At 35.5% G+C, this 144,179-nt stretch overlaps 2 protein-coding genes and 1 long non-coding RNA gene across 6 annotated transcripts in view; all 3 read left to right on the forward strand.

Moving 5' to 3' along the window:
* The first annotated feature begins 6,916 nt into the window (after positions 1-6,916).
* On the forward strand, positions 6,917-11,242 carry LOC127854209 (uncharacterized). 2 transcript variants are annotated; one of them, XM_052389242.1, is made up of 3 exons: positions 6,917-7,078; positions 7,976-9,041; positions 10,757-11,242. In XM_052389242.1, exon 2 carries the CDS (start codon positions 7,984-7,986, stop codon positions 9,037-9,039), a length of 1,056 nt encoding a protein of 351 aa, XP_052245202.1. In that variant the 5' UTR covers positions 6,917-7,078; positions 7,976-7,983; the 3' UTR covers positions 9,040-9,041; positions 10,757-11,242. The 2 variants fall into 2 exon arrangements, with proteins under 2 accessions (XP_052245202.1, XP_052245201.1); XM_052389241.1 differs by having other exon boundaries at positions 7,976-11,242.
* Positions 11,243-12,448: 1,206 nt separating this feature from the next.
* On the forward strand, positions 12,449-107,436 carry LOC127853294 (uncharacterized). Of its 3 annotated transcripts, none has more exons than XR_008036552.1 (6): positions 12,449-12,578; positions 48,244-48,805; positions 73,960-74,118; positions 82,304-82,514; positions 100,463-104,634; positions 104,780-107,436. XR_008036552.1 is itself a non-coding variant. In XM_052387685.1 (5 exons), the coding sequence occupies exons 2-5, from the start codon at positions 48,317-48,319 to the stop codon at positions 102,499-102,501; spliced, it is 2,898 nt and encodes a 965-aa protein (XP_052243645.1). In that variant the 5' UTR covers positions 12,449-12,578; positions 48,244-48,316; the 3' UTR covers positions 102,502-107,436. The 3 variants fall into 3 exon arrangements, 1 of the variants encoding a protein (XP_052243645.1); XR_008036551.1 differs by having other exon boundaries at positions 100,463-104,388; positions 104,534-107,436; XM_052387685.1 differs by having other exon boundaries at positions 100,463-107,436.
* Positions 107,437-141,313: 33,877 nt separating this feature from the next.
* LOC127853472 (uncharacterized) overlaps positions 141,314-144,179 on the forward strand; it is a 6,042-nt gene continuing 3,176 nt past the window's right edge. Inside the window, exon 1 of the long non-coding RNA XR_008036624.1 lies at positions 141,314-141,369. This is a non-coding gene — a long non-coding RNA (uncharacterized LOC127853472). The remainder of the gene's footprint in view (positions 141,370-144,179) is intronic.

Here is a 144,179-nt window from a genome sequence, read left to right on the forward strand (position 1 = left end):
ACCATGGCCATTGAGTGTTTTATCTATTGAGGCCCTAACAAAGGCTTGGTCTGGTGAATAATCTACATCATCGTGTTCTGAATTATTTGTGCCATGTAAAATAAAATCATGTTTGTTACTGGTTCGACTATTCAAATCCCCAGTGATAAAAATACAGCCTAATTCAGAAAAATATGTAATATCACTTTCTAACATATCAAAATGATCCACATTAATTGTAATAAAGACTGGTGAGTCCTCACCATATATATTGCTTCCACATACGTTCACATCACTGGCCGTGTTAAAAAAAATCATGATTCAATTCCAACCAAATAATAGTGTCGTAATGGTTACGTACAATTTCAATTCCATTTTTAAAATGATCCTTTACATAAATAACAATACCAACGCTACCTCTTCGGGCGTTCCTATGTTTAAATATTCTAAAAAAAATAAAATATTGATAGCCCTTAACAGTAATATCACTAGATACATATGTCCATGATTCAAACAAAAAAACAAATATCGAATGCACTTAAAATAAAAATAAACTCAAAACTAGTCTTTTTAACATCAGTCAAACGATGCACGTTCCACGATAATATGGAAACCTCACCGCCATTGTGCCCCCACGCTCTGACCGCGGTTCCGTCGACGTAGAGGGTTTCATATGCCAAATAAGCCCGTTTCCCTGCCGTCTCGCCTCTTTCATCTGGGTGACTAACTAAGGTCTCTTTTCGATGACGTCTTGTGGGAATTGTTCAAAAACCCTATACACACTCCTGTCTAATTCCTTCCATATTTTACGCACCATTTCTCTTTCCTTGTAAAAAGTAAATTTGGCAACGATATTGCTTTCTTTGCCTGATATCGGTGCCCGGATGAGCGATGCACCCTCTCAATTTTAATTGAGTTAACTACGTCACCCGCGATCTTGAAGGCCTCTTTTAGGTGCTGGCGGAGTTTTACTTCGGTCACTTCCGGCGCTTCGCTTCCGGTCGAGTTGTCCTCGGTTACCCCGACGAAAATGAGGTTATTTCGCATGGACAGCGATTTTAGGTATGACACGTTGTCACGCAGGGTATTTCTTTCCTTCTCCAATTCCTGAACCCTCTCCGAAAGCTGCGCCGCATGGATGTCGGCACCATCTACCTTGTCCTCGATGCGCGTCACGCGCTCGTCCACTTTTTTCACTGTATCCTCAATTGCCACCCAAAGCTTGTTCATATCCTGTTCTATAGCACCCATCCTCTTCTCAATATTCTCAATCATGCCCATCTTTTTTTCCCTAGCCTCCCACCGACCACTGACATTCTGTAAAAGGGTCATAAGGTCCCGGATTGTCGGCGCTACACTATTTTCAGCCATTACCTGACTGTCAGATACACTAGCGAATACACTAAAATCCTCACCGTAAAGCACTGTGTTCGTTGAATCTAATACATCACTTATTGATAAATTTACACAATTGGTGTCCCCAGACGGGCCTCTTTGTTTATGTACTTGTCTGCTGTTTGATTCATTGCCACTACTATTTCTGTCTTTTTTTCCTTATCCCGCGATTTGTTCATGTTGAACCTTCACATTTTGTTATATTACACAGTTTCACATTAAATCCAAATATATAATTTCATTGAAAAGGTTAAATTTGTTAATATTTGTTTGTTTTCTTCACACTGTAAAAATAAGAAGTATATTCATTGTTGAGCCTGCCAGCTTTACCTCAATTAATGTGCTCGTTCAATCATGCGCCCTATTAAGATTTCTATTAATTTTAAAGCATACGCTTTTGAAAACAGTGTTTCTATAATGGATAAAACTTTTTTCTTTAGAATTCAATTATTTTTTTTGCAATTAAGTTATTCAGTTTTTGTATAAAATGTTATCTGTTCAATAAAAGGGCATGTTGTGGGTCAAATGGGGCAGTAGGACCATTAGATTTGGGCAGCGACCTGTGCCCTTTCTTTTAGGTATGGCTGTAGAACTGAATAAAGTAAATGCTCCCACTGAGACAATTGATATCCTCAGAAACATATTTGTAATCCACAAATTTGGATAACCCATATAATCCATAGGTACAGACAACACTGACCGATATTGTCTACCGAGATCAGTTTCATTAAAATAGTAAAGGTTGATTTCCTATGTGATTTGGAAAGGATTTTAAATATGACAGCTTTGTTAGTACCCATATATTAGTGTCTTTTCCCTAAAGCTCCCTATAGCTAGCATATCCTCTAGGAAGTCTGTTAAAAGACAGAATGTACTGAAATACTTTACAAAATGATCTATCCTGATGTTTTATGGAGCATAGTGATTTTCCCATTAATATTGCATTGTGTAATATTAGAATTCTTAGGTCGAGCTCACATAAAACCAGCTATTTATTGCGAATATTTTTTTTAATATTCACACAATCATTAAATACCTCCGAAATTGTAAAGATTTTTGTATAATATCTTTAAATGTCCAAATGAAAAGAAAGAATGAACCATATTGAAGCATTTAATGTTCACCATCCCAAGGTGATGATATGAATGTTCAACGAAATGTGATAGCTAAAAGCGTTATCGGTTAAAAAGCAGACACCTGCATACTCTGTATATAATTACATACATGTATTTAAGAGTTAGCGTCACAAAGTCATTAAAAAACATATGCGATTGGCATAGTCAACATCAAGGTTATCATTAAATTGCAAGCATATGTAATGTAAGAATTTAATCTCAATACACAGACATAAATAACTGATATCCACTGTGATATGTATATATATATATATAGGTTCCTTTTTCCTAGGAAAAACAGACAAGTTGAAATCTACAAGATAGCACTATTATATCACATACATTTAAAATAATGTTATATGCTTTAGGTTTAAATGTAGAGTAAATGTATTCGAGTTGTTTTGTTTTGATTAACTTAAGAATTATATGTATTATTTTTCTTTAAAAACCCTATATCAAATATGTTAAGCTTATATAGGGAATAAGGAACAGTTTCTGATTCCTTATTCGAATAAGGAATAATTAAGGAACTAGGAAAAAGGAACCAACTTACTCTCCATCTTCTTTATGTGTATATAGAGACATGAGTTTAAGATTCATCAGTGCGAATGCACAGTCGCAGCATTGTGTTGTAAAATCGCGCAGCCACAGGAAACCTCGTTCCGCTGATTTGAACTATGTGCTTTCGACTGGCGCCCGCGATGTTCATGATATCGTATAAAATTGTGAACATTGAAGTTAACTTTTTGCATTCAGTCTTATTTTTTTTAGTTATGTGTCGTTTTATATTTTTGTATTTATTTATTAACGCATATTAAAATTGTGTTATAGACTAACGCCCGTGATGTTCATTCTATCGATTTAATAATAACATATTTAACTTTGCAGTGAGCATTTTGCATTCAGTATTGTGTCATATGTATGTTTTGTTTTGTGAGTATTTACTTTCACTTATTAAAATTGTGTGTTATAAAATGTCGCTTCAAATGTTTATTATATCGATCTAACATTAAATTGTTAAAATGGATGTGAGGTTTTGCATTAAGTTGTTTTATTTGTATGTGTCGTTTTTATTTATGCCACGGGGCTGAAGAGTATTGAGTCGCCGTATCCAGTTGACCATTTTTCATAAGCTTAAATACAGCACAGGACGATATTATCAAACGTGTTATCAGGTTCGCTTAAAGTAACATTACTTCTCAATTTCGTACAATTGTTCGTAAAATAAACTTAACCAATTAAAAATCAGTGTTCCTTATGGTAATTGCCGAAATTTCAACGCCAGATGTGGTCTGGTAAAATGGATGTGTGTGGATACAAAATGCTCGTTTTTATTATTGTTTTGCATTTCTATTCATACGACACATGAACACTAACATGGTGTTCGTGTGTCGTATGAATAGATATATTCGCGTGAAATTAAAATAGAATTAATTGTGGCCACAAATAAATAAAAACGAGCTTTTTGTATCTACAAAAATCTATGTAATCATACCACATCTAGCGTTGAAATTTTGGCTATTGCTATAAGGAACACTGATTAATAAGGTGTTAACTTTATTTTTCGAAATACTTAACGAAATTTTCGTTGATTTTGAGCGTTATAGAGACTTTAAATGTTCTGCAACGAGGATCTGTTACATAATTCATTTACGTGTTTTCCAATCAGACCTATGCAAGTTTATGCGGTTGCACAAAGTCATTTTTGTCTCACCAACATATTGTTTGTTGCACAAATTACACGTCATTAGGTATACTGCATTTGCTGTTTTGCAGTTGTTGGTACCCTTGATGGACATAATGGCGCCTGATATACTCTTGAATGTCTGTGTTGGTTGCATAATATTGTATGTTTAGCAACGAGCAGTGTTGCGTGGGACTGACTCAGCTGTGGCATTTTCCACAGTTTCGGGTGTTACTTTTGCACGCATAAGTATGTCCCATAGAGATTTTGATCTTCGGTAGGCAATAACAGGCTTTTCAGGGAATCATGTTTGTAGTTTTGTCGATGTCATGATTTTGGACCTGTGGTTCTCAATAATTGCAGTAATGTTGGCCAACTCCGGATGGCAGGTTACTACAATTGGAAATCTTGAATGTGTGACCTTTTTTTGTTTGTAAGCAATTCGTCCCTCTGTAGTGCGCTCGCTTTAGCTATAGCCTGGCAAACACTATCATCGTCGTATTCCCGCCTGCGAAGGTATTGAGCTAGCTCTTGTGTTCTCAATTCAAAGGCACTTTTCTGGGTGCATATGCGTCTAATACGGACTGCTAAACTTAAAGGAATATTTCTGCATTAATGCCGTGGCTTGCAGCTGGATAGAAGAATGTATTTATTACTATCCGTTGGTTTAGAATAAAAGTCAGTCACAAGGTGTTCCCCTTAAATACGTGAGACAGTATCAAGAAATACCTGTTTTTCATTCGATACTTCACTGGCAAATTCAATAGGGTTGTGGAAAGTATTAGCCTGTTTAAGGAAATCATTGAGTTGTTCATGACCATAACAACAATGTATTATACTTAAGACTATCCGGGGTACTTTAAAATAGTACCTGAGCCGTAACGACCAATCGATCGCAACTAACATAACAACCTTCGAGAGTTTGTATATTTGTGAAGCTATTCTGGTGTTACAAGTGCACACAGCTTGAAAAAGATCAATTGATAAAACATTGCATCACGATTTAAGGACGATGATAAATGTGAACAAACAATTCAGTAAAGTGAAACTTGCATTCATATAGACAATTTTTGCATTGTCTGTTTATCATTACATCCATAGGTCGTGATACCATTGTATAGTGGCATATGTTCGACTTATACCATAAGCTGTAATTACAAGCCTATTATTTCTCAACAATGTCATTAACAATTTTTAGTATAAAAACCGTATATATTTCAACAGTTCTTTCCCCCAAATACCTATCTATAATTTTGGATCTAGCCATTTCATTTTTTTTTACCAAAAACCGTCTTAATGACATTTCTTACTAGATTGACCATACACAAATCAGGTGGTACAATTTATATAACAAAGCAATCACGTGTAATTGGAAAACAGCTGAGTACATGCTTAATGTAGGTCTAAAATGCGGACTGGAAATATAAAATGGACATTTAACATAGTCGACATAATCCTTTAGTGCTTTTATAGATTCCAAAAGAGTAACATAGACATTTAAACAAGAGTTTATCGTTGTGATATCGCTATATAAAGTGATGACCCTTCTTCGGTCGAAATTGACATTAACAAGAAATAAGTTAATTGTGTGTATAATCAACGTTGGCCTGTAACGTTCTAAGATACTTTCTCTCAGTTTGCATGAAAATTAACACGCTTTAATTAGTACCATCAGTGGTAACGAAACAGCAAACATGAGTGGTTTTGTAATGAAAGCTGTTGTAAAGAAAGATCCATAAATAAAAATTGTGAATAATACAATTCGGATGTTTATGCATAAACATCGATGCGCTTGCTTTGTTATATGATGAGACAATTAACAGGCAATATGTTATGTAAAATATATGATATGAATATGAATGGTTCCATCAATGCAATCTTGGGAACAGGTGCCGGATTAAGCACCATGGAGACCCATAGGCAGTGAAACTGTTGGGGCTCACGCCCAAGGCCCCTAGTCGGCCTAGTGCCTACTAAAATTATTGTTCTTTTTCGTAAGGCAATGAAAAGCCTGCATAAGAAACATTACATTAATATACACAATAATTGGTTTTGTCAAGTCATTACATAAGGCTTAGTAAGTAAGTAAAAACAATATTTTGTCACTGCCTCATGGAGTCTCTCAAAGTCGCGCACGCATTGGCAGTTACCTACTCAGCCTAATGGACTGCTGATGACTTCTTTAATTTAAGTTTAGACCGTTATATATACAATTTATCGAACTGCTAGTGATTTGAATTTTTTTAAACCAGGTAAAGTAAATTATTACGTTGCAATAGTTAATTACGCTCGATTGGTGATTGTCGGCTAAGGTATTACTTCATAGTACGCAGGGTACTCTTTAAGTATACTAGAAACTGTATAATGCAAAGTACCTATGAGTATTTTCGGGTGCCTTTGAGCGTATGTTCCGTACCCTGGGTACAGTGAAGTATACTTCAGGGTACCCGTCGTAACTTTAAAATAATACATGAGCCGACAACGACCAATTCAGAGTTAACTATTCTTGGTATCCCTCGATCGAGCTTAGGCTTTCCCTTTCACTTAACAAGATCAGTAAAAGTTTTATAAACCCATAATTACAACTTCTTTAAAATTCCAACTTAGCCCGATATTATTCAACTTGATAATGGAAAATGCAACTTGTCCTATTGAAATGATAACGCAGTCAGAAGAATGAGTCATTATTCTAACAACACTGTTATACACTTTACAATTTCAACTGCTGGTTTAAGACTAAATTTCATCTACTGTATAACCCCTTAATGAGCCCCACACGAGAGATGACGCAGCTTTCGCAACAGAGATAATCAGAGACGAGGCTTATCAGCAGCGGAGCAGGCGACAAAATTTTCAATCTGTGTAAATTCGGAATTTTCACGTACAATAAATAGCACACACACGGGTAAGTTGAAATAATAATATTTATTATATTCATCGTTGTTCTTTCAAGCGAATTTTCATGTTTTAGACGGAAAACATACGGGGTTTATTGGCCAGCAATAGTGTCGACAATAATTATGCAGTTTTTATTAGTCAGAAATGATGTACAGGAGGGATAAGTGTCCCTAGTTTACCATTTTTGCAGTACTGCGAGTGCAAAAAATTTGCAACGCAAGTGAAAATCACATTGCAAAGTTAAAATGCAAACGCTATATAATTAAAATACGGATGTGTATTCTCATTAACTCGCAGTAACACTGCGAATGCCTGAACGGCTCCATGTCCAAAAATGGCGAATTAATTTGTAACGGACACTGGGACGAATACATACTGGCAAATCCAGATCAATGAGAACCCTACATTCTCATCCGTAAACATATTCATATAATCGGACATACATTGCGCATATATAAACTTGTGTATGAACATATTAATATACGCAGAAAAATATCTGCTTTACCGCCAACAGGCAAACAATATTGTCCTCAAAAGTAGGTCAATATAAACTACGCTGTTACACGCTATTGATAGAGCTTGATTTTTCGTATGCGCTACCTAGCATAGTAGATACAGCGAACATCGCTGCAATTGTCGCATGTCGCATGGCGTGTTTTACGTATCCTGCTTTGTGGCTTTGAAACGCGCCGCGCAGAATACTCATTGAGGGTTGTTCTACAATTACTGATAGTTCAACGGCCGGTTGTAAACATGGCAATTAAACAATCCGGGATAACCATAGGGATTGTATGAACGGATATTATTTTATTCTGGCCGCAAACTGCTGGTAATAATACTTAAATGTTCACCCTAACGGGAAATGGAGCAAACATTTATACTGGGGTTTAATTTTATTTTGTAGAACATACAATGTCCGATCAGCCAGGACATAACCCTCCAGGGGCCCCTGAGCAAAGAGGGGAAGAAATTTTACAAGAACTGAACAAAAACATGAGTAAATTTGCGGACATTGCACGATCAGTGGGTGAAATGAAATCGACCATTGAAAACCTTCAAAAAGACGTGAAAGAAATTAAACGCAAAAACCAAGAAGAGGCGGGGCCGTCAAAAAAGTCACGAATTTCGGACTCGGATATGTGCCAGTCGGGTCCGTCCAAACAGTTACAAGCACCTGCGGTTACAGTTGCCGAAAGTTCCGATTCGGAATCGGAACCAATGGACGCAGAAATAGACGAACTGCAGGGTTATTTGGATGAGGAAAGCTGTTCGGATGAGGAGGATTGCGATCTTATAACAGAGTTAACGCAATTCTGTACTGAAACAACGGAAACTGGTGAGGCCGTATCACCTAACATCGCTGAGATTACAAACAAGGCAATAAAAAACAAGCAGTCAGAAGAAAAAATCAAAGAGATTCTGAACAGACATAAACGGCCAGTCAACATCGAGTTCCTTCAAGTCCCCAAGGTTGATGAATTTCTGTGGAGACAATTAAAACAGTCTCCAAGACATTCAGACTTTATCCTGCAAAAGTCTCACAGCACGCTTGCACAAGTAGCGGTACCAATCATAAAGGCACTTGAGAGGATTCAAACATCCAAAGATAAAGTACTGAAACAGCTGTTATCGGACGCATTCAAATTGGCAACCAATGGGATACAGAAGACGACCAATTACAGAAGAGAGAAACTAAAAAAGGAATTGCAACCCCGCTATAGACATCTAGGAAATTTGGACTCCTCAGCAGAAAAGCTGTTCGAAAAGATTCCAGAGGCTATTAAAACCACCGAAGGAGCCAAACAAATCGTCAACATGCGCTACGCTCCAACTCAACGGAAGCCTTTTTTAGGCCAGCGCCCAAATCAGCACAGGTGGAATCCGGGAGCAAATCAATTCAGAAGAAACAACCACGCATACCAGCACAAACGCAGGGGAAATTTCAAGATGCACCCCAAACAGAAATAAACGTAGGTGACCTAAAGATAAACTTTAGTCAACGCACATGTTTTTTACAAAATACCAAAGAAAATTTTAAAGCAGGTAAAACGAAATTAGCAATTAAAGAATGGGAAATACTAACAAGCGATAATTGGATTTTAAATACAATAAGAGGTTACAAGCTAGAAGTAAACAGTTCACCTATTCAAGAAAATCCACCTATGCCATACCAATTTAATGAGAGGGAAAAACAAAGCATTCAAAGGGAAATAGACATGTTCTTGAAAACTGGTATAATTGAAGAAATCGAAAATAGACCATATGACGGCGAATTTATATCAAACATCTTTTATAGACCAAAATCAAATGACAAAATCAGGATTATTTTAAATTTAAAACCATTTAATATAGACTATACAAACAAAATTCACTTTAAAATGGAAACATTAGCTACGGCGGTGGCAAACATGAGACAAAATTGTTGGTTGGGTTCTGTTGATCTAGCTGATGCATTCTACTCCATTGAAGTAGCGAAAAAACACAGACACATGCTGAGGTTTGTGTTTGATGGTAGAAAATTTCAATTCTGTGCCTTAGTCATGGGCTTATCAAGCAGCCCAAGAGTATTTTCTAAAGTGTTAAAACCTGCATATGCTTATTTAAGATCAAAAGGTTATGTCAGTACAGCATATATTGACGACTCATGCTTACAAGGAGAGACAAAACTTAAATGTGAGCAAAATATTATAGAAACAATAACATTATTTGACCGTCTAGGCCTTACTATCAATATAGAAAAATCAGTATTACGACCATGTCAACAATTAACATTTTTAGGATTTGTATTATGTTCTATTACCATGACTGTAACACTAACCATGACCCGTAAGGAAGAAATTCGACACATGTGTCAAGCCATGGTAACAAAAAAGAGGACAACAATAAGGGAGTTTGCCAAGCTTATCGGTAAATTAGTGGCGGCCACTCCGGGGGTTGAATATGCAACACTATTTATCAGACCATTAGAAAAAATAAAAGAACACGCGCTTTCGAAGCACAATAGCAATTTCAACAGTTATATGAACATTCCCAAATCAATACACCCTTCGTTACAATGGTGGATAAACAATATTGAATCCTCATACAAAAAGATTTATCATGGTCCACCAGATATTATCATATACAGTGACGCTTCAAAAACAGGCTGGGGTGGATATAACAAAACAAACGGCCAAAAAACAGGGGGCATATGGTCCGCAGGGGAACAAAGTATGCACATAAATATTTTAGAATTAAAGGCATGCCAACTTACGGTTATGGCGTTCTGTAAAAATGAAACGAACAAACATCTCAAACTCTACATGGACAACACGAATAGTGTAGCATACTTAAAAAATTTTGGCGGTCGAACTGATGAACTACATAACTTAGCAAGAAAGTTATGGCTGTGGTGCTTAGAAAAGAAATTGCATTTGTCAGTGGCACACGTGCCTGGAACGGAAAATCATCAAGCTGATGAGATATCTAGAACAATTAATGATGATACTGAGTGGTCATTGAATGATGATGTATTCAAGAAAATCATGAATATTCACAATAACATGCAGGTGGATCTGTTTGCTTCTAAGCTCAACAACAAATTGGATCTTTACGTTTCAAGGTTTCCAGATCATAAAGCACATCAAATAGACGCGTTTACTTTCGAATGGAAATCATGTGTGTTTTATATGTTCCCTCCTTTCAGTTTAATATCAAAGGTGCTACAGAAAGTGGTGGAAGACAGGACAGAAGCCGTTCTAGTGGGCCCAATTTGGCCAACACAGCCATGGTGGCCCAGTCTATTACAGTTGATCAGCGGATCATGCCATCTACTTCCACTTCCGAAATCTATTCTGACACTTCCACACAAACCAAACAAAATGTATCCACTTCCCAAAATGAGACTAGGACTTTTTCGCTTATCAGGAAATCGCTCAAAAACAAAGGAATTTCAAAACAAGCTAGAGACATTATCCTCGGATCGTGGAGAGAAACTACAAAGAGACAATATGATGGATATATTAAGAAATGGATTAACTACTGTGGACAATCGAAGAATCCCATTAAACCCAATCTAAAGCATGTTATTAATTTTCTGACATCTTTATTCAAACAAGGTCTTAGTTATAGTGCGTTAAATACAGCACGAAGCGCACTTAGTACATTCTTAAAACTGTGTGGCAATATAAACATTCATGATAATGACATTTTATCAAGATTTATGAGAGGCTGTTTCAATACACGACCAGCTTTCCCACGTTATCAATGCATATGGGATGTTAATATTGTTCTTGATTTTTTACATTCACTGAAAACTGATAACCTTGCATTTTTATCCCACAAATTATGCATGCTTTTCTTACTAGTCACTAGACAGAGATGTCAAACTCTACACTCCCTCAAAACTACTGATATTCAAATCAGTGCAGACAAGCAAACAATCGTCATATCACCTAAACAATTGTTAAAACATTCCAGACCAGGAACACATTTGAGGCCCATTGTTCTTCATAGATATGAGGGGGGAAGGGACATTTGTATTGTGGAAACAATGTGTAAATACCTCGATATAACCGAATCGTTAAGACAAGATGATTATTTAGTCATAAGTACAGTTAGTCCTTTCAAACATGTTTCCAAATCCACAATTAGCAACTGGATAAAGAAAGTCTTAACCTCAGCCGGTATTGACAAACAGTACAAACCACATAGCACTAGATCAGCAGCAACTTCCAAAGCTAGCAAAGGAGGGGTTGCACTAGATCAAATTATGGCAGCAGCCGGGTGGACAAATGCAAAGACATTTGCCAGATTCTATTCACGGGAAATAGTACATAACACCACTAATTTTCAATCTGCTGTGCTGAACAAATGAGGTAGACATGTAAATAAACGGACATACATATCTATATGCAACAATGTTTGTCTTATTTCTTTGCCTCCAATATTTCCTACAAATTTATAGAAAATTCTCTAAAATCTCGTGTGGGGCTCATTAAGGGGTTATACAGTAGATGAAATTGATAGATTAATCGAGACTTACCTTAGGAAGTCGATGGTTGATCGTAATTTCATCTACTGTAAATCCCCTTAAGAGCTCAACACGCCCGCCCAGTCTAATGGACACCCGCCCATATTATTAATGTTTATTTTCTAAAAATTTGTTTGCAAGGTTTTTACTTAAAACCTTGCTTACTCTGAAGCCTGATTATCTCTGTTGCGAAAGCTGCGTCATCTCTCGTGTTGAGCTCTTAAGGGGATTTACAGTAGATGAAATTACGATCAACCATCGACTTCCTAAGGTAAGTCTCGATTAATCTATCAATTTATCAGAAACAAGGATGAACACAATTAGCGCAATGTAACCTTTGCTTTTGCTTTGTTCACATTGTCATTTCTCAACTTCCGCCCTGCCCAAACCGTGATAAGTTTGTGTTTTTTGGACCATTTCTCCGAAAAAGACACGCCAAAGGTTGTGTTCGAGTGCGCCAAGAAATTCTAAGAAGAACTTCACGTTTCAACGTAACGTACGTAAAAGTATTTTAGTAGTTTTATGTTGTTTTCCTGATAGAATACCACAATCACACGAGTTCACGTCGGAAACGATTTGGACGCCATTTTGTTTCGCTTCTACTGTAATGTTAAACCGGATTTTTTTTTTAAAGGATAACATCAGAGTCATTGGTAAGTTTTTGAGTTATATTTCTTTTTAGTATTTAAAACAAAAGTTGATTTCTAGGTTTTGTTAGTTTTAGTTCATTACTGTGATCAAATAGGACGTAAATCTTTCACAAAAAAGCAAGATTTATTTTGCTTCCGGGTTTGAGGAAGCCATTTTGATGCCTGACATGATGTCACTAAACAATGCTTTTCACACGAGATTTAAAATTCCTGGGAAAGCCTGTGACGTCATTCGATAGTCTGCTTCTTTGCGCACCTACCGATAATAAAAAAGATGCAAATTAATAATATTTAACAGGGGTTTTTCAGCACTGTCTGCGCCTCCGGACAACGGAGGCACTCCCAAAGCAAACGGACCCGATCCCAAACCGAAATTATAAAAAAAAATCCCAATTTCCAAAAGAAAAAAAAAAAAAAAAAAAAAAAAATTTTTTTTTTTTTTTTTTTTTTTTTTAAGAATGAAGTGTCTTATAACTTGTGTGACTAACCAGTGTTTGTTTTGGTCAAAAATATTTGCTATAAGGTTTTGACTGTTCAATTCTTATCACAGAGTGTAACTGTAACTGAAAAACAAAACTGCAGTAATTGAATTAACGTTGAACATGCCCAATATTGCATCTGTTTACATGAAGAAGACAAAATAACCAAATAAAAACAAATTTATTTGTTAAACCACTGAATTATTTAAGCATGATTAATTCACAATTTTTTCCCAAATGAGCCGTTTCATCGAAGCAAAAATTCCCAAAATGACCAATTTTGTCGATAAAAAATTCCCAATTTGGTCAGACTCCTTTTCCCAAAATAGGCAGAAAAACCCCTGTTTAAGGTTCATGTAAAGTCCCAAAATGACCCCATATAGATGAAATTTTAAAATATGAAAATGATCAGTTATACCCAAAATAAGTTAATGAAATTTACATATGGTTGCAATAATCACATTTTTATTCCATATATGTACACAATCAGGGGTTTTTTTTACTAAGAAAGTGACTCCGATAATCGGCGTCTTCCCCAATTTTTCCCCTAAAACTACCATTTCCCCTCCAAAAATATAATTTTTCACCAAAATATAATATTTTACCCTCAAAGAAATGTTTTTTTCTTTCTTTTGGGAAGTCGACACTTATCCTATTTGTACCATGTACAACGATCTCGCGCTCTCTCTCTCCCGACGAACACTCAAATCTGGGAATCCCAGTGATTCTATATATAGCTCTTAAATTACGTCATGGAAACCGGGCAACTAATCGTATTAATCATGTGACTATTGTACTGGATTCCGGTCTTGCGCGAGAAGGGTGATTCGTCAATTAATTACCGGAAACCAGTCGAGTTTTCATCCGGGTTATGTGAAAGCCAAGATGGGTATAGACGTTAAAACAGAAAAAGTCTCACAATTGGCGTTCATACACGAACAAAATAAAACGTTCGGACTCGGAAAATATTTATTGCGTTGACGCATTTTTTAAGAATGAATCATCAAAAACCGTTGAAACCCAGCAGGATTCGGAGGTACATGTAATCAACATCGATTAATACTGTCGGATTATTGTGAAAGTAGACAATCGGCAGCTGCCGCACCTTTCCCTTCCAATACTGTAGCAGATCTAGATCGTCAACCCATTCATCATGAAATTGAAATCACAATATTGAAATCGTTCCCCGGCCCCAGTTGAAAACATTTCCCATTATTAGATCTACCCCTGCAACTTTATTTACGACTTTGACTTTAATATCATACTTGTTCATGTGTTTAAGAACAAAAAGGTCAGAGACATGTCTCTTTTTCTAAAAAAAAACCTGAAGTCTGTAGGCGAGTTATAGACATTGAAATGAACAGTTTTTATTTTTTCCCCTAATATGTCTTTTTCGCGCTCGATTTTCCCCTTTTACCCAGCGTCCAGCGTCTTCCCCTTTCCCTAAAAAAAACCCCTGACAATTAAAAAAAAAACACTCACAAATGGTAGTAATAATGTAATTATTATCAAAAATATTGCAAGGTTTGGCAAATTCTCAATTTCATTAAAAAAACACAAATGCACCAAATAAAAACACCAACAGTATATGCAAGTTATATGTAAGGTACTCCGAGCATTGAATTGCGTCAATACAGCCCCACAAAGACACTATGCGTATTTCAAAATGAACATGTCAATGCCATGAGTCGCTATTTATAGATTTTGGAAAAATACTAACTTTCTGCGCGCATAGCATGCGATCAATAAGAGTTATGATCTTATAAAATAAAATTAATGAAAATATATCATTTTCATAATATCTCCATAACAATGACACTTACTTGAAACGCACTATTTGAAAAGAATCTTGATATAATTGACTCTCCTCCCGATTTAATTTCATCGGTCGTCCATCTTGGTCAGAAATGTGTATTGATTCGTATTTGCGAATTTGTTAAATATTGCTTATATTAAATATTTACTTTATAACATAACTTGAAATTACCTCATAAACAAATTATACAAATTTTAGAACAAACGGATCGTGAGTAATTTATCAATGATCGATTTTGCAACGAAATATTTTTCGAATATACTTCCGGCAAATAATGGCTTCCTGAACAAGTAAACATGACAAGACAATAACAAATGCACTTTTTCATCGATGACAAGGTTTTTATAGAAATGTAAGTGTTCAGTTGGTTTAATATGTTCGTGTGCCCAACATTTGTATAATTCATTTTTCTGATCCCACAAATATTATGCCTAGATCGTTAATTGAAATATTGTTATGTCGACTTCCTTGAAACCGGATGTTTTATGCCCCACATGTTTAACTAACGTGTATGGAGTTCGAGATGTGACATAAACATGTTGTAATTTGTTTTAAGGTAGCCAATTAGTCGTCTTTCCGAGTCCTATATATTTCAAATGAACAATCAAAGTGTTTTCCCTTTTGGTAATATAGTTTATTTTTTGTAATTGTGTCATTTTGTGACTATAATGAGTACTGTATTGCGAGTAAATAAGTAATTTTGAAAATGAAGGTTCACTGGTAAGTCCACCATACTTAAAGTAGTTCCCAATTATTGTGTTAACTTTTGACATTTTTTTTATGTTTTTCTTTTTCTTATTTTAGGATTGTTGGTGTGTGTTGTGTGGACTTTTCATTTGTAGTACCTAACATTAAGTGTATACAATATTTTGACCAAAGGAATTTGTTCAATTTAACTCTGTTTGTTATTTTGATAATTTCATGCATGCGCTGTATATTTCTTCAAAAGCAACATTTTGCATCATATTTTTTTTTATTAGCATTTTCTTATATGTTCTACAAGTGTTTACGAGGCTATTGACTTATAAATTGAATTTATTGCCATAATATTTATTGAAGTATTTCTATGTGAAGAATACGCCTTTTTACACTTTACATGAACCTTAAATGATATAAATCGTGAAAATAGGTTTTGGTTGATGGAAAAACAGGTATTTTTGCCCTTTGACTTCGTTGTGGCATTTATATATAAGGAAATGAAGAAAGTTACCATTTTTCTATACGAATAGCGTTTTTTTTCCTTCTTTGAACGGGTCCGGTAAACAGCCCTGTTCCCAATCGGGACCGTACCTGGTCCCAAAATCGCCGACGGACCCTTCCCAATTTAGAAAACAGTCTTATCCAAAAATGTTTATATAAAAACGGCCTTGTATCGATTCGAAAATCCCAAATAGACTATCTTTTTTGTCTCAAAACGACTTCAGAAGTTAGCAAACAAGTATGAAAAGGAAACGGTTGTTGTTGTAGTTGTTTTTGTTCTTTTAGAATGAGGCAGACGCAACTTCCGATAGGTGGAGCCACCTAGTTACCAAGTTGACTGTTCCCGGCCGGCATACATAATGCGGCATTATTGAATGCTGGCGGGGAAACAGTCAACCAAATAAGGCAATAGTAGTAAAATTGACCTTGTTTTGTACGCTTCGATAACAATGTTTCACATGTTCGTGACAGTTGTTTATTGAACGTTCTCGTTAAATACAGATTCGATATACAAAATAAAACCCTTATCCGAAAAGAATGATAGATATTTCGAAATGCCAACTTTGACAAAATATTTTCCCGGGTTTTGGTTTTATTCGTAGCGACGTCTTTACGTAGTAAACAAACCCAAATATGGAAATCCGAAATCTCGTTTTACTATTCAAATACTCGCGGCGAAGTTAAATAGTCAACTACTTCCGACGATTTTGCACACTCGCAATGTGGTTTTTATATAAATAGCAAGAAAATGAGTCACAATTCAAAGTACTACTTGAAGAAAGTGAACAAAACGAAATCAGCCAAGCATAAAAGTCTGAAGACTTTGGGTTTCGTCCTGAACCAAAGAAAATTAAATTCTCCGTGAGGTCCGACGATGTTGCCCTTCAAGAATTTTCAGCCGAGCCAGTTGGTAAGGCGGTACTGCCCTCGGCTAGTTATCACATTGACTCGCCTTGCACATCAAGTGAACAGTCAACCTAAATTTCTGTTTTCCATTATAACAATGGTCATCTGCTGGTCCTTTTAATTTAGACAAGTTATCTCAAAATGCCACACAAAGTAATTGTTTAATTGAGCTTTATGCCATTTTAAACAATTTTCAGTTATATTGCGGCAATACCCATTAATTCTATCTGGAAAACCAGTTCTTATTTTTTAGCCGGATTTTTTTCGAAAAAATCTCGGCTTATAGATTGATGTTGTCGGGCGGGCGGGGGGGCGGGCAGGCGGGCGGGGTGGCGGCGTGCTCGAAAATGTTAAAGTTCTTATTTCATGGTATAACTTTGGTATGCTTGGACCTAGAGTCTTCAAACTTGACATGAAGGTTGGCCAGGATTAACAGATGACCACTGGTCATTTCAAGGTCATTCATTTGAAGGTCAAGGTCACTGTGACCTTCAATATAAAAAATGTTAAAGTTCTTATAACTTTGGTATGCTTGGACCTAGAGTCTTGAAACTTGACATGAAGGTTGGCCATAACTAGTTAGTAACCACTGGTCATTTCAAGGTCATTCATTTGAAGGTCAAGGTCACTGTGACCTTGAATGTAAAAATGTTAAAGTTCTTATTTCATGGTATAACTTTGGTATGCTTGGACCTAGAGTCTTCAAACTTGACATGAAGGTTGGCCAGGATTAACAGATGACCACTGGTCATTTCAAGGTCATTCATTTGAAGGTGAAGGTCACTGTGACCTTCAATATAAAAATGTTAAAGTTGTTATAACTTTGGTATGCTTGGACCTAGAGTCTTGAAACTTGACATGAAGGTTGGCCAGAACTAGTAAGTAACCACTGGACATTTCAAGGTCATTCATTTGAAGGTCAAGGTCACTGTGACCTTGAATGTAAAAATGTTAAAGTTGTTATAACTTTGGTATGCTTGGACCTAGAGTCTTGAAACTTGACATGAAGGTTGGCCAGAACTAGTAAGTAACCACTGGACATTTCAAGGTCATTCATTTGAAGGTCAAGGTCACTGTGACCTTGAATGTAAAAATGTTAAAGTTCTTATTTCATGTTATAACTTTGGTATGCTTGTACCTAGAGTCTTCAAACTTGAAATAAAGATTGGCCAGTACTAGAAGATGACCACTGGTCATTTCAATGTCATTCATTTGAAGGTCAAGGTCACTGTGACCTTAAATGTTAAAATGTTAAAATTGTTATAACTTTGGTATGCTTGGACATAGAGTCTTCAAACTTGACATGAAGGTTTGCAAGCACACTTAGATGACCACTGGTCATTTCAAGGTCATTCATTCTAAGGTCAAGGTCACTGTGACCTTGAATGTAAAAATGTTAAAGTTCTTATAACTTTGGTAGGTAAAAATGTTAAAGTTCTTATTCCATGTTATAACTTTGGTATGCTTGTACCTAGAGTCTTCAAACTTGACATAAAGGTTGGCCAGTACTAGAAGATCACCACTGCTCATTTCAATGTCATTCATTTGAAGGTCAAGGTCACTGTGACCTTCAATGTTAAAATGTTAAAATTGTTATAACTTTGGTATGCTTGGACCTAGAATCTCAAACTTGACGTAAAGGTTTGCAAGCACACTTAGATGACCACTGGTCATTTCAAGGTCATTCATTTCAATGTCATTCATTTGAAGGTCAAGGTCACTGTGAACTTAAATGTTAAAATGTTAAAATTGTTGTAACTTTGGTATGCTTGGACCTAGAATCTCAAACTTGACGTAAAGGTTTGCAAGCACACTTAGATGACCACTGGTCATTTCAAGGTTATTCATTTTCATTCATTTTTTCGAAAAAATCTCGGCTTATAGATTGATGTTGTCGGGCGGGCGGGGGGGCGGGCGGGCGGGGTGGCGGCGTGCTCGAAAATGTTAAAGTTCTTATTTCATGGTATAACTTTGGTATGCTTGGACCTAGAGTCTTCAAACTTGACATGAAGGTTGGCCAGGATTAACAGATGACCACTGGTCATTTCAAGGTCATTCATTTGAAGGTCAAGGTCACTGTGACCTTCAATATAAAAAATGTTAAAGTTCTTATAACTTTGGTATGCTTGGACCTAGAGTCTTGAAACTTGACATGAAGGTTGGCCATAACTAGTTAGTAACCACTGGTCATTTCAAGGTCATTCATTTGAAGGTCAAGGTCACTGTGACCTTGAATGTAAAAATGTTAAAGTTCTTATTTCATGGTATAACTTTGGTATGCTTGGACCTAGAGTCTTCAAACTTGACATGAAGGTTGGCCAGGATTAACAGATGACCACTGGTCATTTCAAGGTCATTCATTTGAAGGTGAAGGTCACTGTGACCTTCAATATAAAAATGTTAAAGTTGTTATAACTTTGGTATGCTTGGACCTAGAGTCTTGAAACTTGACATGAAGGTTGGCCAGAACTAGTAAGTAACCACTGGACATTTCAAGGTCATTCATTTGAAGGTCAAGGTCACTGTGACCTTGAATGTAAAAATGTTAAAGTTATAACTGCTAGAACTGGTGTGATAGAAACCTTTTGGAGTGATCATAAGGCTGTCTGGATTTCTGTGTAGGTATGTGAAAGCAAAACAATAAATAGTATTATTTCATCTAAGTTTATTTTCTTACATTTGATAATGAAATTGATGGAAACTTCAAACAATATCTTACTAATTTGCTAATAAAAAAATTGAGATCAAACTTTCCTAATTGTCAATTCAAGTTCATATTTGTGACCTTAAATGTTATTGTTGTTCATGTATATGCATGCATTCAAAACATAACACAAGGTTTGCTCATGCCTTGAAAAGTACTTACATTTCATTTTGACCTTTGAACAATATTTCAGTAATTTAAGTATTGCATTGACAAAAACACGAAAGGTACTTTCCTGTCATTTAAATCAAAAATCCGGCTTCAATGCGGTCATCTCCGACCGCGGAACTCTTGTTTTTTTAATAAATTGGTATTTGTTATACAGACTTATGATCTACCCTATCCCAGAATGCCATTGATAGTGTATAAAAGCATTGTTTACTACATAAAATAGATTCCAGTTGATGTATTTGTATGATTTTTTATATTTCCCACTTTGATGGATTTCAAGACGCGAAAATTCCCAATTTGAAGGATTTCGCGACTCAAAAATTCCCAATTTCTAGGGGACAGGACCTGTTCCCAAACAGGTGGAAAAAAACCCGCTGGAAACAACTAAAGAAAAAGTTCATTTCCGCTGCGCATGTCATTGCACGGTTATTTTGAAGGTTAAGGTCGTAAACTTAATTAAACCGGAAGTCATCCGGATCTCTCCGAAAATGTGTTTTTGAATTTGGACATGTCAACAAAAATGATATATTCACTCAGTGCTCCAGCTAGAATTTGAAAAGGGCAGGGTGGCTTTTTTGTCAAAAGGGCACTTTCGACGCGCAGTATTTTGTGAAAAGGGCACTTTCGACGCGCAGTATTTTGTGAAAAGGGCACGTTCGAGCGCGCGGGTGTTTCTGGAATGCTTTCTATTGCATGTTAATTTATATGTTATAAATAATTGTATTATTCCCATTATTATCAAACCATTCAAATATAATGTCTACAATGAGGATTAAACTAATTACAATGTAATAAGAGATTTATGAATCATCATATGTAAAAAAAAAAAAAAAAAAAATTTTTTTTTTTTTTTTTTTTTTTTGAGGGGGGGGGGGGGGGGCAGGGCGGAGGTTCGGGGGGGCAGGGCGGAGGTTCGGGAGGGCAGGGCGCGGCGCCCTTCGATTAAGGCCTAGCTGGAGCACTGTTCACTTAAATATTCACTTGGAAATGGTATTATGTAACATCTTCACCAGAGTTATTATAGTAGAATAATATGATAACAGGTGCTACCTACTTTACTGGCAAAAGCTTATTTGATGTTTGTTAAAGATAACACGGGTAATATATGTCTGAACATTATCATGCAACAAAACATTCAATTTCTTTACAAAACAATATGTAATTTAGCAAAGCAAAAAAATATAATTTGTTTTAATCTTAAACAAGTTTATGAAGCTATGCTTTATGTATAGTAACCCCTTGTACTGTTTTCAAACTCTTAAACATGTATTTCATTTTTTGTTTACTTTTAAAAACAATGTTATAATTTAAAAAAACTCAAAAAAAATCTTGCGAAACTGTGTTTTATTGATGTTTTTCATATGCAGGGATGCCATTTATGTTTTAGGGCCCGATTTGTTCTAAAATGATTTTATTTAACTTAAGCATAATACAGAAAGGTGCCGTACTTCATTATTTTGGTATCACGTCTAAATCATCGACATCGTAAATGTTTCCCCTGAATATGTAAATGAAAAACTTTTTGTACTTAATTAACAGGGATCATATTTTTCCGCAACATCAATCGGTCCGGATAAAAATGACTGGGCTTGCACGTATATTACGCCCGATAATTGTTTCCATACGTTGATAACAAAAGATTTACAGACGTTTCGCGCCCAAGTTTTTCGCACCCTAGTTATTTCGCCCCCAAGACGTTTCCGCCCTGGTCGTTTCGCACCTGGTCGTTTCGCCCCCATACTAGCGGAACACTAGTTGTTGAGTAGTTTAATTGGTGACCATTATATAATTTTTAATAAGAGGCTATTTATCACGTCAATGATTAAACTTATAATCTAGACTCTAGAGTAGTAACAAAAAACTAAAAAGAAATAATTTTTCTGACCTATTTATTCTTTTGACATACAATAACGTAGAATAACAGTGTAAAACAACGTGATGAACACATACGATATTTCAGTTGTTCAGTTACCTAAAACGATAATGAAAGCATTCTTTATTTATATATTTTATGAAGTACATAAACACAACAGCGTATAAGCAACACAAAGAAAAGTCCGTAGAGTCTATTTGTTTATTTATTTGGCATAAAATAACGTAGAATAATAGTGTAAAACATCGCGATGAACACATACGATAATTCAGTAGTTTAGTTACCTAAAACGACAATGAAAGCATTCTTTATTTATATATTTTATGAAGTACATTAACATAACAGCGTATGACAACACGAAGAAATGTCCCTAGAGTCTATTTGTTTATTTATTTGGCATAAAATAACAATTTAAAACAAAGCGATGAACACATTCGATATTTCAGTACTTTTCCGCAGGCACGCAGGTAGGTGAGTTCGACAGCGTACATTACTCCATGTCTGGCGGTCCATATAGTTTTCCGCAAGCACGCAGGTAGTGATGGATTATATAATAACTTTTTTATAATAAGTAAATGTATATCGTTTTATTAGTAAATCAAGTACATAATAGAACAAGTTGAGTTACCATTTCATTATTAATAAATAAATAATAATAATAACCCTAAAAAACGACATTTTATAAAATAATTTTTACAGTGCAGCGAATACACGACGATCTTTATCTGATAGTTAAAATAACATTACGCAACAACATCGGATTAGCGGATATGTTCAAACAGATAAGCTGGCCGCATTGAACGGCATGTTTATAACACCTGTTCAGACTGTTAATCAAATATCCATTAAGGGAGCACTTTAAAAGAAAACTGATTTGTTTATTTATTGACAATCGAAGGCGGGTTTCAGTAATTGATTGTTGCCCAAGCACCACTTTGTGCGTAAGCTGTCAAGTTAATAAATGGGAATTATCGCAGTTAAGATGTTTAATTTTGTCTTAAACTTTAACATTATAATATGTCATCACTTTCTTAATATTATTTCCATTTACAAAGTCATTTTTAATTGAATTTAATAAATAGTTTAATACTAATAGAATATCACGCATACAAGAAACCAAATGCTTTATTTCCATACATTGTATTGTATTAAATATGAAATTGCACTACATGAATATTTTTTGAATATAATAGAACAGAACACATAGTTTATTCGAGTATACATAGCACACAATAATAAATTACAGCAAAGCACATTTATAAACTGAATGAGTCGTATTTATTTACATTACAATATATAGCAGCACTGTTATTTTTTTTAATATGGATCTCCAAATGTTTTCACATTTCGTTTTCTACAAATGGTAAGCGCTATACCTACCATAACTAACACCTGTTTTATCACAATTACATAATGAAGGAATGAAATACATTGTTAATTTAAGACTCATGCTTCAGGGTACTTTCTTTGATGATTATATAATGGTCACCAATTAAACTACTCAACTCCTAGTGTTCCGCTAATATGGGGGCGAAACGACCAGATGCGAATCGACCAGGGCGGAAACGTCTTGGGGGCGAAACATCCGAGGACCTAACAAAACCCCATGACGTCCACTGCACTCCTAAAAATTGGTCATACGCCGAAAATAGCAACCCGTGACGTAAGCTGTTGATTAAAATAACGCTTCAATAAACACTGCTTTGTGCAGACTCAATGTGTTTTGCACACGTCTCGATAAGTCTTAACTCTGCCTCCTTTCCTCCTTATGTTTGCAAAGGCGTGCTACCATCCGCAGGGGATTAGCAAGTTTATTGTTTGTTGTTTATCTAACGGTTACACAATTTACCCCCAGCATGGACCGCAAATTGACTGTGACAAAGCCGTCGCTTAATATTGGTTGCTATAACAACACACTCGTGCCTCTTTTCACGTGCCGTAAGTTGTCTAATGATTACGTGATAATTGCAGGTTTTTGGCAGACGGCACGGTTAAAGAAAGTCGGGAAAAATAATTAAAGAAAAACAAAATGGATCAAAGTTTAATTAAATACGTAGATTCACTACTGTTTTAGGTCCCGCGAGTTTTCTTAGTTTGTTAATCCACCGATAATTACAAGTAACACCCATCTTATATAAACTGGAATCACAGTTCATTTTCTATACTAACAAGTCATTACTAGTCAGAAACATTCCGAAAACACATTTCCTCGATTAGATATAAATTATCCGAGTAGAATTAAATCGCTACGTCATGGCCTTCGACATTGCAAATGGCGGACGTATTGTAACATTCAACCCGCGTTCAGTTCAGTTGAAGCTGGCGATTCAAATTACAAGTAATGGTGATTCAATAATGAAGAAAGCATAAACTGGATTTAACCCAAACATTTGATAAGGTTTGTTAAACCAGATAACAACTATGAAAGTTTGGATTATTAAAGTTAAACAGGTAAGGCATTCTTAAGCGTACATATTTCGGACATGTATAGAATTCGGATAAACAGTAATACCGGTAGATATACTAGATATTCCATGCTTTAAGATTGTGTTTTGTTGCAAATGCAGTTAAAGGGATGATGATAATAAAGTGACGATAAATATGTGATGAAAAGGTGCTACCGATACATATCGTAAATTACTTAAATGTGTTAAATGACTTAAATGTGTTATGATGTAGTAGATTTTAATGAGAATTTATTGTTTTAACAAATGAACATAGTAAAACTATAATGATAGAAATAATAAAAGTTTAGAAATTGACATGTTTTGTTTTTAAGTCGATAAACTTCTCCCTGATTTTCCAAACTTCTTCCTATTTTTAAGGCCTAGGGTAGTCTCTGCCTTGTTGTATGATATATCTAGATACTCTCACAGATGTGTACAGTGACCCAAACATGGATGGGAAGAGTTTGTGATCATTTACACAGTTGACATTCCGTTATCATCACCATTTAAGTTGCTTGGACTTCCAACATTTCTGAGTGGGACTTCCATAAGTAAAGGGCAGGAAGTCAGGACTTCCAAAATTTATTTCTTAGTGCAAGCCCTGTAAATGGGGAAAAGTATCCGAAAATGTGTATCAGAAATCATGACTAATTACGTTAAAATATATACCATTGATTTTGCCATTCATGAAGGTGGTATAATACATGTACAAGTAAAATTCCCGTAGACATTTTTTTAAAACGGAACGAGTTTTCTCAACTGGTTTTATAATTTGGTATTTCATTGTTGTTTCGTGTGCTGTTTTATCAGACTTTTTTCATCGTTGTCAATATTATAAATCTGTGTAAGTCTATACCGATGTTTTAAATTGTTGTCGACTCGATAATATCTTACAAACATGCACTGAACCAAACAAATGTCTGTGCGTAGGTTGGCTAATGACAACAACAAACCAAATAATTAAGAAATAATTTGTTGTCAAATAACCCACGTTCGATAGTTTAGATGCGTAGGGATTTAATCACGAGAGTGAAGCATTTGAAACCACGCATCTAATTTTCCGGTCGTGAGTTATTCAACAACAAAGTATAAAGTACACGAATTATTTCGATTCTAACACGGCTTTACTAAAGATTTATTCAATGTATATTATTTTTCTTGTGTACTATTTTATGTGAAGTTCCGCCCATAAAAATAACTTTCTGCTGTTCTGTCGATCAGATCCGTGACTTTCATTCATAATTATATTACCGGATTATTACGCTGGTGGAAAATGTATCGGCATGTTTTGTTTAGTTACAGCGCGTGCATTTAGACGCGTCTTTTCGGGAATTTTAATAACAAACAGAATCGGACCGACTGTTAGGGATTTTTAATCGGTCTTTCATAACCCCAATCAGTCTAGGACTGACAAAACCGAAAAAATATGATCCCTGTTAATTAATGTTAAAAAACATATAAATGCAACAATGCTTGCGGGAGTGTTAGCATCTATCTTGAAAGAAGTGCATAGACAAGAAGTGCATGGACCTCATTTACTGCGCAAAATTACACAGACCAGGAATATCACCTTTGGCTTTGGACACAATACTCTTTGCATATCTTCCGCACTGTTAGAGCTTATGTCATGAAATGTGGTAAACTTATTGGTTTTTTCATAATCCTCAGGAATTAACAGTTGGTAAAAACTATCGCTTATGGCATACACAGATTGAACATTACTAGGTTGGTGTTAAGGAGGAAATACTAGTAGCAAAAATTTAGATTTATGATGAAGATCCACATCATAAGCTTAACGCTAAATATATGAGTGTACCTGTCACTTTATGTGTGAGACAAAAAATAAACAACATACATCAACAAGAATTGTTTTACCAGTTAATAATTTACCAAACCATATTTAAATAAAATATAATCAAATATTTTTCACCTGAATTTAATTACATTATTTCGCTCATTTAATTCATTTTCATGTTTTGAAAGTAAAGATATTCAGTCATTATGGAATGTGGCATGAAACATATACATGTAAACAGCAGCTGCGTATTGCATGTGAATAAGGCAGTTTCCACATGAATATGATTATAAAATAACAACCTCAGGGCTTTCCTTAGACCTCCAATCTCAAGAGTCAATGACTCTTGGGACCAAATTTTCAAGAGTCAAAATCAAATTTGTATGAGTCATAATAATAACGCAGGAGAGTCAATGATCTTTAGTACTTAAAGCGAATTACTGAGATATATATATATATATATATATATATATATATATATATATATATATATATAAAGCAACAAATTTACAAATATCTAAACATTTATTTCTTAATATATTCCAGTCAAAAAAAGAGATAATGCAAACATACATTGTGACCAACATTGTGAAAAATACACTCGCACTTGTAGTGACATACATGTAATATATATCAGGGGTGTCAATTGTCCCAAATTTGAAATACAGAAAATTAAGCAGAGATTCAGAGACCGTAGGATAAAGGGAATAGAGGGCAGAGCCCCTCCAGCCCTTGCTTATTGTTATTCTTTATTTTCTTTCTATGTGCAATTTTTTGCGAGTACAATGCAAAATTTTATCAATCAGACCATCCGTAACACCGCATGTGTATTTGTCATTCTATAAAAAATGTTATAAAGACCGTTGGAAATAAATTAAAATCGACGAACCATACCGTATCCGAAAACGGGTAGAGATACGTCGTTTGCGAATGAAATAAAATATGTGTTTTGTTTGTCTGCAGAAAATGAAAGCCAGTAATAAGTAACCTAGCAAATACGCAATTAATATATAATTTGGTTGACATATTGTTTTAAGTATGATATTGCAGTGCTTACTTTGCTAATAGATAATTTATAGTTGGCGGACAACTATAGCAACGTTCGTAGAATGGTACGGTTTTGGGAAAGTAGCGAAGATGTTTTAAAACAAAACAAAAAGATGTTTCGTCAGTTACTTCTCATGTCAGTGCCAGCCGTTTGCCATCAAAATAACTTCTTAAACTAACTAATTGGATTTCCTATCATCTCAAAATCGACCCTGGACGGCTCAAATCCGGATTTAATTATTTCATGTGCCATCTTTACCGAGGACGTGCGACAAACACGCCGATTTTTTATGCCGTCTCAAATGGTCAATTATTACACCTATGTTGTAATCAATGAGCAGATGCAGCATCCAAATTTGTCACTTTGCCACACGGTCAGTTATACCAGTTCTATGGTTATTATTAGCAACTCTGATGCAAAGCGTGTAAATTTACTTTGTAGACAGTACATATGCCAGCATAACTTTCGCGCATCTTTGAACGGAGCAAACATGGAATAAAACAGGGTTGGGTACACTGTATTCAGCATTGGAAATACATTCTGACATATTGTGGAAGTATTTCTCAAAATATTGTGGATAGGGATGTTATAATTATATATTGGATATTATTAAAACTGACGCGGTTGAGTCCATTCTGTTTTGGTGGGCTGAATACATGTCGTCTCTGCAAACAGCTGATAACAAACGCTCAGATAAATAATGGAACGTTGATACACGCGTCATCGAACCAGCAGTGTTTTAATTGGTCATTATTAGATTTCTCAATGGGCAAAACTCCGCCTACTGGGCGGACTTGTGCTTCAAACGGGCGATATAGGTTAGCGTCTACCAAAAGATACTCCGCCCCAAGCCAATTATCGATTACTCTTAATAACTTTTGATCTCTTTGACGCAAGTCGGTACATTCCCCTGGGTCAAATGTGACGCATGACGTAATTTTCTCAAGAGTCAAACTAGGGTATTCTGTAATTTTCAAGCGTCAAAACCCGGGAGCTCGGGTCAAAGGAAAGCCCTGAACCTGATTATTAAACTGCATGTACATCCCAATTGATTAAAGTCAAGTCTTTGTATGTTCAAGCTCATAAACAAAATAACACATTCAGTATGTTCATTTATACCCTTATCTTCTCGCCCTTGTTTCTGTGCACTCAACACATGTAGTATTAGACACACTGTTATGAGTTTGCATATAGACCGTTCCAGAATCGATAAATTGACCGTCGCCATATTGTCAGTCACGTGACTGTCCGCCATAACACTGCTGTTAACTAGTGCGAGTCTGCGATTCCAAAAGCCAAAGACGTAGAGAATACCCGCTTCACCAATGTCGGATAAATAAATTACTTAATTAATTATTTTAAGGCGATTATCACATTTTTTGTTGTTCAAATGATTGTTTGAAGTTGAGATTGATTGTTACAAATAACATGTTTAAATTCTTGAATCTTTTGTATATATGTTTTTTGTGTGTGTAATCAAGTGGTAATCATCGGCGAAAATTTACCGGTTCAGTCGCTCATATTATGTCTTTGATAAAACTTTTCACTTTTAACTTGTTACAAACAATTCACGCATGTATTGTATTGGTGTGTTGATTTAAATAGCCGCAACATCAAGCAGATTATATTTTAATTAATACTTATTAAAGATTCTCGCGAAATGAATTACCGCTAATTGTTTGAAATTGGTCTTAATTGGTCAAACTCTATATTCTAAAATCATAACATATTATATTAAGTATGATATTTTTGATACGCCTTCCATTATTTTTCTTGTTCTAATTGAAATCAGAGATAAAAAATGTTGTTTAGATTAAAATTTTGTGAGCTGGAATTACATTGTATGTCTAGTAAAAAAACGATTTTTTTATCATGAGAGAGTGATATTGATCTTGACGATCTTTTAGGTGATTATACGGAATATGAAGATAATGTGAATATATCTAGTTAAATAGTTTTTCATCTTGGAATCATGTCACAGCTATACAGCTAAAAATACTAAAAAAATGTATTTTATAGGTCTTTGCAGTAACGCAAAACATATGGATAACGACACTTGTTTAGTCAATTAATTGAAAAAAACTCCGAAAAAAACACCTAAATAATATTTCAAAATTTATTAGTTGCAATTTAGTGAAAAACGAATTTATTAATACATTTATTTGCATCCTTAAAAAAAACGCGGCATTAGCATCAAGGCAGGTTTTTTTCTCCACTTTTTGGGAAGATAGCCCATGGCTTTGGAATTGGGAATTTTATCGGCATTTTCATGAAATTGGGAAAATAAATTCATTAGCCTTTTTTCCCACACCAAAAGTCAACTGATTAGGGAAATAAAAAATTTGATATAACTTTTTATAATCATTCAAATTAAAAGAACAAAATCATATAATACTTTGTTAGATGTAATTGAATTAAAATTGAGATAAAATACACATTTTTTTATTTTTTTTTTTGAAATTGGGAATTTTTTGCCACATTTTGGGAAAAAAGTATACTTTTAGGGATTGGGAACATAGCCGAATTTCGGCTATAAAATCGGGCCAAGAAAAAACCTGCAAGGTAAAGATTATCTGCAGACTGAAAGGCCAACAATTTGAGACAACAAAGAACTCTATGCATAAGCCGTATTGTTTTTTTTGTGCAGAAAAGCTTCAATAAATTATAAGGCGTAACAAAAAAAGTTGTTTGTTTCCGGTGGCCCGACCCTACCTAATTTTTTGCCGCCGGTCCTAATCTTTTTTGAGCCCAAAATTCTAAAAAAATCGGACCGCGTATTTTTCGGCGCGCTCAATAAGCGTTCAACGTTATCGGCGCCGTACATTAAACTTTCAACATAAACAAGATGGCGGCGCCCAGCGCCATTACCGGATCATTACGCATAGCGGATCACTTTGATGTTCAAGACTGCGTTTTGCGATAAATAGTTGATATTGTTAGATGATATTTTGCACATAGCATCTTCAAGGCCTATTATTTAAACGCATTGATTGAGTCGTAATTGGAGCGTCTCTTTGTCAAACATTTCGGTATGTTTTGCTGACATGTATATACGACTTTGTTGACTTCTGCATCGTTTCCAAATCGAGGTTGAACATTTTTTGTGGCCACTTGCTATAACTCTGTTGGAAAGTAAGAAGTTTACCCATTATTTTAAAGGCCATTTAGTAGTCTTTCGGCATGCAAAAGTCCATTTCAGTTTTGATTCATGTTTAAGATTTTGTCTGCGTGTAAAAATAAGACAATGTGCTGAATCAGTTAGCAACGGTAATTTTTAATCAAACTGGTGTTAAAGAAGTCTCAAACCGTTCATTGTTTTTCACCAGCACAACTTAATTACGCTACTGATCCGGTAATGGTAACTTGACTGTACTGTTGAAGGAAAAAGTAATACCAGTTTGTGTCTTTGCCAACGTTTTGACAATTTTAAGTCATTCAAATGGTCTGCAACTGACTGTTTTAATAGCTTGCTGGATGGTTTTGTAATTGGCAATTCAAGATAGCAATTTTTTTTCCACAATGGAATAAAAAGTTTAAAGATTTCATGTTTTAAAATCCTCTTTAACGACTGGGTGCATCTCTACTAAACTGTTACATTGGATCTCCAAGAAATGAATATTGCCTAGAATTATTTCTGGCAGGATTATGGTCCTTTGTCTTTTTTTTCACTTTTGAATTTATTATTACAAAATTGTGTGTGTTCAACTCCTCTGCTTGACAAATTTTGCTTCAACTTTCACAGCTGAATGTAAAGATGATCATTATGGTAGGACTTCTGACTGCAAACAGTTCAGCCATTTTTCATTTCGTCTACTGTATATATAGTGTATTTGTCTCTGTCCAAGCATAATTGTCCATGTCAAAATTCTAGTTATATTTAATAAGTAAAAATGTTATCATTTTCAGGGCAAGCACAGTCATAGTGCTATAGTGGGGGACATATTGTTTTTGCCCTGTATGTTGGTTCATTTGTTTGTTTGTTTGTTTGCCCCAACTTTAACATTTGCAATTACTTTTGCAAGATTGAAGATAGCAACTTCATACTTGGCATGCATGTGTATCTCATGGACCTGCACATTTTGAGTGGTGAAAGGTCAAGGTCATCCTTCAAGGTCAAAGATTTAGCTTCAAAGCGGCGCAGTAGGGGACATGGTGTTTCTAACAAACACATTTCTTGTTTAAATTTATAAGTATAGTTTGATACAAGAAGCATTAAATGTCTGCTTTTCTGTGCTTGGTGTGATTTGATTTTGTGCTTGTTTATTGATTTTTGTGTGTGTAATTGTATGTATATAATACAAGTCGTAATAAATTTTCTGTTCTGTTCCTGAAATTCATGGGTAGATAGACCCCACGCCACCAGTACATAATATAATCTGAAAATGTGGTCCTTTGGGAACATTAACTGCATCCAAGAAATATAAAAGCACATCCGGTTTGATTGGGTCTTTCCATGGTGATAATGTTAAATGCAACACCACTGGCGTTCCCGTAGCACTGCTTTTGAGGTATTTAATATATTATAAATAATAAATAATATAGAATACACTGCATGAACCCAAAGGACCAGAAAGTATAACAACACTGAATCCCTATAGACACTGAGGGTCAAGCTCTCTGTGACTTGTTATATTTATGCCTTTTATTGGTCATAAAATGGTATATTTAAGCCGTTGCCAGAAGTCAACATTAAACTCGGAATTAAGGAAAGCAACACATTCAATATTAATGAACAGCAAGTTTTTATTTCATAAAAGCATTTAAATATAGTCATATAGCATTACAGACATCATCAAATTTATTGTACATACAGTAATACACAAAACATGAGAAGAAAATGCACCATGTACGACAATTTCTAAAAAAAAAATTATTTTTAAAAATAAAATTATTTGCCTACCTACCTACCCTAATTTTTTTGGCCATGTCAGTGGAAACAAATGATTTTTTTTTTTAGGCCTAATAGTAATACATCTAATTATAAAGATATAATTATCAATGGCATGAGTACGCTAGTGTGATAATTAAATGAGTGGTAGAAAGTGTAAGAGGTGCACTGAAAATAAACGTACTACAAAGCCCTATTAAATGCGAAGTGCATGACAGTATTTACATGTAATTTTAATTTGATGGGTTTTGTACAAAGAATGACGCTATTGAGGAATATTAACATACAACTGAACAGAACAGAACAATGCTTTATTTCTCCCAGGTATACATAGATACAACATGGGGGACATTATAATATACATGTTACAAAATACATATCAAGTGTCCGGTTCAAGTGTGGTACATTTTGTTGTATGGGGGAAGTCATATAAACAATGTGATTCAATTTGCAGCTTTTATATATAGATGCTTTGATATTTTTTAGTTATTAATTATTCATACGGTAAAGATGGAATAACTTCATTTGAATAAGCATGTTAACAAAAAGAACGTTTGTAATTATAGTAAGACATGTTATAGTAATCACAACAACGACAAGATAATAATAACAATAACAACAATGATAATAAAAATAATAATAATTAATAATAATAATAACAATAATAATAATGATAATAATAATAATAATAATAATACGATGAAGAAGAAGAGTCAAAATCAATGTCATAATCATAATAATCACAATTATAATAATGGCACAATTACAAGTAACAAAAAACATCAGGATAAGTAATCATTTTCGCGATCATAAATCAAGCGCATATTTAACAGTGTTACAGTGTACGCTTGATGCAAATAATCAAATGAAAAATATTGCATTTAATTTAATGCTTTTTAATGTGTCAATGAGTTAGTTTTCCTAGACAAATACCTAAAAATGCATGTTTTTCAAACATTTTTCTGTCATAACCCTAGCGTAACATCTCCCCTGGCAGAAAAAACTTTATTTCATACAATCAAGGTCATGTCATGACGGCCTTAGAATTTAGAAAGAAATTCATCTGTTGAATAATCGGTGCTCTCTTATATATGTTACCGGTTGTTAGCAGAAGTGTAATGGCGGACGCGGAGAGTATTCAGGGGAGATAATTGGGTAATGACTAAATTCTGGAACGGTCTATATTCGGATAAGTTCCTACCACGCGTTTGTTAGTTAAAAAACATGCTCAGTCATGGCACTAAATGTCAATGAGTTGACTTCATCAAAGATGTAGAACCAAAAAAATACTCCACTCATCCAGTACGCCTTCTATGAAGAAATAATAACAAGCAGTCATCAAATAAAATGAATACCGTATCCTACACTTTCACTTCTTATATGGTCTTTAAAAAATTAATCAGAGACAGTTGACAAGACTAAACTTCTGCTTTTCGCTTATTTGCAATTTTTCGGCGTTAGCTGAATAAGCCAGCTTTTCACCCTGACTTGACCTTTGTAAGTGTCCAATAATACTCAAATAAAATTTCCCGCGGCTAGGTACGAATGAATACACTTCATTTATTCCATTGGCTGATTTGAGTATAACACCATAACATTGGAAACATATCCGCGTCTTTGTAACACTGTTTTACTGCATGAAACAATTTTATCTCTAATGAAAAGGCTCAATAGATAGAACAGTTTACAATCAATTTTCGACATAAATACAGTTTGTGCGTTCACCTTTTATTTTCAGAAAATTACCAGCGCAAAAGCGTTTATACTAGTAGCTATGTTGTCATATTTAGTACTTACTTGCATTGCATTTCAACCCGCGAGGTTTCGGGTCAACTCCCGGCCATTTGTGAAAGTCAGAGTTTATATACAGTTCATCACCGGAGTTCGCAGAAGGGGTTGCGATCATTGTGTTACACCGGTCTTACTGACAATAACGTACTGACTGTAATGCATTGCATTCCAATCCGCAAGGTATCAAGGTCAGTTTGCGGTCAGTTGCAGAAATCTTTATATAAACGCCGTCTCGTAAACTTTGTGCACTTCAAGTCTGTTTTGATCAGAAAGATACTAAATAAAGATATTCGGCGATATTATTGTGGTATGTCAATCATCGATTTTTAATATGGTTTTAACATTTGCATGATAAGGACCAATTTTGATAAAAATAATTAGAAATATTTATCCATTTAGACCAGTTTATTAAGCATGAGCACAATAATTCACTACTATAATTATGCAATTAAATAAGATTCGAGTATTGCCGGCTGACCTATATGCAATCGTTTATTTTCATGTTTCTTGTGTTTTTCTATTCTGTAAATATAGATATCTGAGTAATAATATCACATAAAAGCAAAATAAGCCACGAAATCTGGCGCAACACCCCGTAATTGATTTGCTTATGATGTAGCTAAGAACTGCGCAAATAAAAGGCATCCGCTACTTTTATCTCATAGAGATAACTTTTGATCGTTCATAAACATCGACCACAATCAACGCCGTATATCTTTTTAAAAGATATTTCTTGTTTCAAAGTGTCAGCATATTGTGCAAAATAATAATGGTAATACACAACATGGTCTCAGGTGTGTCAAATGAATTTTTAGGCAAGGATTATTAATTATAGGTATAAGTTCAAGTGTACAACACGCTCTTTTGTAATAAAAATATTGCAAAGTGTGCTACTGGCACTGCGTTACATGTATGCAAATTTAAATTTAGTCAAAAATTAACATTAATTTATATAATAAACAAGGAATCTGATACTTAAAAACAACTTAGTAGATATTGTTTAATGTACAATGTATTACTCAAAGTCATCATCACACAATGAGACAACACAATGGTGTCTAAACAGAGTGTGCTTTTTAATTGTGGCATACATTTTATGAATTAATACTAGAACATGTAATAGAAATACAGAAAAAAAACGTCTAGAGCTGCCTGGGAACTATCATTTTTAATATCAACAATTCATTTGACATGCCTGATTGCAAATTGTTAATTCAACTATTCTTTCACATTGTTTTCACACCTGATATTTGTTATGCTGTATATTCTTTTTGTTTACAGACATACAGAGTCTCTTCACAATAATTGCAGTTTCTTTACAGTCCACTAACGTTGAACATTACAGAGTCACAATTGCTTATGCAGTGTTCTGCCGTGGATGCGCCTTTGCGTCATTGGCGCAAAAAAAGAGATTTGTCCCCATCCATTTTCGGTACATGGGTCCGCTGGCGCACATGAATTAGGAATAAAAACTAATCGATTCAATGTGTAACTCGTTAAAAAAAAAAAGTTAATTCGTAAATAGAACAAATTTTTTTATTGGATGTGACGTCATTTCGCAGCAAATGGTTAATTTACTTTAAAAACACTTTATTTCATTGGTAAGTTGATATTATAACAACCAATCAGATATCAAGAACATTTCCACAGCTATCAAAATGGCGGAAAGTGACCGGTTGAAGAAAACTAAATCTATTTTGATATTTTTCCTCCGGATATTAAAAATTAGAAAATATGACGATAATAATAACACTCCAACAAGTCCAAACATTGTTAAGCAATGACGGAAAAAAGCCTGCCCCTTAACGTGAAAGCAAACTGGCTTCGAGAATTGGTTACTGTTTGACAATAACAAAACGCCATGCAGTTTGTGCATTAAGCACTAAAAAAAAAGGCCTTTACTATCGGTAATTTGAAAGGGAATTCCAAGCAGATGTAGACAGATGTAGATGTAGACTAATTAGACATAATCATTACAAACCTGTAACTGTTAAAAATTTTGATAATATGTTGACAATTGTTTGACAGTTTAAAAAAGTTTTTTTAAATGTTTAAGTTTGAATTAGAATGTTACAACCTGTGGACTGGCTGTAGGTAGAAATCAATCCAGTTTAAGAGTGCAAGTAAAAGGTTATTAGTTTCTGAAAATTAAATTCTGCTACAAATATATTTCTGTGCCCCCAGATTTTTCCCTTTTGTCCCCACTTTTTTTACCCTAAAGGGTCCCTGTCCCCAATAGTAAAGATTCACGGCAGAACACTGCTAATGTTTCAGTCCTGATCAAGCTTTATAGGTCCAGAATTGCTTCGTTGTTGAGTATAAAGCACGCAGTCAGTTTTGCTCAGCAGAATGCTGCATGGAATGTGTGAAGTCCAGCATTTGACAGAGCAGCTTCTAAAAGAAAATCAAAGAGAATCCATAAAATGTACATATGAATTAGTCTATTTCCAATGTGTATGTAAGCACAGTTTGATTTTTTACAGTTTAAAACAGTTTGGTACGAAAATGATCGAGTATGAGTCGGAGATGCAATATTGTTTACAATCACAACGTAACTTAATACATCACAAAAGAAAGGGTCTTAAGAATAATCAAGTAGAATATACTCAAGAAATAACTCCAAAACTTAATAAAATGATAACTTTTATGTCTATTAGTTTGACTGAATAATAATGACCTTAAATTTAAAATCTGCGAAATTTTGTATGTGCCGAAAACATATCCCATGTTATCAAAGGTAATCTTTAGCAATATAATTATAGATTGATGTTTTATGTAACCAAATGCAATATTTTAATTGAATAATTACTTACCAATCGAGTGCATTCCATTAATTTATTAAATTTCAACAATGTAAACATCCATCAGAGTATATCAGTTTTAATTTTCACTTCTTAATGACGTATTGACGAAAGCAGCGACGTCACACAGACATGTATAGTTGTCGACGAAAGAAACGCGGCCGTTCATGTTGTGAACAAATTAAACTTTTAAACAATTGTTTATTTTTTTATGTAAAGGGATAATATTAACTATAGAATATTGGGTACATTGAAGAAGTTAATTCGAAACTAATCTTATTCGATATTGTAAACTGGAAGTACGCAAATAATTAAGACGGGTTTCCTTTTTTAAGATTTTGTTAACAACGTCTAGAGCAATTTTCAATTTGCAATGCATTATGCGAAACAGGAAGTGTCACACAGGGAGGCAAACAGACGTTTTTTGATCGTAGAAAATCATTATCTCCTATAATGCAAGGAGATAGAGTACAATTACCTACAAAATAATAAATTTCTTGTCGTATTTTTTATTGAGGTATGCAAATACATGCGATATGGCGTTTGTCGAGGTGTCTGTGTTGCTACATCAGTCCAGTGCCTTCCCCAGGAATTTGTTCAGGCGCCCCGGGGGTGGGTTCGGGAGGTGTGTCCCCTCCCGACGTTGATTTTTTTAAATTTAACGTGTCAATTCACGTTCTGTGGTGCGTTATAACTCAAAGAAAAACAGCGTCAAAAGACGTCATTTGGTGCGCTATGACTCTTCAAAAAAATCCCCCAGTCATTTAAAAATATATTTTTTATATTGTTTAATTGTTTTAAAACTTTTCCGCACAGATAGTAAAATCCCGACTCGAACGATTCCCCAATACATCCGTTTCAACCCAACTCTATTACTGTATACTTACTATTTTTCAAGTTTCTATTTATTACCCGATAATCCCGTTTATTCCGTTTTTATCAATCTCTTTCTGGTAAATATTTACGATAAAAGCTTTCAGTTATTTCTTTAACACAAACCTTGCCATTTTTTAAGTGACTATTTATAGATTTGATGAAAAATTGCCTCTGAATATGCGTCAATCCCCTGACCTGTTGTGTGCTTGTTAAAACGCTCAATACACGCCATTTGTATGCAATAGACGCGACGTTGTACATGCTGCATAATTTTCGCGCTCTTTTTAATTGAGAAAAAGATTCAACACAAAATAAATTTGCACTGCTAATTTGAAGCAAAAATATTTAACGTTGCGGTAACATTTACATTCGGAAATGTGTTTCGGATTAAAAACGCGTTAACATCGACTTACGGTAATGGGTTTCGGATTACAAATTTAATTATTCCCAATTGAGATTTCAACAAATATTAACCGTTGCGTTATAAATTCAACGATAATTTGTTTACACACTTTACGAGTCAAATAAATGTTTTGACGGAATTATGCATGAAATTCACGTTGTCCACGAGGATCACGGCCGGTTGCCATCATCAGTCTTCTCAACTATCGATTATCGGACGAAACATTTACAAGTGTGCGTAATTAATTCAACGAAAATGTGTTAAAGCGCATTACGTGTCGAATAAATGTCAGAAAAACGAGGTGAATCAGTTCTATAAATGGACATGTTGAAATATACATGTACTGGAATTAAATAAACTGTCATCACATAATTGTAACCGCATAATAATTAATTGTTTACCACTTGCAATTAATTTCTCGTATTAATTATGAGTCACAGGTAACACTTGTTTACAATAAAAAGGTGTGATGATGATGCCCGAAGCCATCTTTAATGTTCTGTACTGTACTAATTACCGGTTTTATATTACTCAAATGGTACAACTACTTGCTAATCAAGCTGGGATAAACTCTTACTTCATGACCGACGTCAATCAAAAATAAAGGTCGATAGTTAACCCCGCCCTCATAAGCATTCGCGTAACCGATTGGACGATGAACTTCACAGTTTGACGACTGGAAAGTTACCAAATACATCCTTGTCAGCATTTAAATGACCGTGTAATGTGGCTAGAATAATCGATACGCGCGTCATGCTTTTCTCTTATCAGTGGATTATCCATTACCCCATGTGGTGTTTACTTGTGAAAGTAGTTACCGAGTGCTCTTTTAAAACAGGGAATATTGATACACTGATAGAGAAACCTTGATTTTTTTTGGACAATCTCCACTTTCTTTTACTGAAAAATACACTGATCGGAAAATTTCAAGCGCCCCGGGTACTCTGATTTCGAAATTCAAGCGCCCCGGCAAGGGGCGCTTAAATGGCCTGGGGAAGACCCTGCAGTCAAGTAAACTGCCCATGCATCGCAAAACAGATGACGCGGCAGGAAATATTTGACTTCAATGCCCTATTAGATAAGTAAATTTGTATTTCAGAAAAGTGATACAAATAAACGGTCCACGCCCTTCGGGCTTTTGCCCGTAATACACATTTTTTATTAGCTCATCTATTTTTTGAAAAAAAAATATGAGCTATTGTCATCACCTTGGCGTCGGCGTTGGCGTCGGCGTCCGGTTAAGTTTTGCGTTTAGGTCCACTTTTCTCAGAAAGTATCAATGCTATTGCATTCAAACTTGGTACACTTACTTACTATCATGAGGGGACTGGGCAGGCAAAGTTAGATAACTCTGGCGTGCATTTTGACAGAATTATGTGCCCTTTTTATACTTTAAAAATTGAAAATTTTGGTTAAGTTTTGCGTTTAGTTCCACTTTTCTCAGTAAGTATCAATGCTATTGCATTCAAACTTGGTACACTTACTTACTATCATGAGGGGACTGGGCAGGCAAAGTTAGATAACTCTGGAATGCATTTTGACAGAATTATGTGCCCTTTTTATACTTAGAAAATTGACAATTTTGATTAAGTTTTGTGTTTAGGTCCATTTTATTCCTTAAGCATCAAAGCTATTGCTTTCATACTTGCAACACTTACTAACTATCATAAGGGGACTGTGCAGGCAAAGTAATGTAACTCTGACTGGCATTTTGACAGAATTATGTGCCCTTTTTATACTTAGAAAATTGAAAATTTGATTAAGTTTTGTGTTTAGGTCCACTTTATTCCTACAGTATCAAAGCTATTGCTTTCATACTTGCAAGATTTATGAACTATCATAAGGGGACCGTGCAGGCAAAGTTATGTAACTCTTGACTGGCATTTGGACGGAATTATGGGCCCTTTATACTTAGAAAATTGAAAATTTGGTTAAGATTTATGTTTTAGTCCACTTTACCCCTAAAGTATCATAGATATTGCTTTCATACTTGGAACACTCACAAACTATTATAAGGGTACAGTAAAAGGACAAGTTGCATAACTCTGGTTGTCATTGTTACGGAATTATGGCCCTTTTTTGACTTAGTAACTTTTAATATATGGTTAAATTTTGTGTTTCGATCCACTTTACTTCTTAAGTATCAAGGCTATTGCTTTCAAACTTCAAATACTTACATGCTATCATGAGGTTACTGTACCTGGCAACTTGAATTTTACTTTGACCTTTGAATGACCTTGACTCTCAAGGTCAAATTATTAAATTTTGCTAAAATTGCCATAACTTCTTTATTTATGATTAGATTTGATTGATACTTTGATGAAACTACTCTTACCTGACATACTACAATAGACTCCACCCAAACCATCCCCCGTGCCCTCTCCCCCCCTCCCCCCCCTCCCCCCTCCCCCCCCCTAATTTTTTTTTTTTTTTTTTTTTTTAAGATCATCTCACAAATGACCACCACACCCTCACACTATACCCCCCCCCATTTTTTTTTTTAAACGGTTATGTTTGAAATACGGTCCAACCATCGCACCCAAACCCCCCCCCCCATCGCCCCTCCCCCCCCCACCCGATTTTTTTTTTTTTTTTTTTTTCGCTTTTTTGGAAGATAATGTAATAAATGTCCACAACCCCACACTATACACCCCTCTTCACTCCACTCCTCCCTCCTTTGTGATTGAAAATGAGAGTCCCTTCACCTTTAAAAAGAAAATAGATGAGCGGTCTGCACCCGCAAGGCGGTGCTCTTGTTTTGTAATGTTTTTACCATGTTAATAAATGATTTATTATAAATTTTAATGAATAAATTTAAATTGATGTCTGACAACTTTTAAGTTGAGTCTGCAATTGTCATACTGATTGTCATATGTTTGTGTCATTTTTTATGCTGCATGTGCATACTTGCATGTCAAAATGTGTCAACAATTTTGTGTTTTATATCAATTTTTGAGGTACATTAATCAACATGGATGCAGCTAATAAACCAAGTCATCAGTACTTAGTTGATCTTATAAAAGAGCAGTCAGTGAATGTAGCCGCCAAGTATTTGCTAGAAATAGGTTGTAAAGCGTCTTTTAACACCGTGCACAAAGATTTGTCAAGAATCAGGGCTTATCACTAACTTTTTCAACAAGCCCATTCGGGCTAGTAAATGCAGAACCTACTACATGTAGCCCTGACCAATCTTTCATGTATCCTTACCCAAGTATAATCAAAACCTTTATATTTATCATTAAACTTGAATTTTTTTGTGCGTAATTATGATTCAATCATTCTTAATAACTTGCCTTACTAATGCTAATGAATTCAATATTCATCTACTTAAGACACCTATTTGTAATCTTCACGCCATTTCGGGAGAAATTTCCTTGTTTTTTTCCCCTTATACTTTCTTTTACTTTCCTCCTTCCCTTTTCTTTTATTATCCGAGGAACCCCCATCCCCACCCGTAACGCCAAACTTAAACAACGACATGAATGTCAAAACCTTTTTTACATAGATTGCCGCGGTTGCCGTCTGACGACAAATAGTAAGTGAATTTTAGGTGTCGCAAAATAACGTGTTACGGTAGTCATAACAATTGTACAGGGTTAACTCTCAACTAAAAGCCGGTATCCACAATTAATATTAGTTTTGCTAATTGAATTGCGTAAAAAAGATTGTCAAAACACTTCAAATCGATCAAACATATTAAAATTATTTAAAATTGATAAATAAATAACTAATAAATTTATAGTAACTTTGTCGATCCCAGACGATCCTGGGCGATCCCGGCATTTAGATTAAAATGTATTATCGAGAAAACACGTCACTTCGAGGATACCAATCAAAAACCGTATCTAGAGGACTTCCGTTTAAAAATAGGTACTGACGTGTTTTACAAGGAAAACCGCCTGGGATTTTCTGAATTGTTGGCCTCTTTTTTATTGCAATCAGGGGGTTCCAAATATATTTCGAGATACGATCCGTTTGTTGTCTCCAACTTCACTCTGGGATTGAATTGTCATCTGATCATACTGTATTAAGATTTCTGCATCTTTGAAAAGCTTATTTAAAACACAGTTTATTGATATAGAACGCATAATCTCGCCCAAAATACACACGACCGACCGGGCATGTTCCTGGGACATTGGCTAGCCCGGACCTAGGTACAGGCAGTGAATGTCATTCGTACGTGCCTTAGTGTTAAGCCCTGAGAATGTTTCAGAAATTCCAGCATTTGAACAAAAGCAAACACCGGGTAAAGGGGAAGCACAATCTTGATAAATTTCTTAATGACCTATACCAGTTCCCAGACACAATGACTGATATGATCAATGACTGTCCAACATCATCTCAATTTGCTTCTACCATCAAAGCCCAACATATCAACCCTTGCTCTGGAGGCCCAAATAACATTTTCTTTAAATAAAACAAATGAATGGTTGCATGAACATGAAAATATAAATCAAATCATATTAGAAAGCAGAAAAGAAGCATCGAAAGAAAGACAACGTTTTAAAGAAGGGCTAAATCAATATTAAAAAAAAGATTTGAAAAGCAAGAAGAAGAGTTTAGGAAAAAAGAAACTCAAGAAATAATAGGGTACAAAAACTAAAAAAAACACAAATGAAATGTTGTTCTTTGGGCTGTGGCAATCTCCAGGTCAAGTTGAAAAAGAACTAAGTGAAATTAAAAGCATAAAAGAAAAGGAAAATGCATTGAAATCACAACTTAGATTTAGACAAGATGTTTTCAAACAGAAATGTGACAAAAAAGATGTTTATGCCTTTTCCAAAATGGTTGACGGAAAAAGACAGACACTGTTGGTTGAATTATTAAAAGAAAATGTTGTTACATTATTGGCCAAAGCTTTGAAACACCACAAGAAAGCGAACACTTTTTAGTTGGCCAAAATATTGAGCACAAATGGATTGAGGATGAGCAGGTGAAATGGTACCAAGGGAAAGTTATATTACAGGTATATGACAAATGGGTTTTAAATTTAATATCTAAATTGATATATTGATTTTTTTTTTATGTGTGAAAATTCAACGCCAAACATGTCTTGATACTGGAAGATGCACCATTCATGTTAGTTTTAAACCAATTTATTTTAGCTTGATTGCATCAAAATCCTTACGTATAAAGTCTTGAGTCAGTTTCCTGGGAACAACCAGTACTTGGATTCATTAAAAAGATCTTCAGAATGACCTCTCGTTCGCATGGTGGACCTCGTTCGCATTGTGGACACAATACCCTCTTTACCATTGCAACCTTAATTAATTAAAATGAACATTATACAACATATTTTATACAATATTATACAACTAACATAAATTATGCCCCCCTTCGAAGAAGAGGGGGTATATTGCTTTGCTCATGTCGGTCGGTCCGTCCGTCCGTCCACCAGGTGGTTGTCATACGATAACTCAAGAACGCTTGGGCCTAGGATCATGAAACTTCATAGGTACATTGATCATGACTCGCAGATGACCCCTATTGATTTTCAGGTCACTAGGTCCAAGGTCAAGGTCACAGTGACAAAAAACAGATTCACACAATGGCTGCCACTACAACTGACAGCCCATATGGGGGGCATGCATGTCAGGGCTTTCCTTTGACCCGAGCACCCGGGTTTTGACGCTTGAAAATTACAGAAGACCCCTTTTTGACCCTTGAGAAAATTATGTCATGCGTCACATTTGACCCGGGGGAAATATACGGACTTGCGTCAACAAGATCAAAAGTTGTTAAGACTAAGCGATAATTGGCTCAGGGCCGAGTATCTCATTTAGTAGACGCTAATCGTTAACGCCCGCTTCCAATCATCGAAGCACAAGTCCAAACATTAGGCGGAGTTTGGTTAATTGAGAAATCTAGTATTGACCAATTAAAACACTGCTGGTTCGATGACGCGTGTATTAACTTTCCATTATTTATCATAGCGTTTGTTATCAGCTGTTTTAGGAAAAGACGTGTATTAAACCCATCTAGTTGTAATAATCCAACTCCCAGGTATTGACCCTTTGAGCTGTACGTATGTACTCATAAAAGCTCAGAGTATTTAAGAAGAACTATAAACCCCCCAAAACAGAATGGACTCACCCACGTCAGTTTTAATAATATTCAATATAAAATAATAACATCCATATCCACAGTACACTGTAAAGCATATTTTGAGATATTTCCAGAGTACTGTATGTCAGAATGTATTTCCAAAGCTGAATGCACCCATCACTGTTTAACTTCATGTTTGCTCAATTCAAAGGCGCGCGAAAGTTATGCTGTCATATGTACTGTCTACAACGTCAAATTACATGCTTTGCATCAAAGTTGCTAAAAATAACTATAGAACCGATATAACTGACCTTGTGGCCAAGTGACAATTTTCGCATGTGCTAATTGATTACAAAATACATGTAGGCGTAATAATTGACCCTTTGAAAAGGCATAGAAAACGGCGTGTTTGTCGCACGTCTTCAGTGAAGATGGCACATGAAATAATTAAAGGGTGTCGGAATTTTTAATGGGATTAAATACCGAGGCACCTTTATCGGTGAGTAGAAATAATTTCCTTTTATAGTTTACCGATTTATATAGGCTATTGTGTTAAGGTGCCACCCGTATGTTTTTTTGTGATAGCCAGCGGAAATGGTTTTTTTTTATAAATATTTTGTATTTCATTCTAAATTTAATAGCCAAGCAAACCGGTCAAACAAAGTTATTGGATCCCAGAATCTGTTATTCCATCCCAGAATGTGCTGTGCAGGTTTCAGGACATGTGCAAGAGAAGAAAGTGATAGTTTGCTGGTTTTATGCTAGTTGTGTGTGTGTGTGTAGTCATAGTGTTGTTTTATTAACCAGGTTTTCCGAAGGAAAAAACACTCCAAATTGAAGGTTTCAGAAAGATAAAAAAAGAGTATAAACATGTTATTTATTATGCCCTCCTTCAAAGAAGAGGGAGTATATTGTTTTGCACATGTCGGTCGGTCAGTTGGTCCGTCCACGAAAAGGTTTCCAGATGATAACTCAAAATTGCTTAGGCCTAGGATCATGAAACTTCGTAGGTACTTTGATCATGACTGGCAGATGACCCTTATCGATTTCCAGGTCACTAGGTAAAAGGTCAAGGTCACAGTGACTTGGAAACAGTAAAATGGTTTGTGGATGATAACTCAAAAACGCTTAGACCTAGGATCATGAAACTTCATAGGTACATTGATCATGACTGGCAGATAATCCCTATAGATTTTTAGGTCACTAAATCAAAGGTCAAGGTCACAGTGACTTGAAACAGTAGAATTGTTTCTGGATGATAACTCAGCAATGCTTAGGCCTAGGATCATGAAACTTCATTGGTACATTGATAATAACTTGCAGATGACCCCTTTTAATTTTGAGGTCACTAGGTCAAGGTAACAGTGACCTGAAGCAGTAAAATGGTTTCTTTCGTATTCAGACAATGGCTGCCACTTCAACTGACAGCCTATTTGGGGGCATGCGTGTTTTACAAACAGCCCTTGTTTAAAAATTATATTGTATTATCAATTTTAAAGTAGTTGTAAGCATAAAATCAACAGCATAAAATTCCCCATTTTAGTCAAAATGATGCAATATTTCCCAATTCAAATGAAAAAATAACTGAACTGCTGTTCAGTATTTGTTATATCATATTGCACAATTATTTGACACATTCAAGTAATATTGAAGTAGTCACGCATAAGGATTGCTTGTTTAACCTCGACATTATGGTTATAACCATAATCGGAGTATTCTGTGTTGTTAGTTTCATACTTATTAAATAACAGCATAAGGACGTAACAGCATTATACTTGTCATTGCTGTATATATATTCTACATAGTATTTCTAAAAATGTGAAAATGTGGAAACACAATATAATGCTAATTTTATTTCAATGTTATCATTAGGTTCTGACACCATGAAAACATAAAATGAATAATGTTAAAACGATATTATGCATGAAAAGCACAATTTCCATGTGGATTACACCCGGTTTCCATAATCAGTCTCTTAAGCAATGTTGTATTGGTCATTGTCCGCTCGGGTACTACTTAAATGTGCCCCGGGTACTCTTACAGTAAGAATACTTAAATGTACCCCAGGTGTGAAAAATATACCAATACATACCTGGCAAATTTAGACTGTATCCGAGTTGTATTCCCGCCAAAAATGCGATGTCGGAGAACGCCCTTCGGAATACGTAACGGAATTCCCTTATTCTCATTTAAGTAGTACCCGAGCTGACAATCGGGTGTGATTTTTCCGCGTATCCGCGGATTTCCGCGGATCGGGTTGTCCCGGATGTCTCTTCTGAGATTTGCCAAAATTCGTTTTAAAAAATGTGGGGGAGAGGGGCTACCACCGATTCCGCGGACGTATTTCATAAGCGGCCCGAAATATCCGCGGCCCGCAAAATCTCTCCGCATTTTACACTGGTAGATTCTGCCTAAGCATTTTTAAAACGAGCCATATAATTGGCTGTCGTTTCCCAATCTTCCAATTAAAATCGTGTTCTTAAAATGCGCTCTGTGATTTGTTTGCAAATGGCGCCGTTGTGAAGAGAAAATTAAGATTATTGAAATAACAAATAGCAATCGAATAAACGACTGACATCACCTAGTCTGATAGGAATAATGAAATGTGTTTGTCAAAAAAAGACCACGTTTTAGATACAAGCAACACATATTTTGTTAAGAAATGTGCCCACTGAATTTGTGTCACGGAAACCAGTGTTTGCAAATTGGAGTTTAGTCTATTCGAGAAGTAAAACAATTTAGAAGAGTATCGTTCGAACATGGAAATAGACAAACATGATTTGATTTTTATATGTCTGTGGGTCTGTGTATAATCAGATTCATATGCATATTCTGCTTTATTATGTTTGTCACGCTGTTCAGTTAACTGAAATAGCTTTGAACTGAGTGAAGATGTGAAATGCAAGATATTGAAAGGTAAACAAATTAAATATATTAAGTTAACTCAGTTAATACATCATTAACACCAGAAGAACACTCAAGTGTGTTTGTTTATATTTAGTCTATTAACTGTTATTCAATACATTGAAAAACTTCTGCTATTGATCACACTAAATACTTACTTAACAGTTTACTTTGCATCCTCAGTATGTTAAATGTGAAGTTTAACAGGTTTTTATAAAGAAATATTGTTATGAAGTTCAAAAAGTTGTTTATTTTAATGTCTGTTTTTATGTTTGTCATTTCGTTATGTGCGCCATTCGCGTAGTCAAAATCAGTCAACAGAATTTTCCTCCCCTCTGACTTTGTCTCAATCACACCCCTGACAATGAACAATCAAGCTTGAGTAACTTGCCACAATTGCATCATGGAGGAGTACACTGTAAGAACCGATTTGTGTGGTTGGTATGTCACAGCCTTCGAACTGCAATACACCCACTGAAATCATAGATTGATAGTGACACGAGTTATTCATGCTCAACTGATTCACAGCCGGTTCTATCTTCAGTACCTTGAGGCCATAAAACTTAGAAATTATTTTGGATATTATGATTGAATTTTTATAGTAACGAGAGACTGCTTGGCGAAGCGAAATTACTCTAGCAAAAATATCAGAGAAACAACGGCCACGGTCAGTTTGATTCGGAGTTTCATAATTTGCATATTGCCCTATTACTACACGCACTTACAGCGACAGGGTACAACATAATTTTGGTCTGTTTTATTGTTGTCCATGTGTACATGCAGGATGATTTGTGGCATATTTTTGGGATGCACAAAAAGGTGATATTCTGAACAATTTTTTTGTTTAAATTCAAAGATGATTATAAAGGAGTCCGACGGACTCACCTGAAACACAAATAACAAGTTTGAGTCTCTTTTTAAGGAGTCTTGGACTCCTGGATTCATGTTATTGTCTAACGCTGGCAAACGTTTAGGTCTTTTCCTGGCATATCTATGGATCAATTAAAGTGACCCATTCCCAAACCAAAATCAAAATTGTAAAAAAAATCCCAATTAGAAAAAAAAGTCACAATTATTGAAAATAAAATGGAAAGAAGGGTCTACTTGAAATTATTATTGTGTCTGAATTGTATTTCATTTACATCAAACATATGATTTTGAATTACATATGTATTATACATGTATAAAGTTATATTAAATTAGTTTTTCCCAAATCAGCGGACATTTTGCTCGAAAAAATCCCAATCCAAAATTGCATATTTTCCCAAAATGGCCAGGAAAAGGCCTTGCCGTACGTTAATTAGTGTGTTCAGTCCATATGATAGGTTCAATCTATTTAATAATGTTTTTTTTATATTTTATAGATGACGCTGAAATAATGGCCTGCTCGTACAACACAAGTTGACTCTTCTGAAGATATTGTGTGGTTGTAACAAAATGGCGAGTTTAGCTGATGTGTATAAGGATAAGGAAAGGACAAACTGGCTGAAGGCGTGGCTAGCAATAGACATTGCAAAGTCTGGCTTGGAACACTTAGCTGACAATGAGGCTCAGAATTTTCACCGGCTAATTTACAGTCATGTAGGATCTTCTTGCACCAGCTGTACCACAGCAAATGTACAGCATAAAAAACCATGTCCAAGAAAGATTTGTGATCAAGTTTATCAGAAAATTATCAATGAACATAGGTATAATAGTTTGTCTTGGAAGAATACATCTGCGCAATTGTGGCAAACAAACTATTGGGAAATAGCAAAATGTTATTTCCCACCAGATGGATATGCTGCCACAAGTTCAATTCGAGATACAGACTTCAACGGAGTCATCAGTTTTATGCTAAACTGTAAACGCTTTGATAGCAGTATGTCTTTTCCAATTACAACGGGAAAGCCCACAACTCGCACGTCTGCGTGTCTCCTGTATAAGGTAAGAACTGCAGTGTCTCCTGACACAAGTAATGTATGCATTTTGTTACTAAATACTTAACATATATTTTTAAAAGTTATGCGTAACAATTATTGTGCATATAAGCAATTATGTGAATTGGACCTTATACATGTAACTTGGATTTTTTTTGCGAAATAATTGAAGGATTTATTGTTATGTATGAAGTTTTAATTTAAATCGTATATAATATTAGCTGAGTAACGTGTGTTTCGTCCAAACAATCTATAAGCGAAGTTTATTATTCAATTAAAAAGCCATTTAGCCTTTTAACAATTTAACATTTATACGAAATTTTAAGAACGTGCAATATTTGCGCAATTGAAAGATGTTATAATCAAAGCGCTGAAGGCACTGAATTTGTTCGCTGTTGTATAATCTTAGACGCAACTCAATTTTCAAAATTATGCTATAGCTTTTAATGTCGCAAGTTTGAAATGACCACAACCCTTTCAAATTTATAAAGAGTGTGTTTTAAGGCACAGGTCGAGATGTATGTTTTTTTTAAATCATTGATACAGCTAATCAGTGTACACAGGCTAATCTTATTTGACATGCATTGAGCCCCGTTTTCCCTGAAAGCAGCTAATATGTATTGATTTCAGTGATAAACACTAGACTGGTCAATATACGCTCCGTGTTACCGGTTAAACTATTAGGTTTAACAGTTTGCATTTTGTGTAACCCAGTGATTTATTTTGTGTTTCTTTTTGTTACAGTCGTGCCATTTGAATTGGCAAAATTAGCGCGATAAACCATGACATTGGGAAAAATCGCGCGATAAACCATGAAATTGGGAAACATTAAGCATTGTAAATATGATTATAAGAACAGAATTAAAATTGTTAAGTGCATGTACAGATATCATTTTTATATTAGTGCTGCTTTAATGTCTGCTTACAATGAAGACAACGTTTAGTTAATATCCTTCCACATGCATATTTAACCTGCAATACTCTATAGATTCTTAAATACACCATTTAATCACAGCCTCCTAAGAGTATTAGTTTAATTCAGCTTTAAAAAAAATTAAATATCATATGGTGAAAACATTAAGAAGTATTAGCAAACACGTTTTGGTGTTCTTGCTGTGCTAATGATGTATCAAATGGAGTTAAAATAATATATTTAATTTGTTTACCTTTCAATATCTTGCACTTTACATCCTCAGTTCAATGCTATTTCAGTTAACTGTACAGCGTGACAAACATAATAAAGCAGAATTTGCATATGAATCTAATTTTACACAGATCCACTAACATATAAATCAAATCATGTTTGTCTCTTTCATTTTCGAACGATTCTCATCTCAAATGCTTTAAATTTGTGAGTAGACTGAACTCCAATTTTCCAACACTGGTTTCCGTGATGCACATTCATTGTACAGATTTCTCATAAATAATAAAATATTTGTCGTTTTTAAATCTCAAACGTAGTATTTTGCATTAATTGACACACGCATTTAATTATTCCTTAATAACCATATGCTATTCGTTGTTAGTTTGAATGTAATTTATCATTTTCGCCGCTCATTGCAAATTTCTCGTCTGCTTGCCACCATCTTGGACGTGTGTAAAAACAGGTGTTCTCAATCGGGACACATCGACTATCGTCGGTATAGTCCGCAATATATAGAGAGATGCGTAGATAGCAACGTAAAATCGTATTCAGCTACATTCGCGAACAATACGTAAGTCAGTTGTCGTTTAGCGACGACTTGACAAGCTCGATACGTACTCGATCTACGAAATTATCGCTAAATGACATTGTAATCTTATTGGCTTTATTGGGAAAATTCAGTCATTTTTTGGGAAGTTTATGTCAATTTTGGGGGGAAAATCTTCAATTTTTGCAATTGGGAAGCAGCCGAATATCGGCTGTAATTTTGGGTAAAAAAAATCATAGTAATGTATTTTTTTTTTGCTTGAACCAGAAGTTCACAAGTTTACTTTCTGTGATATTGGGACGAAACACATCAGACATTTGATCCATATTTTTCTAAATCCTGAAATATCAACTAGTTAAAACACAAATTTACCAAAGGTTTTCCAAAATTTATCAATTATAAATGTTAAATCATGAATTTGATCAGTGTCTGGTGTGTCTTGAAGGGTACTGTTTGGTCAATATGATAATAGAGCCAATGTTTGCACTAATGGTTTTATTTTCCATTTTTATACACTGATTAAATTGAACACTAATCATAACTTCGTAAATCCGAACTTCTGTAAAGTTCTTCCATGTCTCACAGGTCTGAAAATATTAAGAGTATAATTAATAATTTTAGAGTATTTAATGTACTATTCTCTTTAAAAAAACCACAATAATTAAAGAGTCTTCAATGTCAAAATTAAGATATTACAAAGTGTGCTGTCTATCCAAGTTTGAAATGCTGAGGAGTATTTTTTCAGTATCAATGATGAGAAAGCAAACAGAGAAAGTGGTATTCTCAAACTACTTTGATCTAGTCAGTTCGTCACTTAATAAAAAGCAAAGCACAGCACACACCTACCAGTAATTGCTTATGCCCTATAATATTGAAGGACAACACGAAAAAAGACACAATATTGTGATATTTTTGCTTCTGTTCAAAGAATAATTATAACAGAACAAGTTGACTGGGTTTTGTTAATAAATTTTTACCTGAAAACTTACATTGAATCCTTTTTCCACACATAAGTATGTCTGGAGGAGCCGTCTTCTTCATGACATCGGTTTCAAGAACTGAGTGTTTCACAGCATTTAATGTCCTCAACTTCTTGTTCCTTTTGAAGAACTTGACCCATGGCCATTCATCAACCTTTAAAGACAAATAAAAGTAGAGCTTTATAAAAAAAGAGACTTCTGTCAAGGCACTAACTGTCTACAACACCCTCGAACTAAGAAATCACCACATTCATGAGCATGGTCTATGAAACAGCATAATGTGTTAAAATGATGTATTATATTTTCAGTTTTTTTGGTGAAAATGTCATTACTACATTTAAGCAATACCACAATTTACTAGTTTTAAATTGAACTGAAGATTCAGGGTACAGCGAGTATCCATAGTAAACATGGAAAATTGAAATAAATGAAGTCATATTTCTATCACAGTAACAGATCAATATGATACATAATAAGACCATAATTATTTACTTATTAATATTTAAACGAATACATGTCTGAATGTCTGCAATTATTTGAAAAAGTTAAAATCAGTGCTCTTTTTGTGAGTTTATAAAATGAAAACACATATATATAATATCAATGAATTCAATTGATGTTTTAAGATTTTTAAGTAGAAAAGATCAACAACAAACTCAACAAACTTTAATGACTTGTCAGTAAGTTGGACACCTTTATCACTGTGTTAACTGTTTTGCAATTTGAAATGGTTAATATTCATAAATATTATAATGTAGACTGTAAAACCAGTAATATGCAGTAGGCCTAAGTAGAGCTGCTAGACACAGTAATATGCAGTAGGCCTAAGTAGAGCTGCTAGACACAGTAATATGCAGTAGGCCTAAGTAGAGCTGCTAGACACAGTAATATGCAGTAGGCCTAAGTAGAGCTGCTAGACACAGGTGGTTGCTTAAGTCAGGCAGAAATGTGACTGTTTATAGGTTAAAGCCACACATCTTGAAATGAAGTACATGTTAATCAATACTTATAGATGCAATTTGATATTGTGCAAAATTGTCATTAAATCTAAAACCTATTTAGCAAGTAATTTATTATTGTTTTAAATTTTAAAACCGAAAGTAAGATTTCAATACTTATACGTCCATTTCGACAAAAGCGATTATTTTTAAGTTTTAAGCGCAAAAAGACGGATTTCTACCTTGTAACCACCAGATATATTCTTATTGAGATAGATAAAATTAAATCTATAGCTTATTTAGCATGTAATTCATTATTTTTCAAACGGTACCGCATTTAAAACCGAAAGTAGGATTTCTAGACGTATACGTCCCTTTCGACAAACTTATTTTATAAGTTTTAAAGCGCAAATGAAACGGATTTCTACCTTGTAACAACCAGATATATTCTAATTGGCATAGATAAAATATGTTTCTTATTTATACCTAAATTTACTATGCCATGTATTTCATTTCAAGGTGTGTGGCTTTAATGCTAATCGAAGTCATTTTGAAGCAGCCTCTAAATTTTATTAATAAACTTTATTTTACCTTGGACTTAGTGACAAGATAGCTGTCAGGGGTGGCGAAATCTCAAAAAACTATACTTGTCCACGGACAACCATTTAGGAAATTTAACTTGTCCGTTGCTGAACTACACTTGTCCGTTAATGTTTATATAAATTATAAACGCATTTATTGTTATACCTACACGTGTACCATTCTAACAGACCCTACGGTGTACACCTCCAAGATAAAATCGTGGCCAGTTACTTAGAAAACTGATGATGGCAACGGTGTCATCATCGTTGAAATTGTGCATTTGTGTATTGTCAAAACATTTTTTCATCACTTTAAGCGTTTTAACAAAGACTTGTGTCATTAATTACACACAACTGTAAACTTTTAGTTTTATTCTCAAATGAGCATAAGTAAATGTGTAATCCGACAAACATTTCCGAATTTTAATGACAGCCATTGCCAGTGTTCTCCGTAAAAAACGGAGTAGCCAGCGATAGTAACAGAGCAGCCGGCGATAATGCACACGGCTCGCCATGTTCACAAGCCGCGAAGCGGCGAGCGGGGTAGGTTCGGGATGGGTATCCCCTCCGTCCAGGGGGGTATGGGGTAAACAATTGAAATACAGGAGCGAAATGGTGATCTGGAGCATTTTAGTATGTTTTTTTTTTATTAAAGTAACAAAGCATTTGTCATAGAAAATGAAATATTGATTTGAAATCTCTAAAATTTAAAAAATGCATTTTAATTGCAACTTTTTTTATTTCAACAATCTGAATCAGAGTTATAGTAAGAGTCATGCGCTAGGTCAAGGGCTTGGTGTGCACGCTTTTATTCAAATTCATAACTATTCTTTATACAAAGGCGTGTACAATTATTCATTGCTAATACACAGTATTAATTTGAAAAAAACATGTTATATATCAAACGTGTCCGACACACGTATCTCATACAAACATCTTTATAAATATGACGGATTTTGTACTGGTATAAACAAAGCAACTTCACGTAGCAGCCGTTAATAAATGCAGAAGAACATCTACAAAGTCTACCGGTTACATGCAAGGTGCTGAGTTATAAATGATTTCTGCTGAGTTATAAATGATTTCTCACGTGAACTAATAAGTTTTGATCGTATATAATGGGTCTATTTATGGATTGTTCATCCTTGAATACGCCTACAAAAATCGGCAAGGGTTCTTTGACTTGTGTCTTCTTGGCACTTTGTAAGTCATTTTTAAGGTGGAGGCATCGTGACGCCTGCTTCTAAACAACTATTTCAAACAAACGCTTTAAATACAGCGCGTTAATTGGAAAATGACCGGTCGAAGGTTAAATTAGCCAGCCGTGAACTTACCGTAGTTAGCTAAAAATACCTCTGTGTTCGTAAATCTCCGTCATAAACGAGCGTGCAATAAAGTGGTAAAAAAATGTTACGTAAAGATACGAACTATCGATAGTTTATCCGTGCTTGTCTCTGCGCGAAAATTATACGCATCAGAATATTAACTTCGAGCTAGTTTGTTTAAACACAAAAGCGAAAGTACCGCGTCGAAATTCGTATAAACACAGGCGTTTTTGTGGCGTTTCGATTGTATACTTTTGGGAAAAGTAGCCGGCGCCTAGATTGTTAGTAACCGGCGAAATCGCCGGCCGCCGGTGCTTCCGGAGAACACTGCCATTGCCATATGCAACGTAACTATCCGGCTATGCTCGAATTTGTATGAAGTAAAACATGAGAAAAAAATGATGCTAGAATTTAGCAAACATTTGGTATTAATGCATTTTAAAATTTAAGACGAACATTCAATATTTAGATACGGAATGATTGAGCAAACCAGCCTTTATACTGTCTGGCCGAATGTTGAAAATGCGGCATGCTCCCGGTCTCTTATTAAATAAGGGAGATCACTGCACAGGAGGGTGCCCGTATTTTAGCTTGATTGCTCCGCAAATAGCACTGACAATGTAATCGCGTGTCAACATCCGGTTTTGTAAAACTTAATTACGGCTTTAAGACAATGCTTTTTTTTGTATTCCTTGACCCGACTGGTTGTCCACGGACAACTTAATTGAAAAAAATCAGTTGCCCAGACAAGCAAATGTACGACTCGGGCAACTCGAACATTTGATTTCGCCACCCCTGGCTGTCAAGACATAACGGGCATTTTACATAACGAAGGAATATGTCCAAATATTCTAAACCCATTGTTTACTGATTGTTACTTTGTATTTTAAGTGCAACAACATTAAAGATGACAATCTGATGATAACAAGCCACCAACGAAGTCTGCATTACTGTCTTCATTTTAAATTTGATTCGGAAGTGTCGTTTGACGCTTGTTTGTATTACGATGGTGTCAAACATAGCATCTGTGACACATACATTCTGTCAAACAGTAACGGGCGTTTCTTAGTTGGTGAAATTTACCATTGTTTACACAATATAATCGTTCTCCGCATTAACATTTAAATAAAAATAAGATGATATATGCAACATTATATCAGATGACTTCGCAAGTTAGTAATTAACAAAAATTAGCTTAAGTGACGGACGTTACCATTGTTAGTGACGGACGTTACCGTTGGAAAAAGGTTTTACCGACACTCCACTAACTTCGTTTTCTTCCATCTTAAAGCGTGTACCCAGCAATCTATGACGTATTTGGCAAACGGTGTTGGTATAAAACAATAAACAGCATGATAATAGCACGGGCACTGCTATTATGTTCACGGTAGAGCAAAGTAGCGGAGGTTACGTTATTGACCGACAGCGGACAACATCAAGAAAATTGTTCAATTTTAAAATGAAAAGACGTTTCTTTCCCAAATTAGTATTATAAATCAACAGTTGAGATTGTTTAAGAGCTATGTAAATTTGAACGAATCTCTTTATCAATGTTTAACCCTAGAATAATTTGACGATTTTGTTTTATTTTGACCGACAGCATAACAGCCGCAACCAACAATTAGAACTCCAGTTTTTTTTAACTTAATAGTGCTTAAATTACATTTACATGCAAAAATAGAGCAGAAAAAAACATTTTTGTTTCAAAACATGACCAAAACAGCACATACTGTAGTTCTGCACCATTGAGACACTTTAAAATGTTTTGACATGCCTTACTAGACATGCCACTTGAAGGAGGTCCTAAATTAATGACAATTTCCACAACAAATATTTGTATGTCATACTCACCTTCACTATGAAATACATTTTATTTTATGTATCTTTTTGTTAAAGGAAATAAGTCTACAAGTACAAGATTTTCAGTTTAATCACTTCAATTTGTAAAAAAATGAACAAAAACGTGACGCCCGTTATTGTTTCCATTTTTCTGATATAGAGCCATTTCCTTACCAAGAATTGAAGTTCTTTTCACAGTTACTGTACAGATTTATTATTTTTATTATTTATAACCCAAATGATTGATTTGTCAAAGTGTTTTTTAAATGATATAATTATAATTTCTTTGATGTTCATTACATACCTGTGGACTGATGTCCATAAATACATGATCAACTCTAGCTATGATCTCTTTTAAACCACAGCCTTGGTTGTCAGTGATGTCTTACATGGTTATAATTGACTGTGAGACCCTCCCCCCCCCCCTACATCCCCCCCCCCCCAGTTGGATTGGACAAAATTCAAGGGAAATAATAACCTTTAAAGGGAGATGGTTTCTATACCTGCCAAATGTTAAATAGAAATGTTATTTCAATGCGGCGCAGTAGGGGGCATTGTGTTTCTGACAAACACATCCCTTGTTCTGCCTATTTTGGGAAAAGGAGTCTGACCAAATTGGGATTTTTTTTTCGACAAAATTTGCCATTTTGAGAATTTTTGCTTCGATGAAACGGCTCATTAAGGAAAAAATTGTGAATTTATCATGCTTAAATAATTCAGTGGTTTAACAAATAAATTTATTTTTAGGCCATCCTTAAAAATTCTTTTGTTTGGCATTACCCCACCGACCCACTAAAACCGGCCCGACTGAATTTTTTTTGTTACTTTCAAAAAAATTTTTTTTTTGCTCGCCTAAACTTCTTTCCGCTAAAATTGTCCTTTCCGCTTTTTATCCTTTCTGGTTATTTGCGTCATTTAATTGAATGCTATTTCAAGGATATCTAGAATAGCAATGAACAAAACGCATACCGGTATTTATTTGAGTCGCCAATTTATTAGACATATGCATATGCGATTAATTAGACTTTAAATACAATTAAACTTCTCTTGTTTTTCTCGTATCCCTTTAATTAAAATACGCTGCTGTCGTTAAGGATAGTTTGGGAGTAAAGAAATTAATTAATTATCACCATTCAATTCAATTCGGCAATCGGCAGAGATGTGCAATATTATCGCCATACTAATAATTAATTAATTATCACTCTTTAATTCAGATCGGTATAAATATTCGGTATAAAGATAAACAGTGGTAAGCTTAGAAATATTTATTGAAGGGTATTGTCACGTTTTTGTTTCATTTGCTTATCTCTTTATACGACTTTCTGACCGGTCGCTATTTTGGAGGCAGATGGCGATATAAATTGTGTATTCAAAGTATACAACATCTGCGCATGAATGACCCAATATTATCCAATAGCACCACCAGTTCTCACGTTTCATTCCATAATATCATGTCATGTGTAAGCGAGCTCAATGCTGATTGGCCAGCTACCATGTGCAGTTCATTACCAATAAGATCAAGCAACGTCTAATCGGGTACAGACCAGGTTTCGTTAACTGTTCGTATTGCAAACACTTTCATTGAAACAAAGAGACAAATATAGAAAACCAGTCCGGATTAAAAGGACGGATGTTTTCAACAAAATATTACTAGATTTTCGCATTTTCGCAATTTAGATTTTTTTTGAGCCAAATTTTGAATAGTTTTGCAAATGACTCAAATGGCAAACGACAGCGAGAGCATTGCGAACGTGTTTTTATTATGCCCCCCTTCGAAGAAGAGGGGGTATATTGCTTTGCTCATGTCGGTCGGTCTGTCGGTCGGTCCGTCCACCAGGTGGTTTCCGGATGATAACGCAAGAACGCTTAGGCCTAGGATCATGAAACTTCATAGGTACATTGATCATGACTCGCAGATGACCCCTATTGTTTTTTCGGTCACAAGACCAAAGGTCAAGGTCACGGTGACCCGAAATAGTAAAATGGTTTCCGGATGATAACTCAAGAACGCTTATGCCTAGGATCATGAAACTTGATAGGTAAATTGATCATGACTCGCAGATGACCCCTCTTGATTTTCAGGTCACTAGGTCAAAGGTCAAGGTCAGAGTGACCCAAAATAGTAAAATGGTTTCCAGATGATAACTCAAGAACGCTTATGCCTAGGATCATGAAACTTGATAGGTAGATTGATCATGACTCGCAGATGACCCCTATTGATTTTTAGGTCACTAGGTCAAAGGTCAAGGTCACAGTGACTCGCAAAAGTAAAATGGTTTCCAGATGATAACTCAAGAACGCTTATGCCTAGGATCATGAAACTTCGTAGGTAGATTGATAATGGCTGGCAGATGACCCCTATTGATTTTCAGGTCACTAGGTCAAAGGTCAAGGTCACGGTAACCCGAAATAGTAAAATGGTTTCTGGTTGATAACTCAAGAACGCTTATGGCTAGGAACATGAAACTTCATAGGTACATTGATCATGACTGGCAGATGACCCCTATAAATTTTCAGGTCACTAGGTCAAAGGTCATAGTCACAGTGACAAAAAACATATTCACACAATGCCTGTCACTACAACGCAGAGCCCATATGGGGGGCATGCATGTTTAACAAACAGCCCTTGTTGGAATAAATGTTCACTACTACAGGTCTCGCACTGTTGTTGCCATTTGCGAAAGTATAGCGAATTTGTCTCTAGAAAAATATCATTTGCGAATATGCTTAAATCTCGTTAAATTTCATTGAAAACATCCGCCATTTTAATACGGAGTGGTTTTTTTAACTATTTTTCTCTTGGTTTCCATGAACAATTTGAAGCGCATATGGTAGCGGGCCAATCAACATTGAGTTCGCTATCGGGTAATATTGGGTCATTCATGCGCAGATAATGGAATACACAGTTGATATTGTCGTCTGCCTACAATATAACGGCCGATGGCAAAAGTCGTATAAAAAATAAGTAAATGAAAAGAAGCTCTTTATAGAAAAAATATACTTACTAATACACGTGCAATGATATGGACGGTGAAGAAAAATCTTGACCAATTTCCTTTCATGAGGCAGAAGACTTGGAGCTTTATTTGATAATTACCTTTCAGTTTGGTAGAGGTCGGAGTTCAATGTCAGAAAAAACAATTACTAAAAAAAATAAAATCCCTACCTACTGACCCACGCAAATTTACCTGGGTCGGGTTATGCCAAACATACAATTTTTTAAGGAGAGCCTTATTTGTTATTTTGTCTTCTATATATAAACAGATGAAATACATGTATTGGGCATGTTCAACGTTTATTCAAGTACTGCAGTTTTGTTTTTCAGTTACAGTTACACTCTGAGATAAAAACTGTACAGTCAAAACCTTATTGCAGATATTTTTGACCAAAACAAACACTGGTTACACAAGTTATAAGACACTTAATTCTTAAAAAAAATTATTTTTTTTTTTTGGAAATTGGATTTTTTTTATATAATTATCCCCCGCCAGAGGCGGCGGGATATTGTTTTGGCGTTGTCCGTCCGTCCGGCACTTTTGTGTCCGGAGCCATATCTTGGAAGTGCTTTGGCGGATTTCATTGAAACTTCGTATGAGTATATATATTCATAAGAGGATGATGCACTCCAAATGGCATTGTACACAATCTGTTAAAAATAGAGTTATGGCCATTTGTATCTTGAAAAAATGCTTTTTACTATAGGCACTTTTGTGTCCGGAGCCATATCTTGGAAGTGCTTTGGCGGATTTCATTGAAACTTGGTATGAGTATATATATCCATAAGAGAATGATGCATGCCAAATGGCATTGTACACCATCTGTTAAAAATAGAGTTATGGCCCTTTGTATCTTGAAAAAATGCTTTTGACTATAGGCACTTTTGTGTCCGGAGCCATATCTTGGAAGTGCTTTGGCGGATTTCATTGAAACTTGGTATGAGTATATATATATATGCATAAGAGGATGATGCACGCCAAACGGCATTGTACACCATCTGTTAAAAACAGAGTTATGGCCCTTTGTAACTTAAAAAAATGCTTTTTACTATAGGCACTTTTGTGTCCGGAGCCATATCTTGGAAGTGCTTTGGCAGATTTCATTGAAACTTGGTACGAGTATATATCCCCCGCCAGAGGCGGAGGGATATTGTTTTGGCGTTGTCCGTCTGGCTGTCCGTCTGTCCGTCACTTATGTGTCTGGAGCCATATCTTGGAAGTGCTTTTGCGGATTTCATTGAAACTTTGAATGAGTATATATATTGATACTACTACTAGGATGATGCACGCCAAATGGCATTGTACATCATCTGATAATAACAGAGTTATGGCCCTTTGTATCTTCAAAAAAATGCTTTTTTAGTGGCAAATATAACACGTTTGTGTCCAGAAGTATCAGAAGGGGATATCAATTCAACGAATTTGCTTGTTTCGTTTTGGGATCGGGTCCATTTGCTTTGGGAGTGCCTCCATTTTCCGTAGGCGCAGACAGTGCTGAAAAACCCTTCAAGTCACATTAATTATTCATTCTTCATGAAACTTTGTCAAAACATTTGTCTCACTAAAATCTCAGCTGAGTTCGAAAATGGTATCAGTCAGTTGAAAAACATGGCCGCCAGGGGGCACGGCAGTTTTCCTTATATGGCTATATTAAAACCTTTTAACACTCTAGAAGTCTTAATTTTTGTTCAATCTTCGTGATACTTGATCAGAAAATAGTCTTCTAATGATATCTCGGCTGAGTTCTTAAATTGTTCCCGTCTGTTGAAATATATGGCCACCAGGGGGCGGGGCAGTTAGCTTATATGGCTATAATAAAACCGTGTTAACACTCTAGGAGTCACATTTATAGTCTAATCTTCATGAAACTTGGTCAGTACATTTGTTATTATGACAGACAGACAGACAGAATGTTTTATTGACGTAAACTTTGCAGTTTTTTGTCATTTACAAAATAGTTACATGTATACAAAGCATTATGTCAACGTGATAACAAATAAGAATATTTAAATATCATATTGATCGCGTAAAGATCATATTCATACATACATGATTTTAATTAATAAGTTGTATATAATAAAGATTTGTTTTAAATACTAATAAGAAACAAAAAAAAAACAATAAAATAGTATTCGTGTTTCTCTAGATTAACATATACAGATGATGAAAACAATTATTTGTTATTAACTTTCATAGAAATATTGGAGGATGAAAACCATAAATATAGTTAAATTATTTAAACGTTATACAAGACAACTTGATATGAAAAAAAATGAAGAAAAATTAGTTAGTTAATATTTTAACAAATTTGTTCAAGATAAGTAAAATTTGATCATGCGTTAAGGCTATAAGTGAAGTATTTGAAATATACTAAACTGTACAACATATATAATTTAAAAACAAAAGGTAATTGTACAAAATTTGATTATTTTTTGTACATTTTTCAAAATATGCAACAATATTTAAGTTGTGCTAGGCTAACATATTCAGATGATGAATAAGGTGAATGTACTAAGAACTTGTACAGACGAATGTTGAGGATGAACATAGTACGACCATCAAACATTAAAAAAAAGACGAGTTTATTTACCCAACTACTAGATGAAGGGGAATTTATTAGTTAATATTTGAATATCCAGGGTTAGTTAGCTGGGTGGGGCTGCATTATGGCTCTACATATGAACTTGCTCAGGTTCCTTACCTGTGTTTTGTTTGAAGTACCCATTAATTCAACAAATTTAAACATACTTGGTCTTTTATAATAGTATAGGCTTTGATTAGTTCTTTTCTCAGTGAATTGAAGGCTGGGCATATCATGATAAAATGGTACTCATCTTCAATATCTCTGACTTGACATTTTGCGCATACTTGCTGTGATCTCTCTATATTGTTATGTCTACCTGTTTCAATTGCTAGTTTGAGCGACGATAATCGTAATTTGGAAACACATATACGCAATTTGTTTGGCAAATAATCAAGATATGGTTCAAACTCAAAGGTGCATTTAAATAATTTATATGTCATTAATGAGTTGCTATTATTAATCGAATTGTACCAGGATTGCTTAAAAACGTCTAAAACAGTTGACTTAAATACAATATGGAAGGTATCGAGATTGACCGAAGAGGGATTGTCCCATACGTATGAAAATCCGTAGGTATCCAATTACTTCTTCACATTGAAAGCCCAATTGCCTTTACATAGTTTCATACTTTTGAAGCGTTCATACAATTTTGATATGATTATTAGCCGGATTTTTTTCGAAAAAATCTCGGCTTATAGATTGATGTTGTCGGGCGGGCGGGGGGGGCGGGCGGGGCGGGCGGGGGGGCGGGCGGGCGGGCGGGCGGGGTGGCGGCGTGCTCGAAAATGTTAAAGTTCTTATTTCATGGTATAACTTTGGTATGCTTGGACCTAGAGTCTTCAAACTTGACATGAAGGTTGGCCAGGATTAACAGATGACCACTGGTCATTTCAAGGTCATTCATTTGAAGGTCAAGGTCACTGTGACCTTCAATATAAAAAATGTTAAAGTTGTTATAACTTTGGTATGCTTGGACCTAGAGTCTTGAAACTTGACATGAAGGTTGGCCATAACTAGTTAGTAACCACTGGTCATTTCAAGGTCATTCATTTGAAGGTCAAGGTCACTGTGACCTTGAATGTAAAAATGTTAAAGTTCTTATTTCATGGTATAACTTTGGTATGCTTGGACCTAGAGTCTTCAAACTTGACATGAAGGTTGGCCAGGATTAACAGATGACCACTGGTCATTTCAAGGTCATTCATTTGAAGGTCAAGGTCACTGTGACCTTCAATATAAAAATGTTAAAGTTGTTATAACTTTGGTATGCTTGGACCTAGAGTCTTGAAACTTGACATGAAGGTTGGCCAGAACTAGTAAGTAACCACTGGTCATTTCAAGGTCATTCATTTGAAGGTCAAGGTCACTGTGACCTTGAATGTAAAAATGTTAAAGTTGTTATAACTTTGGTATGCTTGGACCTAGAGTCTTGAAACTTGACATGAAGGTTGGCCAGAACTAGTAAGTAACCACTGGACATTGCATTGACAAAAACACGAAAGGTACTTTCCTGTCATTTAAATCAAAAATCCGGCTTCAATGCGGTCATCTCCGACCGCGGAACTCTTGTGTTATTTGAATGGATAAGTTTACACCAGTATTTTATTATACGAACATTTCTGTTAATGCAAAGTGGATACCTTCCTAGTTCCCCATATACTCCCATGCTGCTGCTAGATGCTTTGATACCTAGGAGCCTTTTACAAAACTTAAGATGTATACGTTCTATTTCGATAAACTTATCAAATCCCCATATCTCGCAACCATAATTTAAAGTCGCACCCACGAATGCGTAAAAAAGTTGAAAAACAAAACTAGGTTTGATATCAAGGTTTTTTAAATTAATCATTAAAACATTTAGGGCTTTAAGTCCTTTCCCAGAAAGAGATTCAGCGTTTAGTAAAAACGAACCCGTGTAATTAAAAACTGTTCCTAAGTAATTGAAGTCATCAACTATAACTAACTTTTCACATTTAAATGACCATTTTTCATTGTTAAAAGTCGGTCCTCTTTTTCTAAATACCATTACCTTAGTTTTGCTAATATTAACTTCTAGACCCCAAAGATCGCAATATTCGCTAAGGTTGTTAATACTTTGTTGGTGGTCAGTTACAGACTTGCCGAATATTACCATATCATCAGCAAAAAGCATAAGTATAAATATCAAGTCATCATATGTGAAAGTCCAGAATTGACGTCTTTTTCTTAAAATAGTTCAAGGTCATCTAAGAATAGAGAAAACAGCACCGGCGAGAGTACCTCTCCCTGTTTGAGTCCAATCGCACAATTAAAGAAATCCGAGTATGAATTACACTTTTTTACACAGCATTTAACTTGATGATACATGTCTTTGATGAGCGTTAGTAATTTACCGTTAATACCTGCGTTGTAAAGCTTATACCATAGTCCATTTAAATAGACCGAATCAAATGCACGTTTCATATCGATAAAACAACAGTACAAACGTCCGTTAGAATTCACGACATTTTGAATAATAGCATTAAGTACAAAAATAGCGTCAGAAGTCGAGCGGCCCTTCCGGAAGCCGAATTGAGCGTCACTTAAAATGTTATTATTTTCAATCCAGTTATTTAAACGACTGTTTAGAATGCTCGTAAAAAGTTTGGACATGCAGCTTACCAGAGTAATCCCCCTATAATTACGTACATCGTCATGGTCATTCTTTTTAAAAACAGGCACAATGAACCCCTTTGACCATTCTGGAGGAAAATGACCTGAATTCAGTATAGCATTAAATATCTTTAATAGATGTGGTGATAATATATCTAAACTTTCGATGAAATATTCGTTTAACAAATAGTCACAGCCACACGATTTATTACGTTTAAGCCGATTAACTGCCTTATCGATTTCATCAGTGGTAATTGGACCATCTAATTCTTCAAATCTGCCGTTATTAATATTAAAATTATAAGAAATGCAAAATTGTTCTGCTTGGATATGATCTACGTGTTTTAAATCGTTCTGGAGAGAGTAAAAATAATTATAAAAATCATCAATGGACAAAGAATCACTTATGCTAGTTTTATTTTTACTAAAAAGCTTCCAAAAATCTCTAGGCTTTGAGTGTCTAAGACTAACGATTTCTTTTAATTTTTTGCTTTTATGTTGCTGACGTTTCGATTTAACAGTACGTTTGTACAATTATGATTTGTTATTTATCATAAGCGCTCTATCGATATCTGATCTGCTTTTATTGTATTCCATAAGAGCTTTGAAATATGCAGATTTTGCTAGACGGCAGTCGTTATCGAACCACTCTGCTTTCTTAAATAATGTATTTTTAGAGTAAGATTTCTCACTTTTTAAATTATGATAGCTAGGCTGAGTTTGAAAATGGTTCCGGTCCACTGAAAAACATTGCCGCCAGTGGGCGGGGCAGTTTTCCTAATATGGCTTAAGTAAAACCTTGTTAACACTCTAGAAGTCACATTTATAGTCCAATCTTCATGAAACTTGGTCATAACATTTGTCTCAATAATAGCTCAGTTGAGTTTGAAATGGTTCCGGACCGTTAAAAAATATGGGCGCCAGGGAGCAAGGCAGTTTTCCTAATATGGCTATAATAAAACCTTGTAAACACTCTAGGAATCACATTTATAGTCAAATCTTCCTGAAACTTGGTCAGAACATTTCTTCTTATGAACAATACCAACCCAAATATCTAAGAACAATTATCGCATTACTCTAATTAATTATGGCCATTACTTCAGATTGTTATATTTATTTTGCAGAAATTCAGCATAGTGGTAAAACCAATAAAACAACAAAATTGTTACAAATGAATCTTATCTGACCTTTTATTCACTTTTGACAATATATATAAAACTCAGTTATACATGTGCTTTGATCTTTGCAGTAAATAGTGTTGATTGATGCTTCATTGAATAGCTATGTGTTACAGGCTTGCATTTTCTAGGAAACTGGCCCCAATTAACTGGGTTTGCACATCAAAAACCCTTTTCTTGATATATAAGATGGACACAACTGACTACAGTTTGCAACTTTGCAGTCATTCTGTAGTTTGTGTGTTATTATCAAAGATTTGTGATTTGAACAGGTTTTATTGTTGTTTCAATTTGAATTATCATTGCAAGGTGAGTCTGAATATTTTGGTAGTTTAAAAAAACTTTGTCCAACATGTGAACGATTGTGTTATAAGAAAACAACAACAATTAATCACATTTTTAAGAAGCACAACAACTGTTTGGTTTAATACTGTGAAACAATTTATTTTGCCCAGCACGAAATGTCGTCATTTTTATAAAAATGACGTTTTCGCTATCACGTGAATTCGCCAATTCCTGACTTTGAAAGAAAAAATAAAAAATGCTTCAGTCAATGTCCGATTTGTTTGTCCGAAATATTTCGCGGTTGCGATAAATCGTAGTAAGGAAAGAGGGAGGACACTTGAGAGTCATTTGCAGGAGGTGGGGCCTGTTTGTCACATGTCAATATACTAGTCTTTTGTTATCAGATGATCAGTAATTGGTCCCCATATGTGTATTATTATAATGATTAGCGGATTAATGGGACTGATTAACCGTTAACGAGTGTTTGAAAATTAAAACAGTGAAGCCAATTGCAAATTGGTCTCATTCATTTATTATCATGACCAATCTACCCCGGTAATGACAATCTTACCTTTATCGGCGCAAATAAGAGAAGGTGCGAAGATTATTGGTTGAAATTATTGTTAGCAAACTATTTGGTCAGTTTTGAATAAAGTACAATAAGTTTCTGAAGTGTCAAATTAACAGTGCATTATGGGACAGTGGTTTCATATGGCACAGTTCAGATTTAATTGTAACAAACAATGGACAAATGCGTTTAAATTAGATTGAATGCAATAGGATACTAACAATGTTTGATTGCATCATAATCAGTCATTCGAAAAACGTGCTTTCAGGGGATTTCCTGAAAATCACGCAAAAAAAAATAATTCTGTAAACAATTACCCTACATGTACGTTTGGTGGTACTAATCGTCATGATTGCTAATTTCTCTTTACCTGTTACGTTTTCAATTCCTACTAGTAACAATGATTTGAAACATGTATCATAAAACTTGTCAAAGCTGTCAATGATTAAACACATTGATAGCCCATAAACGATGCACAAGCTATTTTTACACCTTTTTTTGTAGCAAACAACCAAACAAAAATAGATATGTTCTGTATTAATTTGTAATCAATTAGGAGAATGTATACAAGTCAGGTGTTGATCACACATCATCATCTTTTAATTTCGTTTATTGTCTTTGATCCGGATCCGCTGCGTGGAGGCTGTATTATCTGCAACAACACTGAAAAACACAATATACACAACGGGTAATAAAGTTGTTAACAATAAGCGCTAATCATTGCTATTCTACCTAAACGAAGTCAACGCAGTCGTTACAGCTGTTCTGCATTCGCGTTTAAGTGCAATGTCACGTGTCAGTTAAGTACACCTGTGTAATCTACACCCTTTTGTGTCAAAACCGGATTTATCTTGATTACGAAACAGACGGAGTATGTATGCGTGGATTACGTTGGATTTTAGTGCCTCATGCCTTTGGTAATTCATTCTTAATTTGTTTAAATATGGGACATAATTGTTCGTTAGGATCTTGAATTCGTCAATCGGTCTGCTGACGTAATACACGAACATTAATGCCTGACGATTAATAATGGTTTCACAGTTGTTGTTTTGGTTGTTGTTTCTTTTTCAAAATTAATTTATTTATGCTGTGGTTTTTTATGTCCCCCACTATAGTAGTGGGGGACATATTGTTTTTGCCCTGTCTGTTGGTCTGTTCAGGTCTGTCTGTTTGCGCCAACTTTAACATTTTGCAATAACTTTTGCTATATTGAAGATAGCAACTTCATATTTGGCATGCATGTGTATCTCATGAAGCTGCACATTTTGAGTGGTGAAAGGTCAAGGTCAAGGTCATCCTTCAAGGTCAGAGGTCAAATATATGTGGCCAAAATCGCTCATTTTATGAATACTTTTGCAATATTGAAGATAGCAACTTGATATTTGGCATGCATGTGTATCTCACGGAGCTGCACATTTTGAGTGGTGAAAGGTCAAGGTCAAGGTCATCCTTCAAGGTCAGAGGTCAATTATATGTGGCCAAAATCGCTCATTTTATGAATACTTTTGCAATATTGAAGATAGCAACTTGATATTTGGCATGCATGTGTATCTCATGGAGCTGCTCATTTTGAGTGGTGAAAGGTCAAGGTCAAGGTCATCCTTCAAGGTCAGAGGTCAAATATATGTGGCCCAAATCGCTTATTTTATGAATACTTTTGCAATATTGAAGATAGCAACTTGATATTTGGCATGCATGTGTATCTCATGGAGCTGCACATTTTGAGTGGTGAAAGGTCAAGGTCATCCTTCACAAGGTCAAGGTCATCCTACAAAGTCAAAAATCATATATGGGGACATTGTGTTTCACAAACACATCTTGTTTTTTTTTGCATTTAAATTCCAAATAGTCTGACAGTTGTTTGTATATCATACATTTTGAAATTTCTTGTGTGTATTTACTTCTGTATTTTAACTATGAGAAATATTAAGTGTCAGATATTTGGATTCTATAAGGAGATCGTTTTCGAATTTCAAGTAGATATTCCAGGCCTTTTTCTGCCTATCTCACGGGTCCGATAGTCGGACCCATTCCCAATGCCAAATATGCACATTTGTATGCTCCCCCCTAACAATTTTTGGGGGAGCATATAGTCGCCGCTTCGTCTGTCCGTCCGTCCGTATGTCCATCCGTAAACAATTTTTGTCCGGGCAATTTCTCAGCAACTAATGACCGGAATTCAATTAAACTTTACGGGAAGCTTCACTACCAAGAGGAGATGTGCATATTATCAGCAGGTTCTGGTCGAATGAATTTTCACAGAGTTATGGCCCTTTGAAATTTTCCATTAGCTGTACATATGGTGCAATTCTTGTCCGGGCTATTTCTCAGCAACTAATGACTGGAATTCAATGAAACTTTAAGGGAAGCTTCACTACCAAAAGGAGATGTGCATATTATCAGCCGGTTCTGGTCGGATGATTTTTCACAGAGTTATGGCCCTTTTAAATTTTCCATGGTACATATAGTGCAATTCTTGTCCGAGCTATTTCTCAGCATCTTATGACGGGAATGCAATGAAACTTTATGGGAAGCTTCACTACCAACAGGAGACGTGCATATTATCAGCCGGTTATGGTCGGATGATTTTTCACAGAGTTATGGCCCTTTGAAATTTTCTTAAACTGTACATATAGTGCAATTCTTGTCCAGGCTATTTCTCCCCAACTACTGACTGGAATTCAATGAAGCTTTATGGGAAGCTTAACTACCTTGAGGAGATGCACATGTTTTTGTGGGCTCTGGTTAGATGATTTATTTAGAGAGTTATGGCCCTTTGAAATTCTTAAGTTGCTAAACCATCCATCCTGTTATTTTGTCCAACGTTATGCCCCTCAAGACGTGTCCTTTTATTTGAATATATAGTGCAATATTGTGACAAAAAACCTTTGGGGAGCATCACCCGTCTCCGTTTCTTCTTTCCCAATTCTCAAAAAAAATCCCAATTTCCGACCGAAATGATGGAAGCCGAAAAATGTGCTTCCCGGTACGTGCTGTGTTTTAAACAACCTTGTGCCTGTTTAAGCGTGCCAATGGGAATACCCCGTAAGACCCCATCGTATCCAGTGTACAATAATGCAATTTTGGCGACCTTGACACTTCAGACAAAGGTGGCCGGTTGTGTTTATGCAATTCTTAAGACACATTTTGGTCATTTTCGGTCAGAAGTCGCTTTCAAATATTTAAGTGCTGGATAATTATGCCCCCCTTCGAGGAAGAGGGGGTATATTGCTTTGCACATGTCGGTCGGTCTGTCGTATGTCTGTCGGTCGGTCCATCCACCTGGTGGTTTCCGGATGATAACTCAAGAATGCTTGGGGCTAGGATCATGAAACTTCATAGGTACATTGATTATGCCTCGCAGATGACCCCTATTGATTTTAAGGTCACTAGGTCAAAGGTCAAGGTCACGGTGACCCGAAATAGTAAAATGGTTTCCGGATGATAACTCAAGAACGCTTAGGCCTAGGATCATGAAACTTGATAGGCAGATTGATCATGACTCGCAGATGACCCCTATTGATTTTCAGGTCAATCGGTCAAAGGTTAAGGTCACAGTGACCCAAAATAGTAAAATGGTTTCCGGATGATAACTCAAGAACGCTTATGCCTAGGATCATGAAACTTGATAGGTACATTGATCATGACTCTCAGATGACCCCTATTGATTTTCAGGTCACTAGGTCAAAGATCAAGGTCACAGTGACCCAAAATAGTAAAATGGTTTCCAGATAAAAACTCAAGAACGCTTATGCCTAGGATCATAAAACTTCGTAGGTAGATTGATAATAGCTGGCAGATGACCCCTATTGATTTTCAGGTCACTAGGTCAAAGGTCGAGGTCACAGTGACCCGAAATAGTAAAATGGTTTCCGGATGATTACTCAAGAACGCTTATGCCTAGGATCATGAAACTACATATGTACATTGATAATGACTCGCAGATGACCCCTATTGATTTTCAGGTCACTAGGTCAAAGGTCACGGTGACCCGAAATAGTAAAATGGTTTCTGGTTCATAACTCAAGAACGCTTATTCCTAGGATCATGAAACTTGATAGGTAGATTGATAATGACTCGCAGATGACGTCTATTGATTTTCAGGTCACTAGGTCAAAGGTCAAGGTCACAGTGACCCGAAATAGTAAAATGGTTTCTGGATGATAACTCAAGAACACTTATGGCTAGGATCATGAAACTTCTTAGGTACATTGATCATGACTGGCAAATGACCCCTATTGATTTTCAGGTCACTAGGTCAAATGTCAAGGTCACAGTGACAAAAAACATATTCACACAATGGCTGTCGCTACAACGGAGAGCCCATATGGGGGGCATGCATGCTTTACGCACAGCCCTTGTTAAGATTTATCAGGTAATGTACCTGGTATACAACAAGTGATAATCATGTGTAAGTGTATATTACTGTAAATTGGTTGAGATTCGATATCGATGGTCTGAGGTAGAGAAATGTGGACTGGTTTCACTTTCAATGTTACTGTGTTTCAAAAAATGGTTGCCTTCAGACATTTAGCAACTTTAATTAAGAATAATAATATGTTGAACGCAGGCAATGTTCTCCGTAAAAAACGGAGTAGCCAGCGATAGTAACAGAGTAGCCGGCGATAATGCACACGGCATGCCGTGTTCACAAGCCGCGAAGCGGCGAGCGGGGTCCGTTCAGGGGGGTATGGGGAAAAAATGAATTAATGGAGTGAAATGGTGATCTGGCGCATTTTAGGGTGTTTTTTTTTATGAAAGTAATAAAGCATTTGTCATAGAAAATGAAATATTTATTTGAAATCTCTACAATTAAAAAAATGCATTTTAATTGCAACTTTTTTTATTTCAACAATCTGAATCAGAGTTAAAGTCAGAGTCATGCGCTAGGTCAAGGGCTTGGTGTGCACGCTTATATTCAAATTCATAACTATTCTTTATACAATGGCGTGTACAATTATCCATTGCTAATACACAGTATTAATTTGAAAAAAAGCACGTTATATATCAAACGTGTCCGACACACGTATCTCATACAATCATCTTTATAAATATGACCGATTTTGTACTGGTATAAACAAAGCAACTCCAAGTAGCAGCAGTTAATAAATGCAGAAGAACATCTACAAAGTCTACCGATTACATGCAAGGTGCTGAGTTATAAATGATTTCTGCTGAGTTATACATGATTTCTCACATCAACTAATAAGTTTTGATCGTATATAATGGGTCTATTTATGGATTTTTCATTCTACCTTGAATTCGCCTACAAAAATCGGCGAGGGTTCTTTGACTTGTGTCTACTTGGCACTGTGTAAGTCTTTTTTAGGTGGAGGCATCGTGACGTCTGCTTCTAAACAACTATTTCAAACAAACGCTTTAAATACAGCCCATTAATTGGAAAATGACCGGTCGAAGGTTATATTAGCCAGCCGTAAACTTACCGTAGTTAGCTAAAAATACCTCTGTGTTCGTAAATCTCCGCCATTAACGAGCGTACAATAAAGCGGTGAAAAACTGTTACGTAAAGATACGACTTATCGATCGTTTATCCGTGCTTGTCTCTGCGCGAAAATAATGCGCATTAGAATATTAACTTCGAGCTAGTTTGTTTAAACACAAAAGTGAAAGTATGGCGTCAAAATTTGTATAAACACAGGCGTTTTTGTGGCGTTTCAAATGTATATTTTTGAGAAAAGTAGCCGGCGCCTAGATTGTTAGTAACCGGCGAAATCGCCGGCCGCCGGTGCTTCCGGAGAACACTGTAAATTTATTAAGAATAATAATATGTTGAACGCAGGTCCTTCGAATGTGAATATTCATAAAAACACTTAAATGACATATCAAGGTATGTATTTTATTTGAACTTCAAGCATAACATTAACAAAGTCTGTTTTTTTTATCATGCACATACTTACACTAGCAGTAGACAATGACTGTTGCATGGAAAAAACATTTTTATCCCAGCCGAAAAAAATTTCGGAGGGGATATAGTAATTGGTCCTGTCGTCTGTCCGTCTGTACGTCCAGATGAAACTCTGTCCGGAGCATAACTCAAAATTTATTCAATGGATTTACTTTAAACTTAGAATATAAACAGATGGCAACTAGGAAAAGTGCAGTGACTAAGAACCATAACTCTATCTACCTTAGTTTTTTAATTATCTCCCCTTTTATATAACTTTAAAGTAAATTTTTGTCCAGAGCATAACTCTAAATATACTAAAGGGATTTACTTGAAGCTTGAAATATAAACAGGTGGCAACTAGGAGAAGTGCAGTGACCAAAAACCACAACTCTATCTACCTACGTTTTTGAATTAACTCCCTTTTTATATAATTTTAAAGTAATTTTTTGTCCTTAGCATAACTCTAAATCTACTGAAGGGATTTACTTGAAACTTGAAATAAAAACATACGGCAACTAGGAGAAGTGCATTGACCAAGAACCATAACTCTATCTACCTTAGTTTTTGAATTATCTCCCCTTTTATATAATTTTAAAGTAAATTTTTGTCCGGAGCATAACTCTATATCTACTGAAGGGATTTACTTGAAACTTGAAACTTAAACAGATGACAAGTAGGAGAAGTGCAGTGACTAAGCACCATAACTCTATCTACCTTAGTGTTTGAATCATATCCCTTTATTTAATTTCAAAGTAATTTTTTGTCCGGAGCATAATAATGAAGTATCTCCCTTTATTTGTTTTTACAAATATTATTTTACTCTCTATAATAAATGTTGTCATACAAGCAAACACATTTCGGCGGGGATTTGGCACTACTGTGACAAGCTCTTGTAATACTTGTCTTAGCTATTTAGAGCAATACCTATGTATGAAAACATTAGATTTAATATGAAAAAATAAGAAAAATATTTCCCAAATAATGCTTTTGCCGATGAAATTTTTCCCAATTTGAAAGATTTCGCGACTCGAAAAATCCCAATTTTGCTAGGTACTTTTTTCCCCAAATAGACAGAAAGAGGCCTGTATTCTCATACTCATTTACTTCCTTATAATATACTTTGATATATGATAACAACATATTGAATTGAATTATGAAAAAAATTATTATATGAACATTCAATTTTTTGAAAAACTACAGTTGTTTTCTGTATCTAAAGCTGTTCTTGCAAAAAAAGTCATCCCGTATAACACCCTTAGATGCTGAGATGCTTATATAATTATCTCAAAGCTTCACTTCAAATTGTGAAAAAATGAACTTCCATTTTCTTTTGCTGATTGTGCTCATTATTTAATTACTGTCCTCAAATCATTTTTATCCAAAATAAACATTTGTTGCAATGGAGAGCAAATGTCTATTGTAAAAAGCATAAACACACACAAAAACTCCTTCTAACGCATATATTTATATATCAGCCATAACAACAAACCCTTTTTCTTCACAAAACAAAGATAACAACCCTTTCTTTACATGACTTCTACTCAGGTGAGCGACCCAGGGCCACCATGGCCCTCTTGTTTTGCATTGTTTTTTCAATAGGGTAACTGCAACATTTACATATCACGTAACAAATGTTGGTTATGTGTTTGTCTTCTAGGCTCGTGAAATCGGGAAAGCTGTGCGTCACTCTTCCGTAATGAAGGTAACAGACGTGGAGCTCCTAGACTACTTCACAACATTGTCCAACCTGCTGAATGATTCATGCTATCTAATTGGAGATAGCGATGCCCAAAAAGCTGTTAAGGAATTAGAAGAGGTACATGTAGAATGATAATGTTATGTTGTATTAATTTGCAAGTTTCCTTGCATAGTGTATAAGAAAACTAATAGAATACATAATGGTTTAGGAATTTATCAACATTTTACAACTCATATGAAACAGATTACAATAAAGCACCATCTCGTATTGTTCAGATTTGTGAGGCCCATCTCGCTCATGGGAAGCCTTTTTGTTTTCTTTTTTGTTTGTCATTCGTACAGGGTCTTTTGTTCATTTAAACTTTAAAGGCTAGTAGCCACATTCAGTAATCAATTTTGTGAAACTGTCAGAATAGTTAGGGCGGGTTTGAAAAGCGAGCTTGAGGGGGGGGGGGGGGCATAATCATTTACATATATTTTATATATGAACATCAAACTTGCTCACAATATGTTATTTATTTCCTTGATTTCTCGGCTTGAATCAATTGTGAGTTGAAAAAACAAGCATATGCTCCGGTTGATTAGCGGCTATTGGATTAGGGCATTAATAAAAAAAGCCTGTACTTCTTAAAGGTGTCTTATTATTAGACATAGGCCACAAAAAATTATTTTCAAATTCTGTAAACTGACATCTAAACATCTTTACGTATATTGAATGGTGCCTTTTTAGCTCACCTGATTTCTCAGGTGACCTTTTGTGGCCAATCTTTGTCCGTCGTATGTCTGTCCGTTCGTCCGACCGTAAAGATTTGCTTGTAAACACTCTAGAGGCCACATTTCTTGTCCCATCTTCATGAAACTAGGTCAGAAGCTTTGTCCCAATGAAATCTCGGCCAGGTTCGAAACTGGGTTGTGTCTGGTCAAAAAACTAGGTCACTAGGTCAAAAAAAGAAAAACCTTGTAAACACTATAGAAGTCACGTTTTATGCCCAATCTTCATCTTACTTTGTCAAAATGTTTGTCTTAATGATATCTTGGTTGAGTTTAAAAGTGGTTACAATCCGTTGAAAAACATGGCCGCCAGTGGGCGGGGCAGTTTTCCTTATTTAGCTATAGTGAAACCTTGTAAAAACTCTAGAATTCACAATTTTTTGCCCAATCATCATGAAAGTTGGTCCAAACATTGGTTCAATTGATGTCTCGGACGAGTTTGAAAACGGTCGAGATCGGTAAAAAAACATGGCCGCCAGTGGGCGGGGCATTTTTCTCTATATGTATATAGTGGCAGTTTTCCCTATTTGACTATAGAGAAACCTTGTAAACACTCTAGATGTCACAATTTTTGCCCAATCATCATGAAATTTGGTCAAAACATTGGTTTTATTGATATCTCGGACCAGTTTGAAAATGGTCGGGATCAGTGAAAAAACATGGCCCCCAGTGGGCGGGGCATTTTTCTTTATACATGTATGTATATAGTGAAAACGTGAACACAGTAGATGTCACATTTTTGGCCCAATTTTCATGAAATTTGCTCAGAACATTTGTTTCCTTGATACGAGAGTTGAGTTCAAAAATGGTTCTGGTCAGTTGAATAACATGGCTGCTGGGAGGGGGGCAGTTTTCTCATTATGCCGCCCCCCCCCCCCCTTTCGAAGAAGAGGGGGTATATTGTTTTGCTCATGTTGGTTCCTCCGTCCACCAGATGGTTTCCGGATGATAACTCAAGAGTGCTTATGCTTCATAGGTACATTGGTCATGACTCGCAGATGACCCCTATTGATTTTCAGGACACTAGGTCGAAGGTAAAGGTCACGATGACTCGAAATAGTAAAATGGTTTACGGATGATAACTCAAGAATGCTTATGCCAAGGATCATGAAACTTCATAGATACATTGATCATGACTCGCAGATGACCCCTAATGATTTTCAGGTCACTAGGCAAAGGTGAAGGTCACAGTGACCCAATGCAGTAAAATGGTTTCCGGATGATAACTCAAGAACGCTTATGCCTAGGATCATGAAACTTCATAGATACATTGATCCTGACTGGCAGATGACCCCTATAGATTTTCAGGTCACTAGGTCAAAGGTCAATGTCACGATGATCAGAAATAGTAAAATGGTTTTCAGATGATAACTGGAGAACGCTTATGCCTAGGATCATGAAACTTCATAGATACAGTACAGCCAAAGCGGCACAAACATAATCCGCGGCTACGCCACGGCCAGATTATTAGTCCGCGGCGGCCGAATCGTGTGTTCACGCGGCGTATCGCCGTGGCACTCGGCATCGATCCGCGCAACGACGCCGAGTCTGTATTAACCTCGCGTACTTTCGCGGAGTAAATCCGCCGCATACGTACGCGGCGGATCGAGTGAAAAGATATCCACCTACATGTACATACATGTATGTGTAGCATAGCATTAATTACGCGCAACTGTTTATGTTTCGTTCGATTATCATTTTTAAATTTGTAATCCGAAACACACTTCCGAATTTTAATGCTAACGCGTCCTTTGGCAAATTCTAGCGTCAAATAAACAGTGCTAAAATATCCTTTGTTTCATAAAAAGCGCGCGAAAATTATGCAGATATGTAGAACGTCGTTTGGAAAGTTTGGGTGTATTTTGTGTTGTATTTACATGAACATCACGTCAGGCGTAAATCGTGTGTTCAGTGGAGAAAAAAAACGCCCAGATTAGACGTTATTTCATCATCTCTATAAATAGTAACAAATGCCAAAATGTATTTGATACTTAAGGAAATATCGAGAATGTTTGTGTATCGTAAATATTTACCAGCATTTGCTTTAAAACTGGAATATACGGGATTATCGGGTAATTAGTAGCGATATTAACTGTATAATATGAACAAAATAAAATGTGTATATATACGCATATTCAAACAATAGTTATAATAAGCTGATAATTAACAAAACTACAAATACGTCGTCACCGTCTTGATTATTGATGTGGCTTCAAACTGCTATTTTTCTCAGCTAATATATAATAGCGGAATCAACATGCAATTAATTTATAATTCAACCATATGCTGGAGTCTTGACCACTTGTATGTGCGAAAACATAATTACGTGACCTTGTTTATGTGTGAAATACATACGCCACGGGCGGGAAACAAACTTAATAATTGGCCAGACACATTAACTACGCTTACATTTATATGCTAATACAATCCGCGCACAATAAATTTATTATGATTTTAATTATTATTATAATTGTTCTTTCATAATTTGTTAACTACATGTCACTAATAATTTTAAACAGATTTTTTTATTTCATGATGCGAATCGACTCGGCATCATGTTGCGGATCGCGGCATGCCTCGGCGGACAGATGCGAAGTTTCGCGGCGAAATGCTACTTGCCGCAGCATACTGACGCGGCTTCAACGACTGACGCGGCATCGACTCGTTTCGCCTTGCCGCCGCGGATCGCGAAATACGTTTGTTCCGCTTTGGCTGTACTGTACGTTGAACATGACTCGCAGATGACCCCTATTGATTTTTATGTCACTAGGTCAAAGGTCAAGGTCCGATGACCCAAAATAGTAAAATGGTTTCCGGATGATAACTCAAGAATGCTTAGGCCTAGGATCATAAAACTTCATAGGTACATTGATCATGACTGGCAAATGACCCCTATAGATTTTCAGGTCACTAGGTCAAAGGTCAATGTCACAGTGACCCGAAATAGTAAAATGGTTTCCAGATGATAACTCGAAAACACTTATGCCTAGGATCATGAAACTTCATAGGTACATTTATCATGACTCGCAGATGACCCCTATTGATTTTCAGGTCACTAGGTCAAAGGTCAAGGTCACGATGACCCAAAATAGTAAAATGGTTTCCAGATGATTACTCAAGAACGCTTATGCCTAGGATCATGAAACTTCATAGATACATTGATCTTGACTTGCAGATGACCCCTATTGATTTTCAGGTCACTAGGTCAAAGGTCAAGGTTACATTGACCCTAAGCAGTAAAATGGTTTCCGGATGATAACTCAAGAACGCTTATGCCTAGGATCATGAAACTTCATAGATACATTGAATTCGACTCGCAGATAACCACTATTGATTTTCAGGTCACTAGGTCAAGGGTCAAGGTCACGATGACCCAAAATAGTAAAAAGGTGTTCGGATGATTACTCATGAACGCTTAGGCCTAGGATCATGAAACTTCATAGGTATATTGATCATGACTCGCAAACCCTATTGATTTTCAGGTCACTAGATCATAGGTCAAGGTCACGGTGACCCGAAATAGTACTATGGGTTCCAGACAAAAACTCAAGAACGCTTATGCTTAGGATCCTGAAACTTCATAGGTACATTGATCATGACTCGAAGATGACCCCTATTGATTTTCAGGTCACTAGGTCAAAGGTCAAGGTAACGGTGACCTGAAATAGTAAAATGGTTTCCGGATGATAACTCAAGAACGCTTATGCCTAGGTTCAGGAAACTTCATAGGTATATTGATCATGACTCGCAGGTGACCCCTATTGGTTATCAGGTCATTGGTCAAAGGTCAAAGTCACAGTGCTAAAAAACGTATTCACACAATGGCTGTCAAGTTCACGGTGACTCTACTTAGAAAAATGGTTTCTGGATGATAACTCAAGAATGCTTACGCCTAACTAGGATCATGAAATTTCATAGGATCATTGATCATGACTCGCAGATGAAATAAAGATGAAACTTGACCAGGATATTTTTTCTGGACACTATTTAGGTCAGGTTTGACATTTGGTTAAGATTGAATGAACCGGCTCCTCTCAGGTGAGCGAACGAGGGCCATCTTGGCCCTCTTGTCTTAAAATGTGATGGATGTAATTTGAACACGTAGGGTAGAAGACTTTTGATATGTTTCAAAATAGCCAGTTTGAGGCATGTATGTTTCTTAAAGAAATCCAAAGTATTTCCCAGTGTCTGTTTTGCAAAGTGTTTCTCAATATTAAGTCTAGTAAAACATGCCTTAAATCGGATGGTAAATGGTTTGTACTAAATCATAACACCTTGCACAAACCAAATAACGTTTGACATGATGGCATTCTTGATGAAATGCATTTAAAGTCAAACAATTGCAGACATATTCGTGCGGTCTTAAAATTGCCTGATGTAAAAAAAGGGAATTCAGTGTTTCGCTTTAAATCTTCTTGGATTTGACGATGTAACGTCTTGTCTGATAAAACACCAGTGGCATACACAATTTATGCTGATTGTTAAATGCAAAAATGCATATGCTCCGGTCGCTATTGGATAAGGACTTTAATTGACAGGATGTCTAGGTCTTTAAGTTGTTAACACATTTAACTGAAGAAGACAATCAACATATTTTCAAAAATAACTGAGCAACAAAATCCCAACTTCATTTGCATCTTTAAGTACCTTCACATCGATTGATTAAACTTGGGCAGAGGATGTTTTTTTCTTCAAAATCGAATTAGTCCAAAAAGTAGGTCACCAGGTAAATCTTTTAAAAACGTTTGTTACCACTCTAGAGGCCAAAAATATGACTTACAAGAGATGTGTTTGTCAGTACCACAATGCCCCCAACTGCGCCGCTTTGAAGCCATATCTTTGACCTAGTGCTGCAGCAATACGCCCAAAACCGTATTGCAATATATTGTCAGTTCAAAAACCCGTATTGCAATATATCGCAATATATTGCTAACTTGTACCAAAATTATATCTTGCCAATTACCCGATAATCCCGTATATTCCAGTTTTAAACCAAATTCTGGTAAATATTTACTATAAATGTGCTCAAGAATAACAAGAAACACATACATTTACAAATTTTCTTAAGTATCAAATACATTTTGGCATTTGTTACTATTTAAAGATGTGATGAAATAACGTCCAACCAGGGGTATTTTTCCACTGAACATGCGTAATTCACCTGACGTGATTTTCCCGTTTTTATACAACACAAAAGACACCCATACTTTCCATGCGACGTTCTACATGTCTGTATAATTTTTGCACGCTTTTTATTGAGACAAAGGATAAAGCACTTTTTATTTGACGCTAGAATTTTTTATTGTCGCATTAGCATTAAAATTTGGAAGCGTATTTCCGAAATTCGGATTACATATTTAATAATGCTCAATTCAGAATCGAACGAAACTTTTACAGCTGTTCGCAATTAATTCAACGATAATCTGTTCAAAAGCAACGAACGAATGCTCCGATGTTACAACGCTACTCCGTATAATACACTTTCAGAATGCTATTTTAACGAAAAAATTTATTTACACTGCTTTGTTTTGTTTACCTTGTTATCATTATTTCGGATTGCTTTTCTGGACAAAATGTGAATGAATTTTGTAAAATTTTCGTACCGGTATGATGAAAATCGTATCGCAATACAATATGCGGATTGCGTATTGCGATATATACCGATATACCGGTATATTGTTGCAGCACTACTTTGACCTGACCTTGACCTTTCACCACTCAAAATGTGCAACTCCATGAGATACGCATGTATGCCAAATATCAAGTTGCTATCTTCAATATTGCAAAAGTTATGAGCAATGTTAGTTTTCGGACGGACAGACTGACTGAGGGACAGGCTGACTGACGAACAGACAGACGGACGGAATGACAGACAGTTCATGGACCATATGCCACCCAGACTGACTGACGGACAGGCTGACTGACGAACAGACAGACGGACAGAATGACAGACAGTTCATAGACTATATGCCACCCTCGGGAGCATAAAAAAGTTATGGTGAATGTTAAAGTTTTCAGACGGACAGACAGATGACATATACTTGACCTTTGACCTCGAAGGTTGACCTTGACCTTCACCTTTCAAAATGTGCAGATCCATGAGATACACATGCATGTCAAATATCAAGTTGCTCACTTCAATGTTAAAAAAGTTATGGTCAATGTTAAAGTTTTTGGACGGACCGACAGACACCATATATTTGACATTTGACCTTGAAGGATGACCTTGACCTTCACCTTTCACCACTCAAAATGTGCAGCTCCATGAGATGCACATGCATGCCATATATCAAGTTGTTATGTTCAATATTGAAAAGGTTATGGCCATTAAAGTTTTCGGACGGACGGACAGACTGACTGACTGACTGACGGACAGTTCAACTGCTATATGCCAACCTACTAGGGGCATAAAAATAGATGGATTTATGTAAAAAAAAAAATTAGACATTGTCTAGGCAGAGTTCAAATGTGGGTCAAGTACATGTACATCCACAAACTAGGCCTCCTGGTCAAATCTTACAGGAACCTTGTTACTGCTCTAGAGGCCATATTAATAACTAAATCTTAATGAAACTTGGCTATAACGTTTTTCTTCACAATATCTAGACGAATCAAAATCAGACTTAAATCATTATCATACGAAGGTTTACAAAACATAACATTTACATTGCATACTGATGGATATGAAATATAATATATATGAAATCAGTGTTTTTTTTATTAAAAATCGGGTCCGGTAATCGGCCCCATTCCCAATGGAAAAAAGTATGTATTTTTCCCAAAAGGGACTTAAACATTCCCAATGAAAGGTTTAAAAAAAATCTTTCTAGATCTCAATATTTTGTTTATCTCCCATCCACATAAGTTCAACCTTAGTAAATATATTAAATATCATTCTGAAAACACTTATATTCTAAATTTTAAAGTTTTTTTTAGCAAAACAACAACAACACTAGTTTTTTAATTGTAGTCAAAACGCCGCGTATTTTCCCAATCCAAAGGGACTCGGCCCCATTCCCAAAATGGTGAAAAAACGCTGTGAATTACCAAAGTACAAAAAGGACATTACTTATGTGATATTAAAGATAAAGTAACTACGTCACAATGTTAAGTTCTTTAATATTATTTGCAATGCCAGTGTTATTTCGGGTACAACTATGAAGTTATTTCGATTAATATTATAAATTGCAAAGTAAAATTTGTACCAACAATGCTCATTTGACCCTATCCCCCATAAGAAGCAAAGTGAAAATGGCTTGTAACCAGCATAAAACCAGAACAGCCTGCGAGTATCTCGCAGTCTGTTCAGGTGTTGTTCTGTTTGCTGCTCATCAGTATCTAAGAGTTGGAAATGAAGCCTTTTAAACTTGAATCTAGTAAGAAAGGTCTTTAATTAAATGTAACATTCTAAGGGACCATTAATGCGTCAAAATATGTATCTAAGTGGTAAAGAGTTAAAATCAACAAGAACCTTGTTATTCTTAGTTGTCTTGAGAATGAATATATATAGGCATTACAATTTTCTTTTACAGTTGAAAAAAGATACCTTACTATTGACTACAGCCGAGATGATTTGTTTACTGGAGGCTGTTGACGCAACTTTGAAGAAGCGCTTGAAAGATGTTGTCGACACATCACTGAATGAGCTCAGAGATAACACAGCATTGTGTATTGATGAAATTAAAGACTATATAGATACATGGAATCAGAGCACTGAAACTTCCTACAAAAAGTCCTGTGAAGGTATAACTAAATTTTAAGCATGCAATTATACAATTTCAAACAACTTTTTTAACATAAACATTTACTTTAAGAACCATTGTGCTTCCAATAAATGGAATGCCCTTGATCAATAATATATATAATATTCATATGCATATTGATGTTAAAAAAAAATAATCTGAGGTACAGTCGATACAAGTATACATATGGAATGGATACAAGTAAATAAACAACTTTGTAGTACACTAGTATGATTACAATGTCCATACATACCCTAAAACCAGCATATTAATCCAGCTTAGCTTCTTATGAGACAACTTACACAGTTATATGTCATTGTACGATGGAAATTACTTACGCATGACGCGCTTCAAAAATCATTATGTATACTTGGTAATAAGCTGCGATTTCGATAATTAGTATATTGCCACTAATTTCATTGGAAATTAAAGGGATCTTTTCACGCTTTGGTAAATTGACAAAATTGAAAAAAGTTGTTTCATATTCGTAAGTTTTCGTTTTAGTTATGATATTTGTGAGGAAACAGTAATACTGAACATTAACCATGCTCTAATATAGCCATTATATGCATCTTTTGACGATTTTAAAACCTAAAAATTATAAAGCGTTGCAACGCGAAACGATTGAATAATTTGGAGAGTTCTGTTTTTGTCGTTAAATTTTGTGAAACTACGAAGATTGCTTATATAATGTATAGAATACATCAAGAATGTGTACTCGGCGGAATAGCTCAGTAGGCTAAAGCGTTTTTACTTCAGGACTCTGGCAGGACTCCAGGGGTCACTGGTTCGAAACCTGCTCCGGGCAATGTTCTTTTCCTTTTTTTATTTTTTTTCTTGATTTTTTACTGGAGCTTTTACGATCCAATGTTTACATTTATCAATATAAAGCATTTAATGAATAAGTTAAAAAAAATGCCAAAATCTGTGAAAAGGCCCCTTTAAAATCACATACAAAAGTACTGTATTGTGTAGGTTATTGTCCCCTACCGGTTTAACCGGAGGGGACTTATGGTTTGCGCTGTGTGTGTCCCTCAGTGAGTGAGTCTGTCACACTTTTCTGGATCCTGTGAAAACTTAAAAAGTTCTTAATAGTTTTAGCTCACCTGAGCACGATGGGCTCATGGTGACATTTTGTGATCGCCTTTTGTCCGTTTTGTGTCGTGCGTCGTCCGTTGTGCGGCTTCAACATTTGCCTTGTTTACAATCTAGAGGCCACATTTATTGTCTAATCTTCATTAAATTTGGTCAGAAAATTGGTCTCAATGATATCTTGGATAAGTTCGAAAATGGTTACGTGTGCTTGAAAAACATGGCTGCCAAGAGGCGGGGCATTTTTCCTAAAATGGCAATATATGGCTATAGTAAAATCTTATTAACACTCTAGAGGCCACATGTATTGTCTGATCTTTATGAAACTTGGTCAGAAAATTTACTCTAATATTATCTTAGACGAGTTCAAAAATGGTTTCGGTTGGTTGAAAACATGTCCGCCAGGGGTGTGGGCATTTTTTCAAATATGGCAATAGTAAAACCTTGTTTACACTCTAGAGGCCGAATTTATTTTCCGATCTTCATGAAACTTGGTCAGAAGATTTGTCCCAATGATATCTTGGATGAGTTTGTAAATGGTTTCGGTTGCTTTAAAAACATGACCACCAGGGAGTGGGCATTTTTCCTTATATGGCCCAGTGTTTTTTATGGCAATTTCGGGGCCGATATTCTGCCCCATTCCCCTAAAAAAAAGTATATATTTTTCCCCATTTTGTAGAACAAATCCCCTCCAAAAGTAAAAAAAAAAAATATTTTTTTTTAAATAACTGTCTTGTGATAAATATACATAGCTCAACATTAATGGTTGTCCTATTGCCCCTAGCAAGTAAAAATAGGGTCTGGGCAAGTTATTTTATAATCTAGTTGTCCGCACGGAAAAGTGCAAAAAGAACAAAGAGCATTTAATTTAGACTTTAATTGCTGTAATCATTTTTTTTAATGTTCAAAAATAAAAAAGGTTTTGTGGTATATCATTTTGGTTTATTAAACAATATGATGTTTACAGTTGATGTTCATGTTTGGGTAAGTTGCTTAACGTTCAGTTCAAGTAGATTTTGGAAGTACTGGCCCTGTAGGGCAAGTTGGTTTTTCGGTTAATGTTGAGCCCCGATGCCCGTATTACGTATCAGTCAGCTCCTTCCATCCGACCTTTCATAGTGTTCAAAACTAACTAATCTGTGTAAGGAGTCCTTTGGACGTCTTACTTTTAAAATTAAGTCCGGAAAGATTTCAAGGAATCCAACAACAGTCTTGTTTGTTTTCGTTCAAATTTGGGTCTGTTAGTGGGAGTCCCACTGTGGGACCCATTCCCAATGGATTACAGTTTATATTTTTTCCAAATGGGAGTAAGAACCTTAACACACACAATTGAAGGTTTCAGAAAGATAAAAAAAAGTATAAAAATGTTATTTATTATGCCCTCCTTCAAAGAAGAGGGGTATATTGTTTTGCACATGTCAGTCGGTCGGTCCGTCCACGAAAAGGTTTCCGGATGATAACTCAAAATTGCTTAGGCCTAAGTTCATGAAACTTCATAGGTACTTTGATCATGACTGGCAGATGACCCTTATCGATTTTCAGGTCACTAGGTCAAAGGTCAAGGTCACAGTGACTTGAAACAGTAAAATGGTTTGTGGATGATAACTCAAAAACGCTTAGGCCTAGGATCATGAAACTTCATAGGTACATTGATCATGACTCGCAGATGACCCCTATAGATTGTTAGATCACTAAATCAAAGGTCAAGGGTTACAGTGACTCGAAACAGTAGAATTGTTTCCGGATGATAACTCGGCAATGCTTAGGCCTAGGATCATGAAACAACATAGGTACATTGATAATAACTTGCAGATGACCCCTTTTAATTTTCAGGTCACTAGGTCAAAGGTCAAGGTCACAGTGACCTGAAGCAGTAAAATGGTTTCTAACGTATTCAGACAATGGCTGCCACTACAACTGACAGTCTATTTGGGGGCATGCGTGTTTTACAAACAGCCCTTGTTTAAAAATTATATTGTATTATCAATTTTAAAGTACAATGTATATATCAAATTTATTTCATGAACAACTAACAAAGTGAATAACTATAATTAATATGATTTTGAATTATTATAAAGAGTTGTATTAAGTAGTTTTTCCCAAATCAGTTAATTTAACATGAATTGCATGTTTTTCCCCAAATGGCTAGGGAAAGGCCTGATGTATCTATATTGTGTCAATATTCGTTGATAAAAACATTCCAATTTGGTCCATTTTATTGCTAAAAAATGCTCAAATTTTCCATTTTATCGATTTAAAAAATCCCAATTAGACTCAAAAGGCTAGGAAAACTAAGACTGTGCATGAAGGCTGAACGGTCTGAAACTAATGTTGAAAATATCATTGATATATATTTAAGGAAAAGGATAAAGACATTCAGCTGTGAATATCACATTCATGCATACATGTGTATTCATTTAATAAATATCATTACATATAAAAGAGTAAATTTTTAATTTTCCCCTTTTCCTAAAAACGAAGCGTTTTTCCCCTTTGGACTGGCCCCGCCGACATTCCCCTGTAGGTGAAAAAAAACACTGTGGCTATATATGGCTATAGTAAAATCTTGTTAACACTCTAGATACCACATTTATTGTCCGATCTTCATAAAACTCGGTCAGAAGATTAATCCCCATAATATCTTGGAAGAGTAAAAACCGATGCCGGTTGGTTGAAAAACATGGCCGCCAGGGGGCGGGGCATTTTTCCTTATATGGCTATAGTAAAATCTTGGTAACACTTTAGAGGCCACATTTATTTTTCGATCTTCATGAAACTTGGTCAGAAGATTTGTCTCAATGATATCTTGGATGAGTTCGAAAATGGTTTCGGTTGCTTTAAAAACATGGTGACCAGGAGGCGGGACATATTTCCTTATATGGCTATATATGGCTTCAGTAAAACCTTGTTAATACTCTAGAGCCCCCATTTATTGTCTAATCTTAATGAAATTTGGTCAGAAGATTGGTCTCAATGATATCTTGGCTGAGTCTGAAAATGGTTACGTTTGCTTGAAAAAACATGGCTGCCAAGGGACATTGCATTTTTCCTAATATGGCTATATATGGCTATTGTAGCATCTTGTTAACACTCTTAGAGGCCACATTTATTGTCTGATTTTTATGAAACTTGGTCAAAAAATTAACTCCAATAATATCTTAGACAATTTCAAAAATGGTTTCGGTTGGTTGAAAACATGACCGCCAGCGGGCGGGGCATTTTTCCCAATATGGCAATAGTAAAACCTTGTTTAAAGTCTAGAGGCCAAATATGGCAATAGTAAAACCTTGTTTACACTCTTAGAGGCCAAATTTATTTTCCGATCTTCATGAAACTTGGTCAGAAGATGTGTCCCAATGATATCTTGAATGAGTTTGAAAATGGTTTCGGTTGCTTTAAAAAGATGGCTACCAGGGGGCGGGGCATTTTTCCTTATATGGCTATAGTAAAATCTTGTTAACACTCTAGATACCACATTTATAGTCCGATCTTCATGAAACTTGGTCAGAAGATTCATCCCCATAATATCTTGGAGGAGTAAAAAATGATGCCGGTTGGTTGAAAAACATGGCCGCCAGGGGGCGGGGCATTTTTCCTTATATGGCTATAGTAAAATCTTGGTAACACTTTAGAGGCCACATTTATTTTCCGATCTTCATGAAACTTGGTCAGAAGATTTGTCTCGATGATATCTTGGATGAGTTCGAAAATGGTTTCGGTTGCTTTAAAAACATGGTGACCAGGAGGCGGGACATATTTCCTAATATGGCTATATATGGCTTCAGTAAAACCTTGTTAACACTCTAGAGCCCCCATTTATTGTCCGATCTTCATAAAACTTGGTCAGAAGATTCATCCCAATAATATCTTGGAGGAGTAAAAAATGATGCCAGTTGGTTGAAAAACATGGCCGCCAGGGGGCGGGCATTTTTCCTTATATGGCTATAGTAAAATCTTGTTAACACTTTATATAGAGGCCACATTTATTTTCCGATCTTCATGAAACTTGGTCAGAAGATTTGTCCCATTGATATCTTGGATGAGTTTGAAAATGGTTTCGGTTGCTTTAAAAACATGGTGACCAGGAGGCAGGACATTTTTCCTTATATGGCTATATATGGCTTCAGTAAAACCTTGTTAACACTCTAGAGCCCACATTTATTGTCTAAATCTTCATGAAATTTGGTCAGAAGATTGGTCTCAATGATATCTTGGCTGAGTCTGAAAATGGTTACGTTTTCTTGAAAAAACATGGCTGCCAAGGGACATTGCATTTTTCCTAATATGGCTATATATGGCTATTGTAACATCTTGTTAACACTCTAGAGGCCTTATTTATTATCCGCTCTTCATAAAACTTGGTCAGAAGATTCATTCTTATACTGTCTTGGACGAGTTTAAAAATGATGCCGTTGGTTGAAAAACATGGCCGCCAGGGGGCGGGGCATTTTTCCTTATATGGCTATATTAAAACCTTGTTAACACTTTAGAGATCACATTTATTTTCTGATCTTCATGAAACTTGGTCAGAAGATGTGTCCCAATTAAATCTTGGATGAGTTTGAAAATGGTTTCGGTTGATTTAAAAACATGGCCGCCAAGGGGCGGGGCATTTTTCCTAATATGGCTATATATTGCTTTTATAAAACATTATTAACCCTTCCTGTGCTGAATTGTTTTATGAGGTTATATATCCCATTGCTGACTTGTTTAGGCCTGATTATGCTAAATTGACCTACTTCACTTGCATTACATGTTACATTGGTTTTAACTGTCCAATTAATACACAATTTTCCATGTGAACTGGTCACACATTTTGTTTGACGATAATCATACCGTATACACATTTGATTGATCGGTTGCCATGGTTACCATAGAAACAAAGATAAAAACCAGGTTTTTTGTGTTTAAATCATCTTTATAACACTTTAAATTGTCAGTTTCAATATTTTTTCTAACGGGAAATCTACATATACATCCACATATCATTTGTACTTTTGTTAAGTTCGGATATTGATAATACATATTAAAGAAATTTCATAATAAAGAAGACATAGTGAACAGATTCTACACCAAAAAAGGTCTGATTATGCTAAATGTACCTACTTCACTTGCATTACATGTAACATTGGTTTTAACTGTCCAATTAATACACAATTTGCCATGTGAACTGGTCACACATTTTGTTTGACGATAATCATACGGTATACACATTTGATTGATTTGTTGCCATGGTTACCATAGAAACAACGATAAAAACCAGGTTTTTTGTGTTTAAATCATCTTTTTAACACTTCATATGGTCAGTTTCAAACTGATTTCTTACAGGACATCTATATATACATCCACATAGCATTCGTAATTTTGTTAAATTCGGATATTGATAATACATATTAAAGGCATGTTATAATATAGGAGACATAGTGAACAGATTCTACACCAAAAAAAAGCCTGATAATGCTAAATTGACCTACTTTACTTGCATAACATGTTACATTGGTTTTAACTGTCCAATTAATACACAATTTGCCATGTTAACTGGTCACACATTTTGTTTGACAATAATCATACCGTATCCACATTTGATTGATCTGTTGCCATGGTTACCATAGAAACAACGATTAAAACAGGTTTTTTGTGTTTAAATCATCTGTTTAACACTTCATATGGTCAGTTTCAAACTGATTTCTAACAGGACATTTAAATATATATATCCACATAGCATTCATAATTTTGTGAAGTTCCGATATTGATAATACATATTAAAGACATGTCATAATATAGAAGACATAGTGAACAGATTCTACACCAAAAAAAGGCCTGATTATGCTAAATTGACCTACTTCACTTGCATTACATGTTACCTCGGTTTTAACTGTCCAATTAATACACACTTTGCCATGTTAACTGGTCACAAATTTTGTTTGACAATAATCATACCGTATACACATTTGATTGATCTGAAGCCATGGTTACCCCATGGTTACCACAGAAACAACGATAAAAAACAGGTTTTTTGTGTTTAAATCATCTTTATAACACTTCACATGGTCAGTTTCAATCTTTTTTCTAACAGGACATCTATACATACATCCACATGTCATTAGTACTTTTGTTAAGTTCGGATTTTGATAATACATATTAAAGAAATTTCATAATATACAGTACAGCCAAAGCGGCACAAACATAATCCGCGGCTACGCCACGGCCAGATTATTAGTCCGCGGCGGCCGAATCGTGTGTTCACGCGGCGTATCGCCGTGGCACTCGGCATCGATCCGCGCAACGACGCCGAGTCTGTATTAACCACGCGTACTTTCGCGGAGTAAATCCGCTGCATACGTACGCGGCGGATCAAGAAAAGATATCCACCTACATGTACATACCTGTATGTGTAGCGTAGAATTAATTACGCGCAACTGTTTATGATTCGTTCGATTATCATTATTAAATTTTTAATCCGAAACACACTTCCGAATTTTAATGCTAACGCGTCCTTTGGCAAATTCTAGCGTCAAATAAACAGTGCTAAAATATCCTTTGTTTCATAAAAAGCGCGCGAAAATTATGCAGACATGTAAAACGTCGTTTGGAAAGTTTGGGTGTATTTTGTGTTGTGTAAATACATGAACATCACGACAGGCGTAAATCGCGTGTTCAGTGGAGAAAAAAAACGCCCCGATTAGACGTTATTTCATCATCTCTATAAATAGTAACAAATGCCAAAATGTATTTGATACATAAGGAAATATTGAGAATGTTTGTGTATCGTAAATATTTACCAGCATTTGCTTTAAAACTGGAATATACGGGATTATCTGGTAATTAGTAGCGATATTAACTGTATAATACAGTACAGCCAAAGCGGAACAAACGTATTTCGCGATCCGCGGCGGCAAGGCGAAACGAGTCGATGCCGCGTCAGTCGTTGAAGCCGCGTCAGTATGCGGCGGCAACTCGCATTTCGCCGCGAAACTTCGCATCTGTCCGCCGTGAGGTGGTAGAGATGATCAAAACATAAATTATCGACACCATTTACACTGGTGATAAACGCGATGTTGTCTTTAAGCTTTTACATCAAATCCTTGAACGAGAGACTTGCCTCGTAATTATGGATGGGTTGAACGAGTGGGCTGATCCTTTTTATAAATATGTTTCGCCGTTAACTGATCCAAAAGAGCTTACGGAGAACATACTCATCAGTTTTTACTCTGCCAATCAAAAGTCACAGACTGAGTTCATGAAGTACGTAAATGAACGTCGAATGATGCAGCTTCTTATTTCACCATGGTGGCATACACTGTTAATAAGCTTGTGGATAAACAAAAGCGGGTTTAAAGGTTCCCTGTGTGAAATAAATTGTATTCTACTTGACCTACGTTTTAAACAAGGAAATGAAAAAGAAGGATATTTCAGGAAAGGTACTTCCTTTCCGTGCTTATCGAACACAAGCTTTATTGAACCACATTGTGAGATTTTGGACGCGCTTGCTTATGCTGCATTTTAGTTTACGTTTTCTTCAAATAAATCCTTAGTGTTTTCCAAACGGGACTTAATGGATTAAATGTCAAAAGAGCAACTGCAATTCTGCGTCGACGCTGGCCTGTTAACGGTAATGTTTCATTCAGAATTTCTGTTAAAAAGTCCACGAATGTCATTTTTACATGAGACGGTCCAGGAATTCTTAGCAGCATATCATATAGCTATTTCAAAGACAGATGTTATAAAAATCTACTGAGCGAAAATAAATATAATGTGTTAGAAATGAGCCAAGTAATAATATATTTGTGTGGGCTTGATAGTATGATAGCTAACGAACTTATAAACCGTCTAACTGACGTGACTTCTTTAATGACATGAACCTTGCACTAAGAAGATATATACGACATTTTAAAAGTGAGAAAATAGCAGCATTTCAAACAGATTATAAACCAATAGCAAACGTTGGAAAATTTTCATCTGATGAGAGGGACCACGATTTGCGTATGTTAGCTGTATCATTCTTATTCCAGCGCATGATGATTACTGGTTTCACTGAGGCTAAAGCCAGCGGTCAGAAGGATATTTGTTTGAAGTGTAGGGACTTTACATTCAATGCATATCTCAGCGAGTCTGAATCAAACTCATTACGTGAACTGTTAATGTTGAACACATCCAACGTCAGGACACTTTTTTAGAAAGAAAGTAATGTACTGCAAATAAGCGAAATGATGACCGTTCTTCAACAGTCAATGGATTGTCTTGAACGTGTAAAGGCCAGAGCGACTCCGGAAATACATAAAGCATTTTATAATTCAAAGCTGCAAGAGCTGCATTTTATCGGAAGAATCAACATATCATCAATATGTGATGTCCTTACATCCCAGTCTAAGTTAATGTATTTATACATAGAAGATTCAACTTGTTACGAAGAAATCCCTATCCCTGTCTCCTTAAGATATTTAGACTTGACGAAAATTACCTGTTCTATCGTGTTTCTTCAAAAGTTACTAGAACAATTATCTTTCTTAAAACACGATTTTGCTTTAGAAATGTGTGATGTAATTGTGACCGATTTCAAAAAACACATGTTTCAATCAGTAACATATTGACATGTCAAATATCAAGATGCAATTGATGCAGGGTAATAATGACCTATATAGTTTGCTGAGTTTAACACCTATCGTGACCATGCGCCTTTTGACGGCTGATGATGTAGCATTAGCATCAGATATTTTACCCAAATTCAGTACATTAAAAACGCTTGATTTACGGGAAATTCGTACGTATCGTTCTGCCATCCAGCTGCCTACATCGCTACACTGTATCAGTCTCGAGACAGGCGAATGCTCCCCTGATTGGCTATGCAGCTTGTTGATCAATCTTTCTGCATTAGGACATCCTGTAGAGTGTCAGCTGTGGGACTGTGTAGTACAACCACACGGAGAGGATTGCGTAGCTAGTTCAAATGAACATGAATCTCACATGCGATCTAAACTATTGGCATGTGACATGTCTAAAGTAAATATTCGTGTACAGAATGGCAGCAAGGAACTGTTTGAAATATTTCGTGACACAAGTATAGGGATCCTGGACCTGAGAACTGCTGATTGTGTTTCACAAACATCAGACATTGTTCCCTCTCTCCGTAAATTAGAAAAGCTTTACTTGCGGGGAACTTATAAGGGCCAGTTTGCCATCCAGCTGCCTGCATCGTTACAGTGTATCAGTCTCGAGAAAGGGGAATGCTCCTCTGAGTGGCTGTGCAGCTTGTTGATCAATCTTCCTGCATTAGATCATCATGTAAAGTGTGAGTTGTGGGACTTTGTAGTTCAATCACGTAAAGAAGATTTCGGCGCTGATTCAAATATACATTTATCGAACCTCCGATCTAAACTAGGGTCATGTGATATGTCTAATATTGAGATAGTAGTAGAATATGGGAGAAAGGAACTGTTTGAAATATTTCGTGACACAAGTATAGGTATCCTTGACCTGAGAACGGCTGATTGTGTTTCCCAAACAGCGTATATTCTACCAACGCTCAGTAAATTAGAAAAACTTTTTTTACAAGGGACGTTTATTGGTCTTTGTGCTCCCAAGCTGCCTGTATCGTTACACTGTATCAGTCTTGAGAGTGGCGAATGCTCCTCTGAGTGGCTGTGCAGCTTGTTGATCAATCTTTGTGCATTAGGTCATCATGTAGAGTGTGAGCTTTGGAGCTTTTAGTGCTATCACGTGGAGAAAATTGCGGCGCCGATTCAAATATACATGTATCTGACCTGCGATCTAAACTATTGGAATGTGATATGTCTAATATTCAGATATTAGTAGAATATGGGAGAAAGGAACTGTTTGAAATATTTCGTGACACACGTATAGGGATTCTAGACTTGAGAACGGCAGATTCTGTTTTACAGACATCAGATATTCTAAAAACACTCATTAAATTAAAAAAGCTTTGTTTACAAGGGACCTTTATGAGTCAATTTGATCTCCAGCTGCCTGCATCGTTACAGTGTATCCGTCTTGTGACAGGCGAATGTTCCTCTGAGTGGCTGTCCACCTTGTTAATCAATCTTTCTCATGTAAAGTGTGAACTCTGGAGCTTTGTAGTGCAATCAAATGGAGAAGACTGCGCAGCTGATTCAAAGATACACATATCTCACATGCGATCTAAACTATTGAAATGGGACATATCTAATATTGAGATATTAGTTCAAAATGGGAGCAAGGAACTGTTTGAAATATTTCGTGACACAAGTATAGGGATCATGAACCTGAGAACTGCTTATTGTGTTTCACTAACATCAGACATTCGGCCCACACTCATTAAATTACAAGTGCTTTATTTACGGGGGACCTTCATGGGTCGATGTGGTCTCCAGCTGCCAGCAACGTTACAATGTTTCAGTCTTGACAATGTGACAGGCGAATGTACCTCTGAGTGGCTGTGCAGCTTGTTAGTCAATCTTTGTGCATTAGACCATCCTGTAAAGGGCGAGCTCTGGTACTTTGTAGTTAAACCACGTGGAAAAGATTGCGGCGCCGATGCAAATATACATGAATCTCACTTGCGATCCAAACTATTGGAATGTGATATGTCTTATATTGAGATATTAGTAAACAATGGCAGCAAGGAACTGTTTGAAACATTTCGTGACACAAGTATAGGGATCCTGAACCTGATAACTGCTTATTGTGTTTCACTAACATCAGACATTCTGCCCACACTCATTAAATTACAAGTGCTTTATTTACGGGGGACCTTTATGGGTCGATGTGGTCTCCAGATACCGTCTACATTGAACTGTATCAGTCTTCAGACAGGCGAATGCTCCTCTGAGTGGCTGTGCAGCTTATTGATCAAGCTTTCTGCAATAGATCATCATGTTAAGTGTGAGCTCTGGAGCTTTGTAGTGCAATCAAATGGAGAAGATTGCGGCACTGATTCAAATATACATTTATCTCGCATGTGATCTAAACTATTGCAAGGTGACATGTCTAATATTGAGACATTAGTAAAAAATGGGAGAAAGGAACTATTTGAAATATTTCGTGGCACACGTATAGGTATGCTGGACTTGCGAACGGCTGATTCTGTTTCACAAACATCAGACATTCTAAAAACACTCATTAAATTAAAAAAACTTTATTTACGGGGGACTTTTATGGGTCGATGTCATCTCCAGCTGCCTGCGTCGTTACACTGTATTAGTCTGCAGAAAGGCGAATATTCCTCTGGGTGGCTGTGCAGTTTATTGATCAAGCTTTGTGCATAAGGTCACCATGTAGAGTGTGTGCTGTGTGACTTTGTAGTACAAGCACGTGAAGAAGATTGTGGCACTATTTCAAATATACATATATCTCACTTGCGATCTAAACTTTTTGGAATGTGACATGTCTAATATTGAGATATTAGTAACAAATGGCAGCAAGGAACTGTTAGAAATATTTCATAACACAAGTATAGGGATCCTGGACTTGAGAACAACTGATTGTGTTTCACAAATATTAGACATTATTTCCACACTCAGTAAATTAGAAAAGCTTTACTTACGGGGACCGTTATGGGTCGATGTGATCTTCAACTGCCTGCATCGTAACACCGGATCTGTCTTCCAACATTCAAATGCTCCTCTGAGTGGCTGTACAGCTTGTTGATCAATCTTTGTGCATTAGGTCATCCTGTAAAGTGTGAGATGTTGATCTTTGTAATTCAATCAGGTGAAGAAGATTGCTGTGACGATTCAAATATACATGTTTCTCACCTGAGAGCTAAACTATTTGATTGTGACATGTCTAACATTGAGATATAAGTAAAAAATGGCAGCAAGGAACTGTTTTAAATATTTTGTGGCACATGTATAGAGATCCTGAACATGAACGGCTGTTTTTGTTTCACTTACATCAGACATTTTGCCAAAACGCAGTAAATTAGAAAAGCTTGTATTATGGGGGACGTATACGGGTCGATGTGATCTCCAGCTGCCTGCATCGTTACACTGTATCAGTCTTGTGACAGGCGAATGCTCCTCTGAGTGGCTGTGCAGCTTGTTGATCAAGCTTTCTGCATTAGATCATCATGTAGAGTGTGAGCTGTCAAACTTTGTAGTGCAATCACGAGAAGAAGATTGCCGCGCAAATATATATATTCAAATATATATATTCAAATATATATGTAACTCGCCTGCGATCTAAACTATTGTCGTGTGACTTGTCTAATATAAAGATATTAGTAACAATGGCAGCACGGAATTATTTGAAATATTCCGTGACACAAGTATAGGGATCCTAGACTTGAGAACGTCTGATTCTGTTTCACTTACATCTTAAAATAGGCACTCATTAAATACGTTTTTTTTATCAGTTTTTTTTTTTTTTTACTTTTTCAGAAAAGGTTTCTTTAAGTAATAACATGTGTGTGTTTGCAAACAAAGCATAAATGAGATAGTTGTGCCATTTTTTAACGTTTCAAAGAAAAAGATAAACTTCGAAAAACATTTCTTCTTCAGTTCCTTGCATGGATCCGAACAGATCATAGCTAGACGATACTTGAAAAAAAAGTAATTAAAGTGTTTAAAACAGCATATACACCTACAGATTTAAACACGACACCGGTTTCCATCTGGCTTTAAATGGACACCTGACAAGTAATGCCATTCGAGCCCATCTGGATATAATGACACACCTGGCAAGTAATGTCATTCGGGCCGATCTGGCTATAATGTCACACCTGACAAGTAAAGTCATCCGGGTCCATCTGGATATAATGACACACTTGACGAGTAATGTCATTGGGGTCGATCTGGCTATAATAACACACCTGACAAGTAATGTCATTTAGGGCCCTTCTGACTATAATGTCACACCTGCAAAGTAATGTCACTGGTCCCATCTGGCTATAACGTCACACCTGACAAGTAATGCCATTTGGGCCCTTCTGGATATAATGGCACATCTGGCAAGTAATGTCATTCGGGCCCATCTGGATATAATGACACACTTGACAAGTAATTTCATTTTGGCCCATCTTGCTATAATGTCACACTTGACAAGTAATTCTGGTTAATTTGGCTATAATGGCACATTTGACAAGTAATGTCATTCAGGCTCATCTGGCTATAATAGCACTCTTGACAAGTAATGTCATTTGGGCCCATCTGGCTATCATGGCACACCTGGCAAGTAATGTCATTCGAGCCCATCTGGCTATAATGGCACACCTGACAAGTAATGTCATTTGGGGCCGTTCTGACGATAATGTCACACCTGACAAGTAATGTCATTCAGGCCAATCTGGATATGATGGCACACCTGACAAGAAATGTAATTCGGGCCAATCTGGCAATAATGTCACACCTGACAGGTAATGTCATTCGGTCCAATCTGGCTACATGTATAATGGCACACCTGACAAGTAATGTCGTTCGGGGCCCTTATAACTATAATGTCACACCTGACGATTAATGTCATTCGGGCTAATCTGGCTATAATGGCACACTTGATAAGTAATGTCATTTGGGCCCTCCTGGCTATAATGACACACCTGACAAGTAATGTCATTCGAGCCCATCTTGGCTATAATGTCACACCTGACAAGTAATGTCATTCGAGCCCATCTTGGCTAAAATGTCACACCTGACGATTAATGTCATTCGGGTCATTTCTGATCAGTTGTGCAATTATAGACAGCTGCTACACCAACGCCGTATATTAGCTAATGTATGATACTTGACAGTTGTAGTTTCGACCAAACTGTGTACTGCTGTAACATAAAAACATAACCATATTTTTTTATAACCAAGGCAATTATAAATCACTTAATTTTTTTTTTTAGTTTTTAAATGAAAAAGGTGTATTTATTCTAAATAAGATAATACATTTACGCATGCACTTTAGATTACGCATGTATTTTTTTGTATTATAATAGAAAATCTTGCTCAAACACTGTGTATTTCTCGCACGCGTGATTTAAACCCTATGCATCTAAACCTCGGGCCGTAGGTTATTCGACAACAACTCATGATAAACAAGTAACATTCTAACACTTTACTTAACTATTACAGTCCCCAAAACAAACTGTTCAAAGTGTAAAAAAAATTGCTTCAGTGATTAAATGATTATTTTATCAATGCATATGAAGGAACCAACAATACGAATGTTCATAATTTTAAGCTTTTTTGTTCTTTTTATGTATTGTGGTTAGTGGCATGATAGAAGCACAATACGTTTTAGTAGTGCTTACGTATTTCAGATTTATTCATTATGTGATGTGTGCAATGTTTATGCTTGAAATTAACCAGGTATGGGAAGATTCTACTTTCGTTTACATGTATATCGACGCGAAAAACGGATCATGCTTTTTGTATAACGGTTTCCAAACATTTGATTTCAATCGATCATTTCTATGCCCCCCTTCGAAGAAGAGGGGGTATATTGCTTTGCTCATGTCGGTCTGTCGGTCGGTCCGTCGACCAGGTGGTTGTCAGATGATAACTCAAGAACGCTTAGGCCTATGATCATGAAACTTCATAGGTACATTGATCATGACTTGCAGATGACCCCTATTGATTTTAAGGTCACTAGGTCAAAGGTCAAGGTCACGGTGACCCGAAATAGTAAAATGGTTTTTGGATGATAACTCAAGAATGCATACGCGGCCAACAGGGCGAACTCTGAACAATATAACTGAAGCAACTGGTCTGTAATCCTAAATCTATAATTATCAGTCCAATGAAACATCATCCTTTGAGTAAAATAAAGTGGATCAGTAAAATTATTATCAGAATATGAGATTTTTTGTATATTTTGTATATTTAATATTGTGTTAATGTTTAATTTTGTTGATTAATATAAATACAAGCAGGACAGGGGAGGTAATACACTATTACATCTTTCTTATTTTCAGGGGAAACAAATGCAATAAGTTTAAATTTCATGTTTAATGAATAGAGGATATTTATCCTGTCAGTGTGAGATCATTTGTTATTTTTTATGATTACATTTTATTATTACTTTGACAAAACAACACTTACCTGAATACCACAATGGATTGCAACCAAACAATACCCTACGCCCCTACCAGAATCCCTCCTTTCCCCCCCAACCTCACCCCCATTTTTTTAAAAACATCATCTAATAAATAACCACACCCCACATTATACCCCCTATCACCCCCACTCCCCCCTACCCATCCCCCTACCCCCCCACCCCCCTACCCCTGGCCCCCTTTTTTTTAACATCTAATAAATTAACAAACCCCACATTAAACCCCCCTCTCACTCCCCCCTACCCCCCCTACCCCCCACCCCCCCTTTTTTAAAACATCTAATAAATTACCAAACCCACATTATTACCCCCTCTCACCCCAACCCCCCCTACCCCCACCCCCCATACCCCCAATTTTTTTTACACATCTAATAAATTACCACACCCCACATTATACCCCTCTGACCCCCCACCCCCCCCAACCCCCCCCCAATTTTTTTTTTTTACATTATTACCCTCTCTCACCCCCACCCCCCCCTACCCCCACCCCCCATTTTTTTTATTTTAAACATCTAATAAATTACTACACCTCACATTAAACCCCCCTCTCACCCCCCACCCCCTTACCCCTCGCCACCCCACCCCCCATTTTTTTTTTTAAACATCTAATAAATTACCACACACCACATTTTACCCCCCCTCTCACTCCCCCCTAACCCCCCACCCACCCCCGCATTTTTTTTAAACGTCTAATAAATTACCACACCCCACATTATACCCCCTCTCTTCCCCCAACCCCCCTACCCCCCACCGCCCCCAAATTTTATTTTTATTTTTTTAAACATCTTATAAATTACCACATCCCACATTATACCCCCCCTCTCACCCCCACCCCCCTACCCCCACCCCCCAAATTATTATTTTTTAAACATCTAATAAATTACCACACCCCACATTATACCCCCTCTCACCTCCCCTACCCCCCCGGCCCCCCATTTTTTTAACATCTAATAAATTACCACACCCAACATTATACCCCCTCTCACTCCCCTCTACCCCCCTACCCCCCCTCCCCGGCCCCCCTCTCCCAAAAAAATTTTTTTTTTAAACATCTAATAAATTACCACACCCCACATTATACCCCCTCTCACTCCCCCCTTGATCATGACTTGCAGATGACCTCATTGACTTTCAGGTCACTAGGTCAAAGGTCAAGGTCACAGTGACTTGAAATAGTACAATGGTTTCCGGATGAAAACTTACATTAGGTCAAAGGTCAAGGTCACAGTGACAAAACACGTATTCACTCAATGGCTGCCACTACAACTGACAGCCCATATGGGGGGCATGCATGTTTTACAAACAGCCCTTGTTTCTTATGATATCCCACCCGAGTTTTAAAATGGTTATTGTTCGTAGAAAAAAACATGGCTGCCATGAGCGGGGCATTTTTCTTTACATGGCTATAGTAAAACCTTGTTTACAATATAGAAGTTACATTTTTAGTCCATTTTTAGCTCACTTGAGCAAAACGTGCTTATTATGTTGAGCTTTTGTGACGACCTTTTGTCCGTCGTACATTTGTCCGTCAAACTCACAATTTTTCTGGATGTGTAGGTTAACCAGTACCAGGTGCATTCACTTATGCCAGTAAATGACAACAGCTCTATTTAAATCTTAGGTGGGGCAAGGAGGGCCTTAGAAACAATTTTAGTTTACAATTTATTTTTTGAGGCAGGGAATTGAACCTGCAATATTTTTTAATTTATTGTCCATCTATCTATCAACTGAGCTAGCCTGTCTGACCATGTTGCACTTGTCACATGCCATTTTTGCAAACTTGACAACTCTTTAATGTAATAATTTTGCACCATTGTATGCTTTCAGATAAGTTACCAAAGGATGTTCAACAGTTGGATGAGAAAGCAACGACCCTCTTTTATAAAGCTCTTAAACATGGAAAAGAACAGGTCAATAATATTCGCCTGATGGTCGTAGGTATGTTTGGTGTGGGAAAAACGTCTTTGGTGAACAATTTGATTTGGGAATTTCGTAACAAAACACACACAAAACAACCTCTCAGCACAGAAGGTATCGATATACATAGGTGTAAGTTGATGACAGATGGTGATTGGTGCTTAGATACAGAATTAATACGGGTGAAGTTTGGAGATCGCATTGAAAAAGTCGTTTCTAAGAACACAGTCACAGCTACTGAGGATCATGAAACTTTTAAAGAAAGAATAGCCTTGCATAAAGGAGATGAAATTTTACAACATGGAATTAAGGTTGCCAAGAGGAAGCTTGAAACTACTTCGCTTGATGAATCAACAAATGAGATCACTACTTCGCTTGATGAATCAACAAATGAGATCACTGTGTCTGTATGGGATTTTGCAGGTCAGACTCTGTACTATTCAACACATCAGTTCTTTCTGAATGAGAGGTCTATATATGTAGTCGTGATGGACATGACAAGAAGTTTGAAAGATATTGTAAGTAAATCAGATGGAATTGGAATTTGGTGTGGTTTGGTGGATAGTTGTACCTATTTGGATATTTTTAAATTTTGGCTTAATGCAATTCACATGAATAGTGATTATCAATCTGGAGAAAGGACAATAAAGCCAAATGTTATTTTAGTTGGCACGCGGAAAGACAAAATGAAGGGGAGTGCTGAAGAAAAGGAGGAAAATATGAATTTGTATTTTGACAATGCTTTATGTAGCTTTGATAAACACTCACCAATCTTTAATCACATTTATAAGAACAGATTTCTTGTAAATAATTTGTGTCCAGAGGATTCTGCTTTTGCAGAGTTACGAAAAGAAATTATAAGTTTGGCTACAAAGCAAGATTACTGGGACGAAGAATATCCAGTTCGATGGATTCACATGGAACAAACATTGGACAAAATGAGAGATAAAAAGCGACAGATAGTAAAAATGAAGGATGTTGAAAAAGAAGATCTTGAAAACTTACACCCACTGGGTATAGAAGAGCTTACCTTGTTTCTTGAATTGCAGCACAAACAAGGCAATATCATTTTTTTCAACTCGGGCGCACTTAAAGATTTTGTTGTTCTTGCTCCTCAATGGATCATTGAAGCTTTCAAATGTTTCATACCGCATAATCAGAAAATAGAAGCCACTGTTTTGAAAGATTGGGAAGAATATAAACAATATGCTATTCTTAAACCAAATGTTCTGGACGAAGTTATGAAAAACAGTCCTCCCTACATACATGAATACCGGAGTGCTGTTATAAATTACATGGAATATCTAAATGTTATAGCCAAGCCTTTAACAAGTGAAGAGGGTATAACTGGAATCCCGTTAGATTTCCACATCGTTCCTTGTCTACTGAGTAGGGCACCACCGCCACTGCACATCTTTACCTCACCACCTGATAAACCCCAAACACCAGTTTTAGCTTTTGTGTTTTGCGGAAAGTTTTTGCCCCCCTCTTTTTTCCACAGGCTTGTTGCAGTGTGCATTCGTGCTTGGCCTATCTGCCAGGAACGTGGCCAATATTGTTTATTTAACGGCTTGGCTATATTTACTCTTAATGATACCTATACATTGAGAATATGGTATATGGATTACATTATTTATGCAAGGATAGTTTGTTGCTCAGAAAATGAGCAGTTAGACAATTTCATCTGGCTATTTCAAGAGGTTAGACGCAAACTTAAAAAAAGTTTGAAAGACTTTTTTTATCAATCATCTTCTGTATTTGAAGAGTGTATTCAGTGCCCAGACATGAAGGTGTCCTTGCACAATGAAGGGTTGTTCATAGTAAAAAAGTTCAAGTACACAAATGCTATAGCTTGTCGAGTATGTAATCCGCATGCTGTGACACGATCAAATGCTATGAAACATTGGTTCAAAGAGAAGTTAGATCGAATAGAAACAGATGATGATTAATATGGGAAAACACTAGTGATATAGGTCATTACAATCCTAAAAGGTAAGATTGCCCCTTCTTCTACAGACCAAAGCACAACCGGCACTAGAGGCTATTAAAAACTGTAAAACAATCTTGCCCAATAGTGACCAGACCTGTTGGGTGAAGGGCAATTTGAACAGATTGACAAGTATTTTGTTTCATGTGCTCATATTGCTTTAATGTTCAACTTGGGTGTTATGTTTACTCTAATGGTTACATGTTACCCTCCAGATTTGCTAATAATTTTGTATATTAGTGTAAATACATTATTTGTTATATTACAGTTATTGTGAATTTTTTTTTTTGCATTGAGTGAAAATGTATGCCATGCTTCTGAACACGGTTATATAAATATCAAGACAGATACAGAATATAGTATTCATTTATGTTCTTAAATCAAGAATGGTCATTAAAAATTTGTCTGTAACAAGTTTATTTGGAAAACCATGCTATAACATGTTACAATAGCAATTTTCCCCTTTGCTTTGGAAATATCTTTGAGGAAAGGTGATTTAAACTCCAAATAAATCCCTTTACAATGTATTGTTGTATATGTTTATTTGTTGTAAGTATTGAACACAAATTTTATCATTCTTTATTGAAATGTTTGTTTTTGAAATGAATTTATGTTGTTCACAAAATTATCCACACTTAAAGTGAAAACTAGATTCATAACATAAAGCGACTAAATATTGGTTAATTTTAGAAAGATAATTGAACAGAGACAATGGAGTAATTATGCAATACAGACAATTAGTGCCCATTGTAGTACTGAATAAAAAAAAGATGACATGTTATGTGTACAAAATGTTTTGACTGGGTTGATTTGTTATAATATTATTAATTTATTTGTTGTTTATAATTTAATAAATTTACCATGATGTTTCAACTTTTAAAGTTTGTCATTTAGTAATACTTTGTGTAAACTAATATAATTATAATTGTAGGTCACTAGAATTGATAATTATAATTATTGTTTAATATATTATATAATTTACTTATTTTTTATGCCCCCAAAGGAGGGCATATATTGTAATCGCACTGTCCGTCTGTCTTTCCGTCACACTTATGTTTAGGTTTTGAAAAATGCTCATAACTTCTATGTTGCTTCAGAGGTAACCTTCATATTTGGCATGCATGTGTATCTCATGGAGCTTCACATTTTGAGTGGTAAAAGGTCAAAGTCATCCTTCAAGTTCAAATGTCAAAACACAAAATCCAAGGATTGTAACAAGCTTTAAAGGGAGATAATTTCTATTTTATATCATTTGGCAGGTACAGATCATGTTCACAAGGGAAGTAATATTTTTTAAAGTGATATAGTCAAAAAGTATAAAAATCAGGGTGTTGGTTTTCCAGCATTATAGTATATAATTTTGATTCAAGTATTAATATTTATGCCCCCCTTAGAAGAAGTGGGGGTATATTGTTTTGCACATGTCTGTCGGTCGGTCCGTCCGTCGGTCCGTCCACCAGATGGTTTCCTGATAATAACTCAAGAACACTTAGACCTAGGATCATGAAACTTCATAGGTGCATTGATCATGACTGGCAGATGACCCCTATTGATTTTCAGGTCACTAGGTCAAAGGTCAAGGTTACAGTGACTCGAAATAGTAAAATGGTTTCAAGATGACAACTCAAGAATGCTTAGGACTAGGATCATGAAACTTCATAGGTACATTGATCATGACTGGCAGATGACCCTATTGATTTTCAGGTCACTAGGTCAAAGGTCAAGGTCACAGTGACTCGAAATAGTAAAATGGTTTCCGGATGATAAATCAAGAATGCTTATGCCTAGGATCATGAAACTTCATAGGTACATTGATCATGACTGGCAGATGACCCCTATTGATTTTCAGGTCACTAGGTCAAAGGTCAAGGTCACAGTGACTCGAAACAGTAAAATGGTTTCCGAATGATAACTCAAGAATGCTTACGCCTAGGATCATGAAACTTTATATAAACATTGATCATGACTGGCAGATGACCCCTATTGATTTTCAGGTCACTAGGTCAAAGGTCAAGGTCACAGTGACTAGAAATAGTAAAATGGTTTTGGATGATAACTCAAGAATGCCTATGCCTAGGATCATGAAACTTCATAGGTACATTGATCATGACTGGCAGATGACCCCTATTGATTTTCAGGTCACTAGGTCAAAGGTCAAGGTCACAGTGACTCGAAATAGTAAAATGGTTTCCGGATGATAACTCAAGAATGCTTACGCCTAGGATCATGAAACTTCATAGGTACATTGATCATGACTGGCAGATGACCCCTATTGATTTTCAGGTCACTAGGTCAAAGGTCAAGGTCACAGTGACTCGAAACAGTAAAATGGTTTCCTGATGATAACTCAAGAATAATTAGGCCTAGGATCATTAAACTTCATAGGTACATTGATCATGACTGGCACATGACCCCTAATGATTTTCAGGTCACTAGGTCAAAGGTCAAGGTCACAGTGACAAAAAACGTATTCACACAATGGCTGCCACTACAACTGACAGCCCATATGGGGGCATGCATGTTTTACAAACAGCCCTTGTTAAACTATACTTACATGTATAAGCTTTGGCTACTCAAAACGACATTTCTTTATTGCCTGAAATAATTATAGTTCGATTTGGTGAATTGTTCTGTTGTTAACATCTGACTGTTTAAGGCAAACGAACGTTTGTTTCAATAGTTGACAAGTTTAATCTTAAAATTCGGTATATGAATAAAACATAGTACGAAATATTTTCATTTTACTATTAAAAGCAGTAAGTAAAATGGTACAGTTGCAGTGAACTTAATGTATAGCATCAGTTTGTAATCAAGTCATGTATTCTATTATGAGATCGGTGATTGTTTTTCATATATGGCTTTTTAAGATTGTGTTTGATGTGTATTTTTATTAAGTATATGTGCATATTACATCGCCTTGTAAGTTCGATATGACGTTTAATGAGTTCGTCTATTAAGAGTCATTTTTGTTTACTCTTGTCAGCCGTGGCTTGAAATGCTTACATGCAATGTGTATGGCGTGAAAGGAAAAAAAGGTTAAGTATTGAGTTTTCTTTATGTTTGTGTACTTCATTGCATTACATAACTATGACATGTAATCTCCAAAAAATTAATAAAACATGCGTTAAAATGTAAAAATTGTGTTCACTATTATATGTTTTATTGCCTGTTTGAAAAATCATTTAACAGACTAGTGTATATTATACTTCATTGTGTACATGTATTTAACCAGGTTTTCCGAAGGAAAAAACTGGTTATTAGATTGGCGAATGCGGGCGGGCTGGCTGGCTGGCGGGCTGGCGGGCTGGCTGGCGGGCTGGCGGGCGGGCGGAACAAGCTTGTCCGGGCCATAACCTTGTCTTTCATTGTGAGATTTTAAAATCATTTGGCACATTTGTTAACCATCATTAGACGGTGTGTCGCGCGAAAAAATTACGTCAATATCTCCAAGGTCAAGGTCACACTTTGAGGTCAAAGGTAACAAATAGCCATAAATGAGCTTGTCTGGGCTATAACTATGTCATTCATTATGAGATTTTAAAATCATTTGGCACATTTGTTCACCATCATGGAACGGTGTGTCGCACAAAAGAATCACGTCAATATCTCCAATGTCAAGGTCGCCACTACTAAAAATAGATTTTTTTTTAAACAAACTTACAAAGGGGGTTAATTTTGTTTGTTCATTTCAAAAGTTCAGTTTGAGTTGTCTCCCTTTATCAGATTTTTTTTCACAATGAAAACCTGGTTTTGTGACAATTTTGTCCCTTGTTTGTTATTTATAATGAGATAAAAAAAAAGTCCACGTTTATCGAGGTACCTTTTTATGTTGAATTTAAAAATACAATGTTTGCGCTTATGTTGGTGTTGTATCATGAAACGTTTTTGAAGTAACATGTTTAAATTTTTAAAATTACTGAATATGCATTTATTCGTTCATAACATGTTGGCATATCCATGTGCAAGCACGCATGTATTGCATTATGTTCGAATTATTCTTCGGTAAATTGTTTTAAGCATAATGTTTATGATTGATATATTTACAAAAACAAGTGTAGAAATAATTTGGAGTTTTGCATGTAGGACTTATGTTACATTTACTATCCTTTATTGAAAGTGTCCAGCAATAACTGATGTACCAGAAATTGTATTGAATTACGAAAGAGGTAAAATATGTTTTCTTGAGAATGCATGTACATGTATATAACAAGTGTTGCTGTTTTATTGATGTTAATAACATATACCATTCGGAATGTCTCTTCGATTTGTATTGCACCGATGATGATATATTGTGTTAATGAGTTATGTCGATGAACATACTTCTGGAGATGAGCGTTTCTATAATGTAAAGAGTTGACGGTATGTTTCACTCATCTAAATGTAGAATATGTTTAATATATAATACACATGTAATTTGAATATACATTGTAATTGAAACACGAAAATGTGTAAATTCTCAAGAATGTGTCGAAAACATTGTTGTAAAAATTCCGAAATAATTGTGTCACTTGAAAATGGCGAATTAATGTATTGATTAGTTTGTGATAACCTCAGTGTTTTTGTTTTTAAAATGCTTTTATTATTGAATGCAAGTATGCAGCGTGAAAAGAATACACATCATAGTAAAAATGCGTGTAATATTGACGGACTTTTTTCTCATAAAATTCACAAATATCGTTCATTTCCATTTGGGTAGCCTAAAAAATGCCTTGCACCTGCATTTTAAAGTTATCATGTACGGGATGAATATTTCAATTCCGTGCATTTATACAACATCGCAGAAATCTTAGATGAAATGCCCACCTAATTTGTAATTTACTTGTACGTATTATATTTTCTGAAATTATATTACGGTGTATTTGTTCTTTACGTGGAATAAATATGTTTCATGTTTAAATGTTTTATTTAATTTTATTTAAGCTACAGTAGGTGACATTGACTGGTACAAACTTGCGAAGGACAGGAGAATTACCTATGAAACATTGTAGATATGGAACGTGCCATGTGAAAATGGGGTCTTATGCATGTGGTTAAGTGTCGTCCCAGATTAGCCTGTGCAGTCCGCTTAGGCTAATCAGGGACGACACCTAACGCACAAACTAGATTTTTACTAAAGAGAGACTTTTTCAAACGAAAAATACCATAAAAGTGGAAAGTGTCGTCCCTGCAGTCCGCACAGGCTAATCTGGACGACACTTTACGCACATGCTTTAAACACCCTTTTCACAGAGTAAGGCCTTATTATGTATCAGTACTAATAATTATTTTCGGCTTGTATTTTCGCCGTTTTAACGGTGGTTTTGTCATAACAACGCGTTCATTAAATGTCTCGTAAGTCATGGATAGACGTATGGTAGTTTCTTGTTGAGTCGTGGTTTCTTTTAAAGTCGTTGTTATAGACATCGCGTGCAATTACGTGATTACACGTTCCAAAATTATGCAGTTGTTAGAAAAATAGTTTTGACCAGGTCAACATCGTTTTTCTTATCAAAAATGCGACAAAACAGGTCAATATTGTATTCATCAGAGCTCTTATCAAATATTTCCTCTTTTATAAATTGTTCTTATAGTGTTTCTAAGTAACACAAATTCGTTTATTTACGATTATTTTCCATAATAGATCGTCTGTTGACATTTTTCCACAAGAAGTTACTCTTCTCTGCAATGTCGGTTTTAAGGCTGTTTATAAATATGCAAATCTTGAAATTGGAATAGCCAATCAGAATACACAGCTCAACAAGAAAACATTTTCAAGATGGCAGTTTGACACTATCAAGACAATCGATTATTTATTATTATTTCTTATGATTAACTTCTAGAAAAAAAGCAACAAATATAAAGAACAAAGGTTAATAATTATGGTTATAATGATTCATTGTCTTAAATTTATATAATATGTGTGATGTAACCTCTTTATGAAAATTACCCACGACTCAACCAGCATATAGCATATATGAACTCAGTTATTGACTGGTGATACGTGCACAACATATACATGCCATTTGCTAACAGCTTCCATACTACAACGAAACATAATGGACGAATGACATATAAATACATTCATGAACTACTTAAAGCCACACACCTTGAAATAAAAGTAAATTTTAGTATAAATAAGAAACATATTTTATCTATGCCAATTAAAATATATATTGTGGTTACAAGGTAGAAATCCGTTCTTTTTAGCGCTTTAAAACTTAAAAATAATCGCGTTTGTTGAGAGGGACGTATACTCTAGAAATCCTACGTTCGGTTTTAAAAGCGGTACCGTTTGAAAAATAATACATTACTTGCTAACTAGGCTATAAATTTAATTTAATCTATGCCAATTAGAATATATATGGTGGTTACAAGATAGAAATCCGTCTTTTTGCGCTTTAAAACTTAAAAATAATCGCGTTTGTCGAAATGGACGTATACGTATAGAAATCCTACTCTCGGTTTTAAAAGTAAAAAAAAAATTACTTGCTAAATAGGCTATAGATTTAATTTTATCTATGCCAATGAGAATATATCTGGTGGTTACAAGGCAGAAATCCTTCTTTTTTGAGCTTTAAAACTTACAAATAATCGCGTTTGTCGAAATGGACGTATACGTATAGAAATCCTTCTTTCGGTTTTAAATTTTAAAAAAATTACTTGCTAACTAGGCTATAGATTTAATGACGATTTTGCACACTTTCAAATTGCATCTATATGTATTGATTAACATGTATTTCATTTCAAGGTGTGTGGCTTTAAGTGGTCGTACCGGGATAAGTACTTGTAATACCAACTAATTTATATAATATCAACTGAGATAACCCGGCCAAACATACGAGTATAAAATTAAGCTATTTATTGTACCTTGTCACTGCATTAGGGATAGTGTGACTTGACCAAATCATCAATCAGAGCCACTAATCTCTATTATTCAATAAGTAACCCATGCACAACTATGTTCATTTTGTTCGCGGTTTGATGGGGGTTGACCAACATTTTAGAAACGTCTTCGATGCATATCAACAACGGTAGTACATCTGTTACTTTAAAACACATGTAATTGCATTTATATGGCTATTATTTAACATGTAAATATCTGTTTAGATAAAAAGTGCTTTAACTATCCATAGCAGTATTTAGGAACACAACTGCAAGCGGTTTCTAAAATAAAATCGCGATAGCTGTCTTCAAAGCCAAACCAATTCAAATGTCACATTTCAGAATTGGTATTATGTCAAGAAAATTGTATGTAATCAGAAAAAAATATACACGAATAACATTATTGTGAAAGTATTTTAACAAACAAAATTGGCGCCTTGTAAAGAGCAAAAACAATATAAAAATTAAGTTCAAAAGAGAGGGTCATCAAGCAACATCTCCGTTTAAACATTATTAACGATCAGCTTGTAGTTTCAGACGATAACATATAACAATGGCCAGTATACCACGTCCCTTTGTGGGCAACACACCAAGTCCGTTAGTGGCCGTGTTTTCAACAAATGTTTCTATTTTTAAATTGTTGTACAGTGTCACCCTAGAAATATTGCTATATTTTTTTATGGAGCAAGTGCTTTCGTAAATAATAGGACTTATCTCACCCTGATGCGCCCATGTGCTTAACAACCCTAGATTTTGCACAACACGGTGACCATGTCTTCACTTACTAATTCAAATGAGTTCATGGATGTTGGAAGAAACTTGGTCAAGCAACAATGAAGTGAATTGAACGACTAATAATGAATCGGAGCTAACAAGGTGTAACATAACGAGTTCAATGATGGGTAACATAAGAGGTCTACTGACGTGCAATGTTACTAGTCTAATACAGTGTAACAACAGGTTTATTGAATTTAAAAGTAAACGATCTATTGCTGTTTAATGAATTTGGTCTGATACTATAAAGACACCGGGTATTATACCGTGTGACTTACGGTTTAATACCGTCTTAAATATCGGGTTTATTGAGAAGCGAAAACGGTCTATTTACGTGTAATGCAACGGGTAACATAGCGGAAATTGTACAGTATTACCTATGGCGGCGTAAAACCAAGTAGCATAACGGGTTAAATGACGTGCAATATCAGTGTTTTTATGGCAATTTCGGGACCGATATTCGGACCCATTCCCCTCAAGAAAGAGAATATGTTTTTGCCCAGTTTTGTAGAAAAAAATCCCCTCAAAAAGATATGATTTTTTATTTTTTTTTAGAAAGAACTGTCAAATGGTAAATATATCTCAAATTTATTTTATGAACAACTAACAAATTATATAACTATAATTAATGTGATTTTGAATTATTATAAAGAGTTATACTAAATAAGTTTTTCTCAAATCAGTTGACTTTTCACATAAATTGCATTTTTTTCCCAAAATGGCCAGGAAAAGGCCTGATGTATCTATATTGTGTCAATATTTGTTGATAAAAACATTACCATTTGGTCCATTTTATTGATAATAAATGCTCAAATTTGCAATTTTATCGATTTATAAAATCCCAATTACACTCAAAATGGCTTGGAAAACTGAAACTGTGCATGAAGGCTGAACTGTCTGAAACTAATGTTGAAAAAATCATTGATATATATTTAAGAAATTAGGACAGAGACATTCAGCTGTGAACATTACATTCATACATACACTTGTATTCATATAATAAATATCATTACATATAAAATGGTGATTATTTTATTTTCCCCTTTTCCCCTTTTCCTAAAAAACTACGCGTTTTTCCCCTTTGGATGGGCCCCGCCACCATTTCCCTATAGGTGAAAAAACACTGAATATAATTGGTCTAATGATGTTAAGCATATTGGGTCTAGAACCGTGAATATTAAGGCGTATCATAACTTTTATCGTTACGGGTCTAACAGGTGTTATTTAGTTTAAACGTAACGCTTGAAAAGATGATTTAAGTGCCGTGTCTTTGGACGTGTAAAGAAATGGGTCTAATGCGGTGTACCATGTGTTAATAAAGGGCCTGGTATTGTGCTACGTAACGAGTCTGTACATAAAGTATGCATACATATATATTCAATTAAATTAATCAAACAGTGGTAGAGTTACATTGTATAATATATAGATGTTCGTATGTATTATTAATTTATCGCAGTTTTGAATCTTGAGAAAACAAAATGAAAGGCTAATATTTTCTTTTAAGAAAATATGGACATAAAACAACGCACATATTTATCAATTTATCTAAGCCTCACAAATGACCTACACACATGTAAAATACATTGTTATTTTGTGAAACGTGTAAGACACCTGCAACTTAAAGATATACTCCTCAGCAACATGTTTGATTCCACGTGCCCAAACAGTAGATACACTCTTCAGCACATCACGGACTCTAGATTACACGGATAAGAAACGGGACCGACCGTTACGCCAAATATCTTGTTGTGTCTAAGTCACGTGACCGTGTAATAACTATCGATCTTTTATCGAAGCGTCGAGGTTATACATTTGATGTACCCACTCACGTATTTTGTTAAATTATAGTTTCATTTCTAGGCCGATTTGACAAATTATATATCATTAGAAAGCTTACGTAACGTAGTTTTCAGATATATAAATATATATATTAAGTTTTTCTTCTGATATCGGCAGCCCGGCGAGTTATAACTTTAACTTTTAAAAATATCATACCGTTTTGGAGTTTTAGAATCTAGATTTACGGTTGACATGTTCGTACTTTATACCGATTTGTAGCGTTTATATTTGGAGTTCAGTTTTAAAAATAACATCTTGCTTAGGAGAATAGAATTTTGTATATGATAGAAAACAATGGTTTTAAAATGAAAGAAAGTAAGGAATGAAGGCGGAAGAAAGTAGCGCGCGGTCCTAACGAACCGAACTGATGCTAAGGTCTTGGCGATTATGCTTTTGTTTAGATACCAGCCATTGAATTTCCTTTGCCATGATTATTATATTTTTTATGGAATATTGTTCTAGAGACATATCAATAAAGCTAAGTATTAATGAAGCTCAATAAATTAACGATTTCAGCTCTTGATTATAACAGAGAAAGGGTTGTAATTTTATTATGAAACAGCGTATATAGCGGACCCTCTTGATATTTTTCGGCTTTGCATACTTCAAATATAATGGGTGTCAACACATTCATCGTTTGTTGTTTATTATCAAAAAGGTAATTATTTAAAATTATATGAAAGGTTATAAACCATAAATTATCAATTAATTAAAATTATTTAAAGATTCTTGAAAATCACGGTCAACTGTCTATGCATGTATATTGAAATATCTTTATAAGTTACCAGAGTTATAAATATATAGAATTCTAAATTATAACTCTGTATTATTTGTATTTTTCGGAAAGATTATTTAGCCTCGTTGTGGTCAAATGAGAATGCTGTTTTTAATCATGTTGTTCCGTACACTACCATACACTCTTTATAGGACTACGAAATGACGGAGTTTTTTACCGGTACCCGCTAAATGCGTTGAATGTTAAGTACTAGATTTTTTTAAATGTTTAAAATGTACATGTATAGGTATTAAGCACTTATAATTATTATGATTAAGCTGGCTGACATCTATACAGTATTTAGTTTATGGCAATCTGTATGGGCAGATGACTATAAATGTTTTCAATACGCTACATATCTTATAAACGCAAAATTGAGTATTTGGCGTTACATTACTCCAAGAAATGACCACTAATACCAGGAGAAGACATGGAGGTATCATAAAAAGTGTAAACTGACCAGACATTGCCACCTGTGGTTAGGGACCAATATACAAGTATAGGTCCCTGTTGTGGCGTATGACACCATAGTGTTATTTAGTATTGGTCGGCACAGTTGTATCTGATCATGACGAGATAATTGGTTTGTGCTGAACACAGGGGCAATAAAACCACAGATCTATCAATAAACAAGATTATTGAGATATCTTTTATTAAACACCGCGATAAAAATGCTAAAACCACGGACTCTAGATTACACGGATAAGAAACATGGCAACATTCTCAGAATCATCACTGCTATATGTGTAATCACCTAACAATTCGTCTAAAAATAATTTATATATTTGAGTTGAAGACGATGTACTGTTGTATAAGTCTGAATAAACTATCTGTCTGCCTGTCTAAATCTAAGCTAATTTAACACCCTTTCTGTGTTATAAACAAGAGCTGAAATCGTTAATTTATTAAGATTCATTTATAATAAGCTTTATTGATATGTTTCGTGAACAAAATACTACAATATATTCCATAAAAAATATAATAATATGGCAAAGGAAATTCAATGGCCGGTTTCTAAACAAAAGCATAATCGCCAAGACCGTAGCATCAGTTCAGTACGTTAGGAACGCGCGCTACTTTCTTCCGCCTTCGTTCCTTAATTACTTTCGTTTTTTAACATTTTTTTTCCCTATCGTATACAGAATTCTATTCTCCTATGCAAGATGTAATTTTTAAAACTGAACTCCAAATATAAACCCTACAAATTGGTATTAAGTACGAACATGTCAACCGTAAATCTAGATTCTAAAACTCCTAAACGGTATGATATTTGCAAAAGTTAAAGTTATAACTCGCCAGGCTGTCGAAATCAGAAGAAAAACTTAATATATATTTATATATCTATTTACTGCGTAACGTAAGCTTTCTAATGATATATAATTTGTAAAAATCGGCCAAGAAATGAAACTATAATTTAACAAAAGATGTGAGTGGGTACATCCAAATGTATAACCTCGGCGCTTCGCTGTACGCTAATTGTAAAAGATCGATAGCCACAACACGGTAAAACGCGCGGTGGTAAAACATAAAATGTGTGTTTCTTGTGTTTAACTCGCTATAAATCCATTAATAACAACGGGAATATACTAAAAGTTATCTTTTTTGAAAGAGGAATTAATAAGCAACAAGATAACGTATAAACCAATAAAATCGGATGAATAGTTATTGCATAAGATAGAATTTACTACAGTAAGGGTCAAATACTCGACTCATCTCCTATCAATATACACTCCGTGAGCACATTTATCAATTCCACGTGTCCAAACAATATATACATTCCTCAGCAAAATCATCAATTCCACGCGCACAAATTTCATCACATCACATTCACTAGCGAGAGGAACAAACGAGCAATTACATCGTCCGTGAAATGTTGCTTCCTGTAAAAAGTTCCCAACTGTGCAGTTCATCTCAACGAAGTAACGATAGTCGTTTTAACAGAGATCATCGCTCTAAGAACGACAACTCTGGATGTGTTTTAAACACTTGCTGCCGATGTTACTTCCCTTAAATGATGATGTATACATTTAACGAAACACAATATTACTGTCAACACATAGTTAACGTATTTATAAAAATTATATAATTAAACACTTTAGCATGTTCATAATAAATTAGTTATTATAGTTCAAGCACTACATTCAATATCATTTATAAGAATGAGCCATTTTAAATGACACGGTTGGTTTAATTTCGTTTACATCATCACATTTCGTGGCACTACTTTCGACGGGCATCGGAAGGCCTTCGGCAGAGTTCGTGCTCTCCTCGGGTGTTTTCGACATTTCGTGTTCGTGATCATGGTCATGGTGATGCTTGTGTTTATGATGAAAAGCTGCTTGCAAAGAAAAGCGTCTGTGTGTTTTTTCCGGCCTTCGCGACGCTTTGAGGTTACAATATACCAAAAGATTTCCTTATCAAATTCAATGTAAAACCAACAACTTCAACGAAAAATAAAGTCAAACTTTTGCGCGTAGACACCCTCATAACCATACCTTTTCTTAAAGAGCATTCCGAGCCGAATTGATTTAAACAATAAAAAAGGTCATGCAGTATGTAAGAAAGAACTCGACGCGAATCAACGGTCACTGTTTTAAGGCCATCTTTTTACCGGCTTAACTCCAGTTGATGATGGTTTCCCGCCATCTGTCAAAGTCTCATGTAGTCTCCAACCTAAAAGCAAAACACTGAATTTGTAGTATACAACAATGTTTTCTCTACCACATGCACACATAAATATCTACAAATAAAGTCATGGCAAGTGCCCATAGAGAGAATTGTGTCTTCAAATAAATGACGTTCCATTTTTTAGACGGTATAGCATTGAACACCACAAGTATTTAGTATACTGTAACCTTGAAATATGTGGATTATCTCGCCCCATATATTTTGCGTTTTGTAGACTTGTAACTGAGTATAAAGACGCTTCAATTCGACCTGGAATGCAATAATACATGTTGTCACAAACAATCGATTGTTTAAGTCGGCATTTATTCAATGTGTTTGTTACATTATTTAAACCAATGAAGTTTTAATAATATAAAGTAATCAACTATAAATTGTTAACTCTTAAATCATGGCGAAAATATGCTAAGTGATAAGCTAATAATTCGTACATATTGTTTCTATAAATAGTAACAAAATGACGTTGCCAGCGGGCCGTTATTCGTATCTGGTGTGCCAATATAAATTATCCACAACGTCCGAATTTCTGTCCGTTAAATTAACAGAATGTAGCTTAAACCGTTGTGTTTAGTCATACGTCTTGAAATTCTTATTCAGTTGAATGAAAATAACAGTACGGAAACCTGGTTCAGTCAATAGATTTAAGTGAAAGCACAATATATTGTGATATGTAATATAAACGATAACACAATGCAGAGCTTTGTCGGACGTCTATAATCGGACCTTGCCGCATAATGGCCCTCGGGCTGTTTTGTCGGCAGCGGGCCGATTATAGACGTCCGAACGTCTATAAATTGCCCTAGCCGCATAATGGCCCTCGGGCTGCAGCGGGCCGATTAAAGACGTCCGACTCAGCTCAGCCGTGTGTTATTGTCTTATAATGATTACCCTTATATCTTCCGGATCCATATCCGCTTAACTGACGTCACCAACGTCGACGTCGCCGTTAGACGAGGTCCCAACGTTTAATTTCATAGCTTCCGGTGCCATATTATCGGGGACGTCTGACGTTGAGTAAGTCTGTTTCGAATGTTTCTGTCGTCCAGAGGCCTATAAGCGTACCAAAGCTAAGAAGAAAAACAAACGAAAACAAACTCTGTCTCTCTCTCTGTTTTTTTTTAGGTATTTTTTTTTTTTTGGGGGGGGGGGGGGTTCAAACTATTTATTCACAAAAGTATAAACATATAACAACATATACAAATCAATTATCAAGTACAGTCATACACATTTACAGTTATCTAAACATTCATTCGAAATATGTGGATGTGTATATAATATTTCATCAATAATTTTTATAAAATATATATTGGTGATTCAAATTATACTTACATAAATTACATAGGATAATTTCTTTATTATAATATGATGACAATGGGATTTATGGTGCATACACAGTTATAAAGTCAAATGTTTAACAAACTTTGATAGTATACTGTGACATATATTTCTTTTCCTGTAATATTGCATCACAGTCAGAATATCTTTCATAAGCATATTTTTCATATCGATAAATTTTGATCTCCTCTTGCTGATAATGTAGCATTTATATATTGAGTAACAATCATAGCTTATTATGATATTAACATCATTGTATGTATTACTTTCTATTTTATAACCAACGATTATATTACAAAGGGAAATAAGAGAAGAACAAAATCCTATTTTCTGGAAAATTATTTGAACAATGGACCAGAATGGACGTACATAAGAACAGTCTAATAGTAAGTGTTTAATTGTTTCTAATTCCCCACAGTAAAGGCATAGGGGCGAATCTTTAATTTTCCAAGTAAACAGGTTTCATTAGTTGGAATAATTTTGTGGATTAGTTTATATCTAAGTTGTCTAACCTAAGTGTTGATAATAACATTATTGATAAAATCATATACCGATTTCCAGATAACTTATTCTTTAAAAACTCTAGTCCAGTGGTTATGTACGTATGGTTTATCGCATTTATTCGCAATTAACACTTGTTTTAGTATTTTATTATTTAATTTATAGATATTTATGTTTTTGTTAAATGTGCAATTTAAATCTGTTTTCACCGCGGAATTAAACGATTCAGTTGATTGCAATGTTACAGTCCAATCCTTCGGAATTGATGTTTTTAATATATTTAGCTCAGCAATCCAGTTAGATTTGTTTTCTAGTTTCGAAATGATGTGCGTTTCCTTAGCTAGGCCAGCGTTGGGAAGTAAATCGTTGATGAAAATTATATTAAAATTTATCCAGTTTTCGAAAATGAGGCATTTGCCATTATGTTTGATATAACGGTTTCCCCATATTACTTCAGTTCTTATATTAAAGTATGTAAGTGCTTTTATCGGTGAACTGGCATTGTTTATTTCAATGAAATTGTTTATAATTTCCTCATAAAAGGCTGGTATTTTCCATTTTACTGTTGGTAGCGACTTAATTGAATCGATGTTCATTTTAAATATTAAAAACTTTTTGCCAAATTGGTTCAAGACAAAATTAGGAATAGCTTTCCAATTTGCATTATCATCGATACATAGCATTTTCACCCATTTTATTTTCAGTGTTTTTGCAAAAATGCATATGTCAGGCATTTCAATTCCTCCATCTTGCTTATTACCTATCAAAATAGATCTTTTAATTTTTTCGGTTTTGTTATTCCATAAAAACTTAAAACACATAGTGTTTAGGACATTAAGGGTATTCTTTGAAACACATGTTGACTGCAGAAGATATGCAAATTTTGGAAGTAATAATGCTTTGATTACTGTTACCCTTCCATAAAATGTCAGGTTTCGCTTAGTCCAGACATTTATTACTTTTTGACAAGATACGATTTTGTCATTCCAATTTAGCTTATTGCATTTAACAGCATTTGTACCAAAGTAGGTGCCTAGAGCTTTAACGATTTGACTAAATTTTATGTCCTGAATTACACATTCATTTTCCCTTTTTGACTTGCCAAGTAGTATTCCTTCAGTTTTTAGTTTATTTAATTTTAGTCCTGATATTAACCCAAATTCCTCGATTATATTAATTACAATTGGTATTTCTTCTGTGTTTTTCAAGAAAATTGTAGTATCATCTGCAAGTTGTGTGATTTTAATATTTTGAACATTTTGATTGCATTTTATCGTGATACCTTCATATTGATTACAGGAACGGAGTTTTGTTGCTAATATTTCTGCTATTAAAATAAGAAGAAGAGCTGAAAGAGGACAGCCTTGTCGTATTCCTCTATCTATTTTAAAGAAATGTGATTGCAAACCATAATTCGTTACAGACGAACAAATATCATTATATATTTTTTTTACCATCTTTATAAAGTTGCTCTTGAAACCGAATTTAGTTAAGACGTTAAACAACATGTTCCATTCTATTGTATCAAAGGCCTTCTTAAAATCAACGAATAAAAGGGCGCCATCTATGTTTAGCAGATCTGAATAGTCGATTATATCTTGTATTTGTCGAATATTGCAACCAATAAATCTGCCTTTAATAAATCCCTGCTGATCAAGGCTGATGATTTTTGGTAAAATAATTTGTAAACGCAGAGCTGAAACTCTTGTTATAATTTTGTAATCTGTGTTAAGAAGTATGGGTCTCCAATTTTCTAAATTCTCAGGATCACCTTTTTTAAAAAGCAGTGAAAAAATACATTGTTTTTGGGTATGAGACAATTCTCCCTTTTGAATGCATTCTGTAAAACAATTCAGCAATAATGGTGATAAAATATCCCAAAACTTTTGATAGAATTCCACTGTTAATCCGTCAAGGCCAGGACTTTTATTATGTTTCATTGACGATAAAGCATTCGACAGTTCTTGTAAAGATATATTCACTTCACATAAATTAGCATCTTTTTCTGTGACTGTTTTATCAAGATTAATCGCGTTCAAGTAAAACTCTAAATCGAAGTTTGTACATGCATTTGATTAATATAATGATTGATAGAAAATTGCTTCTTGATTTAAAATATCTTCGTTATTGCTATAGTGTTTACCATCAACATTAAGAGAAGATATAGTTTTTCTACTTTGTCTAGATTTTCCATGACTTAGGAAAAACTTGTGTTTTTCGCCCTCTTCCATAAATTTAAGTCTTGATCTCACAAAAGCCCCATTTGCTTTAAAGGTGTAAATTTCTTTAATATCATTTTCCAATTCGTTGACTCTTTTTTTATCATGTGCGGTATATGAATCTTTTGAAAGTAAATGATTTAACTCTGTTTCGAGTATATGTAAGGTATTTTTGCGTTCACGTGATTTTTTCTTTGAGAACTCTATTGACATTTGTTTAACTTCATATTTAAAAACTTCCCAAATAATTTGTTTACTATCTATATGTAACTGCATACATTGTTCGAGTATGGTCTTTACTTTAGTACAGTAATCAGGTTCACTTAAAATTGAATTATTTAATTTCCAAAAACCTTGGCTACGTTTAGACGGACTTTTAAGTTTGATGGATAGTGCCATATGATCAGTTGATTGAATAATTGCAGGTCTTATATCACATGAATGTACAAGAGGAATGCTATTTCTATCTAGAAGCCAGAAATCTACACGACTCTTATCAGTATGATTTTTTCTTCTCCATGTAAACTGGTTTTTCGTAGGATTGTAATGTCGCCAAATATCCGTAAGGTTATTTATTCGTTTAAGATTCGTTAGTTTACTATTTATTTTTACGTTAGTTTTTTAAGATGATATTCTATCACGTATTTCGTTTATTTCGTTAAAATCTCCACCAATTAAGATAATGCCTTGTGAATGTTCATTTAGTATTTTTGTTATTACTTCAAAAAATAAATTTCGTTGCTTTTTGTCATTTGGTGCATAAATATTAAGTAGTGATAAAGTGTTGTTTTGTGTTTCAATATTCATTAAAATATATCTTCCATTTTTGTCTATGAACGTATCAATCACTGTGTATTGAAGGGACTTTGTAATGATAATGGACACACCTTTGATGTTTTCATTGGTTTGTGACATTGTTATTGTAATCGTCTATTGTCATGCCCACTGACTGCGTGCACTTTGCCTCCAGCATCTGCACCTCTAGCTGTGCTTTGTGAGCATTACACTTCTCAATCTTGAGTTTCTCCTTCAATAAATTTAACTCTGTCACTTCTTTTTCAATGTATGTTTTTTCCCTTTCGATTTGTAAATTAATAAGTGCCCTTTCTTTTTTGAGAGCCAGGTGTTCTCTTTGGAGAGCTACTTGGTCTCTCATTGCTTGCACCCGTTCTTTCTGCCCCTGTGCTTCTTTTTTGTTTTTCAATACATCAATATCAGCCTTTGCTTTTTGTATTTCTAGAACAACTAGCCTTTTATAGTTTTCTTTCTCTTTTTTTTCGGCAGATAAGCGCCGCTGGAAGGGGAGGTTGACTCTGGCGAGTATTCACTGGCTGGCTGAAGGGTTTCATACGAGCCATCCCCTTGTGCAGACGTTGCTGATGCTTTCTTTTTTACTGTTGTAGTCCCTTGAGAAGCACAGCTAATCTTGATTGGCTTTGATGTGGACACAGGCTTTTGACATTCAGAGGCTCCTAGTTCTGCATAGAGGAATAAAATGATACAAACATCATAACAATGATATGTTTCCACAAATTAATTGCTGCAGTCTTGCAATATGTACAATAAAACATGTGTTATAAGGTCCATCTGTTATAGGGCCACCTATATCATAAAGACACTGTCATCAGACACACATTGTTCTTGTTATCATTGATTATTACCTTTGTTATGTGGCCACTTTAATCTGGTCCCCCCCCAGATGGCTGTATAACACACGTTTTCATAATTATTTTCCTATAGGGAGTGTTGAGGGGAGCGGAGTGAGATGGATAGTGAATGTGATACCTGTGCTAATGACATAGCTGCCGTATTAAAAAGTAGGGAAAAAATGATTATTTCAAATGCAGATTAAAGTGTAAGCATTACCACATTTTATCGTCCTTTGACAACTTAAAAATGTATTCAAAATAACTGTTTGTGTGCTTTTAGGTTTTTCTTTACACATATAACTATGGAAATAATCAAACAAATGACCTTTCCTCACCTGTTGATATTCTTGTGCTCTTCAGTGGACTGTCTGCTGTGTTCGTACAAGAACTGCGTGATGTGCAGATACTGCCTGTGCCTGGAATCAAATATGGAATAATGCAAATTGACATGTGTAAAACATTTGCACATACACACTGACAATCCATGCAAAAAATAAAAATATACTTGTAGTGTAATGTGATAAATTGAAGGGACTAGATCTATAATGTTTTTTTTTTAATAAATTGCAATCATTATGACAATTCTTTAAGTACCTATTCTTTTTAGAAAAAGATTCGTCGCTTTAGGAATAAACAAAAACTCTTTTCATAAAAGTATGGGTACCGAAACAATGCGTATTATTTGAACTAACATACCCATGTAGTAATATCATTGTCTTTTTTAGGTTATAATAACTTTTTTTCCGATACATACACAAATTTTAACAAAATCCACAACTGGTAGCAGAACATGATTTATTATTGGACAGAACTTCATCAGTACTAACATTACCATGAGGCTCATGTATGGGGCTCAGACATGAACAAAATGTACAATACATGATTAATTTTTATTCAAGTTACTCAATAAATAATGGAACATTATGGGCTTTTTATTCACTGTATGTACAGTCAATGTATTATTAGCTATGGTATCTTATGTTGGTAAGTTACTGTAAACAGTAATACATTGTTAAAGGACATGTATTTATTTGTGCGCACCCATATAACTCTGTCCGCTGTTGGCATTCAGAGAAGCTGCCTAAATCCATTATTTAATGCAAATAATACAACATTTCAAGAAAAATGATGTGCAAACCATACAAGACAACATTTGAAAGTACGACACAACTGTTTTCTTATAAAGTTCTCAAAAGAAAACCCAGCAGCGGACATAATACCCTGAATGCCCACATTTAATAACTGTACTTACCTCCACGACTAGCAGCGTAGACATCAACAGTCATACAGACGTCTGTCTTCTGCAGCTGTGCAGGCTGGCCATTCTCAGCAACGACTAACGAAATTTAACATTTAAAAAATATCTTTAAATTTGTATTTATTATTGCAATTCTTTCAGCATCAATGTAAATCAACATTAAGTTTTACACACTGAAGACATTTAATCCGAAAAGATATTTTAAATCAGAAAATAATGCAATACTTACCATCATGGAGAACTTGGCTTTGGTAAACATAATTAACTTGATTGTGATTCTCCTCATTTTTTGCCTCTTGCACTTTTCATTCAGGGTGTCAATGCAGTCCCCTAAAAATATCAAACTTATAACAAGAGGGCCTGAAAGGTCCAAAGTCGCTCACCTGAGATTACAAGATATTATTGGGACAAATCTCCTGACCAAGTTTCATAAAGATCGGAAAATAAATGTGGCGTCTAGAGTGTGAACAAGGCAAATGTTGACTTCGCACAACGCACGACGCACGACGGACAACGGACGACGGACAAAAGGCTATCACAAAAGCTCACCATGAGCACGTTGTGCTCAGGTGAGCTAAAAAACAAGGACGGTTTGTAAATCATGCATGGCCTCCATATGGGCTGTTAGTTGTAGGGGCAGCCATTGTGTGAATACGCTTTTTGTAAATGTGACCTTGGCCTTCGACCTAGTGACCTGAAAATGAATAGTGGTAATCTGCCAGTCATTATCAATGTACCTATGAAGTTTCAAGATCCTAGGCGTAAGCATTATTGAGTTATCCGGATTCCATTTAACTGTTGCGAGTCACTGTGACTGCGACCTACTGACCTGAAAATTAATAGGGGCCATTTGCAAGTCATTATCAATTGTCGTCCGACCTAGCTTCGCCTATGCGCTCTCGGATAAATAGACAACAAGTCGTAGATCTTTTGTCTGATAGATTTGAATAGGAATAAATCCCTGTAACAAATATGTAAATAATAATAATAATAATAATAATCATAATATATATATATATAATAATAATAAGAAGAAGAATAATTAGAATAATTACAATAATAATACACGAAATACAATCAATAGAAATGGCGGTATGATGAGCGCGACATTTCACAAATACTCAAATACCAAATAACAAATATCTAAAATATGATAAAAACGTTAAAGGGATCTTTTCACGCTTTGGTAAATTGACAAAATTGAAAAAAGTTGTTTCAGATTCGTAAGTTTTCGTTTTAGTTATGATATTTGTGAGGAAACAGTAATACTGAACATTAACCATGCTCTAATATAGCCATTATATGCATCTTTTAACGATTTTAAAACCTAAAAATTATAAAGCGTTGCAACGCGAAACGATTGAATAATTTGGAGAGTTCTGTTTTTGTCGTTAAATTTTGTGAAACTACGAAGATTGCTTATTTAAGGTATAAAATACGTCAAGAATGTGTACACGGCGGAATAGCTCAGTAGGCTAAAGCGTTTTTACTTCAGGACTCTGGCAGGACTCCAGGGGTCACTGGTTCGAAACCTGCTCCGGGCAATGTTCTTTTCCTTTTTTTATTTTTTTTCTTGATTTTTTACTGGAGCTTTTACGATCCAATGTTTTCATTTATCAATATAAAGCATTTAATGAATAAGTTAAAAAATGCCAAAATCTGTGAAAAGGCCCCTTTAAATCCAGATAACATAACAATGACATATGTAAAGTATTGCATTAACCTGTTGGTTATAAATTAAAGCCTACAAATATGGATTGTTTTCAATGTGCAATAAAATCGATCAGCCTTGTTCAATGCTGTGTGAGTTCTGCGGTGCTCGTGCAGACAAAGCGGGAAGATAGGTTACATTCAACTATGTTAGATTCAACTTAAAAAACACATATACCCTACACTAATTAACCTTAATTTCTTTTACCACTCCTGTACTATCTATTTAATACAATTATATTTACACCCTACGACACAATGTACCTATGAAGTTTCATCATACTATTCGTAAGCATTCTTGACTTATCATCCGGAAACCATTTTACTATTTCGAGTCACTAGGACATGGACCTTTGATCTAGTGACCTGAAAATCTATATGGGTCATCTGCCATTCATTATCTGTCTAACTATGAAGTTTTATGATCCTAGGCCTAAGAATTATTGAGTTATCATCCGGAAACCATCTGGTGGACAGACCAACCGACGGACGGACCGACCGACATGTGCAAAACTTCGTCTTTGAATGGGGGCATAAAAATCAATTGCTAAAATCAACTGCATTATGATTTTACGAATAACATATTTCGATAAACACTGATGATTCATATTGCTGTACATGTACAGGTACAAAATACAAGATTAAATGGTACACAGATAAACCTTTTTAGCACTGTACTGTGTACATGTTATGCAAATGTGTTTGATTATGTTATGTTAGAATGTATATTGTATGGTTGTCCATCAATGTTAACGTGGCTATGCACAAAGAGTGCTTGTGTGTAAGCAGACAGAGCAATGTGCATGTGTGTATATTAATGCAATTATGAATATTTGTGTGTGCGTGTGTATTTTTACTGAAAATAATGCCACTATAAAATGCTGGGCAGTTATTTAAATAAATTTGTTTTGCATATAATTGCACACAATCAATACAAAATTTCACAAATAAATATTGACATAATGAAATTATCTTTACAGTCCGATTTGCATAAAATAAATTTCCCCTTACCAATTGTTTCGTTTTTTCTCTTGGGCTCTTCGCTCCTAACGGATCATTACTCCCTGCTCTAACACCATCTGAAAAAATATTTGGCAAAAAGTGTCATGAAGAACATATACACACACATAATAAGAGACAATAACATGTATTGCCAGTTAGGTTTTATGATGGATCTTCTTTTTACTCAGACTGCAATCTGCTTCGAAATTCAATATGAAGAATCTGCAGATTTTCAAATAATTATATGCGTTTCACTTCAAATAGTTACCTACTTATAAAATGGCAAGCTATACATGGTTAATAAAATATGTGTCCATTTATTATTAGTACATAGTAAACAAGAAATATTTAAAGTTAATATGAAATGGTTACAAACTTGTTAATTACCTGCAACCCCATGTAGGAAGGGCGAATCTCTGCCAATGATGTGGTCCGACACAACATCATAATACCAAAGTTTTTTTCTTTTCGTTTCCGCCTCCAGTCTTTGGCACTTTAAAACTGTTGAGGTAGTCTCGTGCATTTTTCTTTAAGTCACGCGGCCCGTGTTTTCCCTCCAGCAGGTTCTTGTTCTCCACTACAAGCTCTAATAGTATATCAATCTCTTTTTTCTTTACCAAGAATGGCACTGACTGGACTCGTTGATGTCTTCTTCTTCCATTTTTCGAGTGAATTTTCACCGGCGGATGTTGATGGCGGAAGTGATAATTTTCTAAAAATAGCGACTACCACGACCGCAGTCGACTGACCACACAGTCATGCGACCACAGTCGCGGCAACTTTCTCCGTGAAAGCGACAATTTGTCAGTTGGCGGCCGACAACCGTCGGTCGACCGCACAGTCGCGCGACTACAGTCGTGTTTTGTAGTTTTTTATTAAACCGGACCCAGGTGTAGGCGGCGATCTTGTCGTAGCGTTCATTTGCCTGCCCTTATTTGGCGTCGAAGTAGCAGGCGCATGTATGCTTTCTGTAAAACGGATAATCGACTGCTGACTGCAACTGGTCGTGGATCTCGTGGCGCTAGCGGATCGACTTCGCAGAGTAGGTGCGTGTTTTATGATAGAGGTGTCCACGGGTTTCACGTTTTCACAGTCTGTGTTTGAATGTGTGGTGTTTGTATCACATAGGGTTTCTGTGTCGATATCGCAGTCAGATTGCTTATGTCCTTGCAATTTACACTTGAAGGCATTTTGAGCAGTTTGACGATTTAATCGACATTTCACTAGGTTGTCCATTATGCAGGACACGTCCGATAAACTGACCGAATTGCATTGTATTCGGCAGGGATTCCTTGAGGGACGATGTTTTGACTATGCAAATTCGATCACCTGTGCAACAGTCTCTCTCTCTCTCTCGTTCATGTGTATGACACAACTCCTCAGTTCCATGAAACTCCATTTCGAGTTCAATCCAATGGAACTCACTCTCGCCTTCAGTTCAATGGCACTAAATCTTGAGTTCAATTCAATGGCACTCACTCTCTCGTTCAGTTCAATGCCACTCGCTCTTCCGTTTGTTTTTATGACACAACCTTTTCAGATCAGTACAATGGAACTCACTCTTGAGTTCAGTTCAATGGCTATCACTCTCCCGTCCGGTCAAATGAAACACACCCTCCGTTTAGTTTAATTACACTCATCATCCCGTTTGGTTAAAATGTGCCCATTTCCCCGTTTAGTTCAATGGTTTAATCACTCTACAGTTCAGTTTTGTGAAACGCCCTCTTCCGTTTGGTTTTATGACATCCACTCTCACATTCGGATTTCTCGTTCCAATCGTCCGTTCGATTCTATGAAACCCAATCTCACTTTCAGTTTTTATGACACTGTCCTGTTCGGTTCCTTCACCCCATTTATCGGTTTGTTTTCTTACATCCAGGATTATCAGGCTTTCTACAATTTCATTTCCCGTTTGCTTACAACCTCTCTACCGTACGAGCTTATAAAATCCCCTCCAGTTTGGCAGTTGGGTTTTATTACAACCAAATCATGCTCTATTTTCTTTAATGACAACCACTTTCGTAATTGATTCTATGACACACCCTCGATTATTGCACATTAATCATCTCGACCAAGCTTACCTTTGGTCCGAACACAAGCTTACCTTTGGTCCGAACACCAGCACGAGTGTGGTATTGACAGTCACCTGGCACCGTAAAAAGTACATCATAAACAGGTAGTCCGGGTGTAACGTTAACCAGATATATGCCTGCAAAAATATAACATAAACAGTGTTGTATGAATGTTTGCATTTGTTACTTTTCAATTCTAACAATCGGAGGATTGACACAAAATGGCTTGCCTTGAAAAGGCAAATGACAAAAGATTTATTCTTTATACGACTTGCCAAAACTCATGTATTGAAAAATATATATATTACGATAGATACAAATTGTGCTTGTTGTCTAGACTATTAATCATACGTAAACACAATAGTTCAGTATGTCAATCACTGCTATAAAAATTCATTTCAATAAACAAGAAAACCATGTGCCCTTTAGCGCTCACCTGAGACCCAAAGGAACCAAACTATTCTGTTAAATGGCGAGCTGATTCGAGAAGACAGGACCAAAAAATTGACTTCTTAAGAATTAACTTTTTTGACCTAGTGACATAGTTGTTGAACTCACATGACCCAATTTCTATCTCATCCAACCAAGTTTCATGAAGATTGGCCAATAAATGTGGCTAATATTGCGTGAACATGTTTTAAATAAAGCCATATAGGCCTGCGGAAAAGTGCCCCCCCCCCCCCCCCAGCGGCCATGCTTTTCAACAAACCGGAAATCGAACTCGATCGAAAAGTCATAAGAACAAGTGTTCTAAGTAAGTTTCATTGAGATTGCACTAAAAATGTGACTTCTAGAGTGTTGCTAACAAGGTTTCACTATAGTCATATAAGGAACAGTTCCCCGCCCTCCAGGTGACCATGTTTTTTGACGAACAATAACCATTTTTTAACTTAGCCGAGGAAAATTATGACGAAAGTTTTATAAAAATCGGACCATACATGTGACTTCTAGAGTGTTAACAAGGTTTTATAACATGACCTACGCTCCAGTAGTGAAATAACGTAATGCTCAATTTTGTCTATTACACGGGTGGTATTTCACTAGTCATATAACTATGCAATTTAGCCGAATCACTTAAAAGATATTCATACGCGCTGTCAAAATAATTAAAACAAACATGGCGTCATTTGACATATCTGTCAGCGACAAGGTGCAGATTGATGGCCAAGGATATTGAATCGTAACAGAAATTGTTTTCCGCGGATTTGAAACACTCTACATGGTTAGAATTATTGACAGTGACTTTAAGGAAGAGCTAGAACGGGAACGATTGACCGTTTTGCCGAACGCAGAGACGAACGCTGACACGGATCGGATGCCGAGACAAGGGTCCAGCAAGTTTAATATTGTTTCTGACTTAGATGTTGAGAATTTTAATCATCAACAGACCAACAAAAAAACTTTATAGAAAACTGTTAATGACTTAAAGATATTGAAAGCCTTTTTGCGGAACCCGAAATAAATGAATTCCGTGAAATTCAAGAAATCCCCGAAGTAGAATTATCATCCTTCGTTTGCTGATTTTAAGTCAGTGTAAAGAAACAGAATGGCGACGATTATGAGCCGTCTGTAATAAGTGGAATGGTGTCCAGCTTTGATCGCCAGTTACGGAGAAATGGTAATGGTCAGACAGTATCGCAATATGCTTTTAAGAAGGTGATTGAAACTTTAGCAATGAAACAGTGTCAACTGAACAGGAGCGGTAAAGGCAATCTCCCTAATGACGACATAAATCAATTATGGACTTCGAAACAGCTCGGTGTATCTACCCCTGATACAGACCTCAGAATTTATGGTTGTATAACACCATACATTTTGGTTTGCGAAGCTGTCAAGAGCATCGTGATATGTGTTGGAGTGACATTTCCCTGTTCACTGACGAACATGGCCGTGAATATTTGCAGTTCACCGACAAACCAAGACGCGTTTTGGTGAGAACTCTAGGGATGTGAAACTTGTAAAGCCAAAAATGTGGGCTAATACACAAAACCCTGATCGATGCCCTAGTTCTGTTTAAAAGACTTATGCCGACAAAAGACCATACAGTTATTGTAATGCTGATCATCCTTTTTACATTGCAACAACAACTGTTCACCTACCTTCACTCAAGGAAATATGGTTCAAACGAAGTCCAGTCGGAGTAAACAAGCTTGACTCTATGTTGAAACGTATGGTGAAGCAGGCTGGCATGAATCCTGACAAACGACTGTCGAACCACAGTGCAAGGAAATACCTCGTCCATATATTAAATGACAATAACATTCCTCCAAACCAAAGCATGCAGATCTCTGGTCATAAAAACATTGTCTCCAGCAATCACTACAGTCACATAAATCCGATCCAGCATAGGAATATTTCACAGATCCTGCACTCGAATTCCAATGAAAACACCTCTATGAACTACCCATTAAATCCCACAACACAGCAGTCTACATCCCTCATGTCGAATGAATCTCGTTCGAATTTCCATGTAACAGGAGGAATTCAGAGTATCTTCAGTGGGCCAATTCACAGAGGAACATACAACGTGCATATTCATCAACACGCTAACGAAGCGGGACCATCCAGAAAACGCATTAGATGCATCGAAAGTAACACTGATAGTGAATGAGTTTGAATCCGTGTTCTGTGACCTCAATAAAATTACACGAAAAAGTCACGCGCGCAATACATAAAATACGTAGCTATGACGTCAGAATGTCAGATCATCTGATATTCTTTTTGTTTGATTTGTTTAAATTGTTTGATACGCTACACCCGATTAAATTCAATAAATATTGACAACTTGACACCGAGAAATTTTGAGCTTAATATTGTTATTGTTATAAAAAACAACAACATAAAACACGATTGTTCGCCCAGAACTACTTCTCAAGCTAAGGAACACACAATGACCGCATTGCTGCTTCGTTCTAGATATCGACCTTTCCTCTATATGGCACGGAGGGGAATACATGTGTGTTATAAAGCATTTTGTTGGGTATGTTATAAATAGAATATTGCATTCGTTGTCGTTTTGTATTGAATTTATTAAACTCGTCATCTAAATGAAGATAAAAACTTGGCAAGCCTCGTTTTTATCTTCATTTAGATGACTTGTTTAATAAATTCAATACAAAACGACCACGAATGCAAAGATTCTATATTTACTCTATAATAGTCATATAAGGAATGCACCCCCCCAGGCTACCATGTTTTTCAACGGAATAGAACCATTTTCGAACTCAGCCTAAATATCATAAGATATCATTTGAGCAAATGCTCTGACCAAATTTCATAAAGATTGTACTAAAAATGTGACTTCTACAGAGTTAACAAGGAAACATTAGCCATGTTTTTCAACAGACCTGAACCATTTTCGAAGTCATCCAATATAATTTAAATCATAAGAACAAATGTTCGGACTAAGTTTCATGAAGATTACACTAAAAATGTTACTATTAGATTATAAACGAGGTTTTACTACAGCAATATCAGAATAACTGCCCCTACCCCTAGCGGCTTTGTTTTTCAACCAACCGGAACCATTTTCGAACTCGTTCAAGATAGCATTGGGGCATATGTTCTGACCACGTTTCATTAAGATTGGACAATAAATGTGGCCTCTAGCGAACAAGGTAAAGGTTGACGACGGACGAAGGCGATCACCAAAAGCTCACCATTAGCCTGTTGGGATCAGGTAAACGTAACAATCATCTAAAGTATTGTAAGCCAACTGACAGTACAACATAAAACGCATTTTAAGCATTACTAGCAAAGCAATTGTCATACATCAAACGCATTTCAAGCGTGTCTAGCAAACACACAGTACAAAAAAAAAACATCATTGTAAGCGTTGCTTTGTAATTCTCGTTAAAGCATATAAGGCGTTTTAAGCATGCCTTAATGACTCTAAACGCCTTTTAAGTATACTTCAGTTACTTATCGTACAATAATCACGAACATCGACATATAAGGACAACGAGGGAATATCTAGCATGTGTTAAAGAATCTTGCATTGTCTTGTAATACATTGAATTCTCGCGATATCGCAGTTTAACATAAAGCGTGGCTCAGTAACTATCGTACAACATAATACGCATTTCAAGCGTGGCTAACTACCTACCGTAAAGCATAATACGCTTTTCAAGCGTGGCCCAATAACCTCTGTACAACATGATGCGCTTTTTAAGCGTGGCCCAGTAACCTCTGTACAACATAATACGCTTTTCAAGCGTGGCCCAGTATCATCTGTTCAATATAATATGCTTTTCAAGCGTGGTCCAGTAACCTCTGTACAACATAATACGATTTTTAAGCGTTTCTCAGTAACCTCTGCTAGACAGAATACGCATTTCAAGCGCGGCTAACTACCTACCGTACAACATAATACGCATTTCAAGCGTGGCCAAGTAACCTCTGTACAACATTTTACGCTTTTCAAGCGTGACCCAGTAACCTCTGTACAACATTATACGCTTTTCAAGCGTAGCCCAGTAACCTATGTACAACATAATACCCTTTTCAAGCGTGGCCCAGTTACCTCTGTAAAACATAATACGCATGTCAAGCGTGGCCCGGTAACCTCTGTACAACATAATACGATTTTCAAGCGTGGCCCAGTAACCTCTGTACAACATAAAACGCTTTTCAAGCGTGACCCAGTAACCTCGTTACATTATTATACGATTATTAAGCGTGGTTCAGCGACCTCTCCCCTACATAATACGCTTTTCAAGCGTGGCCCAGTAACCTCTGCACGACATAAGACACCCTTCAAGCGTGGCCCAGTTACCTCCGCACAACAATTGCAAAAACAATTGACGATTGGCAATCCACCGTACAACATAAAACGTCCATACAAGCGCTTCTTTGCTACTCAGCGCACAACATAAAACGCTCATACAAACGCTGTTTGACTACTCAACGCACAAGATAAAACGAAGCAACCTCCGTTCAAAAACAAGAGGTGCCTTCGAATCCACCGTGCAACATAAAATCCCAATCAAGAACTTCTTTGCTACTCATCGTACAACATAAAACGCCAAGGATGCTACAAACTCACCGTACAACATTAAACGCCAAGGATGCTGCAAACTCACCGTACAGTACAATATGCCAAGTATGCTACAAACTCACCGTACAACATTAAACGCAAAGGATGCTGCAAACTCATCGTACAACATAAAACGCCTAAGATGCAGCAAACTCGAGGAGGATGGTGAGCGAAATGTAGAAGCCCTCCCGAAACTCCGCTGGCGCCACCCTAACTGGGTAGCAAAGGTACAGGTCGAACAACAGGAACAGGATTTCAGCTGGAAATAAATGTATCCATAGCAATTTGTTTTGCAGCACTTCCGTTTAATTTTCTTGCATTATGAGTTTGTTCCCTGGCACATGCAAGTATTTTTCTTACACTAAGAGAGAGTTATTTGGCACTGAGAGCCAGTTGTTTCTGCCTTTCGAGTGAGTTATGCGCAAATTCTAAACCGGTGCAATCACTTGCAGTAAGTGTCACCGAGGAAAAATAATGCTACTCAGATTTGCGGTTGACATGTTCATCATAAATAAATCAACCATTATTATTCATGTTAACAGTTTTAGAGAGAAAGGATTCTATTAGAAATATTGCAATGAGTACAGGTCATTTACGTTATGAAATGTGAATAGAAAATTCACCATATAAAGAATTAAATCAAAAGGCATGACAACAATGAGAAAAACTTTGTATTTTTAACATTAATAAATACGTTTTATAACATAATATGAAAATAAAACATATAATATAATATAATCAGCAACGACAATTCACTGGAAATGACTTCTTTAATGGAAATGTTAACTTAAAATAGTTTAAAACAATAAATTAAAATTACAGGCACAACAGAAACATTTGAATATTTAATACGATTCGATTCAAAATAAATAGGTCAGATGCATACTTTTTCGTAAAGTATGAATACCGGTACATATCGAAATATAGCACATATCGTAGTTGTGTGTACATTTGATTTGAAGGAAACATGGTGGCGAAAATAGATTATGCGCGGACAAAAAAGCTATCAACACAAAGGGCATGTCTACATTTAAATCTGATACGTATAAGCCCGCCGTTTCGCGGCATGTTTAAGGCCGTCTGACAAAAATGACAATGAATGCAAGTTTACTCTATGAAAATATTTGGACTCGATTGGTTAAAAGTATCCGAGGTACGGAAAATATTCTTAAAAGTACACCTCAGTATGGCCGCATGCCTTAAAGCGTATTTTCCGTACACCAGGGGACCGTTTCTCAAAACTACCTACGTTCAAAAATCATGCGTAAGTGCAAAACGTTCAGTTAGTAGCGTTTCTATTAACTTCGTTAAGTTACGTTTACCGTATTTTTGCACGTAAAGTTACGTGTGCTCAAAGGCTCACGTAACTCAGTCATTTAGCGTAAATATGGCGGCGTATGCACCGATATTTCGGAGAACCGAACGTAGACTAAGAAATCTACGAGCGCAACATCATTTTAGTTAATTTAAATCTTTATCCACAGGCAGCAGTATCATAAATTCCCCCCCCCCACCTCGCCGGGACCCTCCCCCCCCCGAGCTTACCCCAGGGGTTCCAGATTGTTAAATGTTCATCTATTGTGTATGGTTTGACTTTTCAACAACGAATATTGACAAAAATTCATCGTTTGAAAAAATAACCCTCGTATAGGTATTATATATACACAAGGTATGAAACGCACTATATGCCTATTGCTGAAAGATTGTGGAACACTGGACGTGACCTTTTTCATCGAAAACACACATGTTCCCATGCAGTTGCCGACAAAATGCAACTGGATTCGTTAAAAGACAGTAAATGCAACGAGATTACACTACTAACCGATCTCCTGCTCGGCTAATAACTTTAATATTCTGTGAAATGGCCTCCGCAATGATATTATCGAAACTCGTACTCAAAAAGCATATTGAGTTAGGTTTTGTTCAAAGACGATTTTGTTTCGTATTCGGAAGTGCGTTTGATGACATCAGATTTTAGGCAGGAATAAGACTCTGTACCCAGGGTACATTGAAGTGTACTTAAGAGTACCCCGGGTACTGTTAAGTAGTACGGGACCAACAATGACCAATCAAGCTTCAGTTGTTTAAGCGCTGCAATTATTAACTGGAAGTAAAGGTCAAGGCTCACACACTTGGCTAACTTTGCGCAATGGTTATTGTAACAACTTAAACTTAAGTTATCTGAATATTAATAATGGCTAATTTTAAAGTATGTTTGAAAAGTTTTCACTTTTGAAGTAAATTTACTGAAAACATGTATTGAAATGTACCAAATATGTCATTTTATACAAAAACTGTCGAAACACTATGACTTTTAAACAAATGAGATTTGTTTTTGGTAAGTTACAGTTGTAAGATGCGCAAAGTTGTATTTTTAGCGAGGCTGTTTTCGAAGAGAGAAAACCCGAGCTATTGTCATAGCCAGCTAGTTGTCCAACGTCCGCCCGTCCGCTGTAGGCAATGTGCTAAAACCCAAACATTTGGCTCTAAAATCAAAGTGCTTCCACCTTCAACTTTGAAACTTCATATGTAGATGCACTTTGCTGAGTTCTAAACGCCACACCCATTTTGGGTCACTAGGTTATAGGTCAATGTCACTGTGACCTCTACAAAAATATAAAATTCTGACAAGCTTTCACTGCCCAGCGTGGCAACAGATATGCGGTGCTCGTGTTTATTATCAGATTTCATCGGTAATCAATCATTTTAATATCATATTGATGGCAAAACGTTGTTGTTGTTGTATGCTTTACAATCATTTTTTCTGAATTTTTAGGTTTTTTACAAAGAAATTTTAGAACACAAACCACGGGGACAATACAAAATCATTTCATTTTGTTTTATATATGGTATCCTCAACATTCAAAATCTTTAATTTTATTATTATAAATGGAGTTGCCATGAAGAAGAAGTGTCAAATTTTAACTAAGGTCATTGTTAATCGTTACTGTCTGAAATATTTAATTACTAATTTTAAGATTATTTTTTAGTTTCCTATAAACCATATGGACACATTAAATGCAGTTTGATTGATATGTTCAAATAAAATTGTTATGTCATAAGAAGTTATTTAGAACCTTTTTTCTTTACAGGTGGTCACATAGATTGACAGAAAACTATCAACAATCAATTTTTTCCAATATCTTTGAACACATTTCTTTAAACTCTATACTGTGTTTTTGTACATACTGTCCATTTATACCATTTAAAGTTCTATAATAATGCTGTAAACATTGCAAAACCCACTTTATTTTATCTTATATTGTGAAAAGCAATGCTGCGAATTTTCTTTAAAAAAAATTACATTCAGTTATTTTATGCCATTTTTTGTTGGGAAATATTAGAATCAGGTATACTGCCTTTATTATTATTATAAGTAAATGATTTTTTTAATGTTTTAAATCCATTAACTTGTACAAATAAATAAGAAACATAAAATAGACAATATTTGTGTTGTGTAGAGAATTTACTACCATTGCAATCAAATAATTTAAATAATACCATTTTTGTTTCTTCACTTTTAACACCATAGTTATGCATAATATTCACATTAAGTTATTTGTCAAAAACATAACTGATAAGACAATATAAATTCAAAAGAAGTTGTTCGTTTTGCGCTAAATAAAGCTTTTTGGACATGTATGGTATCAGTGTATGTGTTCAAAAATCAATTGAAAAAAAACTATTAAAGATTTGAACTGAAAAAAACAACAGATTTAACATATTCTCATAACTATGTATCTTTCCCAAACACATGAAAAACATTTGAATAGCACAATTTTTACTGATTGTTTTTAAAAATGTAATAGAAATTTAATAGTATATATGTGAAGAAGCATACTTTTTGATAATTGCAAATGCCAATTGTCTCAAATTAATAGAAGCATTCATATGCAATGTTAATTTATCACAGAAAAAAGATTCTCATTTTAAATGAATTTATGATTAAAAAGCTGTTGTTGTTTTTTTTTTTATATTTTGCACACAAGTATAAATATAAACATGGTAAAAACATGATGTTGATTGTTATAAAATTATCTAGAAGTGCGACAAGTGAATACAAGCTACAGAGTTTGTTAATTCTTCTAAAACCATACTGTACTACTGTACATTATCATTGATCAGTAAATGAAATTTAAAAAATACTAGCTTCTTTACAGAGGCCATTGCTGATGTTCTTCTCATTATAGGACATTCCATTTGTAATTCAGTGACGCACTAAACTAAATGAAAGATACCCTTCCAGTAAATTGAATTCCTGTCAGGAAACTCCTTGATTATGTTTCTGTAAATTCAGATGTGTAAGCTACAATACACATGCCTGTCTTCTCAGTATTATCCATACATGTTTTTCCAGTTTGCTCCAGCAATTCCAGTTTGAAATATATCTGACTAACCTTCGTAAAAGATTTGCTTCAGTAAGAATCATCTCTTCTGTTTTAACAAAGAGCATATCCAGCACAACAAAGAATGGCCACACTTAATTTTAAAAGAATCAAGAGTTTGAACTTTTTTTACAGTTGGCCCTTTTTTCGTCGCAATTTCGCAAACAAGGGAAAGAACTTTGTTCTTTATAAGGTACTTCTTAAGGATAAATGTATAAATATTTAGTCTCCCGAAAGTTTGTTAGAGAAAGCAAATTAAATCTACTTTATGAATTTCTTCAAATGTTCTCTATAAGGTCCGCGCAATCACCAGACTTCTGTTAAGAGATTATTCAAACATAGCAACTAAGTTTTACGCTACGTTTGGTTTATAGAAACGCACTTACGCATTCAGAAAAGCGTACGTAACTTTATATGTACGTACATTTTCGTCCGTAAAGTTACGCATTGTACCAGAAACGGACCCCAGCTGTAGTAAACTTAAGAGTACCCTATGTACTTTTAAGTAATACATGAACCTACATCGACCAATCGAACAACCTCGATGTGTTATTGGTCATTGTCGGCTCAGGTACTACGTTAAAGTATACATGTACTACCATTTACCCGGGATAAGAAAAATATACTTAAAGTACACCGGAGTATGACCGGGCGTCTTTAAGCGTTATTTCCATACCTGGGTATATTGTAGTAAACTTCGGAATACTCGGGTATTTTTAAGTAGAACATGAAACGACAACGGCCGATTTAGAAAATTTGTGGCAGTTAAAAGCTAGATAATTTTGGGGTTATCGAGCACATCAGTACAAATCTTTCGTATACATGTAGTAAGACCAAAAGAAATGAAAAGAAAAGTTACACTAGCCTTGCCATAAATGATGGTAGATTGGTCTACTAAACGTACTTTAAAGTGTTTGTTTGTTTTTTCTAAAAAAAATCTTCAACGATTCCCCACCTTTATTAGAAATGTCATGACATGCAGAAATCTTCGCACTCTCTCTTAACATTATATTTATATGTTTTGGTCAATTTTAACTTATTTTAGTGAAATGGATCGAATGAATTAAACTTTATTGTTTATGTAATATCGATAGTTATTTAGTGAATATGATTGACAACTGATAGTGCAATACCGAAAATAAGGGTAAAGTTGGCACAATAATTCAATATCGGTAGTGCAGTCGCGTTGGGTGAAACAACTTTTTAACGCCTTTTTGTTAACTTGGCAGGTCCGAGGATTTGACTGTCTGCAATATGTGACATTCGACAATTCTTGGTGGTTTTAGGTAGTGAAATATGGGCTTGCGTTTTATTCACGGACATGCGAACATCGGCTTTAGCTATGTGTGGCAAAGAGCTACGCTGTTCGCTATAAAGTCACGCAAGGTTTCGTTAGCGTATAAGATAGCTTCTAACCAGACTGAGAAAATGCACAGGCAGGTCTGTACCTACGCTGTCCGCATATGGTATAAGACCAGTTTTCGCATGCCGCAGGTCAATTAAATTTATGTGATTCATTATTTAAGCTAAAACTTGAATGCTTTCAAGTAAATACTTTATAAATTGATAATACTGGTTACGTGAATGCATTTTTATTTTTAAAGGAATTTATGAATTAACAAATTAAGGACGTATATAAATGATTATAATGGTTAAATGCTATGACTATCATTTCGTTGTCAATCACGATGGGCGAAGTACGTTTTATTAAAACGTTGGTATACCAACTTCGAGTAGTTTGAAATGTGGGCAATTCAAGTGACATTAGACGCATCTAACAGTATATGCTATGTTTATAGGTTTCTATCGCAACCGTTGTTCATTTTTGGTGTTTTCACTTCATATACCTTAAACAATATCGCGGAAAGAGAAAAATAATGCATTTGAATATCAACAGTCGAATTCGCCAGCATGTATATCATGCATGTACGATGTGAATCTAAATTTAGTTGTACTTTTAGTGCAGATACGTTCATACGACAAAAAAACAACATTTTGATTTACTGATCATTTTAATTTCCTGCGACGATATCTATTCATACGACACACGAACACTAACTTCGATCTTAATAAAAGACAGTTCCGCTCGGCTTAGAGGACTGGGACAGTCATGATAAATATCGAATATAATATATATTTTTTATAAACAACTGGTAGCAAAATGAGTTGCAGATAATTGGTCAGTTACCACATTTTAACTAACTCTTTTGACCTGTTAATTCCTTTCAGCTCAATTCAACAGTGAAAAATGCCCATAATTTCACTTTCTAGTTGGTAGGCGAATCATGTTTTAAATAACGATATAAACACTCAACACCGTGTAGTTTTCTGTCTGCAATCTAATCCAAAACTAAAATACAAATAAGTGTTTCGTGGAAAGAACACTTAGTCAGTGTTCCCTGACTTGCGGAAAATAATATTGTTATTGTTTCGACAAGCGACGTTTTCCGTATCTTTAGTGCTCGCCGTACAAAACGGAAATGATAAATATGTAGCTATAAAACTGCTCCAGAGTCCAGGCAGATTTGTCTTTGTTTAACAAAAAAACTATTTATATATCTTTATTTAAAAATATTGTTGCTAAGGCCCTTCCATCGATAAAAAAGTATCCGAACTTATTTCTTTTGAGATATTTTAAGGCAATAATAGTCGCCTTTGGACAGTGCATTACGTATGTATTTCCCCAAATTCAAAACGTGCATATGCGTTAAGAGCGCTCAGTAAATATTGAATTGCGGGAGATTAATTGTGCAACGTTTCATTTTTTCGGGATGATTTGGGGATATGTGTTTTGGACCTGACGTGCAGTTTGGGAACATGCATGTTTTAAATTGCTTTCATTTTAACGAAGTAAACGTTTCTTAAATTGATAATCGTTTGCTTGCTTCAATTTATATATGTATGCGCGTTTGTTATAGTGAAAGAATACAAATGTGTACTCTACTTTTAAAAAAATCAGCTAATTAGAATGATCCTTACAAAGTTTTTAAAATGTCGTTATAATATATATATATATATATATATATATATATATATATATATATATATATATATATATATATATATATACCAATACATAGTGCCAGTTACGCGGTCTCTGTAGTTTTCAGACTGTACTTACGAGGTCAATATAAAAAACGGGGTCTATATACAACCCCGCAATCTAGGCTCCTTTAATTACTATGAGGGGGGTGTAGGGGAGGTAATGCAATCAAATCTCACAATAAGGTCTTAAATCGAAAACCACAATCAGGTCTGAAATTGAAATTGTATATACCTCGCAAATAAGTTCGCTATATATTTCCTTGTATAAGACGTTAAATAAATGACGTATTTATATACAATAATAATAGTAGGTACCCCTATATACCTTAATTCGTGTTTATATCGGATAAAAAAGGGTATGGAGATACATGTATTTAAAGTGGGAACCCCATAACCTATTTCTAAATCAGAGACCCCGTAACTGGCCATATGTGTGAATATATATATATATATATATATATATATATATATATATGTATATTCGTTCGTTTTTTTTATATTTGACATACCAGATATAACAATTGACAACTGAGCGCATCATTTAATATCGTAGCATAAGTACTATGCAAACATGTTATACTGTTTAACAATTGCTATTTATGTGGGCCTCGTTCTAGGGAAACCAGAGGATGTGCATGTGCGTTAAGTTTCGTACCAGATAAACCCGTGAAGTCCGCTTTGGCTGGATTTTCGTTTAGAAAAGACATCCTTTTAAACGAAAAATTATGAACAACCGAAAGTGTCGTTCTTTATTAACCTTTGCGGTCTGCACAGGCTTATCTGGTAATATATTTAAACACGAGAATTAAGCCTAGTTTTCTCAGAGCGCGGCTTACTGTATATATGTACGGACCGCTTTATAGCAGTCGCTATTTTCAAGCATCACTTGACATTTAAAGGGGCCTTTTCACAGACTTAGGCATGCATTGAAGTTTGTCATTAACTGCTTTATATTGATAAATGTAAACTTTGTATCTAAAAAGCTCCAGAAAAATCAAAAATAATATTAAAGAAACAAAAAAAAGAACCCTCAACTGGGCTCGAACCACTGATCCCTGGAGCCCTGGAATAAAAGTACTTCGCTTAGCCCACTTGGCCATCCGTGCTCATACCATTAGAGAAGTATTTTATACTGCATATAAGCAATCCTCGTAGTATCACAATCGTATAACAACAACAGAACTCTCCAAATTATTCAATCGTTTCGCATTGCTACGCTTTATAATTTTCAGGTTTTTAAATCGTTAAAAGATGCATAATATATATATTATATATAGAGCATGGTAAATGTTTGAAGTATTACTGTTTCCTCACAAATATCATAACTACACCGAAAAGTTGCGAATCTGAAACATTTTTTTAAATTTGTCAATAAACCAACACTTGATGAAATGCCCCTTTAAGCTAAGGATGTAGGCTGAAATGGTACAACGTCCGGGACGCAAAGAGTTGTGTTTTCTGAAATGCGCTGACAACCCACTTTCGACTGCGATTTTCGATCGACAAATCTACCAATCTTAAACGTGTAAAGTGGTGTAATGGCAAGTCTACCAATCATAACCGTGCAAAGTGGTGTACGTGCAAAGCGAACGTTCGACAAGTTTAGCAACCTTGCAGTAGGTTAAGGTCAGAGGAGCGAAATTGGTTGGAGTATGGAGACAGATTTCTATATTCGACGAGAAAAAGTATGTTCTTATAAGATATTTTGCTTAATTATGACGATTTTGTTATTGGTTGAATATGTATGTAATGTACTTAATGATGTATTACACGCATTTGCGTTTGAAATGACTGTTTTGACGTGAATATCCGACATCGCGAAGTTATCATCTTTTTAAAATAAAATAAGTGTCTGCATAATACTTATTCAAAAGAGTTCTCTATGTTGATTGCGCGTTTGGTATTGCGAGATATGTTCTTAAATCAAATGCATATGGGAGGTGTTGGGAATCATTATCAACAGCTGTGAATGACATAAACTGAAGTAAATATCTCTAGCGAATAGGACATCTCAACATGCCATTTTCCACTGTCTGAGCCGAATGCATTGGCATAATTTTATTTTCGTTGCCGTTATCATGACCATCTTATAATTAGTCACGGTCGTTATAATGAGACGTTGTTCAAAACCCACTCGAATTTCATCGCTCATAAAAATGTTGTTTGTTTATGAGGGATGCTGTAATTTGGAAAAACCGACGAAAAATTACTAAAGATTTCAATAAAATGTTTTTCATAATTATCTTTAGTCTAAATCCTGTGTAATTAAACTTTTACCGAGAGAGCGGTGAATTTTGTTTGATTTTTGACCACGTTGTAACGGATTTCTTGAAAAGTAAGCAGCTGGGAAGGTTAGGATTACGTTCACAAAGTCCTTCTTACTTAGGCTCTCAACGAACCGCTCAAATCTACTCAATCCAATACTTAAAATATAAAGAATAGGGAAATACTAAAACTCCGCTTTCGACCGACATGTATACAGTAGCTCATTCGTTGCATGGTCCACAGTCGTCGCTGGAGGCGATTGAACGATGTGATAATCTTTGTATAGTTATGTGTATCCTAAATGCGCAGCTAGTAAACTTGCATATTAATGAGATCAGGAAAGTGAGAGCAGACGATGTTTTAATAAGTTGAGAATAAGCTTAAATAGTGAAAAGTTAAATGAGAATTACGTAAAATTGTGGCGAACCAAAAACTTGTTTTTGATGGGTTGCAACCACAACGTACCAGAATATTGCTCAGGATAACAGGTTAAACTTTTTTCTGAGAGCGAATGGCAATCGGATCACGAATACTTACATGTAGACTGCACCTAGGGCGCACTTAAAATACCGCGGTGTTGATTTATGAGGTTAATTCAAACTAAGATATCGAAATGATTGAAATAAATAAATTAGAAACAAATCGGGATTTAGGAAAAAAATATAGACGGGTTATGTAAACTGAAATTGTGTTTGGAAAACGTTATCGCGAGTTCTAGGGAATGGGTCTATGCCGTTTTTGTAGAGGAGAAAAACAAAACATATAATGCAAGAATAAATAGAACGATTCTCAACATAATAAAGACTCTCTTTCAATTTGTTGCTTGCGGTATGCCACGGCGGATATGAAACGGGACAATATCGGCAATTAGCTTGTCCGCGCGCTACTTTCGTACAAATTCATTTCTTATTACTTTCATTTTTAAACCCTTTTTTTCTATCGTATACAGAATTCTATTTTCCTAAGCAAGATGTAGTTTTAAAAACTGAGCTCCAAATATAAACGCTACAAATCTGTATAAAGTACGACCATGTTTAACGTAAATATAGATTCTAAAACGGTATGATATTTGCAAAAGTTAAAGTTATAACTCGTCGGGCTGCCCAAACTAGAAGACTTCATATATATTTATATATCTGAAAACTACGAAACGTAAGCTTTCAAATGATATATAATTTGTCAAAATCGGCCGAGAAATAAAAGTCAAATTAGAAAAAAACGTTGTGGGTAAATCAAAATGTATACCCTCGGCGCTTCGATGTACGCTAATCGATAGCTACGGGTCACGTGACAAAGTATCGACAATGTTAAACGCGCAGGGGTAAAACAAAAAATTTATTTCTCGCGTTTAACTCGCTATAAATCCATTAATAACAACGGAAATATACTTAAAGTTATATGTGTTGAAAGAGTAATTAATGAGAAACAAGATAACGAATAAACCAATAAAATCGGATGATTAGTTTTTGCATAAAATTGAATTTACTACAGTAAGGGTCAAATACTCGATTCAACTCTTGTCAATATACGCTCCGTGGGTATGCATATAATGGATGGGATATAGTATGTATTTGCTTAAAAGTAAATAGCATCGCGAACATAGATGACGTGGGCAGAACAGTTTCGAGTTGTATAGGTATTTAAAAAAAACTGATATATAAATACTTTTGCCCTTTCTAGTACTTTATTTGGTAGCATACTTCTGCATAGGGCAAGCATCATTTTCTAGTTCATTCGCACACTTTTTCAGAAAACTAAAGAAACTCGAGGTCAATATAGAAACTAGGCTTTTTTAATGAAATTATATTGTAATAACAATCAAAAGTAACGGGGGATAACTTCATGAGGTCTTACTGTTTTTTTCAAAATATACGGATGTCAAAAACAATTAAAAAACTTATAAAAAAATATTTGCAAAATTTGTGGATTTGTATGAGTTTAAACTTTTTAAAATATATTTTTTTATTATTATGTTCTATTTCTTTATCGTATACAGGATGAGTTCATAACCCAAAATTTTCAACTTAATAATAAGACGTTCATGAATTTAAAAAAAAAAATTGTTTCACCTTATATTGTGTGTACACTAAAACAAAATGAAAATTTGAATGAACTTGTTTTAATTGTTAATGAAAAATATCGGGTTCTCTACAGCAGGAGTTTGCATGCAAAACTTGGTATTAAAGGATCGGTTCATGGCATGTGTTCTTTAATTAATTTTTTTGTTTCG

The sequence above is a fragment of the Dreissena polymorpha genome, chromosome 12 (genome assembly GCF_020536995.1).
Source record: "Dreissena polymorpha isolate Duluth1 chromosome 12, UMN_Dpol_1.0, whole genome shotgun sequence".
In the NCBI taxonomy this organism is placed as follows: domain Eukaryota; kingdom Metazoa; phylum Mollusca; class Bivalvia; order Myida; family Dreissenidae; genus Dreissena; species Dreissena polymorpha.

What these genes read in the sequence shown, in the direction of transcription:
- LOC127854209 (XM_052389241.1), top strand. Translation starts at nt 9,234, where the DNA reads ATGCCATACCAATTTAATGAGAGGGAAAAACAAAGCATTCAAAGGGAA.
- LOC127853294 (XM_052387685.1), top strand. Translation starts at nt 48,317, where the DNA reads ATGGCGAGTTTAGCTGATGTGTATAAGGATAAGGAAAGGACAAACTGG. An exon ending in CTGTTAAGGAATTAGAAGAG is followed by an intron (nt 74,119 to 82,303) that starts GTACATGTAGAA and finishes TTTCTTTTACAG; the next exon opens with TTGAAAAAAGATACCTTACT. An exon ending in CTACAAAAAGTCCTGTGAAG is followed by an intron (nt 82,515 to 100,462) that starts GTATAACTAAAT and finishes GTATGCTTTCAG; the next exon opens with ATAAGTTACCAAAGGATGTT.